Source organism: Aplidium turbinatum, chromosome 1 (assembly GCF_918807975.1).
Source record: "Aplidium turbinatum chromosome 1, kaAplTurb1.1, whole genome shotgun sequence".
In the NCBI taxonomy this organism is placed as follows: Eukaryota; Metazoa; Chordata; class Ascidiacea; order Aplousobranchia; family Polyclinidae; genus Aplidium; species Aplidium turbinatum.
This window is the reverse complement of record NC_137472.1, coordinates 19,959,998-20,104,176: the sequence shown is the minus strand read 5'-3', so window position 1 is coordinate 20,104,176 and position 144,179 is coordinate 19,959,998. Positions and strand designations below refer to the sequence as shown.

The following is a 144,179-nucleotide window of genomic DNA, read 5'->3' as shown; positions in this document are numbered from 1 at the left end:
AATGGCTTTACAAAGTGGTGTTTCAAAGATAAAATACTTCGCAAAAGAAATTTAGATCATTTAAACGGACTTAAAGAATGCCGAAAGCGAAAAACAGCCTGCGTTGCTCTTGCCCGCAAAACAGCAGCTGATCACATGGCTTTCTCTGGAACGTGAATTACTACTGAGATGTGCACGCTCACAGTCACACACTGCTTATCTTCCGCGCGTGAGGAGCAACGTCAACGTCCAAACGCGTGGTAGGGATAAAGCAAATGCGAGGTTGAATGTTTATTCTCATTTCACGAGTTATCCATACGTCTGTTAAATTTTTTGTGACTTCAAACATAAAATCGATTTTAGCAAACTTTATCGAGTGGAAACTACGACACAACGAACAATTACGTGAATACAGCAGAAAAAATGCGTTTTTGAAAAGTGTCATCCACGTGTCAGGCGTGTTTTCCTTCAATAAGCATTGTATTGATGTACATATTGTGAAAATATATACATCCCAAACACTCATCAATACACACTCCTGCACTACAAAAAGAAAAGGTGTTTAATGGTCTTGATCGCAGATATTGCTGCACTATCGACGTTTCTTACCGCTATTATCACCTAGCCAACCTCACATCATTGTTCAATGCGGCCGCTAAGGTTTGACATCAACTTCAACGATCATGGAATGTTACGTAATAAGAACGATTATATCCTACACGCAAAAATTAAAAAAACTGATCTCTTAAAACAGCTCTTTGTGCTGTTTTGTCTCGTGAGCTTTGCATATTGCTCAAGAAGTGCATAAAGTTTAGAACTGACAAGAAATTTGAAAATTACGTTTGAATCACTACAAATAAACGTATTCAAAACTTTTACTTCGGCCGACGCCATTTCACACTCCGTAATCTACGTCTCCGCAATAATTTTGCCGCAGCAAAAATGCGTTCATTTTGAAAACTGCTGAGCTGGAGACAACAGCTTGTCCCGTGTATAAGTTGAACCTGTCATTTTGAGGTGGAAATAACTTGCGAACATCTCGAGTATATACAGTATTGATAAAAGACTATAAAGACTTTTGATAAAAAACAGAAAGAGAAAACACTTCGCCGTTGTTAACGCTTTGAAGATAAGTAATTAGCGAAACGAGTTTAATAAAACTGATACCGGGTTTCCAACTTTCCACTCTGCTTGAGATCATGATTTTTTGCGTTTTATTTCGATAACTTCACAGTCTTGATCCTTGTTACTCACTCGCACGAAAAGGAAATTAATCCCAACTGTTTCAATTATGAGCTAACAATATCAAAATTTTTCGACTAGGCGTACTGCAAGCGTAAAACTGATTGTTTCAAGCAGCGGTTCTAATAAATTCGGTTTGCGACCTAGGTGTCAATATAAACAAGACACTAAGCTTAATCAAAGACAATTTTAATTGAGTAAAATAGCGTTATGGTTATGACGTCATCACCTTTCTCGCCCCCCAAGGTTTTTTGAAAAGTCGGCGCCTATGCTGAAGATGGTACCATTGTTAATGATAGGGTCTGACGTCCTGCCCTAAGCACTTCATCCAAAAGACGTTACGCTCTGGTGACGCGTAGTTTAGCAGAAGATCCCCATGGCACGTATAAAGACGGTTGAAGCGCAATCACGTCTGTCTCGGTGGGAACAAGTTGATGGGTGGGGGATGAAAGAACAGTACCTGCTACCAGTAGCGTAGCCAGGAATTTTGAAAGGGGGGGGGGGGGGTTTGACGACCCAGCGGCGGGGGTCTGGGGGGCCTCCCCAGAAAATTTTGAAAAATTACTTTGAATTTGGTACATTCTGAGAGCAGTTTCAACAAAAATGTGGTTACGAATATTCCTGTAAAATGGTGGTGTCTGGTGGCATAGCAAGAGAATAAGATCATGTTTTCTTCGGCATTTTTCGGAAATAAAGCTAAGTCTCTGTGTTATCTTGTTGCTAATTTCTGGCTGAGATGTTTGGCATTGGCAAAACTTGCTCTTTTAATGCAATTTTGTTTAAAATTAGGCAATTTTTTTTAGACTGAAAGCATCATTCTCAATATCGTGACGTCACACGCGTGCCAAAGGGGGGGTTGTAACCCCCAAACCCCCCCCCCTTGGCTACGCCACTGCCTGCTACGAATTAGACATAATAACACCCAGTGGATAAACGTGGAGCCGTTTCATAACGTACAGAGAACGTACATGCTCTTAATAATAATTTACTTCACACCAGTTGGGTGCAAAATATTTCTTACATTCCCTTAGTAATAGTCTAGTTTTAATCCGAAGGTGGCCGGATTCACCTCCAAGTGCCGCAATCGCTTTCACACCCTGCCTCCATATCGATCTGTCTACTCTAATGCGTCCTCTCTTATCAAGCCCACCTTGCTGCTTTCCTCTTCAACTTGCCTTTTCCACGTTTTCTTGGGTCTTCCTTGTTTTCTACGACCCTCCACTTACAACTCCAGCGCTCTTCTCAAAACATCATCTTCATCACTTCTCAAAACATGCCCATAGCCTACCACCTTACTCCATTCGCTTTATGCAGATGCACTGGAAAAAAGTTTTCTGAAAAACTAACCTTGTGATCTAATTACAATAGACTTAAATTCAGCGAATATGCTAACTCATTAACATTCACGCAGCGATCAGGTTAGGAACCTAGCCTGTAGTTTAATCAGTTTCAGTTTATTTTTTGTTTTGTTGGCGAAAAAGAAAGAAAAAATATACAATAAACACAAATAATTCGCACAACAAGGATGGCAGCGAAAGACCAGAAGGTCACAGTCAGTTATTGGTTAGGCTATTTGTCTGCGGTGCAAGTGACTTGTGTTTTACCTTTAATCGGAGATTTCAATGTAGGCCCATCTTAAATAGCCTGCAAGGCCATTGTAAGACTCGGTGGTTCTAAAACTTTTATCTATGATGGGCCACTAACTTATAAACAATCACGGCGCCCTAGTCAAGCCTAAACTAGCAGGTATTTCAAATGAACATGAAATCGGATTAAATTATATTTACTGCACAAATCTTAAAAGTACCTCAAATTTAAAAATTTCGAACAATGCTAACTCATCAAAAACGAAACATTTTCAAGTTGAAATGGTATTGATTCTGTGAAAGTTGGTTCGAAATGAAGTGTATCAACAAACTGCAACTGTTCTAATATTCCCTCTAGTTTGAAATAACACTGGACTAGTTCTATGGGAAAACTGCCGAACTTGCAACTCAAGAAAGTATTTTGTGACAATATAAGCATCTGTAGGTTAAGCGCTTGATTTTCTGCATGAAGAAATCTGAAGATGCAAGCGGTGCTGGTTCTTATCTCGGGGTCTGCTCTTGAGCAACGCATTTTCAAGGAATGCATCTCCATTTAGTCTTCATCAGCGGTATCTAGTAGATGGAATAATTCACAAAGAATAGCTTCTTTCGACAAGCAGAAACTTTTCTCTGCCAATCGCGATAACTGGCGTTGGTGGTTCAAGCCTCTACACTACAGGCTACACTCTACAAGTATTCGAAGCTGCCAGAAATAACTTATCTGAGGCCTTTTCAGTCCGAGCATAGCCTAAAGATTCAAAATCAACCAACCAACATCTGGGAGATAAATGTGGAGCCTTTTTATACTTAAAAGAGAACGTTCATTCTTTTGCAAAAATAGCCTATCTACTAATCTATGCACGATGCAAACTCGGTGGTAGGCAATTGTGTCTTTTTAAATTAAAGTGCCTCTGACAGGTAAATAAATTCGCTAAATTTACCTAAGATACCAAAAAGATGACACTAACAAGCTTCCCTGACCAGCAAATCGTAAAAAATATCAACACGCTACTAAGTTACACGCTTGCAAACTTTGGTTGACATCGGCGAATCTGGCAATCATTCAATTGCGAAAATAAAAACGACAACAACGCTGTGACGTCACAGTAAGCGGGAAGGATACATTCTTTCTCTGTGATGACTTGGTAAAGTATGGTACGGCTACTGCAAAACGTGAATGTGTGGGGCTCTGTTGGTCTAAAGCATGTGCAAATTAAGAATTACTGAAATGAAAAAGTGAACTTATTATTACTATCAGGTTTCGATCAAATAGGTTGAGTTTACGTTTATCAAACAGCATCTCAATTCAATTGAAATTGCGGTTTCATAGGGCTACAATTTTCATACTTTTTTATTTGTCCTCATCTGGCTATAGCCATTTGCAGTGTAACAACATTATCTCACAAACAGTACCTTTAATTTATGGTTGAGGCAATGCCTACAAATTGCTGTTCATGTGACATTGTCAGTGACAAAGACCGTGTGCTTTCTTTTCCCACTTTCCCACAAAACAAGGTAGGCTACTGAGAAGAAAATGATCAAAGTTTTCTTCAAGTGTTCGAAAGTGGGATGGGCCATACAAAACTAGTCTATATGTTCACTTCACTGAAGATAATTTTGTTAATACCACTAAAGTAAAAATGCCTACAGGCATGTGTTGGAGTGTATACTACAAGGTGATGCTCTCGGAAGCAACAATCGGATTGTGATGCCGTCATGCATTGTTTGACGAATCCGAAACAATTTTCCTGATCCATATGGCCGTTACACAGGATTTCAATGGCCAACTGAAGGCACATTATGAGAGAGAGAGAACTTTTATTTATTTTTGAATAGTGATGATGAATTAAATATGAATGATGATTCGTATGATTTCTTCATTTTTCACTTAAAGTGCTTTTTAGGTTTTGTAGGAACGTATCCAGTACAGTTTTATTAAACTGCAAAAAACAATAAATCATCGAAAAAAGCAACCGCTTGTACCAACTTCGACCAAACTGTGATCCACCAATTACATCTAGGAAGCGTTTGTTTCATCCGTTGCAAACGACGTCCACTTAGGATGACGTAATACCACCAAAGTCATCCCAGAGCAGTGAAATATGGAGTTTCGCCTGTGGTGGCGCTGCGGAGCAGTCGTTTGATTAAATTACGCCCTAACCAGCCGAGCTACGAGGTTAAGATTAAAAAGTTCGCTAAGTGTAATTCTGCGCTAGGAAATGCTTTAAAAAGTTACTATACTTGGATCCAACCTGTCAGGGGCACTTTAACCTTGTGACTAAATTACAGTACGCTCACATTCACGTTCTTGTGTGCGTAAATAAAAGATAAACGTAACAGTTTTCGCACATTGACTTGGCGCCCTTGGTGCGCTGCGGGGCCCAGTTTGAGGACCACTAATTAGCAGCAACGTTCTCAGTGTGTCAGGTAGTTTTGAAACTATGAAGTATCGGTACTTCAAAGTTTGTCACGTATTTAATTTTCAAGTTCAATAAAGAAAATAGCAGAAGCGTTTCTAATGTTGAGTGCCATTGCGAAACTTTTTCCTGTCAACAAATGTTGTCCCTTTTCGTTAGCTTTTTAGTGCAATAGTGGCGTTCTGAAGTAGGCTACTTACCAGCTTTGAACTACAAAAATTGTAAAAACTTTTTGTTTTAAACAATTCTGAAACTCAAGTTGATGATCTTGGAGCATAAAAGTAAAACGCAAAATTCGTGTTGTTATCCACAAAACGTCAAAACTCATAGCCATGCTACGCTTCCAGCAGGAGATTGAGGTCGTTTTTATACAAATAGACTGCTCAAAGTTCGATAAACTAAACTCCACGTGTTGTCATAGTTTCCGAAAAAAGTTAAATGTTACGTTGATTCAACATAGAAATGAGTCAAATCGTGATTATAGAACCCAGATGTAAAATCAGTCCTATTTTAGATTGATTAGATGAAAGGAAAAGAACTGATTTGCTAGCTGGGAAAATACTGTAGCCTACGACTGAAAGAACTTTTGTTTGCTCCTTTATCTGCGCTTTATACATTGAGTCAACCTCTGCAGACGTCAAGTCAATGTTAACTAGACTGAGTCTGCTTATCCACAATGGATTCCGTGTCCGCTTCAAACCAATAGAATGCTTGATTTAGCTTGCGGTTTTCGATGTCGTTTACTTTTGCCGTTCTGTTCGAAGGTAGGCGTTTTTATTTACAGCTCTATTGACATAGACAAAGCCATTGAAAAAGTTTTCGCAGAGTCAACAAGTTGCTGATTAGAGTTTTAAGTTAACAGAATAAGCACGCACAAGGTAGGAGTGTGGAAATAAAAGTGCTACTGCAGCTTGCAAGATTTCGTGTGTTCACGTCTGGATAGGAAAAGTTTTTTTTAATAAGCACAAGAACATCCTAATCAAGGTAGGCTACTGTTTCATTAAATTACGTACCAATAAGTCTTTAACAAAGACGTAACCAGACATAGATTTTTAAAGGGGAAAATATTTTTCGTACCCAAAAAAATAGGCTATCAAAAAGGTTGTACAATATTAGAGTCAAAAACATTATTATTTTTGGAAAGAAAACAACATTTTTGGGAAGCAGTTGCCTTCCTATGCCTCCCTGTACGGAGGTCCCTGTGTACGTCGGAAACGACAAGTTTGAGGTTGAGTACGGCTAGCGTCGTTCCACAGCTCATCACTCGGTTATGCAGCCGACACATGAAAAATGAAGTGCAATCATGGCCTTGGTGCTATGTAGCGATAAGTATTTGCATTACTGTAATTGGAGGGAGGGGGGTGATTGTTTTTTTTTGCAACTTGGGCTCTTCTCACTGTAACCTTTACAGAAAGCAGCAGCTGAAGTTTCTGTTTTTGTGCCAGCAGGAAGCATCATGAACACAGCCAACGAATCTGTTCAACGGACAATTGTGGGAAAATCGAATGCTACGAAAGTGACCCGAACATTTGCAAAAGGTAAAGCAACAAGCAAATCACTCTCATATATTATACTTTCCTATGTTGTTATACGGGGTACACCGCAAGGTCACTTAAAACTCACATTACCTGTTTCAATGTCTGCAAAGTAAAGGTTAGACTTGTCAATAATGTGTATAGAAAAAAAACTGTAACTCAGACAAAATAAACACGGTAGCCAGACATTCAACGCAACAGTAACGATTTGTGACAGCGGAAAACTGCCGATCATCATCCATTTGCAGCTTGCTGCAAGTTTTTATTACGTTTGCCTTCAGCCCAATACTGAAAGCCCCTTTCTGGTTAAATGTTGAGTGTCTACTCTATAGTATGCTATTGCTACTTATGGGGCAAAGTTTACAGTACCGTACATTCGTACAACATTGGTTACTTTACTGTAGGGGAAGATGAGGTAAGTTGTGCCAGTGGGTAAGTTGAGCCACCCCCTGTAACTCGAAAAATAAAAATCGCATCAACTTTCTACTGCCATCTACCTGACCGTTTATCTTATATGGAGCTGTTCTGTAAATATTATAGGCCTTTGTCTTGTAGAAAGACAGAAAAACTGTTTTTAGTGATTTTGGGAAGTTTTTTGAACTTTTTGAAAAAAAAGATTTTTTGAGTTGTACAAAATGTCTGTGGCATTCACCTGTATTGATATGTCTAACAGTAATCACTAATGTTAGCTTATTCAGAAACTAATAAAGTGAGGTTGCTAGCTCATATATGACTGGAGAAATTCCTGTTTAACTTTTAATGGCGGCCTTGAGGTAAGTTGAGCCAGTGATGTACAGGTAAGTTGAGCCGGTGGCTCAACTTACCTCACTTCAGCTGCCAGTGTTAAGTGATGATATATGTAGTCATTAAATAGATAACAGAGTGTATTTTACTTTTTAATAGTCTAAATCTCTGGAAAAATAATTTGTCCATTAGTCTATTGAAGTTTGAACTTATTTGTAACCTGAAGCCTACTAGCAACATGCAAAGGAAAACCCGACCTGTGCATTTACATTGGTAAAATCGAATGCTTTAATGAAGATGGAGAAATTGAGGCCAACTTTTTAAGAAAAGTGCCTGGAGAGTCCGAGGAAAAGTTGTCCTTTGTCTTTAAAGCAGACGATGAGTGTGCTTTTCTTAAAGAGGATGTTGTTAAAGCTTCCTCACACGACCACTTGGAGAAACTTTCTGCCGTCAGCAGAAATTCCGGTTACCATGCTCTCTTGATCAGTGGCATATGGAATAAGTTTAGATCTGACAGACAACGGAAATTGATTTAGAAAATTCACATTTGGAGGTTTATTTAATCAGGATTGTGTATTAATTCATCGTTTTATTTTCTGTTCTGCAGCTCAGTTAACACGATCTGCTAGTACTACATTGATTCAAAGTCTGTTGACGTTTAATCAACGAAAGTGGCCGATTTATTGGCTGGGAAGTGCGCAATTTCCAGTCGAACTGTCACAACAAAATAAATTTATCCTTTCACATGTTGTTCTTTCTTCCTGGTAGCAGCTATGTGAACTGCTACCCAACCTGTCTTCTTTCTTACTTTCGACTCAAGTTCGACATGTGTTGAGTGAAGATTACATATTGTCAACAAGAGACTGGATCAATTGTGAAGTGGAATAGTCACTGCACACTCTAATACGTCCGTCTGATAGATTTATCACATCGTACTTACGAGCGCAGAAGAACTTGGTTTCAGTGCGGCACACTGGACGAACCACATGTGGAACACGGAGTGGCAAAATCACACCTCCACGCTCCGTGACTTCATACCCGACGCTGATCCCCGTCCACCAGGGATGTCCCTCGCAAGGCTTGCGTGGGTCAGGCTTAACCTTCTGCGAACTGGCGTCGGCCGCTTTTATTCAGACATGCACAAGTGGGGCCTGGCTCCTTCATCAGAATGCGAGTGTGGTGCAACGGAACAGACCGCAGACCATGTCATCCACCACTGCCTAACCCACCGGCCTCCACACGGTGCGCATGGTCTGAGGGTCCTGGACAACGAGACTGCTGAGTGGCTGAAGATTTCCTGCCCTCCAATCTAGCCTGGAAAGATCGCTCATACGCCATCATCATCATCACATCGTAAAAGGCCGAACCACGTTTCGCCAGGCAGCGAAAGCACGAGTTAGTGAATAGAGAAAAAATAATGAGAGGTTGTCGCTTAAGCATGACAGTGCATCGCAATGATGACGTCACCATTGCGTCACAGTCCATGTTACAATTCGGGACAAATAGCTGGGCAATAATTTCGAGAACATATGAATTGCATAGCATTTTATATGTAGGCTACCATCGCTACAGCTTTTGTTATTGAACTTAAATGAGTGGCTCAACTTTCCTCACACCCCGGCTCAACTTACCACGTGGGGTAGGTAAGTTGAGCCAAAATGACATAATATTTAAAACATGTCTTTTTTCAATATTCTTACGAGTTATGAAAAAAAATGTTTTGTTAAATTAAAGCCAAAGCATCAACCATTATGCTGCCACTTTCACTTTTTATTGTAAACCAAGCGGTTTTCTTAGTAGAAGCGTTTAGGTAAAAAGTGGCTCAACTTACCTCATCCTCCCCTACCAAATAACCCAACAAACCAGATGAACTACACATTACACAATCGTCTAATTTCTTTTCGAAATGACAACAAAACTTCCACAAAAATGTTGTACATTAATATCAGATTAAAGACGTCTCGTGGAATCAACACGGAGGCTATGATAGCCTATTCATAATGTCTAAACTTGGACCAACCATTTTATAGATATTGTTAGCAGGTTTTTAATGAAATTAAAAAATACCTGGTAGAAATTTTAACAAATTATAACCTACCGATTGAGGGGTTGAGTTTGCTAATCTTTGACATTCGTCTTATCCTTGCAGTAGCTACAGGGTGGGTCCAGCTAGTAGCCTTATGGGGCGATTTCAACAAAACACAATGATGTGTAAGTCTACATAAACTTTATCCCTCAAATACACAATGAATAAAGTTACTTTACTGAGTTTTAGGGGGGAGGGTTGTCCGCATCGCCCCCTTTTCTGAATATGTCATTAAGTAGGTATCGTTTTCCAGAATTTTAAGTTATTGCCCCACCCAGTTATATTTCTTATAACTTAGCAGAAGTGAGGTTATACTCTTATCTTCTCAATCAGGGGTTTTCATTACTCTCGAGCTAATCAACAATCAGCCGGAACACTCAGTATGCTGACACCAAATAAAGTGGTAACATATTGACTCGATGAAAATGATATTGCAAAGGATATTAACATACGATTTAAAAGTTCAATGACTTTGCATAGCAGGATCAGGAATAGCTTATGATCTGTGCCTGTTTGTTGCAAATAATTTTCTCAATTCTCGGAGTGGCATGAGACAAAAACACGTGTAAACCATGCTCAACATCAAGTAGCCTACCTCCTGGAAACCTTCCCGAGAACATCTGGGGGAGGGGGTGCAAACCCCAGATAAAGAATCTAAGGCTTTTAGACAATGAGGATTAATTAAAAATTAGTCTGAAATATTAAGAAACTAAACCAGCCTTTCTTAAACTGGGGTAAATTTACCCCTAGGGGTAAATTTCCTCGTTTTGGGCAGTAAATGAGCTATCAACCAAAATATCCACATCCGTTGACGGGACAGAAAAATTGTGCCAGCTGTAGATATTGGTATTGTAGATATTATTTCACCGCTTGACGGAGATAACTGGAGATGATCTCAAAACTTGAAGGATGACATCATCAGTTATCTTCAAAACTTGCAGGAGGAGTGTGAACGATATTTTCCCGAGATAAATAATGGCAGCATTTTGATGAAAGTAGCGAGAAATCCTTTTGTATGTAAAGTAAAAGATGTTCCTGAAGCAATCCAAGAAGAATGTATAAAATTAACAAACGATTCTTTTGCAAAAGATTAGTTTCACTCTTGCAACCTAGAAAGGTTTTGGGTTAAAATATAACATTGCTATTCAAGGATAGGTATTCAAGCTCTGAATGTTCTGGTCACGTTTTCTTTAACTTACCTATGCCAATGCGGCTTCTCTGCATTGCTTACTATCAGACATTGAACAACTCGTTTCCAAAAAGCAAGGGCAGCCGTCGCATTGAATAGGCTATAGGCTAACTGATGGAATTTGTTACTTTCGTTTTTAATAAATGAGTATCATTTTATCTATTGGGGGTAAATCTGATATTTATCTTTGTTAAAAGGGTAAAACATACAAAAAAGATTAAGAACCACTGAACCAAACGTTTGTTATCACTCTGTGATTTGATAAATATTTTTTGTTACAGAATCTAAGGTTTTACCTTCAAGTTATCAGCTTCGATTTGGCCAACAGCAAAGAACAAAGTACTCTGCAGCTCCTAGCTTTGGGTAACACAACACTGTAGCCTAATGGCTAAATATCACTGAAAGCTGTCTTTTGAATCACTACGTTGTAAAAAAAAAATATAATAATCAAAACCAGAGATAACAATTACAAAGAAACATCGCATGCAAGCACGAAAAGTAAACTGACATGGTATTATGACGCTTACGGACAATAAAACTTTTGTACAATTGTGATGAATAAAGTACTCAAATTGAAAAGTTGTCAAATAAGCACTAACGAAGATATCTGAAGTGTTAGTTCATAAGACGTGTCTCAATATCCCAATCCTTATCTCTGTAGCGTGTTGCAGTTCTGTAATTAAAATTAAAATGTTATAAATGTTATAGTTTCTTTTTTGTATCTTGGAATTACAATGAAAATGGTGGCTGGACCCTTTATCGCTTGTGTTATCGTGGTGACTTATATTTTGTCAAAGTTTAGAACTTTTCATTCAAAGATGCCACTGTTCAGATTTGAATAAGACGGACAAAAAGACAAAATCATAATTTCTGCATTTAAAATGTACTATAACTCTTTTTAGGCATTCTGGCAGAGTGGAGTTCAGCAAAACCAGAGTAACAAGCGTTGACGGGGTTGGTACCCCCCATCTTGTGACAACCCGGGCTGATGAAAAGGCCGCTCTAGGCTGCCTCAATAACCGGTTTGTGACGTACATTGACAAGGTTCGAGGCCTCGTAACCAGGAACAAGTTGCTGGAACTTAAAGTTGAACAGGTCAGTTGGTAGCATAGTCTTCACTGGTTAAAGACCAAGCTGTATTACTACTTTTGCTTTCATATTATATTATATTACATTTTGTGTTAACTTTTTCAAGTTTAATGATAGAGAAGGGAAATGTGCATCAAAAAAGATAATCTCGGTAATGCCACAATTATGAATATGAATACACCTATTACTTGTCAATGTCAAAAGACTTTAAAATCTATCACCTCTCAGTACAATCTATTTTCAATCGATAAGTTTTGTATGGATCTGAATGGCTTTGAACGGCATAGGTTATCACCAATCATTGAACAGTAGTTATGTTTTAACATTAGGTTTACCAACGAGAGAATTGATGGATACTGATTTGTGTGCATCAGTAGGGTGTGTCATACTTTTGCAAAAATTTATTTTTTATCGGCTATGCTAAAAAAGGTGATATTTTAATGACAATAGCAAGTCCTGATAATTTGAAAGAATTTGAAGAAGGTCTACCTACATCGATTTTCACTTGAAAATCTTCATTTTTGGCCAAAATTTGCATTTTTTTAAAATTTTCTTGATTTTATAATTTGATACCCAACAATTTTTTTCAGCTTTTTTGACTCCAGTATGGCTCAAAATAGTTACACTCTCCCTCCTAAATGTGGTTAAATGGCTCTACCCTCCAAAAACATTCTTGTAAATAATGTCAAAAACCAGTGAATTTTGAAAAAAAAAGCCAAGAATAGTCTCCATTATTGACTTTCTGATTTGAGGGCAATGAGGATCCTGACATGCTTGTGTTTTGCAGAATATCAAAGGATATGATTACATTCTAAAACAACATTAACAATAAAGTGATAAACAAAAGTGTACAAGATAAATATGTGATAAAGTGATTAAAACACCTTCTCCAAGTGTATCAAATCATTTGTGATGCAATAATGAACTCTGGTTGCTTGATAATGGTAGCTTGAAGGTTGCTGGTTTTCCAGTTTGTTTGGGAATGAAAAACCAAGGAAATAGTAGGCTTTCAAAGATAATTTAGCAATATCCAACACCAATGTATAGAATCAATGTGAAGATTGCTGATTTAACAAAAGCCAGCTTTAGTTCAGATTGGTTTAACCTGTTCAGTGTTCACTGGGTTCAGTGGTCAGTTAGTAGCCTAAGATTGTTAAATTTTGCAGTAGCCTATGTCTGCAATGTCATTCAAAGCTTATCCAGATCGCTTTTTGATTAGATTCATCAGGCATTGTTTTAACCAGATATCCAGTGCTCGTACAATATAAGTTATAACTTAAGCTAAGCATTCAGCTAAGATTTACCATGCAAAGTAACATACTAAGCACAAGCTATTACAGGTAGGCTACTGCAAAAAGTTTAGTTATTGTTTTGTTTTTGTTGTTTCCAGATCATTTTTACTGTTAGTAAAATTTGACTGCAGTTTTAATGAAATAGTCATTATGGCTACTAACACAAGAAGTGCTTCCAGCTGTCATTTAAGTAATATGATAGGATGTGGCAGCAAGATGCTGCCATCAGAACTTCCAACTGTCAGAGATGTGCTGAAGCTGGGTCTCTTTTTGCGAGAAACAAGTGAGACTAATCGCAGAAATTATACACAGAATGAGCTCATTACAGATATCTACAACCAGGTGTATGCTCAGTGGCAAAAAGCTAATGCCCTATTCAAATTCCCTGTCATTATTGCAGAAAAAAGTATTATGAACCGGTTAAAAAAACTGTGGAAAAGAGCAAATGAGATTGGAAGTGGTAAGGGAAAAACCGAAGCACGCCAAAAGTTTCTAGGAAGCATAGACTCATTGTTTGACATCCTTCATTGCAACTGTGTTATAAAACAATGTGATGAATGCCAATGTGGTTCGGGTTGTGAAAAAGTGGTTCATATTTTCTGTACCTGCACCCGTGAACACAAGATTCCAGTTATGGATTTAGAGTACATCAAGGGACAAAGGGAAAAAAATAGCAGCAAGGGGCCCCATCAAATGTCTCATAAGGATGTTCCTGAAACAAGAAAACAAATTGCAAGTGCTTTAAATCAAAAAAGAAAGATGGAAGCCAGCGAGAAAAGAAAATTTAGACTAGAAGAGAAGGATGAAATGTTCGAACCTCAAGAAGAAGAACAAGATGACTATCAAGCAAACGAAAGTCCACAAGATAATGAATTTGTTACAGAAGCTTCTGCTTGGCCTTCTACTATAAAGCGACGTAAGCGTAACACAGAAAAAATACCAAACATTGCATTAGCTAGTTTACGACACAACACAGGCTTACGAGAGGCAGCTGAAATAGCCAGTGCAGCTTGGATGGATGCTGGGATTATATCAAAGGATGACCTATCTAAGGTGATTGACCATAACAAGCTCAGAAGAGCACAAACAGAAGTGATGAAAAGCATCGAATCCAAGCTTGAAGAGCAGATCAAAACGGAAGGAATTTCCTGTGTGTTTTTTGATGGAAGGATAGACAATACTAATTCTTATTTCTATGTTGAAGGATCTAGCCAAAAGTACCCAGGAATGGTAAAGGAGGAACATTACTCGGTGTGTAGTGAGCCAGGAGGAAAATTTTTATTTCATTTCACACCAGATACTGCAACTAAAGAAAAGAAACATGCTGAAATCATTGCTGAGAAGATATTCGAGTGGTTGGTCGAAAGAGGATTGGACAAAACTATCCTGGCGGTCGGCGGTGACTCAACTAACGTAAACACAGGTTGGAAAGGAGGAGTAATGCACTGTTTGGAAACTAAATTGAACAGAAAACTGGTTTGGATAGTTTGCGACTTGCACACTGGAGAGCTGCCTTTGAGGCATCTTATAATTGCTCTTGATGGAAAGACCGTATCTGATAGTAAGTGGTCTGGACCCCTAGGCAAGATGTTAGACGATGCGACGGAGATGGAGATAAATCCAAGTTTTCCCACGATTAGTGGTGGTCCAGCACTTCTTAATCTTCAACCAGAAATTATAAAAGATCTGTCTACAGATCAGTGCTATGCATACAAAATCCATGAAGCTATAAAAACTGGTAACCTCTCACCATCTCTCGCTCGCATGGAAATTGGCCCTGTAAATCATGCTCGCTGGCTCACTACCGCTCTTCGATTCTGCCGAATTTGGATTTCCAAGCATAATTTAAAGGGAAAAAAGCTACAAAATCTTCAAAGCATTGTTCAATTTATCATGGGGGTCTATCTTCCTAACTGGTTTAATATTAAAGTGAAACATAAATGGACAGAAGGTCCCGCCAATTTGTTGTTCATGCTAGAACAGATAAGAAAGCAAAAGACCGAAGTGCAGCAGCTGGTCATTCCTGCAGTGCAAAGATCAGCTTGGAACGCCTTCAGCGAGACAATTTTGCAGGCAATGCTTTGTTCCCAGGATGAAAGTGAAAGGGTTTGGGCTGTTAACAAGATCATTGAACTGAGAGGAGAAGGAGAAAGCAAAGTCGGAAATGAAGCAGTGCGAGTGAGACGGGTGGAAGAGATTAATATCGATGCAACTAAGATTTCAGACATGATAAAGTGGGAAGCATCGGCTTATGAGCCACCTCTTACATGTTCTCTTACAAGCAGTGAACTGAGAAAGTTTTATGCTATTCCTATGGACGTGCCCATGTGGTCTAGCCACACACAAAGTGTTGAGAGGTGTGTAAAGATGGTGTCTGAAGCAGCAGCAACTGTTTTTACACAAGAACGAAGAGAATGGTACATCAAATCCCAGCAGGTTAGCCGTATGCTGATGTCCAGAAATCATTCCAAACAAGACATAGCAAAGTTGATCCAGTTTGGCAGTTTCGGAACAATTTAAATATCCATTTTGCCAACTCTTGTTGTGTTTCTGTAGTTGTGCAACAATTATCTACGTGTTTTACGATGTGTTGCTGTGTTTTAAATGTTTTTTCAATTTTTTTTAATTTTTAAAAAAATTGAAAAAACTTCAAATTTTCTCGAAATTTCAGATGCAAAATGATGTAGGTAAACAAACTTCAATATTGCTAAAACTTTTTTCCCCAGTACTAGGCATATATTTGCACCATTTGTTGGGGTAGCCGAGAGAATATTTATACAGATTCTAAAAATCAAAAAATATGACACACCCTAGTGCATCAGTCTATGATAAAAGCAGCCTTATCAACACGTTTAATATTTTATACATTCCACGCATCACACAGACACCGACATTATCGCAAAGCTATAGTCCAGTTATTCTGATGTGATTGTTGAAGCCCACTTTATAAATGTATGCACTGTCAACACGTGTCAGCTATGATTTCCCATCGATTGTATAATAACGAACAACCGCAAAGCAATTGGGTAATGTAAACGCTTGAGTGAACATGACATGAACCAGTGTGAAGGTAGGTCCTTGATAATCTGGCATCTATTGCTTTAACCACTTCACAACGTGTGAAGACGGTGAAACTACGTTACATGCTCAACGATGTTGCCTTACCCGGCTACGAATCATCTTTTCAATGTGCGCCATTGTTTGGAGTGGGTGATGCCGATGCTTGTGCTATTCTATAAGGATAAAGCAAACAAAGATGAATAGACTGCGTTCATATTAACAATATGATGGCTGCGTTCATATTAACAATAACTCCGTACATTGTGAACGGATTAAGCAACCAATGACGTTTCCACATGTGACACTTATCAAGTGCGGCAGCGAGGTTGTAGCCTACTATTCGTACTGTTTTAAAGTTTTACTCAAACCTCACACAATTTGTTTCGCAGAACCTCAGACAAGGTGGCTTGTTGTTGACAATTTTAAATTGTGTATGTAGTTTCTATTTATTTGACTTACACGATTGGTTGTTTATTCATTGCACAAGCGAGCATATAAGTAGGCTACAAGTATTTGCACATTATTAGTTTTCAGGCAGTAGGCTAACAACCTTCTGCTACTGTTTTTGCGATGACTTGTTTGGGTTGGAATGCGTATTTTCTTATCAACATTAATTTTTTGTACCTTCCGAATCCGAGTTTTTATAGGTTGTTATATTTTTAAAATCTAAAGAATCTTTTTGCTGTCATTCTTTTCAGCGGCGTTTTTAGGTGAGATTCCAGTTATTAAAACTTCCTGTGTTGCTTACAACTTAGTGTGACTGCTTTTAGTGTGCTACCGTTAGAGGACCTAAATTCAAAATATTCATTTTAATTGATCCATTTTTGATTAATTATTTGGGAATTCACAGAAACTATTGACAAAAACATTAGAGCTAACATCAGCGCTCGTTTTATTAAAAGCGCACACAAAGACAAACAAAGCTTAAAAACTTAAAACATGTATTATTATAGCTTTGGGAGATAGATAATTCTGAAATGCCATAGACAGATGCTTAATAACAACTTGATAGGATTGAATTGCATAATTCAAAAACAATAAACAACACATTAAATACAAACGTTTTTGGCAGGACTTTCTGCCCTCATCAGGAAATAACTTAAGTCATAAACAACAACAAAAAAATTACGAATTTGTTTTGTTTAGATGTATTGTACAGTATTATTATGGAATAACAATACTGCAAACAGACTGTTTGTTGTTTAGTTTAAAAAACTGCAGTAGGCCCACTGCGGATTTTCTTTTCACTTTTTCTAAAGGGTTGTCTACAAACAAGTTGTTGATCACCTACTTAACCGCCAATTGTTTAACTAGTGACAAAACTATAAGATTATACATTAGCTTAAAATGTCCCAACATAGGCTACATCAAAAAGGCAAAACTGCAGTCGCCGCTTAGGATACACGGACGTTGAATCCAGTAGCTTATTGGAAACAAATCTAGTGAAACGAAATTTTGTATACACCAACGTAGTGCAAAATACTTCTCTCAATGAATCCACAATTTCGGTTACTAGATCCACTGCACGTCGTAAAAAAATCTGGTAAAATGCTTCCTCCGGATGTTGCAACGAAGATGAGAAAAATGTTAAAAACATCAGAGCCTGTCTGAGTACTCCAAGCACCTGCAAAAGACTTTCCTTTCGCGCTAAGCAACTTTACAGTAGATAGATTTTTTAAACTGTTTTTTTGTATTTTTTTTAGTTTTTTATAAGTTCATGTGCATTGCATGATTAAGAACCATACACACTAAACGTGTTTGTCATCCAGAGGCATAACGTGCAGTGGATTTGCGATTTATTTGATCCGCCACTTTTCAGATCCATTTATCCTAGAACGGAAGTGGATCTCATAAGCGGCAACTACCGTGACAATTAATCACACATTGAACTGAAATATCTCTAACCTTTTAACTTAACATTAAACTTCCAACCGTTGTTAGCCCTTCTGCTTTTGGTACATCAGAAATAAAGCATTTGTCCAAGTTTGCTAGATTTTCTTTGGTTTATCTTTTACAAAACAAAGTAGGCATGCAAAAGTTGAAAATAGAATATCATATCACATAAAAAGAGTACAAACTGAATTTCAGAATAATTCTGAAACGAATCAGTTTAATTTAGGTTTGTGTTAAAAAATAACAAAAATCAGCTCAAAATTGTCTTTTACGGTACTTTTGTTTTAATCACAGCTGGAAAGTAGTCAAGCAATCCCGAGCCGAGCTGGAGACAAGTACGATGATCGATTACACGGGCTTCAACAAGAACTAGAAGAAGCTCTTATAGAAAAGACGCAAGCAGAACTCGAACTTGAAAACTGCTATCGAGATATTAGAGATATAATGAAACAGTAAGTGCACTATTGTATAAGAAGTCGATTTTGTGATCATTCTTTGATGAGTAATTGCTAGTCTATGTATTGTCGGCTAATAACAAAAAATTGCAGTATTGTGATGTTGCCTTTCCATGTTACTCTAAAGCGTTAGTAAGTATGTTTTTAAAAAAAAGCATTTCATTTTATGTATTCGTATACATTCTACCTTCACTAACAAAAATCTTGCTGACACCGTTGTGTGTGTAGTGTGTACGTTTTATCGATACAAGCATGTCGATTAGTGTTGTCTTTATGTACGTAAATAAGTATAGACAATGCTAGTCTTTGTAAAAACAAAGTTTGCTTTAAAGTTTTTATGGTTCACAAAACAGCAAAAACATTTCATTTTTTTGATTTTACGATTGATAAATTTTCTAAAATTACTAAACTAGAATAAAAAGAGAAGAAGAAGACCGGCAAGATGCTGAAAATGAAGTGAAGCTTTTATGTAAAGATGTAGACCAGGCAACCCTGGAGAAAGTAGAATTAGAAGGAAAAGTTGAGTCTTTGAAAGAAGAGCTGGATTTGGTTCGAAGGGTCAACGAAGAGGTATAATGAAAATAAATATGACCAATCAAAATGAGAGTTTTCATGTCTTTTGTACACAATGCTTGGCTGTGTTTGACGAGCTTCAATGAAGATTTGATGCAAATAAACGTTTTCACTAACATTACGGACTTGCTGGTCTGTACCTCTATTGTTAAGTTTTTGATATCCCTGGACATAAGTTCAAACTCTTTTTCTTAATCCTCACTCTATCATGTGGACTCAGGGTTTGAAATCCTCCAATATGTCACTTTGAAAAACAATTTCTGATCCAATACAAACATATGTACATTTTTGTACTTACAATAATACTAAACGTTACTTGGCAATATTGGACAAATAAAATTGATTAGAAATAATAATATTTGTGGTCAGTTTAGTTTAGTGATTAGTGATCACAGGTAACATTACATTCATTACGGTTTGCATCTATCATCAGAACAGAACATGTTCATTTGTGATTGAGTAGAACTACATCTTTAGCATGCACCAAATGAAACCGTGGCTCATTCACAACGTTATGTCGACATTTCGTAAGCTATCCAGCTACATCGATAATAACTAATTCATGTAAATCAAAAGTTAAGGTCGCTCCTACACTTTACCAACAATTTTGGTTTGCTTTGCAGGACTTACGGATGCTCACTGAGCAACTGATGGCAATGCGAAGTAGTGAAGTGGTTGTAGATGGACAACAACAAATTGATCTATCAGAATCACTTCGAGATATCAGAGCAGCTTATGACCAACTAACTCATGATAAAAAGTTCAAAATTGAGGATTATTATAAGACAAAGGTGATTAAAGTAAAATAGCACTTAGGATAAAAATTTGAAAATATTAAGCAACACTCTTGTTTAATATAGTTTCGGGAGAGAGTTTGCAATACAACGGATTGTTGTGTCTTGCCTGTCTTTGGTACAACATTTGTTTAATGTACATTACCCTCGATTGTGAGTTTGGTTTTTCTGTGTCTGGAAATCTAAGAATACGGCTAAGATTAAACCTAAAGGAATGATGTAGTAACAGATAGCATATATGGTTTTGCTCAGATGTGTTAATTGTGTCTAAAAGCATTACAGACGATGTTCTTATTTCGGTCTGGCTGACACTGGCCTGACAAACTGTGAATGATTTGTGGTGAAATATAGGTTAATTGTTCAGTAAGTCATTGCATCACCAACAGCGTATAGCCTAACTGCTGTAATCCACATAGTTTTTCATCGCTTGATTTTCAATCAAATTAATGACGTCATGTTTGACGTTTCAGATTTCTGACCTCACCAAACAATGCCAAGAAGAAAGTAAGTCCAAGAAAGGCAACAAAGGAGAACTTGTTGAGGCAAAACGCCAAGTGAATTCTCTTACTCTTGAGATTGAAGGTCTACGCTCTGCAGTGAGTTATCGCATTCCGCTGGTCAATAATACGTTCTGTTTTTGTGGTCAGCTTCAACTAACTTTTGAAAGACGGCAAAAATTTTATTTTTTCACACATCAAATTTTCGAGATGCTTGAATGGTAATGTTGCTAACATCTTGCAAATATTAGACCTACGCAAAAATCAAGTATTACTAAACTTTTTACGTATTATGCATTTTAGGTGCAAAAGCGTTAAATTTACAGTTTCTACCATAAACGTGATATGTGTGTTAAGGACAAGCTTCGATTTTTTCTCAATAATTTCTACATTTTATCATCAAGGATGTTTGAAAGATATTTTTGTAACGATAATATTAGGCAGTAGGCTATCTCATCGACCTCTGCTATCTTTAGAGCATCGGACTGAACGATCAACTAGAAGATGCTGAAACTCGTCTTCAAACGGAAAGTTTGCATTACCAAAATATCATCTCGGTAAACATATTTTTAACTAGTGCGTTATGAAATAGCAACTCATTGTAATATAGTCTTGAATTAGTTTTAAAGCTGGTTTAGAGCTCGTATAAACAACAGGAATTGGTTTGGGTTGCGAAGTAGTATTTGTTTAAATGCGATTTAACGATATGAAAATACAACTCTACAAGAAAGTAATTTAACTATATTTCTCATATCGTCAATACGTCTGTATTGCATTTCTTGTCATGAGCAACCGCTGCATTATGCTTTCCTGATCATTTTCATATCTAGGAAGCTATATGCGATATATTGTGTGTCATCAATTTAGTGTCGTTCTTCCCAGCTGTCGACACAAAGCTGAATGCTCACCCTACCACTGAGAATTACGATTTATGTTGAGTACATGTTGATTTATGCCAAAACTTAAAGACCCTGAAATGCATTTTTTTTACAGGAAATGGAAAAAGATTTGAACGTTGCAAAAGATAAAATGCAGCGCCAGTTATTAGAGTACAATGAACTTCTGAACGTTAAGTCGTCGCTTGATTTGGAAATCAAAACGTATCAGCAACTTTTGGAAACTGAAGAAAATAGGTAAAATCTTGTTTGACAAAAAAAAAATCATTTTTAGTTATACACCAATCTAAGCTGCTCGGCTGCGCCTCTATAAGGCAGTGTTGAACATTGTCTACGACTCTGTATAGTAGCCCTACAGAGCTGAAAAGCATGCACGTCTGCATATCATATAAAACGCTTTGTTAGTGTTATTATACCTACTATGAAACGTTTTTTCATGGAGTCATTTTTTGTTTTCATAATTTGCCATACAGTACTTTTGGTACTTAAATAGTCTATAATTATTTATTGTTAATTGCTATCGCAAACAATATTTAAAAGATCCTAGGTAATCTTCGTTCAATGGGTAAAAAACTCAATATGAAAACTAATGTTGCAAAAATTAAAAAAATTTGGAAAGGAGAGTTTTAACTACTGCAATCTGTAACTCAAAGTTTAAACTACCCCTCTATGCAAGGTCACGTTAACCGCCCTCCGTGCCCCCACCCGGGAGGCTCACAGCTGTTTAGAGGCCCACTCATTTTAGTTGGTTGGGGAGGGGGCAAGATGTTGCTCACACGGCCCTGCCTCTATGTCTTCTTTGTTAAAAGGCAAAACCAGCATGGTTGCCTCAAAGCAGCATGAAAATGTAGAGTTATTATTCCATTTTTACTGTCGGGCGTGAAAATAACTCTGAACATAAGCAGAAAGCAAAATCGAGTGTTTAATGACGATGCAGTAGACTACATACGCCATGGCGAGATAAGTGAAGTAAACTAATCACGGACAAGAAGCACCTGGCCACCGCCATCTTTGCGATAGGCAAGAAGTGGTAGACTATCTTCTGTTCACATAACATTGATCATATAATAGATGCATTGATTAGGGAAAATAGGCGCATCACTATTTATGAGATAGTTGAATCATTAGGAGTATAAGTGCAGGAAGCGATAACTTCTTTTCATGGAAACAAAAGGTCACAAACGATGAAGTATTATCCTAATTCAACTCAAGCAAAATTCTGTTACAAATTGTCAAAAGAAGACAATTGAAATATTTCAGATACACAAAAAGCTAAATTTATTGCAAAGATCATAGAATTCCGAAAGTCCTATACAAAGAGCTCATGAACGTGAACAATGGCGCATTGCCTACAATCCTCAACACGAGATAGGAATATGATGATGATTTTACTGTATTTTAATAACTATTAGGCTACTATTCTTGTTAATTGTTAATTAGTTATCATATTTATTACTTCATCATAATAATCGTTAAATGACAGCTTTGCTTCGATCAATTAACAAACGTAAATTCCTTTGGTTGGGAAACATAATGCAAAATCCGATAAACTAGTTTATAGCGAATTGTTCGGTAAACTGTTTAATGATTAACCAAATTAAGGACAACGTGCTCGAACATTCATGCCAGGAGTTTAGAATTGTATTATGCCAGGGGTATTCAAAGCCCAGCCCGCGATGCGTTTTTGTTTGGCCCTTACCTGTTGCACAATGTATTATCTTTGGACAGACAGAAATAATACAAATTACATTTTGAAAAAAATTAATGAAAACATTATTTTCTCACAAAGTCAGGCGATAAAAGTTAGAAACATTGTTGCGTCATAATTGCAAAATCAACAATTATTGTTACAGTCAAGCAAGCATTCATTCATTTTCTTCCTAGTAAGTTCAACGACCGGTGTCGAGATTTTGCCATAAATGTAATGGACTTATTGCTATTCACTTCTTTGTGCTTGAACCCTGATGGGACTCCAGTTCATCTGCAACTAATCGAGCATTAGGGTGGGTCGATTTTCACACAAAATAGTCGGATTGTCGCATAAATCGGTCTTTAGGTGAGGCTTGCCATACTAAATAAAGTGTTAAAATTTCAATGTGATGGTGTGCTCCTAACCACTTACCCCAGGTGGTATGGAAAAATACAATTTTCTACTTCACGGTAAATTATATTCAATAGGTAGGCTACAGTGAAAACGAGACACAATTGAAATTTAATGAGTTAAAACCACACCTGGATGTTAAACTAAACAACACAGTCTTTTTTTGTTTCAATATAGGCCGCTGATTCCTTTGCATCCAAAGTACAATGAATCATAGAGTTCCTTTTCTCCTTTCCGACAGTTTTGAGGCTGACCTCAGCGACTACACGAATCATTCTTTCAAAAGCTTGAGTCTGTGGTGTGTATGACGATTTTACTGGGACTGACTTTATTGCATCCCAAAGTTCATCCTCACTCTTAGATGCTAATAATGGTGGTTCAGTAACGTCAATCTGTGTCCAATCGATCATATCAATATAATTCGTTGCATTAAGATTAAGTTGATCAGCAGGTCGGTGGAATCTTCGTATTATTGTAAGTTAGATGAAAGCTTTCGTGCTTTCAGAATTCGCCTAACAGCTATCTCACGAACGGCAGGTCCATTGTCATTAAACATGGCATATAGCAAGTTTTCGGGGTGAGCTGCATAACAATTTTGCTTGATCGATTTGTCGATGACAGACTGCACTTCTACTGGCTCAAGTCCACTACTGAGTTGTATCATAAGGAAAAGTACTTATGGAGCATCGCTGATATCTGTGGCCATCTTAGTGGCAAACCATGCAACCCCATACACAGTTGCAATGAATCGTGTCAATGTCTTATTACAGGATTACAGCTTTTGATGGATGGGTTTGACTAACATAATAGCGGCACATTCGATTTGCTCCTGTGAATGATTATATTTCCCAGGATCTCTGTGTAAGAGTGTTTCAGAGCATTCCCCAGAACGGATTGCATAGCAGATTTCTAAAAGGTACATCTGGTCAGTGCTTAGATTCTTTGAATTGTCCGATTTTGGCATATGGGGAGTTTCAGTTTTATCAAACAATGCGATCTCCAAGGCTATAAGGTTTGACCACAGAATATCGCCAATTTCACCAATGAATGTTTCTGGACCAGATGCCTTTCCAAATAATCGAAATAGATGCCGCAATGGTAACTCATTCATGGGCAGCATAGGCCAACATATATTCCACTGAACTTTATACTGGATAAAGGATATGATCTTCTATTCTAGCAGTTACTCCATTACGATTCCCAATGTTCACCAGCTGTCCCGTCACAACCTGTTCTTCGAATTCCATCCATGTTCGTATTCTCGTCGATCATACATTTTAAAATGTCAACTGTACGACCACTTGGTGTTGTGACATGAGAGATGTAGATGTCACCAGGTTGTGTCAGTAAAACGTAATGGTATTCTTTTATTTTTCTCCTGGGGTGGTAGTCATCAAAGACATACGATTCATCCTTTCTCCCATCGACATAGAGCTATATCAAATTATTGACGACATGTTGGGTTGGTTTCAATTCAGTACGCCTCTTAACTCGGCTATGTCTCACTTTCCGTGGGTCAATAATGATGCCTGTGTAGAAGTCTTCTAGCACATCCTGCAAAGTAACAGTGGTAATAGCAGCAACTGTTTTGTCAGAAACCATCTTTCGATTGGCTTCCCTTGCAACACAAGGGATTGGGATAATATTGTAGGCACTACTTGTTGAGACACTCTCCATGAAACTCGGATCATTAAAGGATGAATAAGATAATGAGTCAGTTTCACAAAGCTTTTTGTGGTGTGTTAAACCGCACAACTATTAAAAGTTCGCCCACTGCGTAAGATTGCAGATTGGGCGAAAGGATGAGGTAAATAACAACATTTTTCGCAACTTTTCGCCCAATCTGGCAACCCTGTTATAGAAACAGAGGGTCATTGGGGTAATGGGCTGCTGTGCACAAAACGATTTAAACTTTGAGGAAATGTTTAGAAGGTAAAGTCGCACCTACATTTAAAATTATATGATAAATGAAGAAATCGACCCACCCTATTGAGCATATCTGCGAAACCGACAATAACAACTTTCTCTCGTGCCTTTTTACCAGCGGCTGGATAAAAATAAATTTCCAGAAATGCGAAAGTTTGCAAAGAAAATGTTGAGCTTGTGCGGTTCAACATATTTGTGCGAGCAGACGGTCTCGATTATGAACTTGAACAAGAACCGCTCGAAATTAAAGCTGAGCGACTTCCACCTTCGTGATATTTTACGATTGTTTATCACTAACCTCGGAACCAGACTTCAAATGGGTACAGAAATGAAGACGTCACTTTCATTCTTCACATTAATTCAGCTGTGTTTTGCAAAGTTTCTGGATGTGTTAATTGCTGACGGAAAAGCAGATGACTTATATACTATACAGCCTAACTAATCGTATCCCTTAATGTGTAGGCTATACAACAAAATAGGTAAACCTGCATATTGCTGGTTATAAGTTATGAAAATGACGTTAAATAATGCAATATTGCTATATATGCATCTTCATTTACGTTAAACAAGATTTTCAGAGGCTGTTGGCCAACGGGCACTTCCGCATTATCAAATCTGGCCCGCCTGGGAAAAAGTTTGGACACCCCCGTATTATGCTGACGAGCTGAGAGAATTGGTTTAAAACTGCCAATTGTGCAGACTTTAGTTGCGCTGCGTTACGAAGTTGTAAAATAAATTACCATGTAAATTACCTTTAAGATCGTTTCAAAATATTTTTAATACAATAATCTTGTCCACTACAGAATCAGCATCCAAAATAATGATGTTTCTGGCGACTCTTCGAAAGTAAATGCAGAAGACCAAGACGCAACAGGTTCGTCAAGTTTGCTATTGGATAATTTAGCGATGCACTGACTTTGTGCCCTTAAATGTATGTAGCTTAATACGAGGAAAATCACAGCTCGTATTTAAATAGTACATAGGGGTATGTCTGTCAAAGCACATGTACTCACTGCCGTAAGGATAGTATGCTTGTCTTGATACACCTAACCAAGGTAGCTCCTTTCTTTAATTGTAATTTTACTCTTGTAAAATCTTGTCCAGCATTGTAAGCAGAACAACTGAACTCATTAAGAACGACATTCTGTTTTGTTTGTATTGTATTTGTAGCTGCTCAATTCATTAATATTCTAATATGAACTGTAGGCGTACTTGCAAATGACAATGACGCGATAATACATTTTGTAACAAAAACAACTTTAAAAAAACACACCAGTCAGTGTGAATCGATGGGCGGTTTTTAGGTGTTTGTAGTCTCAATGACTAACGCCAATAGTTTTTCGCCAAGTGATCCAATAATTCGTGCGGAAACTTTAGATGAAGAAAGAAAAACTTACAATTACGACATGAAAAAGCACTACTACACATTTTATCCCACTGAAGTTTCTTCTCCAACGGACAAAACCAACCAGGGCGGACAGTTTCCTAACAGCGGACGATTACTTTCTGATGACATTAGCAGTTCCGATTCCTCTTCTGCTCAAATAGACGATGAAGTGGTTTATATGTTAAGTGATGTTGTCCAAGACATACAAACATCCAAGGTATCTGACAGTTGGAGTTTACACGAAGAAGACTTAACTCCACCAGATGACGCTGCAGAACTTTTAAGTATGAAGGAAAATCTTATACAGCAAGAATATCAATAAGATTGTTCCAGGTCCCATTGTCGAATGAAGCAAGACAACTCTGCTGTTTTCTCTAAGTTACATCTAAAATTGTAACTTGCCATATCTGGATGAACATAGTGTTTCAGATTTCATCTGGTTATGGACTACGACACAATAGACCCAATACGAATTTGTAAGAATTGCAAAAAGATTATCTCTTAAATTGGAGAATGATTTTGCTGTTGTTATTTGTACGTTTGATGCTGTCATTTCAATAGAAGCTTAGCTACATCTACCAGCCGGTATATGTTTTTTAGTTTGTATATGTAGAAAGTTGAGTAGCCATGCGTCGACGCATGTTCAGTCGATAAAATTACGTTGTGAGTACGTTATTTATCATTTTTGTTAATTGTAATGTCTGTTTCCTACTGGACGTATATATGTTTCATTTACCGCTTTACGCTGCAGAAATTTTTAAGTTTAAATTTCAGTCCTGCAAAGGTGACATTACTCAAAATGCTTCACACAATTCTGAATGATAAAGTGCATCATCATCATTATGTTCCTTCCTCGTATTGAGGGTTGGATACAATGCGCCATTGTCCTCGACCATGAGCTGTTCGTACTGCATTTTCATAACTTAATTTTGTCCATTTAGTGATGTTTGATGTCCAGATCATTCTTGGTCTGCCTTTGTTTCTTTTACCATTTATTTTCCCTTCTATTAATGATCTTTGTAACGAGTTTTGCCTTATTGTGCGTCCAAAATACTTCTATTTTCTTCTTTTGACTATTTGTAAGAGAATCTTGCTTGAATTGAATTTTCAAAGTGCAAAGTGATAAAGTGCAAACATCTTTTAATGCTTTTTAGTAAGGCTATGGTCCTACGGGTTATATCCAACCCAGGTTTACCGACTTGCAGTGGATGCAACGTATTAGTGATAATATTTAAATATGCAATATCTTTCTGTAGTTTGCAATATGTAACTACCGTAATAAGTATCTGTATACCGTCAAGTGCTCATCCTAGTGCTGATAGCCAAGAACTTCTTTCTACAACTGGTCGATGTCATTGAATCGCTCATACAAGAATGCAATTGACTGCTATTACTGGTAGTCAAAAGCTTTGTAACAGAATCAATACAGTACTGATGAGGTCACCATAAGTTCAATACATGATGGTGTTTCTCGCTGTTCTTGTGACACTAGAAGTCTATACTTATCTGCCGAATATACTTTCCCGGCGATGTCCCGTATGTCCCTGGTTTCAGTATGTCCCTACGCCAAAATGTATTTGTTACTGTTTATGGCGCAAGTTACTGTTTATGGCGCAATTACACTTTGAATCTGTTGTTTAGCTTCAAAACTTGATTTTACACAAAATGATTGAATGACAGATGCGATTCAAAATATCTTCTTCAGTTGTGTCAATGGTTAGCATGACTACATGGAAATAAGTTAATATGTATCAGTTGATTATATCAAATTTGTTTGGTAAAAGTTAAAATTTTCAGAGACAGAAAAGTGTTTAAATCTAATTGGTAACATGAGATGTCGATAAGTTACCATTGTTAGGCACCTCAATCTTTGTGAACTGTTCAAAATAATCGTTTTATTTTTGTTGCTGTAACGTTTCAATCATTGTTCATGAATTATGCAACTGGGTAGACTAAACGCTCAAACCTTTTGCCATGAAAGTTTTCATTTAATCAACGTTAATCGTAAAATGTAATTACTAGCCCACCTGTGTAGAAAGTTACCATCTGTTTTACTACGTAAATGTCTTATTGACCAGCTTTAGTTGCATTAGCCCAATGATTGCTGCTAGCCTCCTGTCTAATGTATACGTGGTTGAATAACATCACATTAAAACAATATTTAATGTCTTTTCTTAGCGCATTAGTGTCTTCACTTCCAATTTTTGTCTTTGTTTTATTGCGCTGCGTTATTCTGCATAAACAAAACTTACCTTGTGGTGGCAAGGCTAAAAGCGGTCTATATTCGTTCGCGTAATGAGAAGTTGATTGGCAAGGGTGCGCGTTATCACGGACACCTCAAACAGCCAGTTTTGGTCACTCCAATCTACAGTATTTTTTTTGATGCACCCATGCAAAATACGATACACTCCGATCAATCGTTGCCTATAGTGTCGTTACTCTAATCAGGTGTAAGTGGAAACTACTGTTGATCATTTATCCCTTGAAAATTTTCTGTTGATAAGTTTAAATGCAGCATTCACTATTTTTCGTTTTCAACCTTGTAGCAGTAGATCAAGATTTATTCGTTGAGTGCATTAGAGGTTGTTCGAAAATTTACTTCCACACAGTTGGCTACAAAACAGAAAAACAAAGAAATGAATTCATTACAATATTTGTCGTTTTTATTAATTTGATTTTAGACTAATCCATTAGTAATCATAATTTAACTGTCTTCTATTAATTTATACTTGTTTATTATATCGCTGTTGTTAGTGCTTATTAAAAAGCCAAATATGCTGATTTTAATAAAATGCATTTTAATTCTTTCACATTTTTTCCTTTCATTGTAACCAGAAGCAAACCGTCTCGGCTTAAGCAAAGCATTATAGCTAATGCACTTTCAATTTAAAAACTCATAAATCACCGCACGCTGTTCGATTTTCTAATAATAAAAAGGTTGACAAGGAATTAGTATTGGTTTGCTAGTACCAGCACCATAGTATTCATTTCGTGTTGTAGGCCTATAGTAACAACTAAAATAGGGTCTAAATCTATTAAGTGTTGATAGACTTTAGTCTTATAAGCACAAAACTTTTATTTTGGGTTGCTTTACGGAAGGTAAAACTGTCCTTGTATTTCGTACAGTTGACAAGAAGCAAAGCATGCAAAGGAAGTGAAATATCGAGAGTGGGTTCCACATCCTCGCCTTCTACCAGTTCTGAAAGCAATGGCTATTCTCCATCTATTAGGCTACTTAAAATTGAAACCTTTTGCTGTTTTTGTTCGTTTCCATATGTTAATTGATTTTCCATCAAATTGAATTATAAAAATGTCTTGTATAAAATTTTCTTTTATCAAGCAGAGTTAAGGATATTTGCTTGTAGGTAGAGTAGGCTTGCTGTGTCTGAGAATGCATTTGTTAATTTTAATGAATTTAATTAGGGTGTAAAGACATAGTGGGATGTGGTACATATAGCAAAAAGTTTCGTCTATTGAAACTATCGTTTGCGTATCATTATATTGCAAAATACTAGCGCAATGCAAGCCTAGTTAAAGCCATACATTTGCGCTTTTATTGTCGCAAATAAAACTATCTGACAAAACAAGTGTTTTATTTTAAAGAGCAATAATGTGATAAAATAAAATCTGCAAAATCAGCTCTTTTAATAAATGTCGGATTTCAAATCAATTTCACGTGAATTGAATCTCCTGACTTTTTAATAGTCTAGAGAAGGATGATTTGCAAACTACCTCATTTAGATTTTCTGGAACGCGCTATTCTTCGAAGAAGTTCAAATCATTAAATGACAAGTTAACTTAAGGATCATTAAAGACAAACCCTGCTATACTCCTACTTTACTTTGTCTTTAGTTTCTGTTATTCAAAAGCGTTGCAATTGAAAGTTTTCGTGCTGCACTTGTTATTGGTATCTGGCCAAAATTCTTCTCCGAAAACTATCGCATAACATCAGCACCTCATCTGGATCTTGTCAGCAATGTCAACATAAAGAGCCTCGCTGCTGTTGTCCCAATTGTAAGTCCCCCTGCACTAAAAGCTTTGTCTTGCGCACTTGATATTTGGTAGGAGAAATTCCCTTAGCTGTGTGAGATCTTTGAGAACAAGTTGGAATTATCAGCGTAATACAAAAAATCTAAACCATGAAATATTGTGAGGTGAAAATTTATAGATAAACTATGACTTCATATTCGTAATCAGTATAAAAAAACTTGTCTTAACAAATAACAAACATCATTTCACCTACGAAAAAAACTATCTCGACTAGTAGGCCTAGGCTACCTATAAATTGCACCTACCGCCTTTTTTTCAGAGGATGAATGTTTAAATTTTACACTAATTGTAAACCAAGACAAAGAGTGAGGCTAAAAGAGACTAAACGGTTTAGAAAATTAGTATAGGCCTAATATAAAAACAATGTCAAAAATGACTATTTAGCCTATACCCTAAAAGTCGTAGACTACAGGAGTGAAACCATTGAACGTATACTTTGAAATCCTTACAGAAACAAATCGTGAATCTCGTACAAAAGTTTCAAGTTTGCTATGACACAATTTACGCACAAAGTCTAAATTAAACAAAGAATAAAAGGTTATCTGCATATAACGTTTCTGGTTAGACTTAAATGGGACAATACGTCTATATTCGTCTAAGATGTGATCAGTTAAAAATACAAGCGCAGTGGGTAAATGAAATCATGAGAATTTTTTTTATTGGAGCTAGAATCAAAGTTTACACAAATTAAAGGATAAAGACTTTGATGTCATAAAGAAAGTTATATTTAACTCAGCAAATAGCTCCCTACACAGGCAACTAAACTTTATTCTACTATGACTTTTTTATTTTTATTTCAAATATAGCCTGTGCAATTGATAAAAGATTCGTTAAGAATATCATGTCTCTTGAGATATGCTATCTTTTCTGTACTTTATCATTAAACAACGAATTTGTGTTTCCTAATATATATCAGAAAAAATAATGGTTTTTGTATGAGTCAACGTTATATCATGATGAGATTGTAAATTGACACTCGATATATTTAAAAATTGTGAAAAAACTAAGCTGTGTGACCTTCATTTCAAAAATTTTCACTTTTTTTAATTTCAAAAGCCAAACAATGTTAAAATGTGTTTCACAATAGCCTATTTGGCTCAGTTTAAGAAGAATAACGCATGTCATTTTTGCAGATAAAAAAAGTTAGCCTATACAAAAATAATTTAACCTATATAAAAATCATTAGCTAATCAATTTTTTAGTTAGAAAACGCAATTTTTGTGCGACGCACCAGGGCGTCGCGACGCATAATTTGAGAACCACTGCAGCAACCTGAGCCAATGGGCAAGCTCTCAATAAATCTCAATAACATTTTAGCGCTGTATTAACGCAGTGGAAAGTTTGTTCGTTCATCGAAACGAATTCTGTGAGATATATAAACTTGAGAAAGCGTTTCTACTTCATTATACAGCACTAACATATTTAGCTTTTTAATTATCAGCTATTTACATAAAGTTGTGTAAACTTTTTTTACAAAGCATTTCCCACTCAAAAGTGTGCTTTTGTTAGCTTCTTTTTTTCAACTGCAATAGAGTATTAGGCGTATTGTTTTCAACGCAGGGGCTATTTTTGCTACGCAAGTATCAATTATCTGTTCAGCAATCGCATTCTTTAGAAAAATCAAAAGTTGTATCGAGTTTTGTAGTAAGCTGTGATTGTCATCGATCTAATTGATTTCACAGAAACAGCACAAGATAAAGCGAAAAACATCCTTTCAACCAACGACCTTGCATTTCTCACAGCCAATTTGAAGAAGACTTTCTAACAGTCTTTCTTCTAACTTTCACATAGGCCTAGTAGCCTACAGCTCCGACGAATAGCCATAACTTATTACAATTGATAAATATAAAAACAACTAGACTTTAAATAGAGTAAAAAAATTTCCTTTTGACCTGCAGCAACAACAGTGCTTCCAAGTGCTTTTTGCAATTTTTTTGCTCTTTTTTTAATCTGAGACACAGAACCACCCGTATGCCGTTGTCATGAAGATGCTTTCTTGCACTACACCATTATAACGGTCATGCAGACAGGAAGAAACAACTACAGTATGATGTCTACCACAGCAACACTTTATGTTCAGAATGTTTCCATTCCGATTAACTGTTTCTGACTTTTAAAGGCGACAGCTGATAGAAAATAGAGATGTCATGAAATAATTTGAGGTTGTCACATCAGTAGCCTACATAGCCTAAAATAATTTACTTATTTTGAAGAGTAGGCCAAGAAAGCGCAATGTCTTCAGAATTTAAGTCATTCAAAAATAAGTTTCTGGAAATAACATTTCTACACTGTAGCCATCAAACTATAGCCTATTTAAAGCAATTAGTCAACTGGATAGCAAAATTTCTACACAAATAACACAGAAACTATAACCTATGGTATTTCACTTTCTCTATAAAGATGATTGAGAATTGAGATTCAAAATAGACTTGCTGTCCATTCAAGATAATATAATTATTCAACGCCACTTCAAAAGTAAAATTCATTTCGTTTTCATTTTTTCAGTAAACATTAGGCTACCTTATCGCTATTTTAAATGATGCCAGGATTTTACAAGTTGTAATAAGATAAGAGTCATCTCTCCAGCCAACTTTTACACAGTGTTTATTGATCAGTTATCCATCCTCAAGCACGTGTGCAAACTTAAAAACGCAGTAAACTGTTATAGTTTCATCACAAACTTCCGATGCTAAACCGTCTGCATTTCGAAACAATAAGTGCATTATAGTGGTGCAAGCAACACAGTTATGCATCAATGTTTATAGATTGCGGTTTCGTTTCGTCAAATCGTTCATACCGATTTTATCAGCGGAAACTCATCGGATTAAAATCATATTATGACTGCAGGTATTTGTAGACATTCTTCTCTTATGAACCAGCTAAACTGTTTCCTCAAGTTCAAACATGTTTCTTTTTTCTGGCGATTTTTTAAGTGCATTTTAGTTGAGTTCATAAAGCTTTTTTCTAAAAAGAGTAAGTTCTTGTTTCGGTTTTGTGAACTTGGAGTTTATTTTATATAATTAGAAGCTGCAAACAAGACTCATCAGAACTACGTTATTTCAAAGCATGCAAGCATTGCAACATAGGCTACAATAGATTTTGTTTGTTTGTTTTATCTTTATCCTGCATTGCGGGAAAGCGGACTTGAGCGCTATGCATCGGTGTACGCCTTCCGACGTACATCTGACCCACACTGCAGCCGACGGCAATGTCTGTTTCCGGTTGTCTACTCTACTTATGACTTAAATTTGGTACTATCCATTACTCGAAATCGATCACTGGGTAGAGGCAATTATCGTAAAGTTTCTTGCCCAGAGAAACAACAGCAAGTGCGGGTGGCTGGAGTCGAACATACAGGCTCTCGACTGCGAGCCCAACTCGCTAACCACTCGGCCACTGCTGATACCATAACACAGATTGCAACAAGTTTTGTAGAAGTGTTCTGCCATTCTTCGACTATACAACACTTACGCTCTGTTGCTCTATAATGTGAGTGTTTATTGTACTGTATGTATCCTTTTAGTAAAGCAAAAGAAACCGGGATTGTTTATTGAACAACAACATTTTCTGTTACCTTAAACATTTTTCAATTAACTTCTTTTATTTCTATGCTTTTGATAATAATCAATATTTTTCGTATTGGAAAGCTCCCACTTGAACTGCCATACATATTTCTCTTTCAGTTTACCTTCTTACTTCAAACTGTTGGAACTTTGGATCGGAAAAGCAAAGACAAAAATCTTTCAGTAAAAACAACAGAGTTTCAGTGATTGTCAAAATTGTCAATTTGTCTAGAGTCCGTGGCCTTGTAGTTTCGCAAAATTATATATGCTTTGAACTACTGACCCAGGATCGTCACCGAGAAAGGTGTGAAGATCCCTCTAAAAACTTTCTTGATGCCGCTGCATGGATCTTTATTCTCATAGTGCCTTGCTCAAAAGCCCATTCTAAAATTTGAACCGTCGTTTCTAAGTCTTGGTTCTTCTTTCGAAGAATCTGATATTAGTCCGGTCTGGTTTCGGTAAAATTTAAAACCTGAGAAAAGAGCGCTACAAAATGTATCAAACTTTCTGTAAATTTTCGTATTTTATAAATAGGTTTACAATCAAGTTTTTCTTGCTTGGGGAGGAAGACAAGCACCTTCACGTGGTCCCCCCCGTCAGTAACATACAAAATTATACAAAATACGTATGCGAAACGAAGCTTGTCAAACAAGAGCTAATGAGACTGTTCAGCGCAGGGTGGGTAGGAAAATGCCCTTTTCAGGGCACGGCAGTGCTCGCACTGTCGAAAAGTACCGACGACCCACCGTACTGCAGCTGAACACCGAGGGCATCACGGCCAGCAAGCTCAACATCATCGAGCACCTGGCCACCAAGCATCAAGCCCTCATCATCCTCCTCCAGGAGACTCACTGTACATCACGACACCTGGAGTCACTGCGCAAAAAACTATCTGCGCGCGTTGCACTTTTGAGGCGGCTGGCGGGTTCCGGTTGGGGAGCTGATGCGAAAACCCTTCGCACAGCTACCTTGGCCCTTGTCCATTCTACCGCTGAGTACTGCGCACCAGTGTGGTGCCGCAGCTTTCACACCCGCCATATTGACACCGCCATCAATGACGCACTACGCACTGTGACTGGATGCCTGCGTCCCACTCCAACGGACTGCCTTCCCATCCTTGCAGGCATCCAACCTGCTGAGCTTCGCCGTAAAGGAGCCATGATTTCCCTTGCTCGTCGCGCACTGGACCCCGACCACCTCCTCCACAGTACATTCCAGCGCCTACCTGGAGGACAGCAGCGACTGAAATCAAGACGCCCATTTGTGCCCGCCGCACGACAGCTTCTGAACAACGTTGAAGATCTTGGAATAAGTGCGGCACACTGGACGAACTACACATGGAACATGGAGTGGCAAAACAACACCTCCCGACTCCGTGATTTCCTACCCGACGTCGATCCCCACCCTCCGGGAATGTCCCTCGCAAGACTTGCGTGGGTCCGGCTTAACCGCCTACGAACCGGCGTCGGTCGCTTTCGTTCAGACATGTGCAAATGGGGCCTGGCTCCCTCACCGGGATGCGAGTGTGGCGCCACAGACCAGACAGTAGATCATGTCGTCCATGACTGCCCAATCCATCAACCACCACATGGAGCGCCTGGACTGAAGGCCCTGGATGACGAGACTGTCGAGTGGCTGATGACATCATGCCCAAACATATAGTCCAGAAGAACAGCTCATACGACGAAGAAGAATCAAGTTCATAGCCACGGTCAACTACCCCAACTATGCTGTCACGGATGAGATAATTATAAACAAAATTAATAATCCTGTTACTGGCATCCTGCTTGTAGCCTACAATCTAAGCTAAATCTTTATCTGCATTTAATGGATTTAATCTGATGTCGCTTATAATTGCGAAAATTCTAATAACAAACTTTGCAGACATCACCGAACAAGATAAGTGACGAACTACTTATATTGGATCGTAGAAACAGTGGCATGTTACTAAGATAAACACAAAAGGTTCAGACCTCTTGTAAAGTAATGTAGATAATATTTTTCTTGCTTGTTTTCAAAACGTTTCAATATATTTTTTTTCTTACGCTTTGTTAGTTATGTTTAAATCCAGCAGACTTTAATCTTTAGTATGTTGTCGATAACGTAAATGCTGCTACATTATTTAATTTTGTTGTGTCCATTTGTCTTCACAGTGTACTTTTAAAATAACTTGGAGTTGTAGTGGTGTTGTGTAGAATAAACTACCCGCTCATATCAGGGCCTTCCGGCAGAATTAAATAAGTAACCGAATAACACACTCGCACAACACTGAAGAGCAACGCAGAACAACGCAATTTAAATGTCAAGAAACCTACAGAGATATTTATGGAGATGTAAGAGAAACACAAACATCGGTCGTTATTTGTGATTGAAGTTGTACAGCATGAATATAAACTGTTTTTAAGCAACATTTTAATATGAAGTTGGTCACAAACTTTGGTCATGCGCTGATTCAAGCCTTTGCTCATGTCTAAGCGCAAAGATTCATCAAAACATCATCTTCATGTCTACGTATGGTCTATCTTTGGAAGAAACACTACTCATCTAATCATACTACTCATCTACCCGTTTGTTACGAATCAAAACACATATCAACGTAATACATGATTATTTTGTTTTTTAAATTTCTTGAATTTTCTAAATTATCCAAGAAAGCTATTTTATTGAAAAACATAAAATTCTAAACTAAGCCACTTTGATGTTTTCAGGTGTAAAATCATACCAACCCATTAGGCTATTTAGCAATAGACAAAAGGCAACGCTTTTGGATAAATCATTCTCAATGAATGTTTCTTGGAGATGAAAAAACAGAAATTGTTGTTGTGAATTAGTGGAAAAAAAGCTGTGTTTGCGATAAGAAATACTTGTACATCTTCAAGAAGTTATGTAGGCTATTTCATCACATCAACTTACACCAGCACTTGAACTGTAGACTTTCAGGTGCGATCAGTTTGATGAAAACCTACGTGGCTTAACTGCTTCCAGGCCCTGAACGAATCTATATAAACAGAGCAAAAATACTGCAGTCCTAATCCCCACTCTGTAATTTCTTGTATCTCTGGTTCCAACTTGGAAAGCAAGAATATCTGAGCTTTTAATCAATTTGAGTTTTTTAATTTAGCCTACTTTTGAGCAAGCCAAAAATATTATTTATTCTGAAAAGCAGTTGGTAACACTGTTATCAAACGCACCCTACTTTGAGAGGTAGCCACTTTAACAAGTCGAAATTCTGCCACTGCGAATGACTACAATGCAACCGCAAACCAATCAGAACATGTTATAAGAGGCTACCGTCCAATTGTGACCCTTCTAGCACTCATCCAGAGAGTTAATGCTTGTTTTGAACTTTATTTGGTAATTACAGAAGAAAAAGAACAATAGCAGTGGTGGGAATCGAACCCGCGTCAATGAAAGAACTACTTTCTAGCCCTAAGCCAACCAGCTGTCAAAAGTTCCCTCACTTAATTTGCTTTCTATCATCTTCTTTTCGCCATTTTTTACGTCACTTAAACTGTAGCTTATGATTGGTTGGCGGTTTCAATCTGGTCATTTTTAGTGGCAGAATTTCGACTTGTTAAAGTGGATACCACTTTGAGAAGGTAGCTTCGCACCCGGTAGGGTACTTCCGGAAATCCCTGGGTTTCAAGGCAGAAAGCAATCATCATGCGAAGTGGAAGCGTTGATATTACGACTTTTGTCAGGTGAGGTCAGTTGGTTGCACCACAAGCAGCGTAATCCGTCTTCTACATTCATTTCAATTGAGTCGTTTTAAGGAGAGTTTAAGATTAATTATTTGCGCATGTAATTATTACAAGGAACCTAGTTTATAATTTTTGTTACTTAAAGCAAAAAAAGTGTATTAACTGATCCATTTTTTAAACGCACACAGAAAGTCCAGAATTCCATATATATGGCAAAAACATAACAATTATACTCATTGCAAATTCCGTTACTTCATTATAGAAATAAATTACGTAACTTTTTCGATAACATCTCATACACAAGGTTTCTACCGTTGATAAACTTACCCCTCGAGATAATTGATAAGCATGTTATTTTACAAAAATAGCTGATTTATGGGTAAACATGTGTGGTGCATAGACTACTAAGAAAGTTCTTTTCAACCATTTATTATCAAAATGTTTGGAAAAAAAGAAGTCAAAGTATATATCAGGCATGATAAAGCACGTTATATTAAATTCAATATGGATCTGAAGAAGTTTGTATGACCACAACTCACTAAAAGAGCTATTGAAAAGAAGAGTTTTAAGCTTGTGATTGTATGGTAAGATGATGAAGAAATAAAAAGCTTTGATAAAAATTAAGTTTTTGCGGTGTTTTTGTATGTTGTAAAAAATCAGTTGCAGTTTGATTTGCATCAAAAACCATTTGCTTACAACAATACTGAAACGGAAATCCACCATTGCGTATAATATCTTTTAAAAACAGAAATGTTATTAGATTATTTAGGCTATAGGCCACCCAAAATTCCCTTGCTTTGTTCCGTGTTTGAAATTATAAGCAATTTTGCATCATGAATAATGATGGTTTTAAATAACCACAAACTAATTACAAGGAAATTATAAAAAAGCGCCATACAAATTATGTAACCTACCTGCTTGGTCTTGCGATATGTTCTCAAAAAAGAACAACTTTAGGCAGTAGCGATGCCAGAAAAAAAACTGAGGAGCACCAAAGTTTCAACGAAATAAAATTTGCAAGACAAATGGACAGTGTAAAAGTTACGGTCCGAAAGACAAAACACTGTGGGGAGGTCTGTGGAGACTTGGTCCCAAACATTTTGGCAAATTAACTTGTTTTGGTGACTCTTTGAAGTCTATATCTTTGAAGTCTATTCTTTATATCTATTCTTTATATCTATATTCTTTATATCTACTGAAGTCTATCTTTGAAGTCTATAATTTTTTATCAAGACTTACACTTTATATTCGACCAAATTTATCAAAACTGAACTTGAAATTGGAGTTACAAGTTTGGATTTAAAGTTGAAATTAATTTTCAAATAATTTTCTTTTACAACCACAGAAGGGTTTCTATAATTTATTTGTTAAAGGATTTGCATAGTGTTGTGTAAATTTTAAGTAAACTTTCGAAAATTCGTCGAGATATCTCAACCCTTCGTATAGGTTAAGGCCAATGTATGAGGCACATTTTACCTCATAACTCATATACTGAAATATGTCCTTTTAAATGTTTACCTCGTTGAGTAAATAATGTATTTATTTTGGAGTTTTGAATTATTCTTTAGTTTTTGAGAAAAATGTAAATAATTTTTACTCTTTAAATTCACTACTAAAACCTTGCGTGCCTAATGCGACAGACCTGACTAATATTTTTTTGCAAAATGGATAAAAAATTACATGTTTTTTCCAAGTTTAGGCGGAGTACGTGACCAAGTGTCCTCCCTTGATCCGATCCGCTACAGACTTCAGGTTTTCTGCATAAGATTAGTGTTGAAAACGTTTTTCCACGTAAAATTGCTTTCTCTTGACTTTGTTTTCTTTCGTCTTGAATTAAGTTTTTAATTCACGATTTCTTCCATTTTCATCAATAAATATTCGTTTTTAAGATGTTCAACTTTTTCCAATCAGTCGTGGTGAAGTATTGGCACAAACATTTTAAGATGTTTAACTTTTTCCGGACAGTCTTGGTGAAGTATTGGCACAAACATTTTAAGATGTTCAACTTTTTCCGGACAGACTTGGTGAAGTATTGGCACAAACATTGTGAGAGAGTTGTCAGGGTTCGTCTGACAACCGTAGGTGAAATCACTTTGTACATTTTGATCATAAACATGAAAACAGTAATTAAGTTTTTGCTCGACCACCATGTAGTTGGCTGACAGAGTGTTACAGACCTTTTATTCTACTATATCTAGACCTTGTTATCTTGACTTGATGCAATAATTATCGAAATGTTGTTGTGTCTGTCTGCTGCGCAAGTGTCTCGTACAATCGTGAATATCTCTGAACGAATACTGTTAATCATTTGTATACGACTGAATATAATTAAAAAGCAGTAGGAATTACAAAGTGTGGAAAACACGACGGCAACCTTGATGCTTCTGAGTCAAAGCGGTTTGCTTTGATAAGATCTGTTTGACTTGGTAAAAAGCTAATAATAAATAAACAGGTACAAATATAAGCATCAGAAGGATTGGTGAAGTTATTGATTTGTCAAGGCTGGGAAGCAAGAAAGCTGATAATTTTAATTTTCGTTCTTAGACCGAGCTCTTGGTATATGTAGTCAACAACTTTGTAAACGACTTGTTTTACCAACATCTGTAAAAAAACCAGGCAACTAATGACAAGACAATGTTTCGAGTTTTCACCATAAAAGTTTTGCTCAATTGCATATATCGCAAAAAACATTTCATTTTTAAATTATTTTAAATTAGACATTTTACGATGCGGCAAAACATGTTCAAATCAATAAATGCGTATTTTTTTTATTACTATAAGCCTACCAGGCACCAATAGAATAATGCAAAAACGTAAGTAACCTACAGAATGATAACAATTCCATGTTCTGTAGTAGGTATTAATGAGAAATAGTTTAAGATCACATGAAAACTGGCTGATGTGTACAACACGTTGTGACAACAGCAAGACAAGAATTTCGTAGAGCAGGCAAATATTTCGTCAGCAGAGGTGAAAGTTGTGGGTGTGTTTAGGGTAGAACAGAGAGGTATCATATAAACTCGATCGCTTTTTAAAAGTGATGCCATTTGCTGATGGAACCTCAATAGAAGAAGCTCAAAAATTCGTTATTTTTTCTAAAAACTGTGTTTAGGTAATTTCAGATGTGATATTTGTTATGAAGTTATGGCCAGAAAGGTTCACAAAAATATTATTTGAAAGAAAGAAAAACTTAATACCAGTTTGATTTGGGACTAAAGCTAATTTAAAAACCGCTTTCCAGTGATAATTTATAGAACGAAAATACCGATAAAAGTTAAACCTTGCAGACCCAAGGTAGTATCATTTATTTATACACAATATTTTTCAACATGTTTAGTTTCACTTAACTAGGAAAATATTTTTTCAGATCGTAGTAAAACTGTATTGTGATTTTGTCATTTCTATAATATTTTGTAACCTATGTACTTCCGCTCATTTGTAGTAATTAAACGTTATTGAGAAACTTTTGTAAATCGTTGAAGAAGCAAAGATACTCACTGCGAATAAAAGCTGAACATCAACGTAGAATCAACAAAGTTCAAATACGGATACAGAAGATTCCACAGATAATGAATAGCTTTGTTTGGCTGGTTGTTTTAGCCGCGATTTTGAGCTCATTTCCGAGAAACTCGTTTGGATCTGTATTAAGGTGAAAAACGCTACTACATATTATTATAATCGTTAGCTTGCCTTGCAGTTTTTTGAAGAAATTATATTTTATCCCAATACCAATAATTTATTGTAGAGAAAAATTCAATCATGTTGCTTAATTCTTATTGAAAATGTTTTGTGAATGCTTAAAATTAAGTCCTTGAAAGAAAAAACAATCAAATTTTCAGACAAATGATTTGTACGAATACTTAACCAAATTTAAATTTTTTTACAAAGGTTTCTGCTACTCAGGGGCAACATAAATTACTCTTTTTGTAAGTAGGCTGAACATTTGTATTTTTTACTTTGAATCCCCATCCACTCTGTTATTGGATTCGTGTAAATGCTGTAAACGTTACTATCAATACATAAACATAAAACCAGCAACCCGATTATATTTTAATTTTCTGCTTTAAGTACTGCAATCTTGGTTTTGTTTCGAAGACATTTGTATAACAGAAGTTATGTTTTAGGTTGAAGACGAAAGAGCTCATAGAAACTGGTGACGTCAGACAAGCTACCGACCGGTTAGTTTAAAATTGTTTTGACGACGTTTGATTTGCCATGGACTTTTTTTCATTTCCTATGAAAAATTCTTAAATATAGTAATCACATAAATACAGTAAATCCAATTTTAGGTGATAAAACAAAATATTTTGAATGTTTGAATATTTTATCTCTTTCAATGTTACCATTGAATTATAAAATTTTGTAAATCTGCAATTTTCTTCACCAAACAATCAAAAGCAACATGACAATTTTTTTTGCCTATTACTATACAATAACAGCTAGCTCAGTTATAGTCAACAAATTAAAATTTGCAATTTTTACAGAGAGGCCTCTCCTTTGCACCACCGCCACCATCACCATAGCAACAACAGACGCACTAAAATGCCAGAAGATCTGGAAGAAAGCTTGTCACAAAATCTTGGTCACATGGCTCGAGGTCCACGTGGAAGAAGACAGTCAGATTTTCACATGCTCAGGCGACAAACTCGACACCGCAAGCGCTTCTTGAGGATACTTGCTATCATCCAGACATATGGGTAAGCACTGCGAGATGTAGTTCGAGATATTTAACTTAAATCATAGAATTAGAAAGATTGTAAAGAAATCTTGGTTGGCGATAGTGCCACATGGTTTCGTTTTCGTGCCAGCCGCTGAACTTCTGATCAACGAAGCTGATGAACAAAACATATTTGCGGCTACTTGGGCGGACCATAAATGGAATTCTGAATGGAAGTCAAGTACCACCAGACTTCATTCATTTATCTCCGACGCCGACACACGCCCCATCGGCCTGACACTACAAAGACTGGCATGGGTGCGCCTCAACCGTCTTCGTACGGCATCGGGCTTTTCCGCTCAATCATGCACTAATGGGGAATGGCCTCTTCCTCCTGTAATCGTGGTACCAAGGAACAGACCACAGACTACATCATCAATGACTGTACCATCTTCAAGCCACGTAACGGAGTGGAAGGTCTGCACGTCATGGATGAAGAAACCAAACACTGGTTGCTCTCTAGTAGCCTTCGAGTGTAGTCCGGAAACATCGTGAATATGAGGTGGTAAAAAGAATAGACCCTCGGCCCCAGAGGCTCACTCGACAACGACGACGATTTCGTGTTAGATATTAATGCTTGTTAAAAAGAAAGATTACATCCAGAAATGAAACATGGTCAGTGATTATATTCTGCTACTGTAGAAGAAACTACATCGTTTTGACCTCAGGCCTCGTCAGTGCAGGGTATAGTTTGAACAATCGACAATACTTTAGATGTCAATTAAATTCTGGTGCTTCCGGCAACCACAATGGTGACATTAAATTGTAATAGACAAAACCATTGAAATAGTTCTCTTAAAGTCTAAACAAGAACTGCTTGAACTGAAAAACACCATAAAAAAATATACAAAAGCTAAACAAAAATATTACTTTACACGTGAACGTAGATTACACAATTTGATAAAGTTTAGGCTGCTATTTTGGCACCTATTAAATGGTTTAATAAATTGATGTTCATATTCAATCACTTATAAAAGGTAGTTGTGCAACACTACAAACAAAATGGCGTATAAGAAGGTAAAGTTACGGGCATCAGAAACATGGCCATTGTAACATATCCATATAACGTAGGCTTATAGTAAAATTTCGATTTCAATTTTTTCTTGTAGAAAAATGCAATATCGGCTCGCCAAGAAGATAAATTAAATTTTTGGAAAAAAAAATAGTTGCTTTGTGTCGTAGGTTTTATCCAACTCATGAATGGCTGTAGGAACCAATCCTTACTTGGAGGTTAAAACGACAAAGTAGGATTGACATCAACACTACAACATTTTATGCCTTTTCAAAAAGGGCAAAGTCCAATGTTTATCAGCATAAAAAATAGTATTGGTATCTTTTTCAGCATTTTGAAGCTTGTTTTCAATGTTTTGTTTAGGTTGGGGTTTGTTTTGAATGTTGTTTTTCAATGATGCTTAGTAGCGTTGCAGCTGCAAGTTACATTTCAAACCAAAGTTTCACTACATACTACTGACATTTGAGACGTTTTGACGTAAGGCAAGAAGAAATTTAATCTCTTTCAGTGATATTGTTTTCACACGTGCGTTGGCTACAACTTACTGTTATCTTAGGCCCACGCGTGGTATCAACATAATCGATGCTATCAAACCACCTTTTAAGGAGGTTTATGGGGCGTATGATTGCAAGAACTTTTATTGGCCTACAAATGATATGAATTAGGGTGTTTCAAAGGAGGTTCTTGACGCTGAAAATGATTGTTTCTGGTGTCATCGCTTTGCAACAGTCATATGCTTCATAATTAAAACATTTTCTGTGAAACTGAAAGACTTCAACGTTTTACTGAAAGCCATGTTTTGGTTTGCTTCTTTTTCCAGCTAAAAGCAAAAAATATAACTTTTTATGCTCACATCATTTGAAAATACTGCTGGGGTATTTGCAGCAGGTATTAGTTCAAAGTGAATTGATGTGCCTGATAAAGATTATAACCATTGAAAAAAGCACTTACCAACATTTTATTTTCCATGATACACTCATGACTGGGGCACTTAAATCAATGTTCGGAAAAAAATAGTGTAGGCTACCAGATAAAGGAGTTGACATGATAGATCTTTTTTCCAATGGTGTTATACTGTACTTGTTATATCTGTTTCATCTTTGTCAAAGTTTTCAATGTTTCAATATTTTTGTTGCAGTGTAAATATACGAGTTATAAGCAGGTGGGTCTTTACATTTTGTCTCACAGTGATTCTATCTTTTGCAGTATGCCATCAACTGACAGAAACGTAAAATACAATCAATGTGTACTTGATGGAATTGTCGCCTATGGAAAACCAAACAAAATATTTCTTGATTTGTGTGCAAAAATTCGACGTGGGAAAAAGTAAGAAAAATAACTGTCCCAAACGTAGTGGTAAAACCACGAAGGCAAGTGACAGTGTACAGAACAGTTAAAATACGAAATGTGTTTGGTGCAACACCTCCAACAAATGCCATTGGCAAATCAGTGTATTTTTTGTTTTACTATTTACACCTTTGTTGCGTTATGAACGTATTTGCATTTTTTTATTTAGTATTGTTTATTTTTCCCTTATATCAAAGTGGTGTAGTTATGTAATAATATCAAAACCAATGCTGAGTACAGTACGTGAAGCAACTTGTAAATTAATTGTACTCCAAATTCAAGTTTTGAACCGTTTGTGCAAATATACAACATGGGATACCCTTTCAATACGGACTGTACCAACTTATCAAATAAGCTTAGCTGTACAATAATGTGATCTTGTGTTGGTGTTGTAGATCTAGATTAATGATTCAGAGGCTCAGAATATGCTGTTGCTTAAACTGTTAGAACACAAAAACAAATACGATTATTATAATGCTTTAATTAAAAGGTTTTACCTCATTTCATACGATGTTTACGTGGCTTTGTAAGTTTGGTTGTTCTATTTATTTAAAATGTTCAATCATATTGTAGTCTACGCAACTTCGCATATGTAGCCTTGTAGCCTACGTGCATTTTGAACGGCCAATGCTTGTCCCTGCTATGAGAAGTTTTTAATTTTCTTGGTTTTCTTGTGATTGTGTATGCGTGCTTAGTGATACTTGCTCAATTAGTCATTTGTTCGTTTTTCAAACTTAGAATAAGCCGAGTGCTTTACAATGCATACGATATACTGGAAAATTAATGAAATAATACTTCATCAAAAATTATTAGGCTACAATCATTTGCGGAAGTAGATTTTTGTTAAAATTTTTACTTTATTAATTTTATTTAAAAACTTTAAGTGGAGTTAAAATAAAGTTGAATCGTTAAGTATATTTTTCAGTTTTAGTTTTGATTAAATTAATTCAACGTTAAATCATTTAAAAAGTATTTATCTTAACACTGTACCACAGCCATGTCATAAATTGTCCACATAAAATATTTTTAGTGAAAACAAATCCGGACCAAATTTTTGCTTGTAAGAAAATGTTCTTCATCGATTAATGTTACGACATTTTTTTAATCAATTATCACGTTTTTGATAAAGCAACTCTTTGTTTCTTTAAATAAAGAGCTTGTCCTGCCAATTGTTGCCAAACAATGCATGTTGTTGTAGTTGTTGTATTTATTGTTTTTTTCTTTTTAATCTTATGTGATATTTGCAAGTGCCTATCGTTTTGTTATTAAACGCAATTAATTTGTTTATGTTTGAGTTATTTGAACAGCTTAGTGTGACAGGTTCATTAAGAAGTCCTCTGATCTGTGAATAAGGATCAGGCATTCAGGCAAGGTTGAGCAGAGGCAGCAATAGTTCAATAATTATTATTAAAAATCCGGTGTCCAAGGTATGCGGCAAAATCAAAGGATAATGTACTGTCACCAGCAACTATTGCTACCTTCTATCGTAACTGTCATAAAAACTTCAAACTGTAAACACCAGTAACCTTCAGATCTACGTCAGTGGCTGAAAGTATCCATCAGTAAGTGAAACAAATGGCGAAACTGTAAATAAAATTTGGGGTAGGGCACTTTAGTTCCAATAAACCTAAATTAAAAAAGGAAATACATAATGTCAAGGTTGAGATCTAAAAAAGATTAAAAAAAAATACTTGCATGGTGTCTGGGCGCTTGCACCCCAAGCAATGTTAACAATTTTAACTTGCTTTTGCTCCTTTTTGTACATTTTGTAAACCAGTAGGCATACTGCTTGTTTTGTTTAGGACTTCAAATTTAAATTTAACTGTAGTTATCACATCCGAGCTAGATTTCTAAATAATTTGGAGTTAAAGTTTTGGTCAAAAATTGAAGGTATGCTGAATACCATTCGTTTATAACAGCAAAACAATTTCTATAATTTATTTTGACCGAAGTCCTTGACTAGTGGTTGTGTGCAGGGCCCGATTAACCATGAGGCACACGAGGCACAGGCTTTACGCCCCCTGGCTTTGGGGCCCCCAATTTTTTTTTACATTACAAGTTACTTTCAAGTGTTGTGTAGTTATTTTTTTCAATTTAGTTAATGCGTGTATTGTATTACTGTATTGCGTTATTTTTTTGTTATGTTGTATATATTATTTTTTTTGTGAATTCTACTGTAACCTTGTATATATTGTAGCAAATTAATTGTATAGTTACCTAATTTCTTCCATAATGGTGTTTTGTACGCAATATTCCTGTTATTTCACTTTTAACGTAGAATTTCATGCTAGCATACACCGAGATGCCCACCGAGGCATAATATTATATGATTATTAATGCTTGGCATTGCTTGCATGGTCTTGGGCACATTTGCTACTTGGAAAGTTACTTGCTATGCTAGGTTTCAGTTTAGCTGGTGCTCTTAGTGATTTGGTGCTCTGCATCGAAAGCGATTGCCAATAGGGGCCCCTAAACTTAGCTGTGCCTCGGGCCCTCATGAACCTTAATCAGGCCCTGGTTGTGTGAATTAAGGAATGATAGCCATAGTTAAAATACGTCTGAGATAGGCCACAGCTATGGCATACCTGTCTATTTTTGTAAGTGAAGTTTGTTAGAAAAGCTACAATTATCTCTGCTTGCTTTATTTTTCTATTTATTCAGTTTTCGAGACCCACATTATCAAATTTTAGAACTGGTAAGGTAGTTAGTATAAGTAATTAAATGAACCAAGAAATGTTGCTAAAAAGCTAGTAAATTTCATGGTTTTGTCATTGTTGAAGGGAGTGTGACCATAGTTTTTCCACTAGATCCACTTCTGTATAACGCCAATGTTAAGCTTCAAAACTAAGTTTTTCTGCAGGAGGACAATTGGTTTGCAATACTTTGTCATCTCAAGTTAGAAGTTTCCATAAGCTTTGACTTATGATTTTTTGAGACATCAGCATTAACTCTACTGAGATGATCATGACTTGCGAAGTTTTTGATGAGAAATACTTGAAACCAATATTGGTAATTTTAACTGAGACATTGACTCTTTGGCCTCTTTACGATATTATTTTCTCATTGATGAGCTTTTCTTAATATAAACGAACACACCTATCTTTGAAAGAAATTAGCTCTCCTGCAAAGAAGGGTGGGTTATTGCTTGGGTACAGTTTCACCTCCTATATGTGTTTTAAGGTCAGTTATAAAAGGAAAGTAGAAAGATTTTAACAATATGATTATTGTGAAACAACAGAGTGTGGAATTTCTGAACACATGACCACAAAAATATATTTTAAGAACATTTTTTAATAAAGGGGAGTACTATTGACCTGTGTCGTGTATGGTTGCCTCATAGAATTATTCAAAACTTTTCCGAACTTAAGAACCGTTAAAAGAAGAGTACAAGTTTTACACAAAATGGATTCATATTGCAACATTTAAATTCAAAATTATGAAACACTTTTTGATGACAATTACAGCATAATTTAGCAATGAACAAATTTATGAGACAACAGACAGGTTTTTGTAATTAGTTTATTCGTTTTTGCACTGTTTATATATTTTTTTATTTTTTATACAGTATATTAGATAATTTTTATTCATTTTTAATTTTCTGTGATGTGCGCATATTCAAAAAATTTATAACTAAATTGTGGAAATACAACAGTATTAGCACACAAGACAAAGTAAAATGCAGCTTATTTGCCTTTTATGTAAACATGAACAGAAATTTATCTGTTCAAAATTTTGATGAAATTCTAGAGCCACTACCCTCCACTACGCGGTATACTATTTCTTTAATGAAGCACGGTTATCAACGCAGATATGTCGGCTTTATATAATTGTGTTCAATGCCCATTGTATTCTCATAAGTAACTTCAGTTTCAAACATCCTTCTCTGATTGCATCACTTACCTTCTTTTTGGCCTTCCTCTACTTCTGCTAAATGATAAATTAATCTGCAATGACTACTTTCTTATGTAGTTTTCACACTTACTATTTACATGTCCTTACCATTTCAAGTTACACTTTCTTGGTTTTCCTTAAATGTTCTTGTTCTCAGCATTTATTGTTGTCTTTAATCTTTCTTTTGGTAGGTCTTGTTGCCCCATTGATAGTTAACGTGTTTGTTTATCATTTTTGCGTCTGGTTTTAATGATTTTGTCATTGGCATAGATTCGTCCCCATGCAATACAGCCTAAAAAAAGCTCTTTCAAACTGTTTGCTTGAAAAACTTTATTTTTACTTTACAAGCACATTCCGCTTGATGGCGCACTAGATTAAATATTGCCAATAATTGTTTGAAAAGATATTATTTCTAAAATATTAACATCGCTTAATTTTTTTAATATTTTCTAGAGCCTATAGCCCATCAGTCAAGTTTTTTTTTAATGTACATCTGCTGGTGTAAAAAGAAGATATTGAACGCCGTATACGCCCTTTCTGACGAAGGGCTTTCTTATTTTAAACAAAACTAGCCTACATTGGATAGATAGACTACATCCAGTGGCGATTGCAAGTAGGGTGACCATTGGGCCATGGCTTTGCCTTTTACACTTTTTTAGACGATTAAACGTTTTTAGATTAAGGGTGAATCCAGCAAGTAGCTTTAAGAGGTTAGGCGATTTTAACAAAACACAATTGTATGTACGTCTACTTTAACCCTGTTACAAATCAACCGTACATCATATTCTATTTGAATAAAGTCCTTCTGATGGTCCCCCTTTAAGGGTAAAACAGACTGCAAAAGTTTTATAAAGTAATAACTAAACATGATATAAAGTTACTTTTATGTGTTTTAGGGGGAGGGGGGGAATCGCTCCAACCGTCTCCCTTAAATCCGTCACTAGTTCAAACTATTGTTTTGGCTGGTTTTTCGATGGTCACTTAACTTTGTGACTAAGTGACTGACTTTGGAAAAGTCTCTAAAATATCAGCAAAACAAAAACAGAAAGTAAAATCATAGCCCAAGACTCAACTCGTCCATGCAAAGCTTGAGGGAGTTACTTGATTTATACCAAGGCGGCCATATGTATTACAGTATTGAGCTGTTGGCCATAAAATGGATTTTGATTTTTCAAACTTAGCTCGCTTTGGCCATTTTTCAAAATGTGTCATGAACATGACTAGCCTACTTCAATTTTTCCATTTGAAAGAAATATTGAAATATATTTTGTTTTGTTTCTGATAATGTTATGAATCTCACCACATTTATTTTTATTTCTGAACAGTTTATTGCTGCTTTTACTTGAGAACGTTGTCCAACAAAATAGGCCTACGACAAAAGATTTTTCGACCAGAAGACTCCATAATTTCTAAATTAACCAAAATCTATTCATAACTTTTATGCAAGGAACATCGTGCTCATCAACGTTATCTAAATGGACTTGAAACAAATTTTCTTCACTAAAACAAACTTTATCTTCATCATGATCCCAGCTCTGATCATGATCCCGGCAGTAATGTGAGAAGTAATAAAATGTTTAATGTTGTTCACTTTATAGTTAAACTATTTTTGCGCCAGATCTTTCAAAAATCACTGTTCGTATTATTACAAATCTATAGACTTCTTATCTTCAATTCCTGGAAAAACGTTTTTGTGGCTTTGTGATGCCAGTTTTAAGCCTACAAAAAATTCAAAAATTGAAATTAACTTGAAAGAAAAGTACTTCAGAAACTTTTAAATACCAAATTTTAGAGCTAAATAAGTAAACAGTCTTGTTATCCAAATGAAATCAAGCAGCAATAATGGCAAAATGATGTCTTGCAAAGCTATTTATAGCTCTATCCTATTAACAGAAACAACTTTACCAATTTGAATCCTTGGGTTGGTGCTCAAATTCATTTTACATCTGAGTTTCTTGAGGTGAAAGAAACATAATTTATGAGAAAATATTATTAAAACGCGTGTTTTAGTTGGCAATTGTTGCAGTTTTGGGTTAGATGTTTGTGAATGCTGAAGCAATATTTAAACAGATAAAGCTCGTGGGTTAGTTAACAACAATACACGATGAGCAGCTCCGTTTTTCTGGTCAGGAAGACAAAAGAAAATATAGAATAGGCAAGGTAAGAAAGAAAGCAGCAAGGATGACTTGACAAGAGAGGACGCTTTGGACAGGTGGATGTGGAGACAGGTTGTGAAAGTAATTGAGGTGGATCTGGCCACCCTCGGTAACAGTGACATCAAAGGGTCAATTGAAAATTTAACATATTTTTTTTTTCACCTTGCTATAAACTTGCTATCAACAGAAAACCTAATATTACTTAAAAAACAAGTTCACTGCTCTTGTATAATGCATTAAAAGTATATTTTGTGTATCAGAAAAACATAACTTTTCTAATATGGTGGATGAGCCAAGGGCGGATGCAGATTCACATCCCCATGATCTAAACTCCCAAGGATCAGTGCTCCCGAAGTTGAACCCGCAGAAAATTTTGAAGGAATACAGAAATGAAGAAATTTTAAGAGAATGAACTAAAATGCAACACTAAGTTTTAAATTTTGATAATTAATCTGGATAACTTTCCCTCTAATTATCGACTAGCTATTTACGAATCTGAGGGCTTCGGAATTCTTTGAAAAGGTTCCGTGATCATGAAAGCGTTTGGAATCACATTCATAGACTAATATGCTCAATTTTTATTTCACGAATTCCTTGGCGATTCATTCCACGGTTTTTGGCAATTTATGAATACCTTGATTTCAGTTATTTTTTTTACTTATTAGGTTAAATTTCATTCAATTTTATTTAAAAAACTTATCAACTTCATTTCATTGAAACTTTCTCAGTTGTCACCACCGCATTGAGTGGTAACATTAGACAGGATCATGTGTCTAGTAAGTTAGCAAAGAGATTATCAAACCAAAAACTTTTAAAATTAGCTCAATTTCTTAAAGAAAAATAAAACTGTTTTTGACAACTTCTACAGTAGACTATCAAATTGCGTACATGCCTTGCACGCAAGTAGTGATTGTTTTCCGAAAAATCAGTCAAGCAATGAACTTATTTAAAACTATTGCTGATTGACACATTTTTAAACGTTGACTTTTAAATAGACGACAGATTGATAAAAACAGTGGCAGGATGGCACTCCAAATATGTGTGAGTAACCTGGCGAGAGTTTGAAATCTGAGCTCAGGTAGCCTTCTTAGACACACCTTGCGCCATTAAATCTTGTTTTACATACGGTAAAAAAAGGCAAAAAATCTTTCAACGACACAAAAAGTTTTAGATTCAATTTCAATTCAATTCATTTCCATTTATTTTTCTTTGTCAGAATGCAAAAGAAATGATATTGTGAAAAAGAAATACAATAACAAAACCAACAAACGGAAAATATGGCAAACCATAATGGTTTAAGACGTGCATGAAAAGATCTAATATTGCGGTATGGGTATATGCATCGATAAATATAAATATTTAACTAAAACGTGTTGTTTTTATATGTGATGGTAACTGCATATAATGGCGACCAACACACAGGTTTCGCCAACCTACGAACCTGTAACAATTACTAGAGTCTGATATAATATTGATTTTACTCATTAAAGCTAAAGGTAGCCTACTTTATATGTCCAAAAAGATAGTTCTGAAACTTCAAATTGCTAAAGTTTGATCATTGAATCTCAAATCTCTGCAAAGCTTCTAATTTCACTTACACAAAAGACAAATCCTTCCTTGTTGCCAGTATTTTCAAAAGCTCTTCGAATTTCCAACACAAGAGCCAAAATTTTAGTCGAATATTTGTATGTCAAAAATAGCTCAAAAGTAAACCAAAAAAATAACTAAAATCACACAAAGTATGCACAAAGACTACGTTTATCAACTAATATCAATCACTACAACTACTCCAACTATCAGTTTGTACTAGCCATTTCGATTTTGTTTCTGTAGAAACTTTTCATTCCTCCCTTATTACTCTGATAAAGTTGCTTTTTCGAACGTCTGAGTTCGCAGCGATCTGTATTGAACTCTACAATCATAAACAATTTGTTGCATCTTTGGATCAGCCACTATAGTTATAACATAAACTGTTACAAAGATTGTAACAACACGTTTGTTTTAAATACAAACAACTTCGTACATGAAACTTTGTGCTTTCTCTGTTGAACATAAAATCTTCCATTTTTATGAAGAAGATGTTTCAGCAAAGTAACCCGCTATGTCTCCCCCACCCATCAAAAAAGCAGACCTAAAATCTATGAAAGGAGCAGCGAACAATTACGTTGAACGGACAGCTGGAAACGTTGAGATTTAATTAGATTGATAAAACTAATGTCAACCCAAAATCAAAAGCGCTTGTCTTGAATAACTTAAGTTATAATTTCTCGCACAAAATCATGAAATTTCTCCCAGGGTGAAGAATCTCCCCTCGGATTGGTAACCACAGGTATAACTTAGCTCAGACTTGTTTACAATAAACGTCAGGTAAACTGTTTGAGGTAGCGGACTTTCACAACCTGACTCAAAATGTTACAAGTGTCACCAGATGTTTATCTCAGGTGTACGAACAAACACGGAATTAATTAAAACTCACCACCACCCGCCGAAAAAGTGATAAGAAGTTTATTATTGTTACTGGTGATTTCAAACCCAACCTTAAAATTCCTAGAAGTTATATACTGTAGTGCAACTAAGAAGTTATAATGGTATCACTTTGATAAAACCAGTCTGCGAAAGGAAGGCGTTTAATGGAATAATCGTAATCACTGAATTTAGCGATTTGGATTACACCGCAGTACATTGTTTAGAAACAATTAAAACTGCTACACAATAATTCTGTTTATAGCTATTGTGTTTTTCACTTGATATAGGTTACAACTCTTAAAATTGCTGGCATCTGCATAGGAAAGTTAAACAATAATCAATACATCATACGAGTTAACCTGTACCAGCAACAATCTAATAGTGATGCTGCTCATTTGTCATTTTCTACTTATTGAAAAGGCTGACCATTTGTTTACAACTGTTTTATGCGTTTGTCGCAGAGAATATTATAATGGCAAGGTTGTGTTTATTAACAACAGTTGTTGCTATTTTGTCAATTATTTCCATTGCGAAACCAACACATTCTTCAGCTATTTTAAGGTATGTAAACGCAAATTAGATTTGTTGAAAAAGTACTGCCATTTTTTTAAACTTAACTCTTTCAAAAAATTTGTTAATCCAAAGTTTTGTGATAATAGATTAGAATTTTTGTCTAAGGTTAACTATTGTACAACTTGCTTTTTAGATTTCCATGTTTAAATTATTTTATTTTATATGACAGTAAAATGATGTATATATGGAGCTATTGTAGCCTACTATAGTGAAATGGAAATTTTCTTCTTGGAAACAATTTTGAATTATCTAAACTCTAAAGCAGTGGTTCCCAACCTGGGGGTCGCGACCCCCAAGGGGGTCGCAGAGCATTTTATAGGGGGTCGTGAAGCTATTGCTCATGCAACAACAAAAGTGAATGTAAGTAGGACGAGGTACCGGTCCGCTTGTAGTATGTGCCAGGCTACGTTTACATGACGTGTCATTGCGCTCAAAATGGAAATTTTCCGTTTCGATTAGTCTGCCAGACTCGTAGTCTGTTTACATGCGATGACCGAAATGAGACTCGTGGCGGTCTGGATTTGTCGGTAATTCAACAGAAATGAACCCGAAATGAAGCGGTTGCGGGTGATGTAGGCTAAACACACCGCAATGAGATCCTAGCAACGAGATTAGCCCTAGTGCTAGTAGTTTGTGGTCTGTTTAAGTATTTATCTGTAGTGTAGGAGGAAGAGAGAAATTGAACATTACATCAGTGCAATAGCTTTGTGTTTTTGAAATCATAATGATAGACATTTTCAACTGGAATGGAATGCTGGTTGTTTAATTTAAGTGAGCAATTAGCAATTACGAACCAGCAATAGAAAGTCACTCTCTCAATTTTGGTGTGAAATGTAGGCTATGATTCATACCCACAGATTTCTAAGCTGGCTTTTCAAGTAATAGGCCTACAGCCCTTCGCTGTGACGTATCTAAGTGAGAGTGGTTTTTCAGCTCTTCTGCATATGAAAACGAAGGAAAGAAATAGAATGGATGTGGAAGACGACATGAGACTGGCTCTGTCTAGCACGCAACCTCGACTTTCACGGTTAGCTGCAGACCTACAAAGTCAACCATCGCATTGCTTTGTCAATAAATGCAAGAAAAACATTTTTAGTGCTGCCTTTTGTTGTATTATTTGTTAACAGTATACTTCCATTTAGGAAAGAATATAAGTGGGGGTCGCGGTATCTACGAATTTTTTAAAAAGGGGTCACCAAGACCAAAAGGTTGGGAACCACTGCTCTAAAGTAATAACAAAAGTGTTAATGAAAACTATTTGTCTTCTAAAAATGTATTTTATTGAATTCTTAAACTATTCAACTGTTGCTAATTCTTACAGAAAGTCAAGTTCTCTTCAAGAAGATTTAAGTTTTAATTTTGACGTGGTTGCCACAAATGGTCTCCTCCGAAGAATCCGCCGTCATGGAGCTGAGACAATCATCTCAAGATGGACCAGAAGAATGTTTTATCATTTTGCTTACAAAAGGTTTAGGTGAGGAATTTCGGATTGAAAGAATGATTTTCTCTGGCGTTTAAAACATGAGCAAAACTCGGCTTACCTTCGTGAACTTATGCACAGACACTGTGACATAGATTCATAAATTCTTTGCATTATAGGCTATGTCGCTGCATGCGGAAGTGTTTTATAATGCAACTTTTAATTAAGTTCTTTAATATAGAAATTGACAACTTCATAACATCCACTGTGTGGTTATGAAAATAAATGTTTATTGGAGATATTTTTAAAACCAATTTTCAATAAATATGCGAATGCACACAAGATATATATCTCGGTCAAGGTACAAAATGGTTACCTTATGTGTTTACCAGAACTAGCATAACTTTCCGAGGGGAATTTCTCATGCAATTAGTTTTAATTTCTTTATCTATTTGCGTTTTATTCTTGTAGCCCAAAGCCAAGCAGAAGATCAAGAATCAGTCCTCTTAGCCGTTGCATAAACAACCAGCTGTCAAGATTCCGACACCGCAACCACTTGCGCGCATTCCGGCGGTGCAAACGAAAGTTATACGGGATCTAAGTCAATGAAATGCAATGACATCATGCGAACCAACTTTTATGGGTGACGTCACTGATCTTTTCACCATGGACATTGGAAATATTGCACTCAATATAAAGATATATAAAAATAAAATGACCAGTAGCTGGTAATAAAAGTGTATATTGTTTAGTTTGTTTTGTTTTAGAAAACTTATTTATACCTTCTCATATATTTGTTTTTATTTTTATTCTTAACGACTTAAGCTGTAAATTTCTATTAATCAAAGTTCCGAGTCACATACTTTTGTAACCATTTTTTCATAAATTGTCCATGACCTTCTGACCTTCATTTTCTACCATATTGTGGCTACGCTGATTTCAAATGAGGGTTTTTGTAAACAGCGACAATGACGTTTGATTATTGACATTTAAAACTTGATAGATCACGATCTTTCAAGAGATTTTGTTTCAAATTGTCTTACATCATTCTACAAAGTGAATACTCAAATCGTGAGCAATTGTAAGGGTGAGGGTACAAGTTTATGATGCTGTACTGTAGTTTGCATGCACGCTAGTCGCTAGAGAATAAAATCTCTGAAACAAAAAGAACAGACACAAATAAATGTTTTTCATTCGTTCATCGACTTTTATCGATTAAATTCCAGAGATGGATGGATACGCCCATTTAATATTTATTACTTGTCAAATGCATGTTGTTAATATTGTAATTGTAATCGAGATAGTATGTACGCTTTAGAATAAAGTTACACATTTATTTTCTTTCTAACTGTTTTTTGTAAATTTACTCATTAACCTTTTACGTTTCTTGCAGTTTCCCTAACGGACTCGATATGGTTGTGTTTTAAAATAAAAGTTGTATGCATGGTTACCAAAGAGTATTTCAAATCACGCAATAAAGAAACCTCCCAATAAATTATCAAATACCAAAGAAAAACATTTGTAGATAACTTGTTTTATCAACAGTTCGGGTATAAAAAGAGAAGTTTAGAAAGAACAAAAGCAAAGCTTGAAGTGACTTTTCAGGAAATAAGGTAGGAAACGATGCAATATGATCAATGATCCTGCATAGATCACCCATAGGTAGCTTTACAAGTGACAGCGCATGTGAAATTATATCGCACTTTCATTTAACAAGACACTTAGTAGCGTATTTAAGCGGGTCTAGATTCTAGATTCTTGCATTTATATTCTCTTACCTCAGCCCTAAAGGAAACGGTAAATAAGAGTGATAAAAGTAATAAAAAGAAGCAGAAACTTGTTCTCAGTACTTGGTATAATGTTTTCTGAAAGGATTATTGAATGGGTTCCACCATAACATATTTTGTTCTTGAATTGATGGGAGATTTCTAACAATACGGAAAATGAAATTACCTGTTGAAACTAAGGTGCTTTGAAAAAGTGTTACCCAATTTTCATTTATTTTATTCAGTATAGACAAATACTTTCCCTCCAGTACTAATTTGTGGGCAATGAGCATAGGAAAAGTTTTGAGTTATATCGATTGTACAGAAGGCTATATTTCTATTTTTATTACTTGTTGCAATTTATTTTAAAAATCCTGTTAAAAAACTTGTCATTCCACAATGTTCTCAAATCCACCTAAAGCAGCACTCCCCATATGATAACTCTATGGCCAATTTTAATCCATCCAGTGTGATATCAGCTTAATTATTTGCCAGAACTGCACTTGGGAAAGTGAAAAATATTTTATGCAATCAATATTTCCATTGACCATTTTGTCAAAGGATATTGAAATGCCATATTTGGTCAATTCTTTTATATAATTCTGAAACTTGACCGTGTCACTAAAAATGGAGAAACGGATCGATGCATTCGAGTTCTGGACATTCAGGCAAAAGTTAAAGGTTTATGAAAACAGAAGGTCACTAATGCACAATACGGCAAAACTTCTTACAATGAATTGTCAAAAAAACAAAGATAGACCAAGAATTTGTTTGGACATCAAACATCTCTGAATGGGGAAATTGAATTATGAAAGTGCGGCAACAAGCTCATGATTTGTAAACAATGGCGAATTGCCTCCGATCCTCAATAGGAGGAAAGAACGTGATGATGAGGATTGTTTTATTAAAACAGTTATTTGTTAAAATCCTTTAAACAAAAATGAAAATAATCGATGACATCTGTTAAATGCATCCAAAAGTTGATTTAAGTCTAGTAGATTGTTCATGCAATGGATTATTCACTGTTCATCTTCATCAGTACATGAAAAAATGAAGAGAAATTTTTCTAAATCTATACTGCATATGGTCATGGTGAAAGCCGTCACAAAGCATAAAAACAAACACGCAGTTTCAAATGACGTAGAAATCATAAGAAATGTATGTTTCTTTCTTTGGCAATAAACTACGTCAGTAAATATTGACTGACATACAAAAGTTAAAAATAAATTGACTTCTACGTTTAATATAAGTTAATTATAAGACATCGCACGACACCATACTGATTACATATTGCCGACAATAGTCTACTTGTGTAGTTGTAGAACACATGGCATTTTCCGATATGTCTTGTGTAACTTAATAGTTGTAGATAACCTTCAAAATTTAAAAACTGTTTTTTAAAAAGCGATTCATGAAACAAACACTCTATATTGGGCCCCCACCTTGTTATTTTGGCCATTTAGAACAAAACGAATCTGCAGATGATGATGACAGCGGCGTTCCCCAAATTAGCGATGATAAAATTAATCAATGTCATCATTATCTTTGTGGACAAGGCTCGGTCAGTCGATGTTTTGCTTGTATACTTATACATCCTGAATTTTATTCATACCTGTCTGCAGAGATATGTCCCCAGACGTCCGAATTATCTGTGGTTTGCCCTGAGAAAGGCGCTGAAAGGTAATTCATGACATCAGTCACCATCCTCTGCTGACCAACAGGAGTAAGAGGATAGACTACATTTGGCATCTTGACGTTTTTTATGGTCATGAATGACGTTTCATTATGTTGAATAAGTAGTTTTTGTTGCAACGTTAAAGGTCACAAAAAACTGACCCTTTTTAAAAACGTGGCAGACAAAGATACAAAAACGGAAAATTGTGTCACACGTTTTTTTTTCTCCGAAAGTTATGTGTTTATATTACTCAAATCCGCGTCACATCTTGATAAAAACGAAGAAACAAGATGATGGCCTCACTGGATTTGTGTAGAAGGTCATTGGTCTGATTGAACCAGCGGCTCATTTGAATCTACAATAGAGGTGCCTAAAAGTTCAGCCCGTGGGAAACATACGACATGGAGAAATATTTTTTGCAGCCCTGTCTCGTTTACAACCTACTTGTTAGGCCTACATCACATGTCATAAAGAAAACTTAGCAGCTGTGCACAGATTTCCATTTTTTTAATTTTTGTAGTCCAACTAACCCAAATTACAGGCCGATATCAACCTTTTTTTTTAAGCCTGTACACTAAAACAAGCAAAACAAATGTGGCGACTTCATTTTTTCGCCAACATCAGAAAATGTAACTTATCGACTCTTTCAGGGCTTTTAGCCTTTGTTCGGCGGCATAGGTACACTTGCAACTTTTGCGATTTTAAATTGTGATAACTTTTTTACTAAAAGTGGTATTGACCTGAAATTTCCTGACATCTCCACTTGTTTTTAGTTGGATTGCGTATAGGCTAAATTTCAGAAATAAATCTCTACACCGATAGTGTTCAAATGGCGGATCTCGATCCGGTTCCGGATCTTTTTAACTTTTTGTGTGGATCTTCCAATGACAACGGAAAAGATGGGATACCAAGGGATGACAAGCGATTTTATGAAATTAGATCAGATATAGAGCTAATCTCTCATTCACTGTCTGCTGGTGTTGATGGCACTTGGAAAACCCAACTTTCTACTGAATATGCATTTTCTGATATATAAAATGCAGGTAGAACTGTGCAATTTTAAAGGAGATGAGATTTGTATCGTAGATCCAAATGTGTTTTGGTTATCACTTGCAACCTTGGAAAGGTATTTTGTGAGTCGTTGTTTTCATCAATGAATTTTGTGAAAAACAAGAATAGAACGAGACTCACAAATGCTCTTCATGAGCTTTTGAGGATATCTGTAAGCTAAGTGACAGAAAGCCCCGATTCGATGCCATTGTGAGATCTAAACCAACTCATCTTTTTTCTCACTGAAACAATCTTGCAGCTGTAGCACACTTCACTTATAACTTTTACAAAGTTATTAATATGTTGTAGGGTACATTTACATAAATAAAGCACCATAAAAATTAAAGCATGTTCAATATGTTTACTGTTCGTAGTTAGTGGATCGTCATGTTGTCAGGTTCGGCTGTGGTGAATCATGGCAGAAACATTTGAACACCCCTGCTCTACACGTTCCAGAGATAGGGGGACAAGTTGTTTTTACACCCTAGGTACGATTGTACCTTTGCATATTTTGTATGGAATTAATCAAGAAAAAAATACATAACTTTTATTTTTGAAGAAACTATTTTTTGTTATAAAAAACGAATACAAAACACCTTATTTACAGTTTCAACGATAATTTAGGAAGATTTTTAATTCATTTTCACAATAACAAACGTTGTCTTTGTATGTGAATGTTTGTCTCAAACAAGTTTGACGCAAACCACACAGCTTTTCTTAGTTTTACGTTGTTTCCGCTTGTGGTTTGGGCAGACATAGCAACTGCCAACAATCATAATAGGATATGTCTGAGCAGTGTATTGAAATGTTTGGACCAATAAAAACCATACAGAAAGTATAGGCTACTTACGCTGATTTTCAGGCAACATATATGAAGGTACAATTGTATCTACGACTGTATGCCGCTCGTTAGCGCTTTAAATCTATGCCGCCAGACAAAGGTTAAAAAACACATGGCGAATCGTGCAAACAAGTCGCCAACGTGTTAAAATATCAGATAATGCAAACGTATGAACATATTTCTTCCATACTTCAAACTTTCATTCACTATACAGCAAAACAACTACCAGTTACAATCAGCGATGCTCCAGCTTCCCCAAGAAAGGATAAAAGAGGAAAAACGTTAAAGGGTTTAACACCGGTGTAAGTAGTTGATGGGGTGACAAGGTACTAGTAGGCCTAGCTATTATAGCCGCCAAGAAACAAGCAAACAATAAAACCAAAAATAAAAGTTATACAAACAGAAGATGTCAAACGAGACATCACAGCTGCAAGATTCACATATAGCAAAATGATGCCAGAGTTTCTGAAAAGTTTTGAACACCCCTGCTCTACTACCAAAGCAACAAGATAAAACAAGGTTTCAGGTGAAAAAGTTTTAGTTTGAAAACACAAACATTTCAAGCGTAAGCATTAAATTAATTGACCGACATCCTACAGTATTTGTGGTTTTGTTTCAAGAAGTTGTTTCGTCACTCTTGATGAATTCAAAGTTTCGAAACAGTCTATAAAACAAAAAATTCCATTGAAGTAGGACTCGTGCTATATATAGTAACCAACACCCAGTGAACAGTGAACACCCAAGAAATGCTGAGAATGTTAATACTTTTTTGAAGCACACTTTTGCTTCTTTCTTTGTTTCTTTTATCTTTATCCTGCATTGCGGGAAAGCGGGCTTGAGCGCTATGCATCGGTGTACGCCTTCCGACGTACACCTGACCCACGCTGAGTACACCTGACCCACGCAGAGAAACAACAGCAAGTGCGTGTGGCTGGAGTCGAACATGCAGGCTCTCGACTGCGAGCCCACCGCGCTAACCACTCGCCCACTGCTGCGCTTGCTGCATTGTTGAGTTTGGTGTTATTAGTTTCACTTAGAAAAAGTTTCGTTGAGGATTGACTGCCATTAGATTGCTTCTAAAGTGTGAAGAAACCATATTGTTCATTTAGTTGGGAAACAAAATTCTTGAAGAAGTCTTTCTTTTCCTTTCGAAAAATTTTTAGCCCATGTTTGCTTAGACTTTGATCTATTTTAGTTTTATACCAACGTCCTGTATAGTTAACAAGCAAAGTTTGTTTTATATCAAACTGATAAGAATTGAAATTGTGAAATCAGCTCCTCATTAACCTACCAGCCCTGTCAAAAATATTTCGAAACTCAATCGCTTCTTGAACCTAACGCAATGGAACATGTCCGGACTGGGACTCCTGCCTTTGAGAGTAAACATTTAACTACTGCAACTCTAGAATGTCAATATTTGATAGACTTATGTCCATTTCTGCAGCGGTAGCCTACTATAATCTTTTTTTTGAATCAATTTCAATTTTATCAATCTTGCCTTATTGTGTTTGCTGAGAGGTTGAAGTAGTAAATATGTAAGGTGCGCGGTGGATGCATCTTGTTAAATAACAAAAACATTCATGTTCTGTAGAAGTTGGCTGAATATTTGCGTAGTTTGCTTAACCTTTCACTACTGGCATCAATTTGTGGCAAAATATTGACTTTTAACTGTCAAGAAAATGTCATCAGTTTTGCTTACTTAGACATTTCACTTTGCTTTGCAATCGTGAACATTTCCGAATGATAATAATTCTTCCCAAAAATTAAACATTCTTTCATTGGATTCCATGCAAATGTTGTAGGTAGCTCACTGTGAAAAACTTTAACTGCGTTGAAAGATGAGTAAATGCAAATATTGTTTGACAAATCATAATATTTCCGAATCAAAGAAAGTTTAAGAGGAAACGGGATTTTTATGTTACAAAGATAACCGTACAATCAAAAAATACCAAATTTGCAAATGAGACAAATGATCGTTTCATGTGGCTGATTTTTAAAAGAAAAAACACAAAAGCAATTGCAATTCTCCACACAGTTGACTCAATTGATAAATTTCAATTCCAACATACGTTAATTGTGCTGCAATGATTTATCTTGACATTCACACAAGAACGTCAATTGCCCAAGGTAGGCTACCGGTAGTGATTTGGTTGCCAGGAGGTTTTGAAAGTACAATAATATAATTTTTATTATCGATGGGTGTAAAAAATATTTTCATTTTCACATTACCCTTTGAAAGTGAACCCCTTCTTTTGCGGCTATGTTGCCGATTTGTCTTAGGCTACGGTAAACTACTATTTGACATTAAATGCTCAAGATTTCAAGTTTCATGTGTTTAATCTTTGCTCCTCACGCATTTCCATAAATCACCATGTCAGATTGGAATTTCTAGATGAAATTCAATCAGTTATTACGTTAAATTTTATGCCATAAAATTCGTTATCTTTAGATTGATGTTTTTTGTTTTTAGTATTCTAAAATCGAAATTTGTTTTATTTCAAAGTATTGCTTCAGCTCTAACTCGGAAAGCAAGTTTTGCGCAACCCAAGCAATGGAAAAGTAAGCATGCGTCTCTTTTTCTTACTACTTTTGCTGCAAGGACAGACGGTGATTTTATAAATGAATTCATTTTTACGTATTGCAAGATGGTGGCCAGAAAGAGTAAAAATTGATCAAAGTATCGAATTTGTGCACAACTTGTGAATCCAAACTTTTAGTAGGCCTAGTTTGAAGTTCGCATCAGATTTGCTCCACGGCTATGGAAGAAGTCAACAAAAGCAAAAGATGTATGTGCCGATGTGCCAAGAAGCAAATACAGGGATATGTGCCTCCATTGTAGCCTACATTTGTACATGCTGCAGAAATATGCAGAAAATCTTTGCTTTAGATAACATTTTACAAAGTTATATTTAACATCCTATCAAACAATTAATATTTTACCCCGTTACTTGTTCATTTATTTATCTGAGAATTCATATTAGAAAGCGACCATTTTCTTAAACTTTAGAGGAAAAACAAATCGCATAGTTTGTTTAAATTTTAAAAACCAGAATGTCTTGTTGAAAACTTATTTTCTCTCCTGTAGAATAACTTTAACCTTTACTTTACCAACAGCGTTAAAAATTTGTTCTTGTGTTCGAAAGCAAAAATACTATACTGTGGGCTATATGTGATCTAACAAAAATAATTATATTGCTTGTTTAGGCTATATATTTTTGAATAATTTTCCCTGAAACAAAGCAATCTCTGGAACCAAAAAGAGTAAGTAAAGACTTGCCACTCCTGAATAAAGTACTTCTGAATAAAATCCTGAATAAAATGCTTCTTGAAGTTCACCACTCATCAAAGTTAATTTTTTGAAGGTTCATTGACAGATTGAAAGTTAAGGGGTATGACTATAGCTAAAAAGTGTTGATTGATTATTATTGCAAAATTTAGTAGAGTCAGTTTCAACTACTGCGACAAATGTAATGTTAAGATGCAAAGTTTTTAAAAACCATGTTATTTAATTTACAAACATTTTAGATCATTTCAGTCAGTAAAAGGCAGGCACGAGCGTTGACACCGCAATGTAATGTCATGTTTAGAAGTTCGAGAATAAAAAAGATGATTCCAAAGATGAAGTTTTATGTGATTAATAATGAATTTCATCGTCTCCAGGGAAACTACAGTACAATGATACATAGATTTGTGCCATCAATTATAAATAATAGATAAGATTCTTCCTAATTGAAAATTCGAACATATCACCAATTTTTTTGAATTCAGCCTGATGTTAAGACAGTGCGTTTCATCTAACGGAATGTTAGCAATCGTAACATAAAAATGATTTCACTGATTCGCACAAAAAGTACAAGCTAAAACACTTGGATTAAAAAAAAATTCATAAGACTACTGTCTAACGATCAATGTCGTTTATCGTTAATGATTGTCGTTTATGCTGTGTATAAAATCCCGAGACATATTTCTAGCCAGATCAAAAAATCAGTATTTAATTACAATTATTAAAATTCTAGAAAATGGTAAAGATAACAATTAAAGAAACAATAATAATAAAGTGTATTTTTATATAGCGCTGTATGCATAGCGAATAATACTGAGTTGTTTTTAACCGCTTTACAAAGCCGGTATAGTATCAGCGCATGTTGGCCCAAGAACATTATCACCCTGAAAGCGATCTCTGTACTGGCTACTGAGCAAGCATAAAATTTAGCACCGCTTTAGAAAAATGTTTGGTATGACCCAACAAAGTATCAAACCCATGTTTACCGATTCAAAGGCAGACACTTCAACCAAGGAGTATTTTCTTACACGTTTTAAATTCAAAAAAGTTTGCAAAACTGATCGACTTTCATAAACAAAATTAAAACTGCTTGCAGTGTATTTAACAAGTCTTCCTCGACTGAGAATACATGTGATGCTTTGATGTGGCTAACACACAAAACAGTTAGTTATTGTCTGTTTTTGATTAAAACTTTTTGAATCAGTGACGTAAGTAACGTGATACGTAAACGACGCAAATGACGCAAAACGTCTCGATACAAATTTCACCTTGTGAGCAAAGATTGAAAACAAAATATTTTTCGATAATGCCATATAAGGTTCTTGTAACCTGGGAATTGACCATATGACATAATTTTTAAAAGCTGCGTAGCATGTTTCAACATGAAAAGAACCTAAAGTCTGAACAAGGCCGAAATTTGGTGTCATTGTTTTGTCTCAGAGGGCTTGGTAATTGCGGTTCCCATTAATATTGAATGATATTCTTCATCACCTATCGCATTTTAGTTCTTTCAGTCACAAATTTTTTCTCAGTCTTACCCTCTCCATATTCCGAGTCCTTTTACTTGTTTGTTTCATGGATTGTTTATCCCAACGGTGTCCAACCAGGGTGCGCCTGGGATGCCGCGGCACCCTGGGATGCCATTTAGCCTACAATACTCTGGGTTGCCTCGAACTATTTCTCACATTCGTTTTTATCTGTCTTCAAATGGTTAGCTAGGATCTTTGTAGCTGATAAAAATTTTCATGCACGATTGTTTTTGTTACATCATTAAGAACAATTTTGTCATACCTGATGCTTCGTGGTCAAAATTTCTTAGTGTGGCATCCTTATATTGTAGTGGCTAGCAGTGGCGTAGCCAAGGGGGGGTTTTGGGGGTTACAACCCCCCCCCCCTTGACACGCGTGTTACGTCACGATATTGAGAATGATGCTTTCAGTTTAAAAAAAAATTAGTGCGAGTTTTGCCAATACCAGACATTCAAACATCTCAGCCAGGAATTAGCAGCAAGAAAACATAGGGACTTAGCTTTATTTCCGAAAAATACCGAAGAAAACATGATCTTATCCTTTTGCTATGCCACCGGACAGCTCCATTTTAAAGGAATATTCATACCCACATTTTTGTTGAAAATGCTCTTAGAATGCACCAAATTCAAAGTAATTTTTCAAAATTGTCTGGGGGAGGCCCCCCAGACCCCCCACCGCTGAGTCGTCAAAACCCCTCCCTTTCAAAATTCCTGGCTACGCTATTGGTGGCTAGTAATATCAATGTCTGTAGCCTACAAGTTGTGCTAATTGATTGTCGATTGTAGTTTGGTGGGTGAATGCTCTGCATAGAAAGTTTTTTCCCATTTTGTCTGCTAAGAGAAGAACAACATATGAAGTTTCACGCTGACGTGGAACAGAATAAGCTACTTTATTTCATTTTTTTTAATAAAATGTCGTTTCAAAGTGGCATTTGATTTCCAAGTAAAATTGAAGTGTTACCATCGTTACGGTGATGGTGTGGTTAGATGTGACAAGCGATGTAAAAAAAATCATATTTTATGTTTTTAGAAATCATAGCAAAGCATTAGCTTTGCAACGCTATGATACTTCATAAGTGGGTCTTCATTTGGCCTAAGCATAACCCGATATTCAACGCCGTCTATTGGTTATCTGTTCTTGGTGTCCATCTGTACATTTCATTAGTAATGTTAGTTTGAAAATTTTCCATAATATTTTGTGAAGCTGATAAATAATTGTAAGTTACTAACAGTAGTACTAGCCTTCTTTTTGTTTTTCTTTCTTGGTTTTTGTTGTACCCAATTTGGTTAAATTGTTGAATAGTTATTTTTTCCAGGGTGGCAACTGACTGGTAGACCGTGTGGTTGTTTCGTTGTCTCTCCCTATCCAAAAAAATAAAAATAAACATTGTGTGTATTTTTGTTTGGTTTCACTTGTATATTTTGTTTCTTGATAAGTAAACAATTGATTGATTGAATTCTGAAGGTGTTATTTCAATTGCCTTTCCCAAGAACACAACAAGCGAACTTGCCCACTCTTCCCCACACTGCAATAGAACTGAAAGTTAAGCAGCAAAGCTATGAATACCATTTATTAAAGTGTTTAATAAGAAATGGTGAAGGAAGATTTATTCTAACAACCTGCTGCATTCGAGGTGTAAGGTCATTGGATTGCCACGGGGAGCCACAAAATATGTTTATCGTCTGAAGGGTGACGTAAGCCTAAAAAGATTGGGAACCACTGGTTTAGCCTTTGTACTTGGGCACTGGCCGGATTTGCAAGCGATCATCAACTGTTTGCTGTTATGCAACCTTTATGCAAACAACACTAATCCACGGGCGCTTTCCGGCATAAATCAGTATCACATCTTAACTCTTTCGTTCACATTTTTTTCTTCATTTTAATATTTTATTTTTTATTTACAAGACTTCAACGGCTAAATACTTAATGAGAACAGCAACTGAAGCAGCTGGTTTTACTGAAGAATTCTCTAGATTTCATACATAGATCATATTACCAATGCAGAAGTTTTAACCCTTTGCTTTTCAACCTTTTTTCGCAAGTTAACTGCTCAAAGGGGGGCCGTTTTTGGACCAAATTCAACCAGCTGTTACGTGTGATCTACTGGTTCTTTTTAAACATAATTTTTACTAATGTGTAGAAAAATCACTTGTATATAAGTTTGAAATATTAATATTCTGACATTTTGTATGCTTAACTTGATATTTTATTTTTTGCAAAAATACCCAAAAACGATTATTTTACTTTATCTTGCCGCGTTTTAATTACCATGCTAATCCGATTTTACGCAAAGCGATGCAAAACAATGAACCGCTCCAACGCAATGCGGAGTGTGTGTGCCAGCGTATTATATTAGATGCTTTGCGTAAGAATCTTACATCGTGCTTTACTTCTGAAATCGTCGATGCAAGAAACCATAGATATTTTAGTAGTTGGAAAACCTGGCATTATTTACATTGTTACAATGTAAACGCTAAAATGACTAATTATATCTGCCTGATATCAATGCTTTGTATTGTTTTCAATATCAAATTGAAACAAAAATTGCATTTGTTTTTCGAAAGGCAATGCTTTCCGAAAGTCATAATTTCTATATATTATGGAACCAAGCATCCCGTAGCAATAGTACCTAAATTATTGGCTTTTTTGTTTGAGTGGTTTTGGCTTACAATCATGGAAAATTGATAGACAACAAAGTAGCCTAATTGGGTTGGAAAACACTAATCAATCGCTATTAGCCTACTTTGTTGTCTATCCCTTGTCTATGACATTAGCTATGTGGAAAACGAAACTTGTATAGTAGCCTACGTCACGTTATAATTTGAAACCTTTTTTTCAACGCGATTTAGCAAAGATCGCGATATTATGAAAACGAAAAGAGCGAGTATTCCATTATTCAAACATATCCTGCACACATAAAACGTAGTTGAATCTTTATGGCAATACTGGCAATCTGACATGTGGAGTAAAGAAGCTATCACATTGTGTTTACATCATTTACGTAATGTGTATTTTTTAATAAATTGTAGGAATTGTGTGGGAAAGCCAATATCATGAAATCATAAAAATACATAAAATAAAGGTTGATAAAAAATAGCCTGTATACTGTAATTTCATATCAAAAGCCATTCATAGCTATATGAATGGCTTTTGATATGTGGCGAATATGAATAGTTTTGTGTTGATATGTGATACAGTGGTGAAAATGTGATGAACAAAACAATGACAAAAAGTAAATGATCATCGAGTTTGGTATCTGCCCACCACCTAAAAAACACAGTGCAAAGTATCAACCTTGAATTTCTGAAAACCCATAGCCTACTATATATCGCTAATTAGGCTACACTAATTGCAGTTTCATGATAGATTTTTTCATGTTCTAAATGTTTTTTTTTACGCAAGCATGAACACCTGAAAGTTGGTCTACACCCATTTCTTTTTTCGAAAGAAGACTACATTTTATGTTTTGCAAACACTGCTGGTATGAGAATGTAATTTCGAATAAAATGATATGATACAAGGCTCTCTGCAACGACAGCACAAAAAAACTCTATCAAAAACAACAATTTGAGTAATAGATCTACTAAAATACATGAATAAAGAACACGTTTGTGGAAGTTTTTATAGCTACATAAAGCCTTCAAATCTAATCAGACACATTTACAGCAATTTTTGCTCATTTCATAGAATTTTGATTTATAGCCTATTGGTTTTATATGTCTTTCGTACAGTAACGTAGTATACAGCAATGGATATTTGTTGGATCAAACTTCTACTGCTTTCAATAATTTATATGTGATCATTTGGTAGTGGATAACTATTTCTCGAGTCGCTAAAAATAAAAGATAGAACGTATTTTTTTTGATGAGCAACTGCGTGCTCACTGGCTGGTATATTATAGCACAAGAAATGTTTGGGCATTGTGCGATTTTTCGATGCAATGCTGTGGAAAAGGAGTAAAATGGTCTATTGTCCACCCAATAAGAAAATCGTTTCTGTTTTATAATGGTTTCACGTCTTGAGACGTTGAATCAATATAAGAAAGAAGTGATTTTCTGACTGGACTGCTCTAGCCATCAGCTCGGGACAAATTTAGGTCAAACAAAACAATAATGGAAAACTCCGCGATTTGGTCGTGGATTACTATATCTCGAGTGGCTAAAAATAAAAGATAAAATGTATTCTTTTTTATAAACAACTGCGTGCTCACTGGCTGGTATGTCATAGCACAAGAAATGCTTGGCATTGTGCTGTTTTTCAATGCAATATGCCGTGAAAAAAGAGTAAAATGATCTATTGTCCACCCAATAAGAAAATTATTTCTGTTTATATTGGTTTCACGTCTTGAGACGTTGAATCAATATAAAAAGGAAGTGATTTTCTGACTGGACTGCTCTAGCCATCAGCTCGGGACAAATTTAGGTCAAACAAAACAATAATGGAAAACTCCGCGATTTGGTGGTGGATTACTATTTCTTGAGTGGCTAGAAAGAAAAGATAGAATATATTCTTTTTATAAACAACTGCGTGCTCACTGGCTGGTATATTATAGCACAAGAAATGTTTGGGCATTGTGCGATTTTTTTCAATGCAATGCTGTGAAAAAGGAGTAAAATGATCTATTGTCCAGTGTCCACCCAATAAGAAAATCGTTTCTGTTTTGTATTGGTTTCACGTCTTGAGACGCTGAATCAACATAAAAAGAAGTGATTTTCTTGCTGGACTGCTCTCGCCATCAGCTCGGGACAAATTTAGGTCAAACAAAACAATGCATAACTCCGCGATAGTCTCTCTCCTTGCGCATGTTGATTCACGGAGCAATTATGAGCTTATCGTTTGTAAGCAAAAAGAAATCGATTTCATGCTTTGTCAAACGTCTGCCAAAAGCAGCAAAAATTCACCAAAATCTTGAATTTACAAACAAACTACACAACTTTTGCTATCAAACTTTATATCATCAGATCCGCCATGCAATTTTAGGAAAAGTCAAGAAAAACCAAGTGCATGGCATTACTGTGCTTCAAGTAATTAAAGGAAATGTGAGGGGGGGGGCCAGATCTGGCCTCCCTTTGAGGATCAAAGTGTTAATGTACATCAAGACTAGGAACTATTGAACAGCATAACACAATGACAACTCAAAATTTTCTGACTTATTATCAGGAAAGAAAAATGCGAAAACTTCTGCCTAATCGGTCGCCTAGGTAGACGTGGTTGCGGCAGGCAACAAGCAACATTTTTATCTGCGTATTTTTCAACAAATTAAGTTAATTAACAAACCAAGAACACTTTGGGACACTGCACGACATGAGAAGGTTGGCAAAATTGACAGGCTCAGCAGTCACTTTATCAAAAGCCACATCGGCTATGATACATACGACAACGACGACATTATGCAGTAAAATGAATGCGTAGAAACTGTTTTTTTTTTAACAAAATTGAGTTCATTGAAGTGGATAGTATTTGCTCGGTCATAAGATCTACGTTCTTCCTTTAGTTTTAGCACTAAAAAAGACTACTGAAATGACAAAAACTGCGTTTATTAAAAAAATAAGCCTACAGTACAGATGAAGTTGATTCAAATTAAGTTTATAATCCCGGGTTGTGAAAATATGGTCGAAATTTTGTGGACTCGTATGTTGTTCAGTGGTTATTTCTTAAGAGGAACACAATTGCAAAAGCGAGTTATTCAGAAGTGAGCATTGATCTTTAAAGCTCAAATCAACTCGAAACTGAAGCAAAAACACCATTACTGTACCTTCCCGCCTTATGATTTTCTAGAAAAAAATTAAAATCTGTTTCATACAAACGGCGACAACAATCTTGGGGGTTTAACGTTCGATTTTGGAAAAAATTTTTTACAGATTTTACAAAATTTTAAGAAAATATTTTTTACACTTACATTAAAAATAATTAGCAAAAGTCTCCTCTGTCGAAAAGTACCAACGACCCATCGTCCTGCAGCTGAACACCGAGGGCATTACGGGCATTTCAGCATCATCGAGTACCTGGCCACAAAACATCAGGCCCTCGTCATTCTCCTCCAGGAGACCCACTGTGCATCTGTGGATAAGTTGGTAATAACCAACTTCACACTCGCAGGCGCAACCATCAGCAGGAAACACGGCCTCGCCACGTTTGTCAAAGATTTCCTCATACGCCGATGGGCAACAGTCTGTTCCTAACAGTATTAATTAAAAATAAACACAATCATAAAAAAAATATATCAAGCGGGTAGAAAATAATAGCATACTGTGAATATTTGTGTAAGGTTGCTGCTGTAAGTTCTAAAACATAAAAACATGACCATATGGCCCAATGTAAGTTATGCATGATAGCTTCCTCAAGTTAAGAGCTCTTGGCTTCTGCTTTGAAGCATAAAATTGTTATCGTGCATTGCAGATACGACCTGTTGATAACTTAAGCTTAAGTGATCTACTAGGGCGTAATGTGTCAATAATCATATTCTTTGTTTTGTTCGAATTGAAGAAAAAAATTGAAAGCATTTGATAAAAGTTTCGCTATCAAGCACATACAGTAGAACAGTGAATAGGCTTACTTCTGCTATATATACCAAAAAGTTTGTCAATGCAAAATTTAAATAAAAAATGTTATGATATTCTATCAAATTAAATTCTTATCATAAGGCCTTGCATGGTAGGGATTAATGCACTACATACTGCTATAGCACAATTAAGTATCATACTGGCGTTAACGTTGAGAAATAAGCATGAAATCACGAGAAAACAATTAGGTGTACATTAAAATAAAGCATACATTATGATGATTATCAAATGTGACAAAGGGTTTATTTTCTAATAAAAAATACTACTGTTGTTGACTTGCTGTATACATTTTTTTTTTCTGAGCAAAGAAGCTTGTATGATGTATAGGGCCGCAAAAGTCAATAAAGCCAATTCTTTTTAAGGACCTTGTCCTCGTTTACCGTATCCACGAATCAAAGAATAAAGTTGTTTTCAGCACCTAAGGGACTGTTTCTAAGAAGTTTATAGGTCAAAATAAAGTCAAAATTGACAATAAAGTCAAAATAAAGTCAAAATTTGTCAAATTATGGCTTTTGACAAATTTTTTGTGTTTCTTGAGAGAAATTTTTGTCAAAATCCACGTAGAAGCATTGTAAATCAGGAACTGCGAAACAATTAAACCATATTAACCCATAACAGATCAGCAGTAACTTTTTTTTATCGCAAATTGAACCTTGTTTATTCATTGTTACGCAGTTAAATGATTTTTATAAAATACTCCCTCTTTACAAACGTGGTCTTTTCGAAGATCAGCAGTTTGGATTTTAGGAAGAGCCTACTGACATTCTGTAATACAAAAATGCCTAAGCAAGCTAAATTATCTTCAGCAAAAGTTAGACAGATTTTTCGAGATTTTTCTATCGCCAAAAAACACGACGCACTTTTATAATCCATAAAACACCTTGACTTTTTGACAAAATATTACGTTTGGGTCTGAAATCGACAAAATATTATGTTTGGATAACTGGTATCAATTCAAGGAAAAACTGTGGCCTCTACAAATAGCCTAAGCAATTTAGTTAGGTCAAAATAAAGTAAAATTTGATAAAAATAAAGTCAAAAAAAATTTTTTTAGGTCAAAATAAAAATAACCCTAAATTGATGTATAATATCAAATTAAGAAGAATGTCAGTGTCTTTGTAATTCAATTTCATAAACTTTATGTTTATATGACATCGCAAAGTTGACAAAGTTTACTGCTACAAAAATAGAAACACAACGTTTACGATTTTTTTTGTGGATCTCTGGCGTTCTTCATACAATCGTGTATCTACCCAGCAAACTGGTAGTTATTGGCTACCTCGAGTAGGTGGGGCGTCGCAACGTATATTGATATAAAGATAAACAGGTGACCTTAATCATTACAAACAACAGGATATAAGAAAAAAGAAAGAGTATCGTTGAATGGAAGACAAGCCATCTGGCATTGTACGTTGGGTTTTAGCGGAAGCGGTTATTATGGAACAGCTTTCACCCTTTTATTAATCCAAATACAGCACACATTTCTGGGTGGTTAAGGATAGCGATAACAGGTTTAAATATATCATCAATTGTCACGAATTATTTGATGACTCTGTCATACTCTCACAATATCCCGATTCCATTTACTTGTTTGTTTTATGGATTGTTTAGCCTTTTACGCACTTGAGTATAATCTTCATTGTTTGTACTCGCGGGCACTGACCGGATTTGCGCGCGCCTATCAACTGTCTTCTGTTGCGCAATCTTTATGCGAACTTTAAACAGTAGCCTATGGACACGTGCCGGTATAAATATTTCTAATTGTTGCGTAATAAAATCCCAAACCATATATTGCGTTCAATCGAATAGACAGACGACCGTTATTGTAACCAGAACTTGAAAGTATAAAACATAAAACAACACCAACCCTTCTATAGCGGTTTTTCAAAATATTCTGTGTAGAAAAATTATGTAGGCCAACTTTGAACATCAAACAACGTCAGTACAGCTGTAGAGAAACTAACAAACAGCCTTAAAATATATAAGGTACGGGGTAGGAGATTAGCGTAGGGGTGGGAGACGGTTATTGTTGACACGGTTGAATTCCTCCATTGATCATGTCAAACAACGCTAAATGTTTAACATGTCATAAAAATAGGCTAGTGGGCGGTTTTAGTAACTTTTTTCCCGATGTCATGGCATCCCATTTTCTGTTGGGATTAAGTTTTGTGGTCCGTCATTATGCTTCTGTTTATCACGTGAATATAATGTGTAGGTTGCTGTGGCATTTTTGCAAAAACAAGTTTGACATTATATTTTGCATCATTCCCATTGTCCGTCCTGAAACTTGAACCTTTGAATTCTCCTTTCATTCGATGGTCAGTTTTTAGGTGGCTACCACATCGTAATGATGTTGCTTGCTGTAATATTATTGAAAAATTACCATCATATTGTGCTGTGTGATTCAAACCGTTTTTAAACCGTTTGAGCGAACGCTGCTTGTAAGTGCAGCACATTGGTCTTTACTTTGCTGACTAAACTATTTCGGTGTTCGGAATTTAGTTTGAAAGCTTTATTTGACGTTGTGTCAATTGAGCTAATGATAAAGCTGGTATCATTATTTTTTTGTTGATTGAAAATTTTAAAAACCGGTTCTGTGGAATATCGAACTTCTTATAAAACAAGAACTGCTACAAAAACAAGAATAAATCGATTTGGAAAAATAGTAAGCTTCCTCTCAGCTTTGTTGTGTTGCGCAATTTTCACCACAAGATTCTGTTGCTGGAGAGTATAGGCTAAAGCTCGAATTTCTATTGATTTTTTTTCAAGATGTCAAAAAGTGTGACAATTACATTTTGACAAAAACCAGCAATGTTGTGTTAGAATCATTTTAGTGCATTCTCGCGCATATGGCGATCACGTGCCAATGTTAATATTTTATGACACAATAGATTATCATGTTTAACCTAAATTTGCGCCCTCAGTATTAAGTAACTAAAAAAAGGTGAATATGCTTATGAATTTTGCAACGTCATTGTTTTTGCGTCATGAATGATGGTTCCAGATTTTTTTATGACGTAAGAACGTTTTTAAATAAAAACATAAAGAAAATTAAATAAATAAAATGCTTCCGGCCCGATTAAGGAAAAATGGCTTGATCAAGATTCCAGGTTATAGCCTAATCCTAAACCTCATTCAGATGAATTGCTTTCAAAATGTTACATCCTACAATATTTTAGGCTTAATTCAAATTAAATTCATTTCTTACAACATGCTGTTTTTATTTTCACGATGAAATACTGTACAACAAAATTGTCAGAATTTATGATGAAATTTCATCTCATGAATTTCTAAACAATGGCATACAATAATTGTAACATTAAAGTAACAGCGATTTTTTTTAGCACAAGACAATCCAATTATGATTTGAGGCAAAGAATTCAAAGTTGTTCTCATATCTAAAAAGTAATTCAAAAAGTTGTTACGAGTAGAGCGTAATGTTTTTCAATTGTGGAAAATATTTTTCTTTTTTGTACGTAAGAGTTGGTTAGTCCAGTCGGTAATATAAACAGACTACAATTTCAGATAGGTTAGCTATTGCAAATTAGATTTGTTTCAAAGTAGCTCATACCTCTGTTCATGCCTCATGCCTTATCGTAGCAAGAACTCGGCTTTGTATGACAACACAGTCCAGTTCAACATCTTTTCTGCGCATGCGTTAACTTTATCTTCGAATACCACAAAAAAACCACTGATTTTAATTTCTACTTGGCCTAAAACTGCTTCCGAAAGACTCAACACTTTTAGCCTACAATGAGCTTGCAAATCTAACTTGATGACGTGCAATAAACATGACGATTTTGACCAATCGTCATGCTTTCCTTGCTCCAATTTTTCCCAAAAAATTCAATGAATATTTTTAAATTTACGCCACAAATGTCGTATTATATTTATTTATCCACCACCAACCCAAAGTGCAAATTTAACTTCCCAAGGTCAAGAATCACAATAGAAACGAACATCGGATCATAGAAAGGGGAATTTGGAATCGATGAATTCACCTCATGCACGTGCAGGCTATGTTTACTTTGTGCAAGAAACATTTCAGCATAACAGTTCTAGCAAATGGGAACGATTTTTTAAAATATATTTTCTGCGTCAAAATATATCAATAAAAAAATATCGTTTTGTGCTTTATCGTAAATGAGGTTGGCTAGTATTTATGAGGTTTTGTAAGGTTAGTTTGTCAAAATCGAGAGTCTGATAGAACCCGCTTAATCAAAATACATAGGCTACTAGTGTACGAAAAGTCAAATTTTTAAAAGTTAGGCCTATTACATTTCAAAAAACGCATTGCAAAAAGATGAAAAGTAAGAAAAAAGTAAGTATAAAGCTTTAATTTTTGAAAAAAAGTACGTTGTGGTAGAGACTTCCATCTTGAATCATCTTTTCTTCATTCACTTTTTCGAGACTGAAAACAAATAAGTGACGTAAAGCCAGTGTGAAAGGAGGTCTTTCAATTCACACTTGTCTCTTAATAAAACATTTAAGTGATTATTACAGCTACTCATAAATGAAAAATTGAGTCACACTTTCCCTGATGAGATATGAACTTGAAAATAGTTTAAAAGTTTCCTTCTTGGCGATACAGCTAAACTACTGTCGAAAATGCTGGTTGATCTGTTTGTAAGCATACTTATCCATACATCGAAAGTGCTTGTCGAGTGCCAGAAGTTCTATAAAAAGAACAGAAAAACATAAATTAGTATCAATATTGTCAAATCTGCAGCATTTTTCGCTTTTGGTCGTCGTTGCCGGTATTCTTCGCAGCCTGGGGCGTGGAAAATGATTTGCTTTTAAATTGTATAAATCCATTATTTTCAGGCTGAAATAGTTTTTGAATAATTTGCTAAGTTACTCAGTTTAACCACAGACGTGCCGCATATAATTTTTCTTGGAATAGTTGACTCACCATGTGAGTGGCTCCTCACCCTTGATACTTACTGTAAGGATGTAGTCATCTTTTATTAATAAAAAGCTACGAGAGGTCTGAATAGGCAAACAGATGTGGAAAGTTGACGAAAAAATGTTAAGCCTTCTTACACACTTTTTAGAACAATGTTCAAAACCAATTCAAAGTCTTAATTAGTCATAAGCAAAATAATAAAAATGTCTGTTGGACAAAAATGTCTGTAAGCAAAGTAATAAAAATGTCTGTACCTTTGGAAGTTGTTTCCGAGTTAGAGCAACCGGACAAAGAGATAGAAATAAGACAAACAATGAATTCCTTTCGGAATAGTATCAATCGTAATTTAAATAATGATAATAATCAATTAGCTTCCATTTTGATTGTAGAAAATCATTAACGTTGTAAATCTGTTGTTTTAGGAAAGATTGTTCTCCAGAGGAAGAATTGTGTTTTGCCAATTTTCAGTCAGAATAAACCAGCAATTTCCCCATGTTTGCCTTCATTGCACTACGCTAGTTTTTCAAAATTAATAATGCGTTGAAAAAACACCAAACTATTTCCAAGTTTACATCATTGTGACAAAAAGTTTTCAGTCTGTCAGCAAAACAATTCAACCAAATACGGACTCTCTTGGGTGTCACAAAACATTACAAAGATTTATTTAGATCTTTTTTTTGGAGTCAATTTACAGTAGAAAAACTCTATTGCTAGATTTGACCACACTTATTACGCATTAAGTACTTTTATCGATGTTTTAAAATATAAAATGTGTCTTTAATGGAGTGTCAGTGATTACAGTAGGCTATATAAAATATTTTTACAATTTTTATTATTCAAGTAAGTTCAAAAATGTTACAATTTATAGAATTGTTTTAAAAAAATCTTCAAAAGTTTTATCAAGTGATAATTTAAAACAATGCGAAAGTATTTACAGACCAACGTTGTTGACGAACTGAAGGTTCTTAAAATTTTAAACAATTCTCGCTATCGGAATAAATGCAAATCAATTTTCCTACATTCATTTCATCGTATCCTATCTAATCTAAAACTTTGACTATGTATGAATCAGCAATAAAAACCTGCAGCTAGATTTTTCTGTATTTCAAATTTCGGAACAACATTGTAGCCTGCTGTACACGGGGTATTGTGGAACGAGGTACCGTGACGGTAGTGATTATTATTTATACAACGTTTTTTGAACTGTATTTTTTTAATTTCACAGTTTCCGATTCTTGACTTCCATTGAAAATATTTGTTTTCGAGACTGGGTATTTGCCACATATAACACAAAACGTCAGCATAGCCTACTATCGCTTGATGAAATGTTTTTTCAAGTTTTGCGAGTCAACAAACTAAGATTTTGTTTTTCACCTCTTCAGCGGAATTCTGTTTTGAATTTTGTAACTTTCATTTGTCTTCTATAGGCAACGTCTTTCTGTTTTCTCGTTTGTTTGCTAAATAATCGCCAGTACCAGGTTTAGTTCCTTGAAAAGTCAAATGTAATTAAAAGGCCACATTGGAATACACGGATGCCACAATTGGTAATGCTTTATTAAAGTTTAGAGAATCTCTCCCTCTCAGCAGAAGGATTTAATTCATGAGCTACATCTCTCGAAAAATTTTCACATCCATTAAAGAATATTTGCTCAAACCTGTAACCAAACAAATCATTTACTAAACCTCTGTAAAGAAACCTTGAAAGTTTTTGTTTCCTTGGAAGAGAATCTGCATTATCAGTGACCCTGAGCTTTGTTGGCATTGATATCGTTTCGTCACGGTTTTTCCTCAAATTGGGAGAAAATAACATCAAAATGTCAACAGCAAAATACTTCAGCAAAATACTTCTATAAAACACATGAACTTTGCTGAAACATCCAGCATGAAAATGGTAAAGCGTCACCTTGATGACTAATCATTTATACTCTTGAAAGTGATCAAAACGAAACAAAAGACAAATAATAAAGTATTTGACGACTTGAAGTCAAGCTGATAGGCTAATGCTGCTTCAATCGTACCCTGCACGATGTTACTTCCATAGGCCTCATACACCAGGCCTATCTTAAACAGTCTGAAAAGTGATCTCTGCATGCATGTGTTGACTCGAATTTTGGAAATTGGCAATACTTCCTCAACATCATTTTGGAATCAAAGTCTACTGATTTGAACTCCTACTAACTCGATGAAGCATCGGCATCAAAATGGATGTTAGGTACTTAGATAGTAAGCACGGAAGATTTGCTCTCAGTACAAGAACCTATAGGAATGAAAAAGTGATTGCACAAGTTAATTGGTTCAAAGTTATACAACATTGTGGTTGTAACTTTACGAAAAGACTTACTTCTTGATATGTATTGGTTATTCAAAGATAATTTCATTTCAAGATCATGTACTTATCTTTTGGGCTCCTGCAAAATTTAGCTCGTAGTTTACAAACAGTTCTTCAGAATATAATACATTAAAATAAAACAACCTAAAAAAAATTAAAAATGGTCAAGTCAGAGATACAAAAGTCAAAGGTGTCTTTCCATGTTTGCGTGTTAGCTTGACAAATTAGTAAATGTCCTTGCTCAGACCGCTTATGCATATATAGTAGCCTATAAACAATAAAATTGGATTGATAGAGTCACCAAATCGCGACATTCCTGATCATCAGCAACTCTGGTTTCTTGAAAGTAAACGTTTAAAAAGTCTACGATTAAAATGGCGTAATCTCATTCTGCAATAATAATACAGTAATAATAAATCTGTATTGTGACGTTAGAGACGACGCCACAGCCATACTTCTGTCCATGATCACGAAATCGATCGATAATGAACAGTTTTGTAATTCATCATTGTTTGCTCACTCCAACGGATAAATTGTAGAAACGATTAAAGTTGTTCATATAAAATGATAAAAAACGACGCAGGCAGAAGATCAATTGTCCAGTCGTTTTATCCAATGATGGGTTGTCAAATATTAACATGTGATTACTGGAAATCAAGAGTGGAAGGCTGTTTGATTTTGTCGGCATTGCAAAAAGAGACGCAATCTGTCTGAAATGTTCTAAGCTATAAGATCAACGAATATTCAATTCGGTCAGGGTTTTAGAAGTCCTTTAGAACAGTTTAACGTTGCTTCAACTTACAATTTACGCTTTAGGATCACACAAATAAGTAAGCCTGCAGTAATAATAAAAATACCTTTCCTCGTCCCGTGAAAGAATGGATGTTCGAGCTGAGAAAAAGGTGCGACATATCCTCAGTAATGAGAAAGTTCCCCTTCTTGGCCTATATAAAGCGGTGACAGCTTCTTCAGTGGCATAGTTAACTCAGCGACTTACACGAAGACAAGCCGAGGTCCAAACCTCTGTAACAGCGAAAATCAAAGTTTGCTTCAAGTTTTCAAAAGAAACCTTAAAATTGTAAAGATGAATTTCAGCTTCGCCTTCTCCTGCATTTTCTTTATTGTTATTCTATCGATCGCTAGCTTCAACCCTGCAGAAGCCCGGAGTTTGCCAAGGTTGGTATTAAAAATCTACATATTTTTAAAACTAAAAATGTTGAACTATTATATGAAATATTTTTTTAATGGTGTATTGAATCTGTTTTCGATACCATTTTTTGTTATCTTAACTACAATGGCATTGATAACCAAAAACACAATTTTGAAATACCATGTGCGTTGAATTTAGAATTATAGCTTTAAACTTTACCCTTACCTTTTATCTATTAATATCTATATGAAACGTAATGATTAAATTATTAATGATAATAAAATGATTATTATCACATGTTGCAGTTTAAGAAAATTGGAACACGGATTAGAAAAAGAACTTCGCACGTTCAACATCGCGCGGGCTTCAAAGATAATAACTCGTTTATCAAGAAACGCTCCCGAGTTCTATTCAACGGATCGCTCAGGCAGAATCGGGGACAAAAAACAACTTTTGAGAATTTTAGCAACTCTCATAACTCAGTAAGTTATTTATTTTATTGGTTACTTAGTATTCTTTGTTTCGGTTATCGAAGAATCGTTACATGTGTGGATTTTTACTATCAAACGGTTGCTTAGTATTTTTTTCGAAGTTTTGTTTTTTTATCTTTTATTTAAGAAATCATTTGGAGCGATTCTTTCCTTTCTTGCAATTCATAAGGAATAAACAAAAAAGTTATAAGCTTAAACAAATCAATGCGTTAGGCCTATCCATAAACAAACCATATTTTTTAATTATACCAAAAGAAATTTTCAAAACACTTTTATATTTTATCTTATTGTATATTTCAGGTCAAAACCAAAAGTTCCAAGTAACTTTCCCACTAAATGCATTATACCCTTCCTGATCCAAAACCCAAACAAAACTATGAATCACGCAAAGAAACACTGCAACTACAGTGATTGATCCCAAAGTTGCCGAGGTCAAATGAATATCATGAGGCATTGTTAAATTTTTCCTAAATTTTTTAATTATTATTATTGTCCTTCAAATGACCTTTTCAATGAAATGGCCGCTACTTGCATCGCATTTGCAATATTGCATTGAAAACCTATTTATTATTTATTTTACACTGCTGTTAGATACTTATTGCTGTTACCTCATTGTACAGTAATGCAATCTGTGAAAAACTCGTCTTTTCTATATCGGGTAGGGTGATCTTTGCACAACATCTTTTTGTTTGGGGTAGGAGTAAGCAAAACTTCTGAATTTGCATGGACTTGTACTGCGACATCCAATTACATCGTCTTATTGAGATAAATGACCGTTAAAGTAATACATTTGTAAAGTATTGAACAACCAATTTCTGAAAAAAGCAACTTAAAAAGAAATAACATGTCAAAAAATAATTTGAGAAAAACAAAAGTTTTTCAATTTAATAAAATGCGCTTTGGTTCAGTAATGCACGCCTGACCATTTTGATTGTGTTTGCCTTTCTAGTTGCGCTCGTGCTTTTGTCCTTTACTGTGTTGATTGTATTCGTTGTATGTAGTCTATGTCTTGCTTGTGTCAAGAAATGCCACTTTTATTGCAAAATAAAATTTGTCCTTCAAAAGGAACCTGTGTTCAATATCTTCAAAAAATGTTTTTTAAGCTCGACTCCTATAACATCATTTTTTTTCACCGCACAAAATAACAATGTTTTTGCGTTTTTTATCCAGTTCCACAAACAGCTGTAGATTTTCATAATCCTTTGTAATTGATGGGGTCGCTTTTTCGATGTTCCCCGGTGTAACGCCAACGGAAATAAAATTATTATGATCTATACATGTAGCATTAATATTCGGCGTGTAGTTTTAATACCATGCTGGTTCAGCCTTGTGCTGATAGCCGGAAAGAACGCTCCTTTCTTCCTGGTATACTGATTGACTGACTTCGTACAATACAAAAACAGAAACATGCAGCAGATGTTTCAATACACACACAAAAAAAAAATTAAACAGTTTAATTGCCAAAGAATGACTGCGGGATTTTGCATGTTCAATGATGGTTTCAGAAGCCTATAGCCTACTGGCTTTCCTGAAGCAAAACATAACACATGAGATAATTCGAAATGTAACCTTATTAGAAACTACTGAAAAGACGACAGATGATGAAAACAGTGTGAAGGCTCATTGTAGCTTAATCTTAAATAATAATGTACTTTTGAAAGCAAACTGTTTTTTGCATTATAAAATATTTGCTAAAATAAATCGATTACCTTGTAGCTATCTGTTTTCTTGGACAAGATAACAATGTTATGCCGCATACAGTATTTGTCAGTAAAATAACCTACTTTTTTTTGTTTCACATCAAACATTTTTTGAAAAATCAAATCGATATTCTGCAGGTAACTGTGATCTAGCACTCATAAAAAATATTAAGCTATGTCTAAATGGATGTGCGTGTTACACATCAAAATATGAAAACACAGTTTGTTTAACACAAAATAGTTCAAACTTAGACATAGTATCTAATGAATGAATTTGCTTCAAATTTCTTGAAAGCTGCAAGAAGACCTATACTTCATGAAGATAAAATAGTGTTGCTAATAGTTTTGATTTAAGTTGTTAAAAGTTTTTCCACTGAACTGAACGGAGAAAGTATGTTAAAAAAGCCTTTGTTTACAGTTAAAGAAATCTTTGATATCTTCTACTCAAAGTTATAGTTCCTACTGCGGTCAATATAACTTTGTTATTTGCGATGATTCTGCATTATTAGAAGCAATATATTTGTTTTATCTATAAAGACTGGTTTTTATGTTGAAAAGACAAGGCAAACTTCTGATGTGTATCACCTTTACAAGCTAAAAATTTATCAAATAAATTCCTGGGCAATATTGATTGGCCAGATGAGCTTAAATTCATCAAGTGCTTGCTGAATTTGCTAAAACGTATTTTCGACAGGTAGTTCATTTAACCAGTAACACTGCTACAAGTTTTGGCAATTGTTTTATCAAAATAATCGACATATGAAAATATCAAAATAAGTTTACACTGAAGAAAATTAAAAACTTAACAATGAATTGAGAAATGTAGGTTACTACAACTAAGTTATAAAATCCACTATGACGAAAAGAGAATAACGATTTTATTTATTAAAAGAGTTTCAGTTATTTTGGAGTCTTTGTTGAATAAGAGACACAAGTTAAATTTTTGTTAACTTATGTTTGATGGTATTTCTGACCATGAAATGCAATAAGCACTGGATCAGTCCATGTTTTTTTTTTGTTTTTTTTTATTCTTGGCCGGATAACACTAAAGTAGCTTGCTATAGGCTGCATGTGTCTGCACGAAATGCAATTGGATTGTTTATGCACTGACAGTTTTTGGTTTCGCTTGGACCATCAGAACTATAGGCTACCAACATTGTGATATGTAAACATATAAAAAGCCTACACAAAGATTTTCATTGTCTGGGAATGAACCCATTGAGCATGAATAGCCTAACAGCAGCTTGTCAAAAAAACTGTGTGTGCTTCAAGAAGAAAGGTTTAGTCGAGGTTTCAAAACACACAAGTCTAACATTTTTTCATCTTTTTATTTCTTTTTATCATCATATTATTTTTTATCAATAAGTAGGTCTAATGACCAGGACTGTGGAGTCGGGCAAAAAATGTAAAAATTCGACTCCTCAGTTTATAACTGGCCGACACCAAGTCCGAGTCCGGCTTCAGTGTTGCCAAGTTATTTTTTCAATTTTGTCCTTTTTACTTTACTTTTTAAATTAAATTTCACTTTAAAGTGAATACCTGAAAATCAGAAGGGCCCAAGTCCACATTTTTGGCAAAATGAGTTATACCCACCATCGTAATACTAACGCCTAGCGCTACCTTATGAGCAAATGAAAGATCCAAATCCACGCTTTGAAACGTGTTATCGAAGGCAAATAAATTTGTATGATTAACAGAATGGCCCAAGTCCAGGACTTCGGCCATTCTTTCATAATAAATTTTTTTATATCTTACATTCTTAGGCCATATACATTCTTATTCTTAAGCCATTCTTTCATAAATTGACGTTTCAAAGAATATGATGGGACTCGTTCGAAATAAATTTCGGATCCTTAAGTCTAACGCTCTTCATACCTTATAGAAGCTAGTCAGTGCTATACTAGCCAAGTACTGATTAAGGCTGCGAAGAAGCAAGATATTATCAAACTGAAAAAATACTTGCACCAAGAAACAAGAGACATGATTGACCAACTCGATACAACGGAAGATGCATTCTTTGATGCACAAAACTCAGACTATGAAAACTAAAGAGTTACTTTTTACACAAACTGCTTTTATCTTACGCAATGAACTGAAAAACTGCTTTTACTGTACATAACAAAAGTCTCAGATTTCTTTCATGACGAATGTATTTTGTTATGACAATGGGGCAAGGTCAGTGGCGTACCTAGCGAGAGCGCCTCCCCTCCTCCCCCTGCATGGCTTTTGTCACTGCATCTTCAGCTAAGAAACGCTCCGTTTTTTGTCCCAAAAAAGTTGTTTTTCAAAACAAAAAAGGTCTTCAACCACGAGAGGGCCCTTAAACGTGGGGCTCTTTAGGTGTGGGCCCCTCTGCGACTGCAGGTATTGCGGGGGGGTTCCTACGCCAGTGGGCAAGGTGCTATCTATCAATATATCCAAGCAAAGCGCAGTGCATTACAAATTTTTGAGGTCCTGAATATAAGAAGGGTCCAAATCCAGTGAGTTTGACGATCCGCTCCGCATAAACTATAACGCACAGCAACACACAATACAGCTTTTTTGTTGTCTATTCCCATGAGTAACTACCCACATTAACCAGGCTTTGATATCTTTAACAAAAAAAAAATTGTGAAGTTTTTTTGACTTTCTCGAAATAGTATCACTTGGACTTGGGCCCTTCTGATTTTCAGGTATTCAATTGTAATTATAATTGAAACGGCAACTTTCATAAAAACTGATAAGAACAAACGCTTTTATTTTGTGGTGAAGTTTTAGAGCGCAATACAGAGAACAGGAAACAATACTTTTTAAACAAAAACTGCAAACAAAATTTTGATTGTTTATCGTTTTGAATTAAGCCGGAGTAGGAGTTGGCTTTTTTTAACGACTCCGGACACTCCTAAATCCTCCCGACTTCGACTCCACATTCACAGCTCTGCTTATAATGATAATAATAAGATCATATTTCAGATCGTGTCTGCAATAAAACTACAGACAGAATATACGATGTTATGAATGCATTTTTCCAAGACCAAATTTAAAAAATATTTTGTAGAAGAATTTTTATTCAACCCAACTGATTTGTTTTTGAGCAAAATGACACGTAATTGAGCCGTGAAGTACAAGGGGTAATTCATTGGCATAACACGTCCAAAGGTGTGGTCAACAATCTTGTTTCGAAAATACTGTAGTGGCGGTGGTAAATATTATTGCATGCCACGTCAATGCCTGACATATTTGTCATAGAATATAATCCATGCATACATTTGTAGCTTGGTGTCTTTATGAAAGTATCGGTTAAAAATACTCGGAAAGCTTCTGATTTTATCATTAACATTTTCTTTCAGTCTTAATTTTCATGCTGATAAGAAATTGTTTACTGGAAATATTTTCACAGATTTGGTTGGATAAAAGTCAAATCATGGAAACAAATATTTTCTTGTTACCGGAGTTATTTTCAAAGTTGTCTATTCACGTCAAGAGAAGGTAGTGCCGCTAGTAAAATAAACTAGAAAAAAAATTACTACACAACCTATAGCGAAACAAAAAGACAAAGACAAATAAAAAAGTAGCTTACTAATTAGCCTACTATAACATTTTGTTGAATTTTTGAAAAAAAAACAATTTCGTAAAAATAAAAAACGACTAAAGGAATAAAAGATTGTAGCCTAATTGATATAAGACCTTGCAATGGTTTGGAGAACCCGGTGGCCGAACCTTGTTCTGTATACATATTCATATGGTCTTCTTACATTCTGACTTGTTCATATTGAAATGGTATGTTGGTGTAAACTTTGTAAAGGTACTTGGTTAAAAAAGAGCTTTGGTAGAAAGTTTGTCTTGTTGAACATTAGGCATTAAAGCCAAGTAACTCAGATTTAAATAATTAATGCTTGTTTTTATATAGCGTTGTATCCATCGCAGAACGCGTTGCTCCTCAGCGCTTTACAAAGCAGACAGTGTCAGTGCAGCCGTATAAAGGCGCAACCGAGTATATTATTACCCGGATCCATTCCATTGCGCAGTGCCAAGCAGGAATTAGATTCAGTACCATTTTTAATTTTTATTTACCATTTTGGCAAAGCAAACTGGCAATGTCTTTGGGTATCTATTTTAACATTTATTTTTAATGCACAGCAATGCTATAGAGCGCAATTTTTTCTGAGCCAGTTGCTGGATTAAATGTTGGTTACGTTGCAATACAAAATAGGGCTGCCAATCTTGTTTAGTGGCCCATAACTCTTCTAAATTACAATTCTATAGTTTTTTCACTAAGACATCGTCAGTTACTTTCGGGATTTCATTTTGATGGGTCTGTGGCCTCGGCCCCATCATCTACATTTTAATTCAGATCTTATCTAAATTATCAAAACTTTTTCATATTTTCTAATTAGCAGCCATTAATATTACTATTATTATATATCACCGTTTGGCTTGTGCAAACCTTTTAGCCTCTATGTTTACCTCAAGAATGCAAGAAACATTTCCGACAATTATCTCACATCTCATTTCATTTTTGTGTTTATTTTCAATTCCTCTCCAGTCACACTGTTCTGCAGCGTCTTTCTGCAGAATCTTTCTGGACACAGAAATAACTTGCAAGTGAGATCACTGATGTCTCGTTGCATATGTACATCCTCCGTACTGATTGACAACTTTGATTAAATTTTCAAATACTTGAGGTTAGTTTCAATGGAGAAATGCAAGTAAACAACAAAGCTTAAAAAACACTGACAAAATTAAGGCTGATGTTACCTTGATGTGTTTTTGCAAATATTTTTTCTGCAAGTGAAAACTGAAAGAAGATTATGTCTTTGCTGATCAGCAGAGTTTGTTGCAGGTCAAAGTAACACGTTCAAAATATTCTTATTAATAGATTCTGGTGACGTGCAGTGAGACTTGTGATTGATTATGAATTCTTTCATTTTAATTTACTTTACAAACACATTCTTCTGTTGATTATGCAAAGCAAAATTTGTGGAATGCTTAAAAGACAACACAAAATAAAAATTATTTGAAAATAGAAATTTTGTTTGTATTTGTTTTGACTTAAAAATAACAGTGTTAATTTCGTTTTGTATTGCTGTGCAAGGAAAACAATTTCGTTTCGTGGAAAACTCAAAACAAAAACGAAACTCTCATTAAACATTCTGGTCAACTAGCCTAACCTGGCTTATGAAGTACCAGAACAAAGCTATTTCGAAACAGCCTACTGGTAAGAACGTCTGCGCGACGTTCGAAAGGACGTGGGTTCGACACCGCTCCAGAGCACGCAGCTGTGTCTCGACAAAGACACTTAATGACAAGCCAAAACAAGAGGAGCAGATGACTCGAAGACTATATATATCACTTTGCTGCTTCCTGTTGTCTGTTGTGTCGCAGTGTACTGTATGTTATCGCAATGGGCGCAAATACTGTAAAAGCAAGATTATGACGTAGGTGTACAGACAAATTTAGAAGGGCAAACACAACTTGTGGAAGAAAAATTATTTGAGTTAGAAATGTGTTTAAACAAGTTATACAGTTAAAACACACTATGTAGTATACGCAATACGCATCAACGCGTTTTTTTTTTCAGAAAGAATACAGTGAAAATGGTTCAAGAAAGGATAAGGTCTGAGTGGATCTGCCTAGATTTGAAAACATTTCTTTGAGCAGAATCAAAGACATATGTCAAAGGAAGACTATTGCCTGCTTACGTTGCAGCAAACACCAGACTTGGCGCTTTTACGCATGCACGACGCACGTAGCCAACTGCACAAATCGAGATAACAATTTTATTATGTTTTCGGCAAATCCTAATTAGTCCAGCAAAACTGTTTGTGGCTTTCTTGCAGCATATTGGCGCGTTTTAGTAAAGTAGCTAATAATACTGCATTTAACAGTTAAATGCAAAATACACGACGTAAATACAATTTGAGTATTTTTTTAAAAAATTTCCGGAAATTATTTTCAGACGAAAATGGATTGGATGCACTCGAGGTGTGCGCTCAAGCTAGGGATTGTAGATCAGAGGGATGCGAAACTTCATCCGCTTTTGGCTTATCCGCAACACTAGAAGGGTTACGTTTTTTTCTAATTTACAAAATATTTTACATTTTATGGGTTATATAAGAAGAGTTAAGTTGGTTTTAAAGTAATTTAAGGTTTTTAGTTGAAAGCAAGTCTGCAGTAAAGCGTAAAAAAAATGTCAAATTGGCAATTGACCCTTCTAATGTTGAAGGAACAACGGAGTTGCGCGTCCCGTAATGTACCGTCCCTAGCTCAAGCAACGCATTTCAAGGACAGCTCTGCATTTAGCAACACCTAGTGGATAGAATAATTCACAGACAAAAGGAGAAACTTCACTCTGCCAATCTCGGTTACCAGGCCTGCTCAGTAGTTCAAATCCTCTACGAGAAACTGCCAAGATTTCAATGTTCCAATGAGGCTGTTTTAGTTTGATATTAAAAATTCCTACAACTCATCAAACTAGAAACAGAAATGATTAGAAACCCTTTTATTGTGAATATGCAATCTCTACCAGATGGCATTCAAGAAGAATTCCTAAACTTGGTGAATATACGTGTTGCAACAGATCCATTTGGAACGTCCTCTGACTAAGGTTTGACCGGAGATGAGTGTGAAATGTCTTGTTGTACTGAACTCTTAGTAAAGTAGCAAGTGAGCTATTTAAGCTACTAACTGTGCAAGCATAAATTTTTAATGCTTTTAAACATGTCTTTTGGTAGCCAAATTAATCCTACATTTCGCAACTGGAGTTGCCGTGCGTATTTAATTTGGCAATTCCCAGTCTTTTTTGTCGCATTGTAGTATTTGCTTCATTTTAGCTTTTTGTCTGTTTCGGATAAGTCAGTAGCCTATTGGACTATAGCAGTGTTTCCCAAACTTTTTTTTAATTGCGCCCTCCTGGACAACGAACAAAGTATCAAACGCCCCTTTCGACAAAAAAAGTAAAACCAAAGTTATTTTCCATTCATCACAACTTAAAGTCCAACTCTATTGAGACTGATGAGGTTGGTGCAATGCCATCAGCCTCTTGATATCGAGTTTCAGTTTGAATAGGAACAATCTTAAGTCTCCCCGTTTAACTATGTCAAGACGGTTTCTTTTGTTATCCAGAAGCGTTGTCACGGCACTGAAAGCACGCTCCACTAAGTATGAGCTGGGAAAGGCAATGATGAAAACTTTGACCCGATTCTACACGTGAGGGTATTTCTCTTTGATTTGGTTCTGTAGCCAGAACGATTGATACGAGATATTGAACTTCGGTTTGAGTGCAAAATCGCTTTGCAATGTTATCAATTCCTCCTCAAGAATTCCATGTTCGGAAATATCACAGAATGGGTCGATTATTCAGTCATGGATTACTAACTGGAATAGCCTACATCCTGGAATCGAACTCCCATGCCTTTGTGTACTGCTTGAAGATGATTGCTGTACGTCTCTACATCAACATCAGATAGGCCTATGCCTTTGTCAATGGTATCAAGTTGATACCGTACAAGCTTGAAAATTGGAAAAATTCTCGTCTAGCTAAATTTTGCTGATAGGTTTACAACACGAGATTTCGTTACCCTGAAGGCAGGGGCGGCGCCAGCCAAAAATGAGTGGGGTGGACAAAAATATTTTGAGGTAATATGAACAAAAGAATAGAATGGGGCCAAACGCTCCCATACATTTCCTCTGCGGTCCATAGAATTGCCAACTACGATCTTTATGTTAGCAAGCTTGTCGTTATTTTATGTCATGGAGCTGCTGCAATGATAGGCGGCCTCATAAAAACTTATTGGGTGGCCCCTTAAACAAAATTTTAAAAAACCTGGCTATTACCGGTACCTAATAATACCCATTGCCATAGGTTAAGAACAGAGACGTAGCCTACGTATACGCCGCAAGTATGCGGCGTAGACTTTTTGTTTACGCTAACGCTTGCGGCCACATTTTTTTGGATAGTTTGCGCTTGAGGCTACGCCGTAAAGTTTTCGCGGTTTTTTAGCGCATAGCGTCAACGCATAGGCTACTTTTTAATGTCTTTTTTTCGCTACAACACGCCAATACCTTCCAGCGCTGCAGTTGAAATAACGTTTTCAATGGGCAAAGACATATTGGAACCAAAACACAGCAAAATGTCTGATGAACACTTTCAGATGCTTGTGTTTCTTCGTGGAAATTCAACATAAAACTTGTTTGTTTCGAGTGGTTTATACCGTGTGAATGTTTGACACCTAGCAAACAAAATGAGTTTACGCTAATGTATGCGCTGACGCCGCCAACTTTTTTTACAAGTTACGTTGACGCATACGGCGCATGGTTTTTCAAACGTTTGCGTTAACGCTGACGGCGTCAATATTTTTTGTATGCGCGTACATTACTGGTTAAGAATCACTGCACTAAAGTTTTATTTTGCGCTTGCAGGTCAGTTGAAAAGCTTTCACCATTATTGAGGACCAGTGTTGTCGGCAATGTCTCGCTTACTGCTGATCTGCACCAGATGTTCAAGTCTTTGTAATGATGGCAGGTCGCAGATAATAGTTTATTGTCTTATTTTGCTGTGGATACGTTCACAAGATGCCACAGTCATGGGCAAAGTAGCAACAGTAGCAATAATTTGAAACAAATCGCTGTACAAATGATTTAAGATCGTTTTTTCCACACAATTTCAAAAGTGAAGGCAGACACAACCACACGGTCCACTTTGGTGCTTTTCAATTTCTAGTTTCCACTTGTGACAATTAGCTGACCCCAAAAAAGAAGATCCTATTGCTGTCCAACCTGATTTTCATGGAAATTATAGAATTCGACTAAATATTCAACTTTAGGCAAATTTGATGGAGACATGTGCGTGTAATAAAATGCAGCTGCATTTGACATTAATTCACATGTTTGATCCGAGTAGCCTAACGCTTTTTAAGTTCATTCAGCATTCTGTCAAAGGATAAAAAAAAATCTCGTCTTAACTATTCTGTAATGGATTCAGATTCACTCCACGGAAGACTGTTGCAACCTATCAATAATATCTGACCACCTCGGAAATGGCTTGGTGGGTAGCGGCATCGCTTAGCCGGCGTAGTGGTTTCACTGGTAATTTGATTTCTATCCGCAAACAGCGATGTGTTGAAAACCAATTTGGTAAAATCTTCCTCTGAACGCAGTGAGTCAAATGCTCTTGTCAAGTCGTTGATAGCAGCAACCCCAGTGGTGAGATCCATTTCTTCACTTTTTAAATAATCTGAAGCCTTTTTACTTAACGAAAAGCATTTATGAAGAATTAGACTAGCAGTAACAAATTCAGTTTGCTTGATGCGGAACAAACATCCAGTAGATAGGCTACACCATTATCTTCGTTTGACATTTGTTGGAACATTGACAGCAGTGCTGGATATTAGGGTGTACCATTTTTCAAAAAGTTTTTAGAAATTAGTGCGGCTATGTATCACGGGTTTCCACTTTTGTTAAAAAGTATTTTGGTGGAGTTTCAGAATTTTCCCGCCAAAACTGTGGTTCTGCCGCCATTTTGAAAAAATGGCGGCCGGATGAGATATCATGAAGATCTACAGCCTTAAACTGGCGCAATGTGATCATGTAATATGTCGATTACAGGGTTTTTGGGGTCAAAGAACACGAATCTGAAATCAAAAACGCTCTACGAGAACAATTTTGCAAAGTGAAGTTTTACCCCTTGAAATTAATGGTGAAATTTTACAGACATGGACACAACCTGATCAAGAATACCTCACGCCAGAATGAATAATCCTGAACTATTGTCAAACTTTTGAAATGACAACACGATTCATTTACAAACAATTTGAGTTAATCACTCTCAGACATGATCCATCCCTGTTTCTTCTGCATGCTATTCCTTTATTATCATCAACACAATACCAGAGTTAAGCAAACACCCAATTCACTAAATTCTTGACGAATTTCTTTGACAATTGAGTTTGGCTAACGTAGCATTTTGTAATCTGAAAACTGTTCTCTGTGCCTTTGCACAACAAGCAAGAGTGCTTGCCGGTGGCTCTCGTCCGAACACCTGTCAATAGAATCAGTGAATAGCTTAATCCCGCGTTCCGCAATATCGTTGACCACCCTTACGTTCAAAGTGAATTTGTTTAGTTTCTGACGTTCTGATGAAACATATCCTCTCATTTTCAGAATCTTATCGTCTCAGTGAAATATTTCCAAATCAGGGGCCTGGAACTCATCTCTGATATTTTGGGAGTGAGAGGACCTAGTCTTATTAGCCAGTATGAGCTATTGTGGCTGAGATATTAATATCACACTTGTATGCCGGACGCTCGAGCCACAGCAGCCACGAACATTGTTCTTTGCCGATAGCTCAATCCAAGTCGATCAGATGTTAAAGCTGTAGGCAACATAATATTCATTTTCTTTCTCTTCCTTTCAAGAGTTTTCCAGTTGTCGCTTTATATTTCTTCATCTGTAGCCTACTCCAACTTCACTGTTTTAAGGTCAGCAACATCCTCTTTCTATTTCCTTTCACCAGCTGCACGTGTAGTTTTTCTCTAGCTAAGTCCCATCTCTTCTGCAGAGCATCTGTGCACAATGCGCAACCTAATTGATCTCGCTGGAGCTGATTTTTCAGATGTTCCAGATCTGTCTCCCAGTCAATGATACCAGAATGCATGAGAATTGACTGCGAGGTAGTCTTAGATATATTCAGAGCATCCTTGAGCTTTTCTTCTATATCACGCTAACGTTTTTTAAATAAATCACTTTTATTCCTCTCACGCCTAGAATCAAGTTCTAGTTGATAACAAGTTTCATACAAACTCCTCAGATGCCGGTCTATATCCGCATTTTAACAATAACCTTACACAATTCCTTCTCTGTTCCAGATTGTTTCTCGTTCTTCTTACTAAATACCAAACCCACGCCAAAATGATGTTTCCATACCTGGCGAATTTCCTCCCTTGCTATCACGATGGATTGGTTGATCGTTCTGTGACTTTCGTCTCTGAGGAACAACAGCCTAGCTAGAACGTCAGAGCTTTTAGGAAGCTCAGAAACACCTAGTCTGTGCTAGTGGTCCCAATGAGGAAGTACTTTCTTTTTAGTGTTTGTGCCAATGACGGGTATGCTTCACCGGCCGTCTCATTCAGTGGCATAACTGATCTGAATCTTGTAACTTGGGTAGGATCACTAGCTACTCTTCGAGTCACTGTAGCTAATGAAGATCTTCGTCGTGTAGAATTAAGGCATTTACCCAGTTGGGACAGTTTACTTCTGTTTTTCGAACCTTTTGGTTAAGGTTAAAATGACAATAAGATGCTCTTTTCATGTAAATCTGCAGTCCAAAACAGTGTGGTCACATCAACATGTCAAAATTCACTTTGCAAAATTGTTGACGTAGAGCGTTTTTGACTTCAGATTCGTGTTCTGTGACCCCAAAAACCCTGTAATCGACATATTACATGATCACATTGCGCCAGTTTAAGGCTGTAGATCTTCATGATATCTCATCCGGCCGCCATTTTTTCAAAATGGCGGCAGAACCACAGTTTTGGCGGGAAAATTCTGAAACTCCACCAAAATACTTTTTAACAAAAGTGGAAACCCGTGATACATAGCCGCACTAATTTCTAAAAACTTTTTGAAAAATGGTACACCCTACTGGATATAGGCTACATTAATAACCAGTGGCGGCTCGTTAAAGGGAGCTGTGGAGCTGCAGCTCCCTCTGCGATCTGGCATCCAAATAGAACTTGTTGAAACTACCGTTGCAAAAATTTTCCTCGACGTCCTTGATCGCGATGATTCTAAAAAAATGTATTGCTGCAACTTACCTTCGCTGTTTTTGCATGTTCACTCTTAACATTTTTTTTTTAAATTTGAATGGAAACTCTGTGGAGCTGAGCAACCAGGTAGCTCCACGAAGGGTGTTCTTTCTATTATGACGATTTGGGGAAAACCCCATTGACGTAACCGCAAGCACAGGCTAAAGCGAAGATTCTTGATCGCCTCTGGGAGCTGTGCTCCCAACGGTTTGACTGTGTTCCAATGTTGCTCAGATAAGCACATACACTGGTGGTTTTCTTAGACAGCTTACCGGTCATTGGCCATAGACTATGAAACGCAGAAAAGTTTTATTATTTGACATAACTTAGCCTGTAAATAGCTGTTCATTGGCTAGATTTGTCTTATAACATTATATACTCAGGATTTTGTTCTATCAGTCTACAGTGAGTAATTTTTAGCATACATGGCTGCAAGAGCAGTAGGCAGGTAGGGCACTTAAGACTAACCTGTGAGATATTGAACCAGTCTCTAGAGTATTATAGCCTGAGTATGGATATATTATTCTACTGAATTGTTAATTATGTACTGTAGACAGATAGAATAAGTACCTGTACTGGCAACCCATTTTGTAACTAAGCTGCTAAATTGGCTACACTGCCTGACTATCTTTTATTTTACCTACACATAGCTTATGTAAGATTATTGTTTTTAAATTGTGCTATCATCATTATACTGAATTTTAAAGCTTTTTTAATCTGGTCATGGACAACTCTGTTCAATATTTGCAAAGTATAACTTTCAATAGGTTATCATTACAAGAAAAGATCAATATTAAACTTGAAGGTAGGCCAACACCTCCCCTTGAAATTTCACAAAGAGCACCATCCAGCAGTAGTAGAAGTTATACCCGGCATTTTAATCAAAATTTATACAAAACTAACTTGTGGCTATGTGGCTGCAGTTCAAAAAATGCATTATTTTGCTTTCCATGCTTGCTGTTTGGTGGTGATACATCATGGACAAAGTCTGGAATTAAAGATTTAAATCATATCAATCGAAACATAACAAGACATGATAAATCACAACTTCATTTGAACAACATGGTAAATTTATCTCTTTTAGGTACAGCTAATATTGCTTCCCAACTTGATTCTGGATACAGGTTATCAATTGCTCGCCACAATGAGAAAGTAAAAGAAAATCGGCAAATTCTATCAAAAATTATCAACTGTATCAAATTGTGTGGGAAATTTGAGTTGCCACTCAGAGGTCATGATGAAACTGCGGATTCAAGAAACCCTGGTGTATTTAAAGGTTTGATTGATTTTGCATGTGAACTTGATTCAAGTTTAAATGCACATATTAGCTCTAGCTCTGTATTCAAAGGAACGTCAAAGATGATTCAGAATGAGCTATTAGAGTCAATCATGGAAGTATGCAAAACAATCATTAGAGATCAAATTAATAAGACAGATTTTTTAGCTGTTATGTGTGATGAAACCACAGACATTTATGACAAAACACAAATGGTGATTGTTTTCAGATATGTTTGTAAAGGCAAGGTGGTTGAAAGATTTTGGGGATTCTTTAATCCACCAAACTTAACAGCAGAAGCTTTATCGTCAGTTTTGTTGCAAGAATTAGAACTTTTGACAAGAAATTACCCGCGAAAGCTAGTTGCACAAACTTATGATGGTGCAGCTGCCATGAGCGGACCCAGAAGTGGTGTTCAAGTAAGAGTTAAAGCAGTTCATCCCAATGCTCATTTCCTGCATTGCTATGCTCACCAGTTGAATTTAGTTCTACAAAAATCTTGTTCACAGTGTAGAAATACTAGAATATTTTTTAACAACTTGTCAGGAATTCCATCATTTTTTTCCAATTCTCCTCAGCGAATGTCTGCACTAGAAGAAGTTGCACATCGTCGAATTCCTTGTTCTCCATCTACTAGGTGGAACTTTAAAAGCAGAACAGTGCAAACTGTATTCGACCTTAAAGATTCCCTTATTGAATGCTGCAGTAAATTGGAGGAATCTAGATCAGAAACTACAGGTAATGCTGCCAGTGGAATAAAGCGAATGCTAAATGATTCTAATTTCTTGTTTTGGTTAGAATTTTTTTACAGAGTAATGCCACATGTAGATATTTTGTATTCGCATCTCCAATCATCTACAACGGATGCAATTAGAATCAGTTCTTACTTATCTAACTTCTCTGCTGCTATTCAAAATATCCGTAATAGTCTGGATGAAACATCAGCACCGGATGAAAGAGTTAAGAGAACATCATACCACAGCAGGGCACATGAAGCAAAAGAGGTTTGTGACACAATAATTGTTCAATGCAGAGAAAGGTATAAATTCACTGGTCATCTGGAAGCATGCAAGTTGCTGAACTTTTCAAATGTTGAATCTTATCTTCTGCAGTTTCCCAATGAAATATTAAAAAGATGTGTTGAGGCATATCCCATGCTTGCTGAACAAAAGCTGAAAGGAGAACTTTCTTTGTTGTACTCAAGGGAAGATATTTTCATGGGTAAAAATTTGTCAAATTTATTGGGATCATTATCATCAGATGAACTTATGTTAGAAATATTTCTAGAATTGGTGAAATTGTTAAAAATTGTTATTACTACACCAATGACAACTGCAGAGCCAGAACGCTGTTTTTCCACCCTTAAGCGAATCAAAACATTTTTACGTAGTACAATGACCACTGACAGATTATCAGCTTTAGCAATGATTTCCATTGGCAAGGACTTGATTTCAGAAACAGAAAATTTCAATGATCTTGTGATTGACTGCTTTGCTTCATCTAAAAACCGACGAATGGATTTAGTTTTTAAATAAATTGTTTGTTTGTACTAATCGATAAACTCCTAACCCTAGCCATATTCGATGAAAAGAAGAAGTTGCTTGCAAAGTGATAGCTACACTAAGGTTTAGGTTTTTTTTTCTTAGGTTTCTAAGCACCTTTTCATTATGTTCAGAGCCATTCTTAAGCTAATTTTTAATTGCTACACACCACTCATCCTTAGAACGCTGTGATATTACTTCTATGAGAGTTCTCATGCTTGCTGTATTAACTGTTTTTATTGCTCTGAAATCGCTTCATTTGCATGATGACTACATATGAGTGTTGCAACGATCAATGCATTCCAGTTGAGGTTAGTTGCAATTTTTAAAGTTTTGTATCATCAAATACACAATTTTTAGTGAATGCTATATATCATAGTTTTATGCTGGAAGTTTCATTTGGACTTTTACGGGCAAAATTTATTTGATATCAATCAATCTGCTTGTCGTCCAACATCACTCCACAGAAACAGCTTTACTAAGAATCCATAATGATAGTGTTACTGTACTTGACTGTAGCCTAATCATAGCGTTGTTCTACTTTCTCTTGATCTTTCAGCTGCTTTTGATAGGCTACCTTTGATCACAAAATTCTTCTAAATCGTCTCAAATCATATTTTGGTATTACAGGAATGGCACTTGACTGATTCTCTCCTTGACGGAACTCAGTCTTAGCAATTGAAAACTCAATGTCTTCTGCAACATTCCTTTCTTTTGGAGTTGCTCAGGGTTCTGTTCTCGGCCTGTCTTGTTTTGCCTCTACAACGACATGGGCTTTCATACCACTCATATGCTGATGATATACAATTGTATTTGCATGTTACTGATGAAGATTTATTGTGTTGTATTAAATCAAAATTCCAAAAATATGTTGTTGATATTTCAAATTGGGTGTACTATAATATGTTAAAACTGAATCGAAAAATGTGAGTTTATTGCATTTTCTCCAAAACGGTGTATTTCAAAGTTTAATGACATGACCCTTACCCTGAGTACGGTACGGTATTATTAATCTTTCTTCTTCTAACTCAATTAAATTGCTTGGTGTAACATTAAATCAACATTTGTGTTTGGAAAACTTTGTCAGTGACACTTAAATCTTGCTTTTTTCATCTTAGAAATATTGTTTTCATCAGCCAGTTTATAAATGTTGATTGTTGATGCTTGTAAAACTTTAACTCATGCACTTGTAACATCCAGGCTTGATTATTCAAATTCATTGTTAAATAACATTGTGCTATTTTGCGTCCTCAAAGAGTTTAGAATGCTGCCACTCTACTAATTACTTTAAGCGTCAACATGAGCATATTACTCCTATACTAAAATCCCTTGATTGGTTTCCAGTATTGTATGGTATTCGCTTCAAATGTCTATAAATTTATAAAGTTTTCCATGGCTTTGCGCAGAGCTATCTGGACACTTAGCTTGTTCGTTGCAAACCTGCCAGAACTTTGCGTTCTCAACATCAATTGGTCTTGTGCAACCCTTCATGTAAGACACAATATGGAAATCGCACATTCCCAGTTGTTGCTGCTATTTGCTGGGATTGTTTGCCTATTTATATATGTAAAAGAAGCTGAAAATTTAAATGAATTCAAAACTCGCTTGAGAACGTTCTATTTCACTGAACATTATGACTGAAAATACCGTATTATTTATCACCATTGTCATGCAAAGTACCCAGGAGCATAGTTTGCACTGTGGATGTGGCGCAATATAAATGTTATGCGTGAAAATTATTTGGACTTAGCCCTCCTAACAAAATGGTTCACGGCACCGGACCGACTGTAGACGTCATCGCCTAAATGTGTAAGTAAGCACACCTCTACATGTGTTATGCGGTTTGTTATCTGTCTGAGTTAGCTGTGTGTGTCATTGCGATGTTGTTCGCTCAATTTTGTTGCTGCAATGCGTTCGCTGTATTCAATGCATTCATTGTATGCTGCAATCGCCTTCCTTCGTACGTCAAAAGGGTTGTATCAAAAAACACGGTCAAACGTTAATATTCAAAGCAAAACTTACGAGAACTACAGTATATTATCTGAACCTGGTCTCTTCATTCATTTCAATATTACTGTTTGATTACATCTTCCAAACTATTATAGTCTATCTTCCTAACTATATTACCCCAATAAACAAAGAAAAATTGTTTATTTTAAATATTATGTGATGTAGTCCTGGTCCTTGGGTACTTACTATAAACTGCAACCGGCAGAAGGAATTTCACTATGAGGCAGAATGGTGTTACCTCTTATTTGTCGTTACTCCTTGGGGCAAGATATAGTAACCTACCAGATAGTATCCCTGGCTGAAGTTACAGCTTCTTAGCTGTGTACATGTTTTGTAAAGGCCTTTGTTTCATTTCAGGTGCATTAACCATGCATTTTATTTCGCTGCAGCAATACACACTTCCTATGCGTGTTTTAACGATTGGCTGCTGTTTCTAGTGCTATTTTTATGTGTTTACACTTTGTCTTGCTTGTATGCGCTGGAAGAAATTGAATAAACCTCCGTCATAACACCCAGCACCCCATAACACCATGGAGTTTTTTAAAAAAACAGTAGGACTCCACCTGTATTTGAGACTTCTCGTTATATAAAATCTACTTGTACCTGAATTATGAAAATTTATGTCTGTGACAACTCTTTGTATAAGGTAATCAATACATTAATTTCGATTATTTTCATTGCAATTTTTGCTGGAAATACGCTCAGAACGCACCAAATTCAATGTAATTTTTCAAAAATTTCTGGGGGAGGCCCCCCAGACCCCCCGCCGGAGCGTTCGCCTTCGGCGAACTTTGCAGAGGGGAGGTCACTTGCAGCACCCTCACCTCTAGAGGCCACGAGCCGCCACTGTTAATAACAACATCCAGATCATCTGAACGTGCAGACCAATGAGACCATCTAGTAGCCTATCAGATAACGAGTGCAATGCAATTTTTCCAGACGTGATTCCATCCTTTTTAAAATGCTCTTTATACAAAAAAATGTATCTTGGGAAAACAGTCCATAAAGTTGTAGATGTTACCAATTGTTTTGACTGTCGCTACGTTTTCAACACTGTGCCCAAGCGCAAGATTTAGTCGGTGTGCAAAACAATGAAAAATATGCCGACGGTTTGGCACCCGCTGCAATTAGGTGTTGCTGTGCACTTTCATCCTTGCCTGACATGTTGGTGGCCCCATCAAAACCTTTGCCTATTAGGTCTTACAAAGCTTGTGTCTCAGCTGTGATAAAAGCCATCACCTCAAAATGGTAAAATTAGACTACAATCAACCAATACAATAGAGCGATAACCATGAAGATTCTTTATTTCTTCGTATGTCAATGCTGCAACAGTAATTCATAAGTAAGAAGTTGAAATTAATTTATGACGCAGTCACTAGGCCCCCCTAACCCTCTGCATACACCCCCCAAGTTTTCTCATCGGATCTCGACGAATTACAAAATTGACCATAAATAGAAGTGGGGTGGACATGTCCACCCCAGTCCCCCCCGTGGCGCCGCTACTGCCTGAAGGGATAATTTCAATTCATTAAATTTGGAAAATATGTCTGACAAGTTGGCGATATCATTTCTCACAACCAGGACGTCATTCGCAAGGCCAGGGTCACAACTCTGTAGAAATTCCACGACAATTTCAAACAGCGAATAAAATCGTGCAAGGCAATTTCTCTTGGAAAGCCATCGTACTTCGGTGTGGAGTAGTAAGCGCTCAAAAGCTTCATCATTCTCATTGCACAATCGTTTGAATAAGCGTGTATTCAGAGTGTGCGCTTTAATTTTATTCACTGCTTTGATGACAGACTTCAAAGATAGATTAAGACGAACGCTAAATCAAAATACTCTCGGATAGTAAGATCGGATTTGCGTAATCGCAGTGCTTCAAATTGTCATGCGTTACGTTACGACCTCAACTAACTTGTGAGGCACTGCGAAGCGACGTTGCCAACATAATTGCCACAATATCTGCCACAGAGCTCTTATAGCCACCGTCTTTTGTATTATTTTGAAGAGAAACATGGCAAAAAAATGCTTTGCAATCCTCTTCTTGTAACTGCCCCGATTTACTATCAGCGCCCCCCAATCGCCCACTTTTTAGCCAGCGCCCCCTTCATGGTCGCAAAAGCCCTCAGGGGGGCGCTGGCGCCCACTTTGGGAACCACTGGACTATAGTTTTCTGATGTAATTGCTTTGTTACTGCATTATTTTCATCAGACTGCATTTGTCATTGAAAACAATGCTCCTCGGTTTCTTTACGCGCTACAATGGCGCCGTCCAGACAAAGACGAGAGGCTGCAGTACCAAACTGACAAGAGGCTGCTGCTCAAGTTTTGTCGCGTTGTGCGCAATGAGAGCGACTGGCCAATTTTTTTTTTTTATATATATATATATTTTTTTTATGGAACGCTTCACGATTTTGCGTGTCATCCTTGCGCAGGGGCCATGCTAATCTTCTCTATATTGTTTCAATTTTAGTATATATATATTTTTTTTTTCTTTTTTTAAGCCTACAACACCTTCAATTTTAGTACTTATGTACTAATCGATTTTATGACTATGTAGCACCGTCTAGCGTACATATTGTTTGATGTAATCCTTTCTTGAACATAAATGTGCGCACTGCGCAAGTCTTATTGACTGTGGTAAGTCGAGACGTGATTGAGCTTCTATGACACTAATATTCCATCAAGTAATTTGAACAGTTCAAAATTTATTTCCATATTTTAGTAATCTATTATTTGAAACTTATTGATCCAGCTCTATTAAAAATTTTTATATCAATTGGACACGTGAAGCAAACGTCCGTGAAGCTACCTGTTGACGAAGATCAACCCATCAGTGCGGCTACCTGGGTGGACCACCAATAAAGCTCAGAGTAGAAAGACTCCTGAAGACTCCAAAGTTTTATCTCCGACACTGGCTCCACTCAACCGAAATGCGTTTGCCAAGGAAGGCCTGGGTGCAACTCAACTGCATACGCACTGGCGTCAAACTATTCCGCTCCAACATGCACAAATGGGGGATGGCTCCATCCGCGATCTATAGGTGTGGCAAGAAAGAACAAACCGTAGACCACGTCATTTGCAACTGCCCCATCTACCATGTGCCAAATGGTGTGTGTGGTCTGAGTGAACTGGATGACGAATCAATTCAGTGGCTGCTCGATAACTGCCCAAACATCTAGACCGAGTTGCCGCCACTGCTCAAGAGTGGTAAAAGGCAGAGCCCCTCGATCCTTGGAGTGGCGAAGAAGGTTCCTATGAAGAAGAACTTCTAGTGCTGGGAACGATAGGCTATTAATACTGTATACTCAAAGGGACAAATTTGTGGAGCTCGTATGCCAAGAGCCGCGAACACCAAGACAGCTGAAGTGCTAGGGTCCAGAACCGTCCTGTTCATAGCTTGTCACACCAGTGTCGGAGCTAGATAAGAGCATTGTTTGTAGTGTTTTGTTTTTTCTTCTTCACAGGAAGGGCCAAGGGGGCAGGTGGTGAGGATTGGACCTCAGGCAGTTGGTACATCTAGTCATAGGGAAAAGTGATTTCTACAAAACACAGTGATGTGTAGGTTTACATTAATCCGACCTTGCAAATACAACGAAAACAATGTTACTTTGCTGTGTTTTAGGGGGGGAGAGGACAATCGCTCCCTCATGGATCCGCCACTGGGTGAACTTTATCGTCTGATTGTCTAAGTCACGATCACACATTGAGTCGGGAGTCATTCTCCATTAAAAGAGGTAACTTTTATTTCTCTCGACTCCGCAGGGTTGACAAGCTTTGTACAGTAGGCTACGAAAGCGCATTGTGATAATAATTGTTATCTCTATCGCTAAGAATCATAATTAACTGATTCTAACAACATCATCATCATAATTCTTTTTTGTCCCCACTAAATCGGGTGGCCGATTCTTTTTAACTTTTTTAACCTAATTCGATTCTAACACTGCTGTTGAAATTATTTCTAACCATGCGTCGTACAATATCTGAATAATTCTATTTCGGTCAAAACTGTTCAACATGATTTGAGTCACGCTGGTCGTTATCATGCAAGGTATGACCAGGAAACCTACTAACTTTCTTGGAGTTCCATCTGTAGCATTCAACAACAACACACAAATATGATGCAACAATGGTTTGATGCAACAGGTTGTTAAAAATAATGACGGAAATCACATTTGCAACGTATACTTGACGTAAAAATGGAAACAACATTGCTCAAGCAAACCAATATGAAAAAAAACTTAAAACATCTCACGAATGAATCATGCACGCCACAGATGGGAGTGAATAACAACACTTGAAGGAACCCAACACATTCAACTTGTTTGCGTTCCACTAAAACCAATGGTGAAAGTTTGTGGTTAAATTAACAAAATTCCACAATCTAAGCGGCGACACTGACTGACCATATATGGCAATACATCTTTTCTAGCTAACAACTCCTGTAGATAGTGATCACCAACAACGAAATACAAATTTACCAAAACAAATCGATTGATCTTATTTTCACCACTTGATGTGCACTCTACAGTAACTTGGGCATCAGAGAGATATTTCCTGCTTTCTTGATGGCTGTTGCTTATAGAATTATAAAAGAAGAGCTGCAAATCAACTCGCCTCAAAAGATTTCAAGACTATGCAGAAATAAAAAAGTTTAACCTTACAATTTGTTGCAGTTGAACCTGGCAGCCATGTTTGATTTGTTGCAAGCCAGAAAATGAGAATGTTCAGAAATTAGTTGGTTGGTTGATTAGCACAGCAGTCATGGAAACAACGCTTTTCTTTCCGTACGTCCAACTCACACAGTTTGTGATACACACAGGGTTTTTTTTCTTTCAGAAACATCAATAATAATTTTTCTTGGATCAAATTAAACAGTCATTGTAAGGATCGAAAACGCGCCAATTATTACGCAAGTGTCATTAAAAAAAAGATCATCAAAAGCTATTTATATTTCATTCACTCGGTAATACGAAAGTAAAGGAAAACATGGCATCCCCCTGAACGCTGACCATTACAAACAAGTGATCATTCACAAAAAGCCAACACCTTCACATCACTCAAAAACATGATATTACAACATTTGCCTGAAATGATGCTTGGTTTTCAGTTGTTGTTGCAAACAATTCCACACCAAGGGATTCATTTACTTGACAAGCTGACTGAAAGTTAGCGACTGCGGGTAGCATCACCCTCAAATGTCAAACGTGAGTTGAGTTAAATGCTTTGAGAAACCAAACGAAACTTGGAAGTAAAAGTCACACGATTACGGAAAAACAAAACTACTACGGTCAGACAATTGGTAAACAAAAAGAGGCGGTACACAATACGCAAGTAATACTTTGGAAAACTGATAAGCCGTCAATCTGAAAAAAGCGATTTCTACACCAAAAATGAATATCTGTGAGTGCCTTCTCTTGTTAACGAAACCATGGCAAAAGCCATCTCGGCCACAGCAGACTTCCAAAAATTGCTCTGACTGTTAAGGTGTAGCCACGAATGGTACAGTATGGCACTTTTATGTTGATTAGGAATCATAAACGCAGCGATGCAAAGAAATTTATTCTCACACGAGTCAGTTCAATCATATATAGCTAAATATCGATTTCGATCAGCAAAAAGCTAGATCATCTTCAGTTAAGCTTATTCAAATAGAATCAACGGGAATACAACGCATTGGTATTAACATAGAAATGTGTCGCAATTCAAAAGGTGTCAGATGTAACAGTCCCTGAGGTTGGTACATGATCTCCAATGCAACAAAATTAAGTTTCTGAAAAATAATATGATTACACTAAAATACTGATAAAAATCACCGACACGGCTACCACGATAGTACAAACTGAAAATCATAACTGTCTTGAAAATGAATAGTCTGTTTTTAGAATGGCCACGCTAGTACCAGCGCAGGCAAGGTAGAAAGTAGTTTACATTGTGCTAAACCATGGCTACCTAGAGATATGGCTTGATTTGTCACATTCTGTAAACATTTTCGGGTTTTGCCAAATTTTGGTAACTGCCTGAATAAAATCTTCTAAAAATAATGTTTTAAGTCTGTTTACTGTCTTTTCTAGATGACAAATTGGGTATAAACATCACCACGCTTGAATAAAAACAATTTCATTCAGAAAATTTCAGTCAGACTGTCAGCTGCTCGCTAACTGATTAAACATTTTGCTTCCTCAATAGTAGACCAGTTTTAATCCGGTGATGTTTCCGTTAAGGGGGGCCAGACGAAGGGGGGGGGGCAGATTCACCTCCAAGTACCACAATCGCCTTCACACTCTGCCTCTGTCCAACGCGTCCTCTCTTGTCAAGCCCACCTTGCTGCTTTCCTCCTCAACTCGCCTTTTAGGGCAACAAAAAGCTTTTACATCATAACGAGTCAGAAAAATTGAAAAAAAAATCTTAAAAAACAGCTGTCAGACAGTAAAAGTAGGGGCAATAAAAATCTGCAAAATGTGACAAATCAGGCCGCAACTTCAGGTGGCCATGGCTATACTAAATAAAATAACGGAAATCTAATGATAATTCAATGGTGTCATTAACTTAAAACGGCAAAAGTAAATATCTCATGCTGGTCTTGAAAGACGACACTAATATTGGACAAACCATTCAAATAATCATACTACTCAGTATGGACTTTCGTTGAAAGCAACATGTCGAATTGAAGCACTTGTTAGCTCTCAACACCAAATACAACACGCTGAAAAATGAACTTCAAAAATAAAACAAAATAACAATAAAATACAAGATCGAAAACAAACTTCCCATAAAAAGAACACAGCATCACTGCGAGAGAGTGAGTGGTTCATTCTATTCTATTGCAACCCCAACTTGCATGCCACTGAACGACACTTCGGATAAACACCAAATCATACAGATTCACATCTTTCATTGGGTAATGATATGTCTCCTCTGCTGTCGCAAGGCAAAAATACATTTGCTGGTGCAGATTACTTTCTGAACCATCGGTTAAGCAGCAGTAGCAGGAAGCGAGAGGCAAAACATGCAAATACAACGTTTCAAAACAATAAATCAACATAAAGTTTTCATGTAACAAAAATGTTAGCACCGAGAAAACTGGCACATTCCCAACTAGTGTCCATTGTTGTGGGATAAAAGTAAGGAATCTTTAAGACGCATTTTCATGTGTTAAAATTCTAATTCGTTACATGGATAATTGGATATGGCGTGTGTGAAGAAATGACACAATAAAAATTTCTGATTATTCTCTCTGACAATTAATTAATCATTAGTTTTGGAAACTTCTAATCAACAGTTTCAGTTGCCTAGTTGAGAAAAACCACTGGAAAGATTCAAGACATTTTTACTTGACATAATCACTTGCTGGATGCAATGAGACTTTGAAGTACACAGTCACCCATAGAAGGATGAGCTGAAGCCACATCAAGGTCTTCACCACACAAATATTGGTTTGTGGACATCATGAAGATCATGTTCATGCTTTGATGCCTTCCTCTTCTTGGAGTTTGAGGATGGACTTTTTCACTCTGAGAGCAGTGAGGCGAGCGCTCCCGTTCTCATACCAGCATCCTTGCATCAGCTTCCACATCCCGTTCATGCTCTGCAACATCAACTGGTTAAAGGAGCTACCAGGCTAGGATACCTTACAGTTGTGACGCAACATCGCTTGGAATGACGGATTGCAATCCACATTATGACCATGAGGTGATAATGAGTAAATTCCATCAGAGTATTAACTTTCAAACAGGTCGGCACCTCTGTCACGTAAACAAACTGAAAGTTGTATGTCGATAACTACGAATTGACACCATCGTGGGAGCACTCGTGAGTTGCATACTCACATTAACAGGCCAACTTTCACACGACGATAACTTCGAAATTATAAACTCACTTCATATTTGAGCCACTTTTCTTCCATCAAGGGTCGACGTTTGTCATCACAAACCACAATTTTCATTTCTTCAACTGAGGGATCATCAGGAACGCAATCATAGTAAGGAAGCCGATACTCCAAGTCTTGGCCTGTTGATAGATTAACTTGTCAGTGGTCACTACAAAAGGCAGAGACTTTGAGCAGCTGACGCAGACCCGACCAACAACGTACGAATTCTCAGTCAACCACTACTGCACTTGCAATTTATCCTACCTACTGAATGGGGGTCTGCCTGTGAAATGCACTGTTCATACACTCAGGTCGAGACTAGAACCATCCATGGATGATGAATATGATGGAGTCAACTAATAACATAAACCATACAAAATGTATGGAATACAACGTCGATCCTACATTAAAACAAGGTTGTACTTACCACCGACATTACAACGGCGAGCAATCTCCCAGTAGACGAGGCCGAGGGAGTAGATGTCAGCTCTTTTAAACGAATCAAAATGGAGGATGTTGAGGGAATCGTCCAGGACTTCGGGAGCCATGTATCTGTTGGAAGTTGAAGATGAACATTGTTACGAGCAACCCACCAAGCCTCAGACCAGTTGACTCCGTTAAATCTCCGGCTAGTAAACTTTCTTGTTTAGTTTTAACTTCACCAGACGCAGTTCATTCCAGTACGCCATAGCCCTCAGGAGGACCATAGGCATTTCTCTCTAGACCAGCATAGCCAGCATACTGTTCATAACCATGAGAAATCAAGGGTTAGAAAGAGACGCCACTCCGCAATCGACGGCATGCCTTTAACTCTCTTGCCAAAGACATACCACAAGCTGCGGTGTCAAACCGGCTCCTTTACGAACCATGGCTCTCACCACTCGGCTACGCAGCCGACACCAGACGCAGAAACAATATAACAAGGGATTAGTTGGTGGATGGGTCTTGCAAAATCAACGATATAATCAACTGGCGGAATTTATAACTTCCATTCGGTGGATGGAGCCCGGTGTAATCCTATTCGAGAATTTCATATTCGAGATCGAGAATGTGCTTGAAGGACGTTAATTAACGGTGTGTTTTTAAGATTTATTATATATATAGTAACTAAACATCACAAATTGAAGTTCAAGTTAGTACGTATTGTAAATGTTGAGTGACGTAAAAATATACAGCTTAGCCTTAGATGGTCCAGGACGCAACTTTCCAAAAGGTGCCATTAAAAAATCCCCTTTGAACTTTGTTTGGTAATTACAGAAGAAAAAAGAGCAATAACAGTGGTGGAAATCAGACCCACGTCAATGAAATGACTACCATCGTCCTAACCCTCTGTGCCAAGTCAGCAGATGCGAATCGATGACTTAATTTAACTAGGATTTACGTTTTCCTTTGTTGCTCAAAGGGGATTTTTAATGGTACCTTTTGAAAAGTTGCCCCCGGACTAGAGCAAACGACCAATGTTGAATACTCTGAAAATATATTAGTTTTAGGTTGAAAAAAAAAAACTAAATTCAACACAGTTTTTGAGAATCAAACGCTGCACTTTGACAGCAAACAGTGAAATTTCCGATCGCAAACATTCCCAAATATGGAATGACAAGTCTTTCAAAATGAATCAAAACTAACATAAACTCTATGTAAACTCAACGTTCGTCAACGTGAAAAAGTCGACTTTGTGAGAAACATGTTGCTAAAAGTTACAAGAAAGTGCGAACAAACATTTCAAGTGTCCGATACACGACGAATCAAGCAAATACTTTCTTGAAAGCAGCAAATTTTTTCCTGATATTTTCACAACAAAAAGAGGTTGACACGTAATTGAGAGAAAATTTTAATCTTGCATGATCACTACACAAATATCAAGATTAACCTATATACTTCAGAACTCACAGCATTGTAATCTGCAGGAGGTGACTTATTGTCGCAACGCAACCAATTAGTTGATTACACAGCACAACAACAAAAAGTCGACTGTGAGAATTAGACTTATGGCATGCGCACCACTACCATTATAACACGAAATGTTTTTATGTTTGACCACTTTTAGCAGCTTAGACCTATTTTACAAAGGTCCAAAACAAAACAATACTCAAATTTGTCAAATAAAATTGTACAAACTGTGCTTTTTACATGCACAAAGCCACCAAAAGTTTAAAGCAGTGCAGATGATGTCATATCCGCTTGACGTACCAAAACATCAAATCGCTGCTGGCATTACAACCATCATGCACTCTAGGCACATGACAACCTAGCCAGCAAATCCATTTTCTCAAGAAATCAAAATTTTTAAGACTTATATATTTGATGACTGAGAGATTTTTCCGCTGGAGTTCTTTAGCGAGAGCTTAAATCTTTTCCCACATCGCAGTAAGCGTTACTGATCGTTATTTTACACAGGCTGAAGGTCTACAAATATTTTATCAATGTAGAAAAGAAAGAGATCTTGCCAACTGAAGCGCTTGCAAAAGTAACTGCTGGATATGCGCAATCAAACTCAGTGAAGACATTTTGAGTGGCTTTCTGCGGAGTTTTTTTCATGAACTGTCTAAAGTTATTTTGAATCAAAGTCACAAAAAATAAAAGTCCAGCTGTGTGCACCCTAATTCAAACACAGTTGGAGTTTGCAGCCCAAAACGATCCTTCCAGTTCCAGACACCATAACGTGGCGCATGGCACAGTTTCTTTTTATAAAGCGTCAACAGTCATTGTATGTGCCAACGTCGAGATAGTCTGGCCCACATTGAGCGCGAGAAGAAGTGACAGAAGGAAACATGAAACGCTTAAAATTGAGTAGAAAAGTACAAGTTTGTTGCCAGCACGGTTACAAAACCACTTGAGCATAAGTCATATAAGTTAATATTAATAGACAGATGCTGTAGTGCAACTTAATAACCGACACACAAAGTTAGGCCTTCGACACACTGTCAGCATCTTTCGGACGTCACAAACAATACTGATGGTACAGGCTAATATCATTCCAATAGCTAGGTGCTGGCCCATTTGCTATCTTCTAGTTTGCTTATCTCATTTTAAAAACAATTCAAACTCAGGTTTAAATAAACTAAAATTTAACTAAATTTTAACTATACATAACAAAAAAGTACGGGCAAAAGGAAAAGAAATAAAAAGACTAACCGTTTAGTGCCAACTCTGTTGTTGAGCGGAATGTCGATTGTGTCAGTCGTCGAATCGTGACGCACGGCGAGTCCCAGGTCGGCGATGGCACACTCGCCATTCTTCTTCACAAGAATATTCTTCGACTTCAAGTCCCGATGAGCTATTGGAGGTTTACCTGGTGGACAACATGGCTACCGGTCAATTACAGAGGATAGGTTGAGCAGACGTTATTTCATCAAGCTGGCGAAAAAGTGTACTGAAATTAAACACGCAGCATTTTTACCAAAAATTCGCTGTCAAGTGTGTGCTGGAATGTGACGCAATGAGCTTTGTCTACCAGGTAAAAGTTGCCTTTTTGCACGGATTTGAAAACTATTGCTGGTTGGATAGTAGCACGATTTTTCAACCAAGATCAATACGGTTTATAAAATACACAGTACACACAGACATAAGCCAACAAATAAAAACTAACATCACGAGGTTTACATTGTGTCTTTTTTAAATCACAGGCATGGCAACCTTTATACTTTCCGCGAAACTTGCAACATAAATCAGAGGATAACAACAGAAAGTTCGTTTTGTTTCACAATTGAAAAATATTTATAGTCATTTTTGTTGTATATCTGAATCAGTTTGATGTTTGATGTCAAACCAAACTTCTCGAAAATGTGAAGGTTGGCAACCTGTAGTAATACAAGCTTTCATAAAACGCTGCATGACAGTGTGGCGAGGCATACACGACATGTTGAGGTTTGAACTAATCGCTTAGCAACATGGTTCGGAGGCGCACACATGATATGGTGATGCTATTAACTAACCCTTCTTGCTTGATATGTCATAAATCTTTGCATATTTACAATCCTGTCCTTGTCTACGTCTGATGCTGTTCGCAATATTCAACGCACTGTGATATCACAAAAGTTTCCCTTCAAAACTTTCCGTTAGCTAGAGACCACCAGTGAATTGGTCTTTTGCATTAATTCAATGTCTGAAAGGCTGATTCACTGGGTGGGTGTGTCAACTGGCAACGTCACCAAACGTTGAAACGATGTCAAATAACAAAAAAAATATTGAACTGGCGGTCAGGTTTGAAAAAAATGGCAGATATCAAAATGCAATCTTTGAATTAAAACAAAAAGCGGCACTCGCATGAAATGAGACAAATATATATATCAAGAACAATGTCTTGGCTTCACATGCTAGCAGAAGTCACACTATAGAGATAAGTTCAATGTATGAAATAACACGATTGCTGAAACTAAACAAATCGAAACGAAGAAATAGTCAATTTCTAAAAAATATCATAAAATTATTTGTAGGCAAAAGCACAAGTTGCAAAGGTATGGGTTTTCTCAACACAGCAGAGTGGGCAGATCGATGGCCAAGGCATGTTATGGAATTAAACCAATCATCCATACATATTACATATCCCTGCTTGCCCTTTTAATCCTGTCTTCATGTGCCAGTGTTATGAAAAAGCATAAGACAGCTTTTGATACTTAGAACTAGAAGTAAAAATAAAATGTTCTGTGCTATGCTATGTGTCTTCCAAGCAAACATCTTCACCTCTCTAAATAGTTACCAAGCGCAATCAAGGCACAGAATTTCGTATCAAAACGAAATAGAATATTTTAGTATAGAACACTGGCAAGCCTGAGCAAAAGTACTGTAGCACAACTTTGACGCGTTTTTATTTTCGTATGTAGGCCACGACGAAACAAAAGAACAAATCCATGTTTATTGTCCACGTCACCAGATTCCGATATACAAAAATACTTGGATCAACGTCATTAGTTGTCACTTTAATGTCAAAAAAAAGCCTTTAAGTTAAGTCGCATACATTTTGTTTCTAAAACTCAGTTCTTGAACTGGCGAAATTTGCTTACAACAAAAACTTAATTGACGCCAACTGTTCAATAAAAACCGATTCGTAGAACTGCAATATGTTTCCCAAATAACGGCTATCCACGCGCATATGATGAACGCCTTTGTAGTCTATATGGGCGAGCGCACAACTTAATTACATTGAAAGATCAATTTTCACTCCACTTCCTCAACTAATCATGTCGTACAGTGCGTCACCACTGCACTTGCAGTAGTTTCAAGTTTCGTTGAACTTTGAAGCTCAAAAGCAATTGAAGTGATTGGAAACCTGTCAACTTCATGCATTTCCAAACGGGCTTGACCAAAACTATTTAGTGGTGTGGTGAAAAAATATTTCACAATATTTCAACATCAATTAATTAGCTGTGTCAGATTAAATTGAATAACGTGAAAATAAATTTACTTGTACTACTAAACAAAACAGTTGTTTTTAATGGTCCACCAAACATGGCCGTCCTTAGGCAACCCCCAAATCACAATTTTGTCCAAGAAGCGTCATACTCAACTCATAGGAAAACAGAGAAAATTTTGACGGAAAACATCATGTCACGAACGTAATTAGCTGGAACGCGAGTCACGTTTGTGGATCATTTCCCGGATCTTCGATTAATAACAAGGAAATGGAAAACGTTTGCAACATAAGAAAATTTTAATTCAGATTCTTTTTTTTTAGAACCATCGAACAGATACCACATTAATGTTTCAGAAGACACCAAAAGCAACGTTTCACCACATCCAACATATCCTGGCAAATTAAAAAAAGAAAAATCGATTTTATGTCCACGACCTTTTTTGAATTATTGCACACACTGTGAATGATCAAAACTTATCTGTGTATAAATACACTTCGGTTAATTAAGATGAATGTAATCAATACAACGAGTAATTAATTAAACTAGTTTCTAGGAAAATTCGAAAGGAATATGTTAATCGATGCTTCTCTTCAGAAAGCTAAATTATCTTGCAGGTCAAAAAGAGATGAACAACAACATCGAATAAAGAACGTTTCTTTAAGTTCAATCAACTTTTGCAGGAAATAAATCAATGTGAAACGGATTGAATTTGTAAGCTGTGATAGAGCAATTAAAAACATATGTTAATAACGCCATTTACACTTTGTTTAAACGTCGTGGCCAGCGGATTTAGTTGATAAATTAACTGATTTTTCTTCCAAGGCGGGGTCTAGCCCATATGCTAATATCACTCATAATCTGAATAATTTCATTCATTATTCGACATTCACTACAAGCTTTGATCAGCAAGAAACGGCTTTGTAAAAGTACCGTCGTTTTTCTTTGATTAAACGTCTCCATACGTCAAAAAAAAAAACGTGGGAGAACCAATTTTGATCTTGCCAAGTAAAGACCAAATTACAGTCATGACAGTAGCAAATGCTGTCGCAAACTTCAGTCACGTCTTTTTTTGGAGAAACATCATACGTCACCACCTCGCACAAATGAATGGCACCGTATAAAAATAGCCAATGATGGTCACAAGTTGCAAGCGTATGGCATCTACCACCAACGGTCAACAACATCGTGCAAGCTCAATCTCAGTCAATAAACCAGTTCTTTGTGAAGAAAGGCGTTCTTCCCGGCTATCAGCACAAGGCTGATTACTCACTAGCACAGCGAGCAGCAGTTGCGCTTCGCTAACCAGACCAAGTGGCAAGAATACGGTGCGATACTGATGAGCCCAGCCTCATGGGCGAAACACGTGTCTATCGCTGTCTATTCGATGCTACAATCGACCGCCAAAAACTTAAACCAGTTCTTTTTTACGTTACTTCAAGTCGAAACAATGTATTCTACTCCTGTAGGAGTCGAAACAATGTAACATAGAATTGTTCGCTGAATGGAATAGTGGATAGTTGATTCCAAAAATCCAACGACCGCACATAGTAAAGATAGGTCAAACTAGAAATGAATAAACTAATACATTTAATATTTAATATAGTTTCAGGAGAGAGTTTGCTTTCTTGTACCAAAGACAGGCAAGACACAACAAGCTTGAGGTGTAACTTTTCATGTGATGTTGTTCCTCGTAGGATTAGGCTAAAAAACTGATCGGTTATCAAGCGCAATGAAACCCACTATACCTTACACCAAGACGCATTAACATTCTGGATTGATCTGGACAAAATAACGGAAATGATAAATTTGTCCCAATTAGACCAATCTACGGTAGAAATATTGAAGCCTGCATAAGTACCAGATCCAAGCACACTTGACAAAAACAATCGTATTACCAAGCCAGTACACAATTTATTCTTAAAAGAATAAATGCATGCACTCTGAAGTAATATGCTGTGTGAAGAGTTGAACCTCAGCTTGAAAATTTAAGATTTCCTGTTTGTCTGACACCGATTACGTTGCCAGCTAGGATCAGCGAAGAAAAATCGTCCAAACTGTTACATCCTATTCTTATTCACATAGTTTTAATCAGTTTCTTAGCGCGGCGTTGTAAAATTTAGTTGTTTCTTGCCAAACAAAACAGCTGAAAACAAAGTTGAAAAAGAAATTAACTTGCTGCGCGCATCAGGTCGGCATGAACAAACCTTGCGTTCCAACGATCTCCATGTGTAGGTGGGCCAACCCGTTCGCTATGGAAGCTGATAGTTTCAACATGGACGCAATATCAACTTTTGTTTCGCCAAGATAATCGAAGAGCGAGCCATTCTCGTGATATTCCGATATGAGCCACAGCTCTGTCCAGGTGCCGACGTCTGTGAATGAAACCTTCGTGTTCAATCACAAACGAACAATTGAAATTATAATAAATTAACATCGTGAAGGGAAGTTTGTTCAATCCATGCGTTGCTGCTGCAAGATAAACTGACAAGTATTTGCAATAATTTTCTTCGCAAGGGCTTGGTTTCCATATTTGAAAGGCAATTGGCAAAGTCTAGCATGTCTCACTCTTTTCCGTTGGCGCAGGTTGTTCTATTTTCGTTTTTGAGTTACTCCAACAAAAATTATGCAACTCTTGCACGATCAAAAACACAGAAACATGCGAAAATGCATAGCATTAGTAACTACAAAGCTGAATAAGTGAAGGAAAATTAGAAGGAAGCAAGCAGCATTCGAAAACCATCCCACCTTTATTATCAGCGGCTATGAAGCCGAGTATATTGTCATGTCGCAGCATCATGGTTTGATATATTTCTGCTTCTCTGAACCACGATTGTTCTTCTCTGGTGACAAACTTCTTCACAGCAACATCTTCTCCTCTCCACTTGCCTCTGTATACTTCGCCGTATCTGCGGTGTAAAGAGTTACATTTGAAGATTATTAGATAACAATGATAATAATAATTCATCTGCAAACGCACCACCACTTTTTTTTTAGAAACACTTCCTTTTAGAAAAAGACACCAAAACGATACACCTACATGAAAAGAATAAATGGTACTAAACACAATATCAAGGAAAGAGTTCATCACCTGTGTGAAGAAGAAAATGCGAAAGAAATTCACGCACAAAAACACACAAAACAATTTAAACTAACTTATAAACAAGTTCTGTAAATCTAAGTGGGTTTAATTTTTCATGTGACAGTCAAACCAATAACGTTATAGAATAAAGTCTGAACTCTAGTGATTTAAACTTGTGAAAAAAATCAAACACACATACAGAAACAGCAAATGCCATGCAGTGATTGAATGCTTTTTTACGAAAGGCGAGACGTTCTTACTGTCAATGTCATAGCAATACGCGTTTCGGGAATGAGTCACAAATTGCCCGTGCATTGTGAACGGATATGATTCTTGTTTACTTCATGGTGAAATATTTTTTGATTGGTAGATAAAAATATACATGTTGTCAAAATCAATACAATGCACAAAAAACGGCTGAAGAAAATAACTTTATTGATGAATTCTTGAACAAAAAGTTTCAGTCGGTTGGATGCACAAGGCTTGTCACTACAGTACTGTACTAGCTAACATGTGTCTACGTCATCTGATGAAATAAAAAATTTTTATTTCATACCTTCCTTTGCCAATCACATCTTGCAGTTGGATTTGCCTGGCAATAGTTCTGTGCACAAGCAGAGGCAACCCCGCACCAGAACCGCTGGTGGACCACTGGCCATTCTCTTCCAAGTCTATAATTTGAAACAGTTGAAAACATAAATTGCTCTGTATAATAGTAGATAAGTAAACTTAATGCGAAGTCAGTATGCTTTGGCAACTTAACGCATTCTAAGGCAAGAAGTTTTTTTGTTTTAAAGCCCACCATTGTGTTCAATGTTAACAAGCTAGACAAGCCAAGATGACCAAACACTAAGAAATTGTAAGTAATACTAAGCTAGACAACTTCCCATGGTGCCTGTCGTTGTGACAACGCAGGAATCGGGTCCCATACTTGAATCTAAGCATCGGGGGATGAGAAGATAAGGTTCTCATTGTACTAAGTCTTCCAGGGTTGAGAAAAACCCGGGTTTTTTTAAAAAAGCCCAACCCGCATGTTTTTTTTTTAAAACCCGTTTTTTTGGGGGGTTTTATTGGGTTTTTATTTAAAAAAGATGTAAAAAAGGTATATTCATGCTTAATGCTTATTTCACCTCAAATACTACTTTTACCAATGAAGCGTCTCTCACTCACAGTACATGCTGGCATAACTCAATAAAATAATGCACTAGGGCTGTTTAACTATGAGGCCTTCTTGCATAAATGAGTTTTAGTGTAGCACAAAGTGGCATTACTCAATTTTTGTGTGCAGAAATATCCACTGTGTTTTCGATTTATCCTTGGAAATTTCCTTCACAATCACATCCTTAAGTCCTTAAAATTGTCCTTAAATTTGAAGTTTGTTTTAAGTATCTTGTAGTACTTTGGTTCATTTTTTCAATTTTCGGATAAAAATTGGAAAAATATAATGCACTGGGTTTTTTACGTTTTTGAAAAAAAGTGGCCAGTTTTTGGGTTTTTTGAAAAAAAGTGGCCAGAAAAGTAAAGTAGTCCTGAAAAAAAAGTGAGTAGGGTGGCCAATTCCTTTCTCTCGGGGCCACCTTTCCTTCAGCAACTACGCCCACCCAATTTATTACACACTGGGTAGAGGTGAGCGGTGTTTGTCAACAACCAGCATAAGGCGGTAGTCGAACCAGGATTGCACAATTGGAACGCGAGCGCCTTACGCGCTGCACTATCTCACCGCCTATACATACCTGAAATAGGTATTGCTCCTGTGTTTGGTGTGGTGTCAGTGGCGGTGTGGAGTCCATCGAGGCGGCATTTCCGTATTCGTCTTTGTTTTAAAATAACAACTCCGATCGCAATGGATACCAGAAGCATCGCTGCTCCACCACCTTGTGAGGAAAGGGTGGTTTGAGTACAGCAGGAAAAATTTGCCATTGACAGATCGTTTTTAAGTCTGGCAACGACAAAGCGATGCAAAATGACAAATTTTTCTGGCTGGGTAGACTTAGCAAGACGGTAGCAAGAGTTGAGACTGAAATCTTCGCACCAATGCTTAAGCATTAAATTCATTATATCACGTTGCTGTAAATAACTCGTCGTCGGCTCCAACTCGTGTCCGAGCATTGGTTTCGTCTTCAAATCAAATAACTAAATTCAATTAAAGTCAAAATAATGTATTTAAGATTTCTAAACGCCCAAGCTTCCAAATCCAACACTGAGCTACCACACAACGATCAACTTTGTTAGATCCTTTCTTAACAAAACAAAAAAGAAGTATTTATAAACTTACATCCCAAAATAATAGCCAACTTATTGCTTGACACACGTTTGTCTTGGGTGCCAGACGCTGAAAAGTAAAACAAAATGATTTGACTTTGATCTGAAAGCTGTGATGACCAAGCAAGTCCGATGCTAGATGAAAATTTCATTTGCTGACTTGGGCAGTAGCTGAAATGTACTTGCGGGGTGGTCCGACCACCTGACAGTGCGTATTGTAGAAAAATACATGCGTTTGCATGTATTAGAATAGTTCTTGACATTTGGTCATCAACAGGTAATTTATGCATCAGTAATGGGGGTTTTTATTTGACTTTTGTTACAATCACGTACACAGTGACATTTTCAGTTCATGCATTATTATCGCGATGACATTACTGTTCAACAAAGATTGGGCAACGCAACCACAAACAGGAAAATGTGTAATTTCATCGGCCTTAGCTGGCCCTAGTTACAGTATTTATTGTATTTATTGTTAAATCTGGAAGCAGTCTTTTTCCTAAATCAAGGCATATCCAGCACATACAAATCAATTCAACTAAAATTGATTGCAACATTAGAAGTTTGTTGCGTACCGTAACTCAAACGTCAATCAACCGATGTTTAAGTTGAACACTCCAACAGTATGAACACCGATAAGGTACCTGGCACTGGATCAAGTGGATCATATATATAATAATAATGCGTGTTTTTATATAATGCTGTATCCATCGCAGAATTCGTTGCTTTACAAAGCAGTATTATGATAATAAAGTGTCAAAATACTAATCACATCATCTTTGGTTGAGCAATCTATGTTCTCGACTCCTAATAGAAAATAGCTTTCATCTATTGGGTAAATTGAAAACAAAATGGCTTCGAAACGTTTCATCTCTCTTTCTGAATTAACAAAATCATTTTGTGTCCAACAGAGCACGACGGAAATCATAAACTCGACTGAAGAGGCAAATTAGCCGCTAGCGAGGAAAATCTTCACACCTATAAATTAACAAATGGCCTACTGCTGCCGAGCTCAAAAATTGCCATGTAAAAATGCTCCATTGCAGAAAATTGAAACGTTAGGGCAGACAATCAGACATGTAAACGAAAGATGTCAGTAAAAAAAAAAAACGAAGTTAATCATGGTGGTGTAGCATGAAGAACAAGAAAAGAAAACTTTATTAAAGTAATTTATCATAAAATTCATCTGACCATACCTCCTTGAGGATAAATTAATCGAGGAGTCTTGATGGTTGGGGGATTTAAATCCAGGTTACAGTTGTCTTCGAAACAACACTTTATTGCATGCTTAGTTTGGTTGGTACGCTCACATATAAATGGTCGTCCTTCAGGAAATGCAAACTTTTCGGACAAGCACCCATAAGAAATTCGAGTCTGTAAACAAAAAAAATGCAAGTTTGACAGGTGCTGTTCACCGAGATGGTAGTCCATCTACGTAATTCTGAAAATGTCTTCATGCTGGATAGTGGATACGAACATTGAGGTGTGTGAAACTCACATAAATCCACATCGTTTCTGTTTTGCCAGATACATTGTAATGTACACTGTACAGAGTGTTTCAAAAAATTTGACATCATTATACACTTATACAGTCATGTAACTTTGCCAATTATCGTTAATAGGATCTCAAATTTTAACAGTATGTACAGAGACAACATAAAATTTCATCTTTTAATTTTCAGACGTTTTTCTTTTTAGATGTAGAAATGCCATACAATAGCGTAGTAAAAGCATTTTGTGTACTACAACACAGTCGAATAAGACTGTGCAGCGTGCATTTGCGCAACGATTGGCAAATATCATCAGACACCATACATGCCTCATGCAGTTAAGTGTACAACAGACTAAGGCGTTTAGTTAAGGCAAATGGAGGATATATTTAAAAATAAGAGTGCATTTTATTTATTTGTACTTTTCTTTGTGTTGTTTTTTTTTATATATGTGTATTGCGTAATTTTTTTCCTTTTTTTGAATGTACTGTTATTTCAATAAATATTTGTCTACACTTGATTTGATCACCCTGTATGATATATATATTATATACATATATATTACATATATAGTGGTCCCTGGCTCCGAGCTTATGAAGTCCAATTTGGCCAAGTCCGGAATTACTGAATGTATAGAAGTGGCAGGGAATCATCTGCTTAATAAGCCAAAAAATGTCTGGCCCCGATGTGGGCTTCATAAGCGGAGACTACTGTATACTGTAGCCTATATATATATATTTGTTTTTTTTGTGCAATTATGGGGCCAAAACAATCTCAAGTGTATCTGGTTGCAGTAAAATTTTCAATGCATGAGACATACAATGAGATTTTGGAGCTGTTACGTAAAAAAATTACTGATCAGCAGCATCTGTCATTTTGTAGAGGTTTTTACCTTTTACGGAAGTTTCAGCAGATATTGATTCTTGTTGCAATCATTCTGTTTTACTCCTGCAAACTGAGTCTAATTTACAAAGATTTTAACCATCAATCAATCTTATTTAGAGAGGTGAGTTTACTCAACAATTCTTCTTAGCTTCAAATGCAAGTTTTCAAACCAGTAGGCTAAGTTTTGTGCGTAACTCCCAGACAATATTCTCATGATAGGTCTGCTACTATTCGGTGAGTTCCTAACCTCTAACCCCTAAAACAGCAATGATAATTGGGCTACGGTACCCGATAATTTTAAAAAAAAATTTGAAAAAATCACCGAATAAGGATCAGACTCACAGAAACGGACTCACCGAAACGGACTCACCGAAACGGGCCATTCCGCTCATGATAGCCTTTAGCTTTGGTGAGCAAAGTTTGTGAATCAAATTGTTTCTATACATATATACACAGACAAAAATCCGTCATTTTCACATTGATTCAACGTCTGCAGACATGGAATTAATATAAAACTGACGAGTTTCGCTGTCAGGTTAGTTTGCGCCAGTTAAGATTTTGCATGACACTTTTTGATTATGCTTCTGACACTGCAACCGACACTGCTAAAGTATCACATTATAAAACTCTCCCAGTTAATTTGTACATGTAAAAACAAACCACACATATCTGTTTTGTTAAATTTTGTGACAAACACGTAAAAACAGAAACAGTCTAAACTAGGACTGCAAAGTGGAGTGATCTTTGAAACATGCTTTGTATTTCACATTTAAGCATTACAAAGTTAATCATTTGCTCAAAATAATATTGATATTTGCAAATTAGAATGTAAAAATTTTACCAGTTAAGGTAAAAAAATTGTTAAATTAAATCATTAAACTATATCAGTATCGGTACTTACAACTTCACCAATTATTTCTCTCATAACATAACAAAATCCTCCTTTTGTAGTGCACTTATATGAACCTCTGCAAAATGGACTGAGCTTTCCATTTTCACTACAATGACAGGTTATGCCTAAACAAAACACATCAAAGTACATAGGTTACATGTATAAAATAACATTGAAGTATTTTTAAAAACAATAAAAAAATTTACACAGCACACCATTTGTATTCACGGAGTTAACAAGCAAGCGTTAAGATGAACAACTTTAAAATACGAATAGTCGAAACCATTCTCAGAATGCTTTATAAGTTAAACTGTTATTCTCTTTAATGCTTCCTACACCAGAAGCTATCATCCTTAACATTTTAGATACATTTTGGACAAATTTGTGATATAATTAAAAGTGTTTTTAAATTTCAATTATTGGGCTTCAAAATGTCTTAAAATGAGTCATAATTGTAATGCTAGAATCAGACAAAAATGTGAATAGTTAAAGCCGCAAATGATCAAGGGCCGACTGCTCCACACTAGTATTGCTCAGGAGTCAAGATATGAATCATCCAATAATAAGGGTCTGCTATTATTCGGCGAGTCCGATTCGGTGAGTTTCTAACCTCTAACCCTAAAACGGCAACGATAATCAGGCTACGGTACCCGAGAATTTAAAAAAAAAAATTGAAAAAGTTACCGAATAGGGATCAGACTCACCGCAACGGGCTATTCCGCAATAATATGTGCCATATGTTAAAATTAAACTAAACCGTAAACGTTACATGGCTTTTTTTCGGTCATTTATCGGTCATTGACCAATTTTTTAGCAAAATGTCCAAAAAAATATGGTCAATTTGGTCAAAATGTCCGAAAAAATATATAGTCAATTCGGTCAAAATGTCTGAAAAAAACAACGTTTTTCAGCAAAACTTAATGTTGTAGCTAGTCAAGAAGTGCAAATTTTGGTTTGTATCAGCTACTTGAAAGGGAATATTTTCATTAGAAAAAATGACCGAATTTTTTAAGTCATTTCGGACAAATGACCGAAAAGTCTCAGCGAAAAAAAAAAAACCAGAACGTTACTACAGTTTTATCCATTAAAATATATTTAGAGCATTCCTCAAAAGAACAGCCTGGATAGAAATATTCCCTGGCAAGCAAACCCTGTCAGATATGAAACCATCCTGGCCAAGTGAACTAAGCCAGTGTTTCTAAACCCTCTTGGAAGTGTCTCAAAATTGCCTTAGCTTTTTCATTGCCGTAATGGCTTACATAGTCTTGTAAACTTGCGTTGCTTGGTTTCGCTGTAAGCAAAGGTTTCCAACCCAAATGAAACCCTTCATGGCCCATGTGTTGAAAACCACTACTCTAATCACATCAGAATAATAACACTTTTAAACATAACAAAATTATTTATGTCAACACCCATAAATGAAATCGAGATTGTTCTTTAATAGGAACCACAGAACTTCAAGATCACAAATAATCAGATAATAACGATACACCCATAGTTGTATCAGTGCATTGCATAGGCTCACTGCACTATTGTGGTTCTCTGATTGTTAAACATTTAACCTACAAAGCAAGAACATACGGTATTATTCACAAACGTTTTATCCAGCGGCGCAACTAGAAAAAATCAAAGGGGGTCGGCAACAAGAGAGAAAGCTAACAATTATTTGTAGAAGCGGATATATCACAGTTAAGTTGTTAGAATATTAGCCTAATGTAAATTGACAGCGCAATGATCCAATTCTGTGACGTGCGAAGCGACCTTTTTCGCTCTGTCTGCGCTTGCTACACTCACTCTCAAAAAAAGTTTCCCCGCGCTTTCGAAAGTAGGCAACAAATTGTTTGCTCTCCAGGCCCACATTTTAAAAAGTAGTCCACACAAGCTTAGGGCCTGGATACATGTCAAATTTGACAAGATTGTAAAGAAAATTTAATTGCCGTCTTTTTGATACCAAAATTATAAAATTGGTTTAAGAATGTGTGAAGTTAAGTAGAACCATAGGAAGATTACGAATTAGACTAGCCTAAAGCCAGCTGCAGTTTCGTTTTGTGGTTAATAAGGTTGCATCCTAAGTTAGCCAATTTACCAAATTTTAGAAACCAAATTCAAAGAAAAGAAATCCTTTTAGTTTCTCCACCCTCATTCTCGTAATCCCAATCAAGACAAAGGATTAGCTATTCTTCTAGCCTGGCCTTGATTGCCTTATCAGGCCTTAAAACTCGTGTTTTTTTTCCGGCAGCCATCGTGGCCTACCAATCTGGGTGGCGTCCTGCAATAGAATCATTGTACCACGCAACAACTGTTTTATCGGGATTGTCACATGCTATTGCCGGACCATCTAACGATAGTAAATTGTTGCAACTTCTCGCAGCTCAGTAGATTGTTTCAACTGCGTACCGCCTTTCATAAAACTTGACCATTTATTCCGTTATGATGCTGTTTTTTTCTTTCGCTGAGACTTTTCGGTCATTTGTCCGAAAATGACTTGAAAAAATTCGGTCACTTTTTATTTATTTCGGTCATTTTTTCTGATGAAAATATTTCCTTTCAAGTAGCTGATACAAACCAAAATTTGCACTTCCTGACTAGCTACAACATTAAGTTTTGCTGAAAAACGTTGTCGTGTTTTATCTGAGAAAAGTTAGAACAGACAAACGTTTCTTCAATGTTCATCAGCGAAACTCAACCTTGCAATACCCGGCCGCAGACATCTTTTATTGCACCGAATTGACTATATATTTTTTCGGACATTTTGACCGAATTGACTATATTTGTTTCCGACATTTTGCTAAAAAATCGATTAATGACCGAAAAAAAGTACCCAGTTATGATGTCACCATTGAGGGTGTGAAGTCACTAACCTACAGCTCGAACATTTCTCAACTGACAACATTGAATCGACATAAAACCGACAATATTGCCAGCCGATGTAAATTAGCACTTCGGATTAACACTTTGTTAAAATAAATGTCGGGAATTGCAAACAAGACTTACAGCGCTGCTGATCGCAACTGGAAATATTCCATTTATATACAATAGCAAATGTTTCCGCGCAATACAACAGTGATGATTATGACGCGCTGACCTAATTCTGCGTCACTCTTTGATACTACATATTTTCAACATTTAATCCATGATCATTCTAATGCGAAATTAAATAATTGGCTAGAAGAAACAGGCGGCCGAACTTGGCCGACTGAGGAGGTAGCACCGGCAGCAACTTTTGAAAAGGTACCATTATAAAATCCCCTTTCAACTTGGTTTGGTAATTACAGAAGAAAAAAAGAGCAACAGCTGTGGTGGGAATCAAACCCATGTCAATGTAATTACTACCACCGCCCTAACCCAATGCGCCAAGCCAGCCGATGGGGAACGAATGACCAAACTGAGCTAGAATATACGTTTTCCTTTGTTGCTCAGAGGGGATTTTTTTATGGTACCTTTTACAAAGTTGCGCACCGGCAGTCATTCATGCACTAGCCTACTTAGCGGCGATGGCCACCGGCTGCTTTAAAGCTTGCGTTATCTGTACCCTGAGGAAATCATTCATTTAAAGCGATCGATACAAATTAAAGAAGAAAATTCTATGACACAAGTTTGCGTGAATAAATGACGGTCTGTTAATATTTTATATTGCAGTTTATGCGACTTGAGCATGAAACAAGTTTGGTATGCATAGAACGTAGCTTGAACTGACACACGTTCAGTAGTACGTAAGTCTCAGTCTAGCTAGTCGTCCCTCTTCTTGAAGTTGCAAATCTTAAAGGGGGCTGTCATGCCGACTAAACAGCCCCCCTGGTTGCGCCCCTGGTTTTATCCAAGATACGTTTATAGCGTACTAAATTAATAAGTTATTTTTTACTTACCATTGGTTTCATAAGTCCACAGCAACAGTATGGAAACAATTAATAGCAGACCAGTCAAAGGTCTTGAAAGAGTCATTACAAGATACTTCACCACAAGTAGCCTGAATAGTCTATAAGTGGCAGCTTAAACTTATTATTACCTGACGATTTGTATAAAATACATTTAGTGATATTAAAATATGTGTAATATGTAGAGCTACTGTAGCAGACGTTAAATCGATGTACAAAGGAACTGATTTGCTGTATGAGTCATTGCTAAGATTTGTCCTTAATTTGAGTAAATCTATCTTAGAAAATATTACTGTCCTTATTTTTGACGAATGTAAAACGTATGCTGATGACATGTAGGGTGGAGTAAAAAAATTAAAAATCGCTAATTCAAAAAAAGATTAACTCAATCATTGCCTTTGGTTCCAAAATTAAGTTTAAAAATAGTTTTGGGAAGTTGCCTCGAATACTCAGGTGACAACTCTGACACAAAGGTCATGCAAATTGCAGGGGTCATTGCTTCACTACTTTGCCTATTTTTGTTTTATTGTTGGTGCCACCTCTAGTCTATATGTTTATGTTTTTTGTATTGCCTACGTGACTTTCTGTTTCACAAAAAGATCTGGAGCTGATGTATATACAACACGCCTAAATGCATATTGAGGTCAAACATCTTGCTTGAGGTTGAGTAAATAAACAGGGCAATATAGCTTCATTTCATATATAAATAAATAAAACAAAGTAACTTCAGCGGGTTTAACATGATGTATTACATACACAAATATGACATAATTAAAAATTATGTCTTATTTTATGTCTAAATTTTAATTATGTCATATTTGTGTAATGTGTATGTAATTCATCATGTTAAACCCGCTGAAGTTACTTTGTTTTATTTCTCTATGGTTCAACAAAGCAAACTCTCTACCAAAGCTTTATCATATATAAATATCGGAGCTGGTATACAAGTCCCGTCCCCTCCCCCCCCCCCCCCTGGTAACTCATGACAAAAACAGGACTCGACCAAACATATAATATAGGGTGAAACTACTTGGATGCAACCTAGTTCGTACCATGAACAGTTCAGACCGTCAGCTCGTACCTTGAAAAGATCGAGAAATTTTTTTTTAAAAGCCGAAGTTGCTGATTGCAGTTTCCGCAATCATTTTAAAATTTTTCCCCTGAAAAGATTGAGAGAAAAAATAGCTCAAAACCGAAGTCCGCTGATCGCAGTTTCTGCAAACATTTTTCCGCAGTTTCCGCTAACTCTAACCATAGAGTAATCTATTCTCTAACCCCAACTCTCGCTGCTCGCAGTTTCCGCAAAAATTTTTCCGCAGTTTTCGTTAACCCTTACCCTAATTCTAACCATAGAGTAATCCTTGCTCTAACCCTCGCTGATCGCAGTTTCCACAAACATTTTTTCGCAGTTTTCGCAGTTTCCTTTACCCTAACCATAGAGTAATCTATGCTCTAACCCTCGCTGATCGCAGTTTCCGCAAACCTTTTTCCGCAGTTTCCGCTAACCCTAACCCTCGAGTTTGTTTCAAATTGTTTTGGAAAACTCCGATCAGCAACTTTGGCTTTGTGCTAATAAACTTCGATCAGCGACTTCGGTTTTTTTTAATTTTTTTTTCTCGATCTTTTCAGGGTATGAACTGACTGTACGAATGGTTCAAGGTACGAACTAGGTTGCACTTAAACTACTTTACCTTTGCTTCACTGTTCACACACTTCAATCCACATGTTTTGGTCAATTCCCCTTTGTCATGAGTCACCAAGGGGGGGGACTTGTATACCAGCTCCTAACTACAGGGGCTCCGGACACTTCCTGAGAGTGGGGGAGTAATTTAAGCAGGAGCGGGAACAATGTTTTGACATAGACAGGGGCTTATTGGATTATCGCATCACATATACTTCTGGAAGGTCGCTCCCCACACCCCCATTCGCATTACTGAAAGCTTCAGTTTCTTATACAGCGTCTTAGGCTGCATGTTTCGTGCCAAAGGCGCAAAATTTTTGCTTTTCAGCACAATTTAAAATCGAAAAATTCTTTCAACGTATCTGAAATCACGAGCAAAAGCTTTTTAACACTTGCCACATTTTTTGAGGTTTTGAGACAATTTTGACTGGAAGAGGGGACGTACGCAAAATCCCTCTCTGTATTCTTCCTTGGCTCGTCCTTCAAATTTTGCACTTCAGACGCTAAAATGTTAGATTTAAAAGGCCAAAAGCGTTAAGGTCAAAGCTATAATAAAACTTAAATTACAATTACATGAATACAGCACGACAACCTGTGCCATAACATCCACAGTGAAATGAAACGTTTCAACATCTAGGGTTAGGCCTACATTCAACTCAGACAAAAAAAGAAGTTAAAATGCATTAACTTTTAAAGGAACTGAAAATAAGGAGACATCTTGATCGATACTACAGGAAGGCCTACCATCTGCGCCGTATAAGAAATAACACTAAACAAAAAATGCCATAACACCCAGGTAATACCTTGTGCCAAAATCTCACAAGAACTACAAAGAAATAACATTATAAACGAACACCTCAACCCAAGCAAAACACTGTGTGCACTCTGCTTCTATTCTAAGCAGAACAGTCAGAAGTCGCCAAAGACTTTAAATCTTTGTGTATTGTTGAAAAAAATTCTTTGCAGGTTTCATCTACACTTAGTTCATCCAAATACACTTGATGGGCATGGCACATGGCAATGAAATTGAGTCTTGAAGCAGTCATTGTGTTTCGAAGCCATGTTTTTAAGCGGCGTAGCGAGCTAAACGATCTTTCAGCTTCTGCAGAAGAAGGGCCATTGACCAATAGCAATTTTACAAGTTTTTTCACACTGGCATAAAACTCTTTGACAATAATAGGCCTAAGTCCCATTAACTTGTTTCGAACATCGCACACATACTTGATCGGCCCAAATTTCTGATGGAACTGGCTTAAATCTTGGCCCAAAATTTTCACGTCGAAGCCATGTCGTTCCAACGCTGTAACAGCACTGTCGTTGACTGTGCCAGATACTAAAACTTCAAGCATTTGGTGAGTTTTAATTTCTTCGCCATTGAAGCGGTTGGTGAGGCCTTGCACTAATGCACTATGCTGTCAATAGATGCATAGACCTGCCTTCTGTAATGAGAAGCGAGGTCATGGGAAGCACTTTGCTCACAGCGCTTTCTTGAAATTTGGACTTTAGCAAAGCCTAAGCTATCTACTTGCCGCTGAAATTCCTTGTATAACTGCATAAATTGTTCTTCATTTCTAAGACTCTGGTGATTAACTTGAGTTTTCAACCAGCTCCAACATGTCGCTGATGGTATAAGACTTGATCTGAAACAGGCCAGTTATCTTTTCAAGTACTCAAGTAGTTTGAATAAAACTTGGCAAAACTGCAATGCAAAGTAGGCTATGTGTTGCCTTGCAACAATTGGGAATAAAGGCCTAATGATTTCGCACCGTTGAAATTTTGAAGTGTGTTTAACAAGGCTTCGTAGTTTGACAACACAGCCGTGGCCGAGTGGTTAGCGCGTTGGGCTCGCAGTCGAGAGCCTGCATGTTCGACTCCAGCCACCCGAACTTGCTGTTGTTTCTCTGGGCAAGAAACTTTACGATATTTGCCTCTACCTAGTGATCGATTTCGAGTAATGGGTAGTACCAAATTTAAGTCATAAGTTAAGTAGACAACCGGAAACAGATATTGCTGTCGGCTGCAGCGTGGGTCAGATGTATGTCGGAAGGCGTACAGCCGTACACCGATGCATAGCGCTCAAGTCCGCTTTCCCGCAATGCAGGATAAAGATAAACAAACAAACAAATAGCCGGTACACGTGTCAGCCATCTTGTTTGGCACAAAGTGTGCACTGTGCAAGCCATGGTGGGATTCCTCCTGCAGGGTGATTTTGAACTTGCCAGACTGATTTTGTAAACTACTTAGCTCCTGAACAATTCCCATAGCATTATGCAGGTCTCTATTGCATATTTGCGATGTTTTGCGAGTCGGAGTGTGCAACAAAATAAAAAAATGAAAATAAAACTCAAAAGTAGAAAAAATATAAAAATTAAACTTTTATCTCTACATTAGTAGGGGGGTAATTTTGCATTAGTTACCCCCCCACTCCAATTGGTGGGGGGGTAATCACCCCCGCGGCCACCCCTCTAACGGAGCACATGCCTAACTATCTTCACAATAGGTGGCAAATATAGTCTCTACCTGAAATTTCATCACAATAAAGCTTCTCTTCATTTTTTACTCAGCAAAATGATCATATTTACACAAGCTACTATTTTCCCCATCATACAAACCACTCCGCACCTTTTTTGCTGCAGAATTGAACACCACACTTAACTAGTCTATTTGCTGCAACTAAACGTGTTAGAACCAGGTTTCCTACTTTTGGAAAAATGATACTGCTTTAACAGACGTGTGATTGTACAGAACACATTAGCTACATCAGTTCTATTTTACCCTTGGGCTAAATTTATTTTGGCAATGGCTATTTGACCGGCGCTGCTCTTTGAACCTGAAACACTTTTTGAACGGTCATGACGTCACTATACAGGCACTTTTTTCTTTTTCTCTTTCAAAGCAAAAGACGAGAAGCGCGTATATAAGTTCTAAATTCGACAATTTTATTCAACTTGATCCGTGACTCGTGCGATACTTCGCCAGCTTCTATTCTAGAGGGAATGAGTTTGATACTACCCGGAATCGTTCTTTTTTTTTTTGACTAAATTTTGGCCCAAAGTGCATTTTTGTAGTCAATTTTTAATTTGAGTTGCCTACAGCCCAATTTTTTATGTCTTTTCAAATGTGAGTAATAAAGTTAGAGTTTTTTTAATTTGCTGGAATTTGAGAATTTCTCTGGATAATTTTCCGTTTGTGGCCGTGCTAACTACCGTACTGATATATAGCCTACCCATGGCGATCTGTATACACAGGCCTTGACAACGTACGAACTGGAGGGCTGACTGAAGGCCGATGTATTTTCAATTTTGAAGTTTAAGATAAGTTCACTTTATATTCTTTTTCAATGATAATTTAAACAATTTAAATTGCCAAAGCGTTCACTGAATCCCAAATCACTGCAAAACTCCTAAAATTATGTTGAGAAAATGACAATATTTTCCGATATACTGGTGTTGCCAGATGCTTTTTGGATTTCCAGTACAAGTGCCAAAATCTATTCCGTTATTTGAATGGTAAAAACAGCACAAAAGTAACTCAAACTTTCACAAAATATAGACAAAGACTCTATTTATCAACTAATACTCAAACTATCAACTTATACTCGCGATTTTGACTACTAACAGATCGGCCTTCAGTCAAATTTTAAGCTGCACGTTGCCATGGCCTGTGTATAAAGGTCGCCATGAGCCTACCACATAAATTCTCATTCAGGCACGTTTTAAACCTTTCAAGGTTTTGCCACTTTTTCCCGTTCATTAACGTGCTGGTAGGTCTATATCGATTTTTGTAGTTAGTATCTTTTTTGTCCCGGACGCGTTGATGACGAAAAATAAAATGATTGATTGATCTTCTTCTCTCGTGTTGTCGCTATATGTCAGGGCATCCATTGGTTAGCCACTGCCCACATTGGAAAGTTTGGCCTGCGCGGGGGATAAATCCCCCGCGCACTTCAAATTCCAGCCGCGGTTTCAGCCGCGCAATTCACGAAAAATCACAAGCGCAGCCGTGCAATTCACTAAAAATCACAACCTCAGCCGCGCAAAATCGCTCCGGCCAGCCGCGAGACTGCAACTAAATAATGGCAACAATGGTGCTCCATTGCTCGTATAATTTGCTCGCTTCTTATGTCAATATGACGTCACAAAACGGACGCAACTATTATTAGGAGGGTGAAAAAAAGGAATGTTAAAAGCGGCGGAATGGAGGTGATAAGGCGGAATGAATACGGATTTTTTGACAATTTTACTATTTTTTCACAATAAAAACATTACACCAACGTCGAGTGACTATTTTTTTACAATTAAAACATTACACCAACGTCGAGTGTTCGATATAAGGCCCTAGGATAACTTAAAGCTTATCAACTTGCATCAACTCAACTAAAAATTTATCTAATTAAAGTTTAACATCAAAAATATGAAACCTTTGCCACAATGTGCTGTAGCTTTCTCATACTGCTCGGTTTTTAGCAATTTTGCCATTTTGCCAAGCACGATCGTAGGCCTACATCCAGGGCCTCCAAGAGCCCTGCCGGGCCCGGTGCAAATGTTGCTGCCGGGCGCGACATGTCGCGTGATATCTCACCAATCACAAGCAAAATTTGCGGTGCCCGTTCTTACAAAGGATAAATTAGGTTAAAGTATTAACACTTCATTATTTCACAAACAATGCACTATTGTAAATATAACTTTAAATTCACAGATACACACTAGTTATACAGAAAGATAAAATGCTGTAAATAGCTAAAACACTACATAGTGTGAATATAGCCTCAATAGCGTTGTCAGATATGGAATGCTGCCCTAATTTGAGGAAAAGTTTATAGCTGTTGAAAACAAAAACTTGTATTTTGGATATTTTTTTTAGTCCTGGGCAAAGATCAAAACGCTAACCTTTCCTAACTCTAACCCTTCCACTGTATCGCCCCTGTAGGCCTACGTTATGCAAAGCGTTACGTTAGCGTCACATCGGGGGGGAGGGGGTTCAAGCAAAACGTTACGTAACGCTTTCGAGTACGGAATGGTAGTTTTTTGTGCTGAATTCGTAGTGAAAAAGCGTTACATGGGGGAGGGGGGGATTGAAAAATGCGTTACGTTGGCGTTACATGGGGGAGGGGGGGGGTCAAAAATTCGGAAAAAAGCGTTACGTAATATTTGAACGTTCCCTTAGCCTAAATCGACAAAAATGCTTTTATTTCAATGCGAAGTGTTTGATTTTTTTAATTGAATTTAAATTTTGTTGCTTTATGTCAGTGGAAAAGTGACAAAAATTGTCATAAATTGTTATTTTGGGCTCAAACTTTGTAATGATACGTCGTCTGGATTTGATTTTTGTTAAATTTCGTCTGAAGAAAACATTATTGACCTATTGTCTTATTCGGTTACACTCAATTATTTCTCATTTACATTCTATTCAATTTGTTTGTCAAATTATATGGTCACATTGCGCTAGTTTCATGCAGCCTAACAGGTACCACTGAGAGTCACTCAGCCATTTCTTTTATGACAGAACAATAGGCCTAGGCTATACCTTTTTTTTAAATTGTGATTATTTTTGTATTGTAATATACTGTTACTGAAAATGTTTTTACTCGTAGCCTTGAACTATTTATTGGCTTGAACTTTTCTTGGTTGCACTGAAGTTTAAACGCCCTTGCTACAAGAGTTTATTGATTTCAAAAGTTTTTCCTATTTTTAATCACCCGGAATAAACTTTATATTTGAATAAAACCACAGGACTTCACTTAAGGATCGCAGCAGCACATGATTTTTTTTTCTTTCATTAATATTACTGAACATCAGCCTATCTTGTTTCAACGTAATTTGCCGATGCTTGACATTTGTCACATTAAGAACTGGGAAGCAGCTGACTCGATGACTGATATAGTCTTTCGCTGCTTCCTGTCTGTTGTGGTATTTAGATAGCTATGGTACTATTTTATTCGTATTGTTTATAATTGTACCGTACTATTGTCGCAACAGACGAAATAAAAGGTTTCCCTCTCTCTCTCTCTCTCTCTCTTCCTAACTCTGGCAACACCTGATTGTAACCATGGCAACAAGTGGGTAAAATCAGCCATTTCGAAGATAAAAATTGCAATACTATCCGACATGGCTGACATAGCATTGCATATGTGAGCTTACAGCTTTACATTAACATACAATACCATTTCTGACCTTGAAATCTACAGAGACTAGGGCAGCAAACTTAGGATGAATGCATTGCTATTGTTCATGACATTAAGAAATACCAACTTCAATATAAGAAATACCAACTTCATATAAGAAATAGCCTACCAACTTCAAAATATTAAAAAATTTTTATGCAAAATTGACCTTAACACGCAAATTTAAACATTTTATTGGCCCTCTGAACGCAAAAAAATGAAAATATTGTTCTAAAAAAAGGCACACCCATGAGGGGGCGCATTCAAAATACGAAACTAATATTCATATAAAAAACAAGATTTTATGCAAAATCGACCTGAGCAAGCAAATTTAAACATTTTGTCGGGCCTCCCTAAACTAAAAAAATTGAAAATTCTGTAATTTTAAAAAAGGGCATAGCCTAGGCTACCCATAAGGTGGCCCCATTCGACATACAGAAATAATATAAAAACAATATTTTATGCAAAATTGTTGAAATCAATCTTTTTATCGCGTGAATTTAGACATTTTGTCGGGCCCCCTTGAACTCACCGGGCCCCGGTGCAATGCACCGGTTGTCCCCCCCTCTTGTGGGCCCTGCCTACATCTACCAGAATCAATTGGCTACAAACCCAAAACAAGTAGGCTACTATCTTTATTTTGTGATAACTTAAACTTCACCAACTTGTACCAATTCTCAGCAATTTAATTTTTACAATAAAACTATTATTTCTTTCCAAGCTAAAACAATATGTCTTGCTTTATGCACCTGAAAAGTTTCAAGTTTATGTCTCATCTACAAAACGGGCAATCGTCGTTCAAACTTAATCGCCTGGAGAAGCTTTTTTACAATGCATTGTAAAGGCGAATCGATCATTCATCAGTAGCCTCTAAGCCACCCCTGTTTGATTCAGTAACAAGACTTTACATTGCCTGGTTTTGATCGGTGTTACGGCCAATCTCTGTACAAATCAAACGTCATATAAAACCGTTCAAGTCTACTGAATATTACGTCATGGAAATTCCTAAAGCATGTGCCAAAATTGCACCATCGTTCATAAGACCTGTTTGGGCCTGTTTAAACAGGAAATATTACATCAGCTTAAACACCTGTTGGAATGACTTCATAATTGTCTTTCATTATTGCGTCATAGTACTGCATACGTGAATTTGAGATATTGATATCTATTCTGGTCATTCGTAAAATGATTGTTTGAAAGTTGGCCGCACATTTAACTGTTGGCTTAGTGCTTGCTAGCTGGACAAAGGTTCCGTCTTTTATCCAAGTAATTTGTATTGTAGTGACAGTTTTTAGGTGTACGGCGTTGCACCAGTCATTTCGATAGCCTCGGGCTAATTTTACTGGAATACACTTTTGAATAGACGTTTCGAAAGTGTGTTTATTTTTGGGTCATTGCATGCAGACGAACGGATTTGGGAATCTTACGTTACAATTTTCCCACGAAGAGATTATGGTTTACCGCTGTGACCATAAAAAATAAAAGACGAGTTCTTGTTAGCTGGTAGGCCAAGAAGCACTAGAAGCATAAAAAAATAAAAGACGAGTTCTTGTTAGCTGGTAGGCCAAGAAGCACTAAAAGCATAAAAAAAAAAAGACGATTCTCTGTCTAGTGTTTGGCACAGAAGCACTTAGAAGCAAAAAAAATAAAAGACGAAGTTTGTAGTTGGTAGGCTAAGAAGCACTTAGAAGCAAAGAAATAATAAAAGAAGATCTTATTGGTTGGTAGTCTAAAGAAGCAAAGAAAATTAAAAACATTTCTTCTCGGTAGGCAACTGAAGAACTTTAAGCTAAAAAGTAAAGACATTTCTTCTCAGTTTGGTACAGAAGAAAAATAACTTTGACATTTATTGGCAAGAAAGAAGATTAAAGGCAATCCATCTGTGCTTGAAGATTCAAGTGGAAGAATCCAAGCAAGTTTTGTGGACGTTTGGACTTCACATACTCGTACAGCTACGGTATCGTGCATTTAAATTCTTTTTGTATTTTTACGGTCTTTGCAGTTAAGTTTTTTATAACTACTGTAGCCTAATAAATTTGTGTGTTTGTGTAACTTAATTTTTTTAATTGTTAAATTTAGCCCTAACATTTAATATGTCTACACTCGGTGGTGACAGGGACTCGACCGCCGTCGACTCGACTGAGTTTAAGCCTGATGATGTTCTTTGCGGTCGGGCAGGCCATTCTGGGGAGGGGCCCATTAACGATGAGGCTAAATCAGTTCGAGAAGCCCGGCATCTTAGACGGGATATTTTGACTCAAATTGGGAAACTTTCTGTAGCCCTAGGTTCTTTGAGTGATAAGCAGGAACTGTTAATTTTTAGATCTAAGTTATCTACTTTAGAAGAGGAATTACGGCATTTCCATGCTCTCTTGAGTAAAATTTTTAACTCTGCAATCTTAGCAGAACTTCATGATAGGGTAGATCCCGAATTTAACTCGTTAAAAAATAACTTCGAACAAAAAGAAAGTGAGTTCTCAGATAGGTTGGATGCTGACATACATCCTGAGGATAGCGCCTCAAATGTAAGCACTAGGATGTCTGAGAGCTCGTCACGGATAGTTGCACAAATTAACCTACAGCTAAGACGAGAGGAGCTCCAGATACAAGCCGAGGCCGAAGCAAGAGCTGCTGAGGCCGCCGTGAGAGCTGAGGCCGAAGCGAGAGCTGCTGAGGCCGAAGCGAGAGCTGCTGAGGCCGCCGCGAGAACTGAAGCCATACGAGTTGAGGCCGCCGCGAGAGCTGAGGCCGTACGAGCTGAGGCTGCCGCGAGAGCTCAGGCCAAAGCCAGAGCTGCTGAGTTCGCACTCAAAGACGCTCAGTTGAGGGCTGAACAACGTAAAGAGGTAGTTTTAGCTGAATATCGTTCTGAGTTGGGCTCCCGGCGTAGCTCTAGGAAGGGCTCTTCTAGGCATTCCAGAAGTGAACATCAATCGCAGTTTAATTTACCTAATCTTTTCCACACGCCTGTTCAATCTGTAAGTGGACCTGTACAATCCACATGTTTTCCAGCTGTTTCAGGAGGTCTCAGGGCCGCGGCTAAGGGTCTTCCGAAGTCTGTAGAGCCAAGGTCTGCAAACTACAACCGAACTCCTCCCCCAGAGCGTACAGGTCACGGGGCCGCCATTAGCAGTAATGCTTTGCCCCCTTCAAAGTTTTCTGCGCCGCTAGTTGCTGATCGCCCAGCTACACGTAATTTGGGTGGTTGTGAGAGGCGTATCGTGTCTCCTGATTTTAACGTGTTTGAGGATCGTGATCGGGCTGTGCATGTGACTGAGCCCACTCAGCCCCTTAAGGGATATAGCTTGTCTTCTCCCGCTAAATCGAGTTCTCAACAGCAGGATTGCTTTTTTGAATACCAAAATAGTAGGACGTTCGTCGATAAGGCGGCCTTGATTGGTTACGATGGTAATAATATGCCATTTGTCTTCTTTAAAAATCGTGTTATGGCCTTGATGGCAGCTTCGCCCTTTAAGGGAACTCGTTTGACTTTGTTGCAAGCAGCTTGTGTTAGAACAGCTGCACAAACGATTGCTAATTTGGTTTCCGACACTCCTGGCTTGTCAGAGGAAGACAGGATAGAAATGTCGTTAGCTCGCTTGTCCCAGCGTTTTGGGGTTCGTGGAGGTCTTTTTGCAGAACCGGAAATTAGAAAGTATCGCTATGGTAGCAAATTGACTTCTATCTCTTCCAGTGATTTGAAAGAGTTTAAAGATGAATTGTCGCAGTGTTTGCTTTACGCGAAAGCTTATGGTCAGCGTGATAAATTAGAAGGACGTTTTGTTTTGGATTTGGCTAAGCGACTCCCGTTTGACGCTAAGCAGCGTTATCTTGACTTTTTAGGTGATCAGTATGGTAGCACTGAGGAACCTACTTTTCAGAGTTTGTTTGAATTTGTAGTACGGGAGGAAACGCGCAAGTCGACTGATTTTAGCATTATGCTAATGGGCGATTCTGGTGAGTCGCAGCATTTTAAAAAGTTTGGCAAAGGAAAATTGCCTTCATGTCCGGTTAGGCAGACGTCTGTAAAACCCCATGATATTGTCATGTCAGGAAGTTCGCAGTACTCGACTGCTGTTGGCGCACCGCGCGGTGGTGAGGCTAGACGTAAAGACCTACCGGCATGTTTTTGTTGTTCGTCACGTGGTCAAGTTGAATATCATTTTTTGTCTAATTGTAAAGAATTTTTGCGCTTGACACCTAAAGATCGGAGAGATGTCATTGTGAAAGCTGGCAAATGCTTGAATTGTTTGCGCCAGCATATGGTTAGAGACTGTAATCATGCAAATAACTGTCGTAAGTGTGGACCTACCAACGATAGGAAACACTATTTTCTTCTGCATGATTTTTATGTGACGTCACGTGATTCTCTGGATTTGGTCGGTAAAGATGAGGCTGGTGCCAGAGTTCCTGTGCGTAATGTTAAGATTGGAAATGTTAAAGCAGCCTTTAACCGCGTTACTGCTGCTCGTGTTTTGAATCCAATGACTGGCAAATCGAAGTTGGTGTATTGTCAGCATGATCCTGGTTCGCAGTTGACCTTTGTTTCGAGTGACTTGGTGTGCGAACTTGGTCTTAAACCGTATGATAAAGCGTCGTTTAAAATGGATACTCTGGCTGGTCAGAAACCTACTTGTGCTGACCTTGTTAAACTCAACATCCAGTCGTTAGAGACTGATGAACTGTTTTGTGATATAACCTCGGTGGTTAACCCAGCTTGGGCTGACGATGTTAAAACTTTACCCCATAAACAAGATTTAAGTGGTTTCCGTCATTTTCATGACGTGAATATGTTTCATTTGAATGATTGTAGTACTGTAGATGTACTGATTGGCAACGACAACGCTTATTTGATGTGGGCAAAAGAAGAGCGTGTTGGTGACAATCGTAGTGAACCGCATGCTTTGCTCACTCCTCTCGGTTGGTTGGCTTGTGGTGGTAAGTCACCCTTAGTTGAAAGCGTTGCTAAAGTGTGCAGAGTGCAGACGTCTTCAGAGTCGGATGTCATCTCTGGCTTTCAGCGTAAAATTGAGTCTCGCGATATGGAAATAGCAGACCTGAATAAAATCATTCAGGATTTGACTTTGCAAAATGAAACCTGTGAATTGTCTCGCAATGATATTTTGGCTAGAGAACTTGTCGAACCGAATATTGAGTTGAAAGATGGTCGATTTGAGATACCTGTTCCGTTGAAGGAAGTTATTGATTTACCTAACAATTTTGTGTTGGCGTCAGATAGAGCTGCTGATTTAAAGAAGAAGGCTTTAAAACAATCTGAATTCCGAGGAACTTGTGTAAATGATGTAATGTCTTCTTGTCCTGAATTGTCTGACTTGTTAAACCCTCTGGCAGATGTCTTGGCTAGATTTCGGCTTGAAAGATTTGGTTTCATGGCTGATGTGACCAAATACTTTTTTCACATTTTGGACTCTTCAATTCGTAAGCCCAATTTTATTGAACTGCTTATGTACACCAGCAGTGCCGTTCGGATCGTGAACGAACGCCCTTTGGTTCCCTTGAGTGACGACCCTAGGGATTTTACTGTCATCACCCCTGCCTCACTTTTGACCCCATACTTAGACCCATACTGTGCTGTTGGGCAACCACATGATCGTGACCAATTAAGAAGGGATTATCGGTTCAATTTGTCACTTTCTCAGCAGTTTTGGAATAAATGGATCGATTTTTACTTGCCAGGTCTTCAGGGCCGGAAAAAATGGCTAAAAATGGCCGAGAATTTGGAGCCTGGTCAACTTGTAGTGGTAGGTTCTCTCCAAGACATTGGTAAACGTGGGAAGTATCAACTTGGGAGGGTGCATGAGGTAGTTCCACAAATTAGGAAAGGGAAGCCTGTGGTTCGTAGAGCCAAAGTTGCCGTCTGCAACTATGATGAGAGTACGGGGAAAGTGAAAGTAGACTACGTGTTGAGGGATATTTCGTGCCTCGCCCCCGTAAAGAACACCTAAGTGTTAGGGTTTGAGCCTGGTTTTGTCTGCGGTGGCCGACCCTTGTCTGAGCCCGGAACAGTCGGTTATTAGCGCAACCATTGTATATAGCGTCATTTAGCGTGTACCTATGGTACCAATTTCATGTATCGTCGTGTTTATTCTTATTGCTGTTCATTCTTTGCATGCCCTTTGTATTTGCGTATTAACTTAAACGTGAGTGATTCAAACAATTTGTGTATCGTGTGTTTTATTCATTGGCTCACGATTGTCCTTCAATTCTTTTTTAGTTATGCCATGTTAGACTGTCATAACTAGGGGCCGCTATGTTACGGCCAATCTCTGTACAAATCAAACGTCATATAAAACCGTTCAAGTCTACTGAATATTACGTCATGGAAATTCCTAAAGCATGTGCCAAAATTGCACCATCGTTCATAAGACCTGTTTGGGCCTGTTTAAACAGGAAATATTACATCAGCTTAAACACCTGTTGGAATGACTTCATAATTGTCTTTCATTATTGCGTCATAGTACTGCATACGTGAATTTGAGATATTGATATCTATTCTGGTCATTCGTAAAATGATTGTTTGAAAGTTGGCCGCACATTTAACTGTTGGCTTAGTGCTTGCTAGCTGGACAAAGGTTCCGTCTTTTATCCAAGTAATTTGTATTGTAGTGACAGTTTTTAGGTGTACGGCGTTGCACCAGTCATTTCGATAGCCTCGGGCTAATTTTACTGGAATACACTTTTGAATAGACGTTTCGAAAGTGTGTTTATTTTTGGGTCATTGCATGCAGACGAACGGATTTGGGAATCTTACGTTACAATTTTCCCACGAAGAGATTATGGTTTACCGCTGTGACCAATCGGAAAGAAGAGAAAGGTTACTCAGCCTGCTAAACTCTAAGTTATGACAACAGTTTTGGTCAAATTCTTTCAGGTAAAAATCCTCCTTGGTAATTGCTTAGCGGTTAAGTCCAGCGAACGCAGTTAGTAGCTATGACAATTGGTCAATATCTTGTTGTCCATATTAGGCTACTTGTTATTTGTAGACAATGGACTATGATATGTCAATAAACACCCTGTTTAAAAGGAGTTTTAATTCCAGTGTTTTGTTGTTTCATCACACTGGTGCCGCGCGGGACCGAGCTACTCTCGTGGCTGAAATTATACGCCACATTGCTCCCGGCACCGAAATCCATTCCGATGAATGGGGCGCATACTCGAATTTATCCAGTGAGTGTTTGTTTATCTTTCAGTTTTATCGCAAACATGCAATAAAGCAACGAATAAAGTCAGTAGGCTTGTGTTAGCCTACTGTCCCTGATAAATAGCCTAACAAGTGACTGCATTTAGTCATCTGATTGCAGCTCTCGACACGTAGGCTACCCACAACTTTGTTAGTGTACCGTGTCTGATGGAAAGTATCTGATTTTGAAGAAGATTTTATGACAGCAACCAACAACCAATCAGTAACCCAGCGATTGATACGGGTTTATGGGTATAAACGAATTATGCCAACACAATCATTTACTAGGCTATGCCAGTTTGCAGGTGAATGAAACGTTTTGTAGCCAACCTTTTAATTAAAAAAATTTCATACAGCACCTTATTTTGTATTTTTAGGTATTAGTTATCTGCACCAAACGGCAAATCACCGTTATCGGTGATTTGCACCAATTACATAAAAAACCTGTGGCTGAACAGCAAGAGGGAGCTAAAAAGAATGGGAGGTAGGCTACCAGCAGGGATATGATTCCTGGTTATTTGGACGAATTTATGTGGAGACACCAATTCGCACTGGAACAGTAGGATATTTTCCAGAAGTTATTCGAGCCATAGCGGAATCATACCCGCTGCTATAGTAGGCTATCCCAAGCGCTCATATATTCAAAACAGTCTACACAAGAGCTACACAAATAGTCGTTGTTGGGGCTACCGAAACAGTCCTTTTTAGGGCTGCTCAACAACAAAAAGAGTAGGCTAACTTACCGTAGTCCATGTTTTGTGATCACTTTAAAATTTAAAAACAATCAAGCTTCCAAATAGCCATAACAGACACATAGGCCTATGTTTCATTTTTTTGGGTAGGAAGGCTATGAGCTACCCTCCAAACAATTCCAATTCAAAGGGTTTAAATTGTGTTCCATGTTCTTTGAAATGGACGAGTAACGAAAACGGATAGCATCTTGCTCTTGTCCTAGATGTGAGATGTATCAGTGTTGTCCAAATACGAACGACGAATGCTCGCTTCACAGATAAGACATCAACATGAAATTTTGCAGGTGCATAAAGCAAGACATACTCTTTTAGTTTGCAACAAAATAATAATTTTATTGTAAAAATTAAATTACTGAAAATTGGTACAAGTTGGTGAAGTTTAAGTTATTACAAGACAAAGATAGTACTTGTTTTGGATTTGTAGCCAATTGATTCGTGTAGATGTATGATCGTGCTTTCCAACTATGGCAAAATTGATAAAATTCGAGAAGAAACGAGAAAACTGCAGCAAGTTTAGTGGAAGCACTATATTTACCGATCACAGCAAACAGAGGGTGGCTTATACTGAATATAATGATCGATTCGCCTTTACAATGCATTGGAAAAAAGTGTTGCCGAGCGGCAACGTTTGAACGACGATTGCCCGTTTTGTAGATACGTCAAGATTTCTTTCTATCTCTTACCAGAAAAGAGACTTGGAAAGGTTCAATGACGTAGTTTAATGGATTATAACCGAAAAGCAGTCAATTAAATTCACGGATAGTTCTACTAGTGAAATGATATATGAAAACGCTTGAAGGACTCCAACGAATGGTTCACCACTTCCAGCAATTAATCAAAGTAACAGTGAACAGCAATAGATTCCAACGCTTGCGACTATTGATCGAGTTTAACGTAATCCACTCACAGCTTCTCATACGATTCTAATTTCAATCAGAAATTATATTAGCATCAACTTTGCTTTACTCGTATTCAATACTTCAACTCTCGATCAACAATAATCTTTGCGTCTATTAACAACTGCTACTACTACAACAATGATCTCTCATAATCAACTAATCATAATAATTATTACGTAAATTACGGTACACCACTATTTATAGAAGGTTGTTGGTCTAGTAACGTCGAGAAGGTTACGTAATGTTACATCATAAGGACTCATTGTTCTGTCAAGTTGCATTAAACCGTAAACAGCAGAAGTTTCTAGATTGTCACGTAGGGTAAACGGTTCTAGAAAATACATTATCTAATAATGATTTTACAATCAGAGATTCATTGGTAAACATCCTTATGACGCCATGACATACGACATGTGGCAATTGTGGAAAACAACAGAATATTCGAGGTTCGCATCTTACAGAATGATCTAAAATTACGTTACATAACAAAGATTCGCAATCAAAGGTTTCATTGACCGATAATAACATACCGCTCAAGAATTCCATAATTAAAACAGCGCGTTCGGTCAAGATACAAAGCAACCCATCGCGAGGCATTGCACATTGATTGTGACATACGCCTCCCCTTAGAATATTGTTGCAAACAATATAACAACACAATCAATACAAAACACATTACAAAACAATTAATTACTCGATAAAACAATTTTCATAAGTTATCTTCAACGACTCATTAGTCCATCGTTGCATGAATTACCAAGGACGGCGTTTTTCAAAACAATAATTAGCCTACGTTTTCTGCGAAAGTTTCCAACCTCCTCAATGTCTTCAGTGCACCGGCGAGCGAGATAACCCATCTTCTTAACACTTCCTCTCTTCGAAACTTCGAAACATCTTCGAAACACTTCCTCTCCGGACAGTCCTTGGCGAGATGACCTTCTTTGTGACAATTGTAGCAAGCCTTTTCATCAAAAGGGCAGCTCCAAGCTATGTGTCCAATCTCCCCACATCGGTAGCAATGGTTGTCACGGCAACGTCTGTTTTCCGAATGTCCGCCGTCAGCAACGCATTCCCTGGCGAAGTGTCCGTGTCTACCGCATCTGTAGCAAACTCCAAATGGCCGTCGCCTGCCTCCTCTTTTAATTGAGTCTTTCATATTAACAAATTTCTTCAGTGTCAGGCAGTGGCGCCGGCAGGGGGCGGGGCAGCTGCCCCCCCAATGTTTTGGGCATCATCTTTCTAATTTTTTTTTTTTTAATACATATTAATATTATTTTTTTAATATTTGGAACCCAACCTCAAGTAAGTCAACTCAAGTTGCAAGGGGGGGTAAAAGCTCTCTCTTTAAAAAAAAGTATGGAAAACCTTGATGACTAAATTGTACAGTTACAGTAGATAAAAAGATTTTCTACAGAAGCAAAGATATAGACTTTTTAAAGTTTTAACTAACGTCACATATTGATGTAGAAAAATAACAACCTGTTAAATTTTTGATACCTCACACTCCCATGACTTCTTCCGCGCGCATTTTGGCATTGGTTGCTTCTTTCACTTAAACAAAACGTTTTGTTTCAGCAGTTTTGAGTTGTTCGATTCTTAAGTTGTAAAGGAGACTCAATTTCTCCAATATTTATCATTTATGTTTCTTCTTTAATCTCAGCAGAGTATAAAACTTGTAAAAGTTTTTCATCCATACGACGTCATGAATGAAATTACAAATTGGCGTAATGGCGTGACATCATCTAAACATTTTACAGAATAATAAATTAACAAATTCGATCGTCAAAAGTGGTTTGGTGGTGGTAAATATTACGTAATGAAAAAAATGTGATAAGGTTGGAAGACATTACGTCATGTATTTTCAATACAAATATGAAGTTTAAAATTTATTCTTTTGTTCATGGTCGTAATCCACCTTCAAAGCGGTACTACAAAGAACAATTTTCGATAAGGGGGGCATCAAGAATAAGTCGACATGACTTTTAACCCTTAGAAGGTTGGGCTCGTGGAGTCTTGTTCAGTTTGGGAGGGGGGGGCTGTCAATTCTTCTTATGCTTTAGGAGTGATATCTCTGTTATTTTGGCACGGTTTCAAAATTTGGGATTCACTTTGTAAAATTATTCACGCTGAGCATATCCGAAAATTAAAACTATGTGAATTTTAAAACTGGTCATAGGCCTATACGTTGAAATGTTGAGGTCACTTTATGAGTGTAATTTGTAGCGTGAGTTTACACATTATTTTTTG

At 36.7% G+C, this 144,179-nt stretch overlaps 5 protein-coding genes, 1 long non-coding RNA gene and 1 pseudogene across 6 annotated transcripts; 5 read left to right on the top strand and 2 right to left on the bottom strand.

Moving 5' to 3' along the window:
• The first annotated feature begins 5,984 nt into the window (after positions 1–5,984).
• On the top strand, positions 5,985–30,319 carry LOC145770613 (glial fibrillary acidic protein-like). Its single transcript, XM_082582307.1, has 12 exons — positions 5,985–6,208; positions 6,673–6,762; positions 11,060–11,141; positions 11,681–11,873; positions 18,407–18,564; positions 18,981–19,137; positions 19,764–19,931; positions 20,405–20,530; positions 20,908–20,988; positions 21,425–21,564; positions 26,158–26,228; positions 29,868–30,319. Exons 2-12 carry the CDS (start codon positions 6,681–6,683, stop codon positions 29,897–29,899), a joined length of 1,290 nt encoding a protein of 429 aa, XP_082438433.1. The 5' UTR covers positions 5,985–6,208; positions 6,673–6,680; the 3' UTR covers positions 29,900–30,319.
• Positions 30,320–41,570: 11,251 nt separating this feature from the next.
• On the top strand, positions 41,571–42,756 carry LOC145787810 (uncharacterized). Its single transcript, XM_082599672.1, has 3 exons — positions 41,571–41,704; positions 42,180–42,233; positions 42,540–42,756. Exons 1-3 carry the CDS (start codon positions 41,625–41,627, stop codon positions 42,754–42,756), a joined length of 351 nt encoding a protein of 116 aa, XP_082455798.1. The 5' UTR covers positions 41,571–41,624.
• A 37,821-nt stretch (positions 42,757–80,577) lies between these two features.
• Positions 80,578–82,282, top strand: LOC145779819 (uncharacterized). The gene is made up of 3 exons (XM_082591472.1): positions 80,578–80,755; positions 81,035–81,211; positions 81,521–82,282. Exons 1-3 carry the CDS (start codon positions 80,664–80,666, stop codon positions 81,633–81,635), a joined length of 384 nt encoding a protein of 127 aa, XP_082447598.1. The 5' UTR covers positions 80,578–80,663; the 3' UTR covers positions 81,636–82,282.
• A 13,483-nt stretch (positions 82,283–95,765) lies between these two features.
• On the top strand, positions 95,766–97,514 carry LOC145787721 (zinc finger MYM-type protein 1-like). The gene has a single exon (XM_082599563.1). It carries the CDS (start codon positions 95,766–95,768, stop codon positions 97,512–97,514), a length of 1,749 nt encoding a protein of 582 aa, XP_082455689.1.
• Positions 97,515–97,659: 145 nt separating this feature from the next.
• LOC145777614 (uncharacterized) lies at positions 97,660–100,202 on the top strand. Its single transcript, XR_014290334.1, has 2 exons — positions 97,660–97,831; positions 98,151–100,202. It is a non-coding gene; the product is annotated as an uncharacterized LOC145777614 (long non-coding RNA).
• Positions 100,203–101,919: 1,717 nt separating this feature from the next.
• On the bottom strand, positions 101,920–102,013 carry LOC145784801 (U6 spliceosomal RNA; annotated as a pseudogene).
• A 1,638-nt stretch (positions 102,014–103,651) lies between these two features.
• Positions 103,652–121,449, bottom strand: LOC145769233 (TGF-beta receptor type-1-like). The gene is made up of 11 exons (XM_082580817.1): positions 121,371–121,449; positions 119,291–119,468; positions 118,108–118,164; positions 117,566–117,706; positions 116,389–116,503; positions 115,499–115,659; positions 114,958–115,125; positions 110,535–110,691; positions 107,827–107,951; positions 107,409–107,539; positions 103,652–107,117 (listed from the first exon to the last, which is right to left on the bottom strand). The coding sequence occupies exons 1-11, from the start codon at positions 121,392–121,394 to the stop codon at positions 106,992–106,994; spliced, it is 1,383 nt and encodes a 460-aa protein (XP_082436943.1). The 5' UTR covers positions 121,395–121,449; the 3' UTR covers positions 103,652–106,991.
• Between the last annotated feature and the right edge of the window lie 22,730 nt (positions 121,450–144,179).

What these genes read in the sequence shown, in the direction of transcription:
- LOC145770613 (XM_082582307.1), top strand. Translation starts at nt 6,681, where the DNA reads ATGAACACAGCCAACGAATCTGTTCAACGGACAATTGTGGGAAAATCG. An exon ending in TTGGAAACTGAAGAAAATAG is followed by an intron (nt 21,565 to 26,157) that starts GTAAAATCTTGT and finishes TGTCCACTACAG; the next exon opens with AATCAGCATCCAAAATAATG. An exon ending in AGAAGACCAAGACGCAACAG is followed by an intron (nt 26,229 to 29,867) that starts GTTCGTCAAGTT and finishes TATTTCGTACAG; the next exon opens with TTGACAAGAAGCAAAGCATG.
- LOC145787810 (XM_082599672.1), top strand. Translation starts at nt 41,625, where the DNA reads ATGAATAGCTTTGTTTGGCTGGTTGTTTTAGCCGCGATTTTGAGCTCA. An exon ending in TCGTTTGGATCTGTATTAAG is followed by an intron (nt 41,705 to 42,179) that starts GTGAAAAACGCT and finishes GTTATGTTTTAG; the next exon opens with GTTGAAGACGAAAGAGCTCA. An exon ending in GTCAGACAAGCTACCGACCG is followed by an intron (nt 42,234 to 42,539) that starts GTTAGTTTAAAA and finishes CAATTTTTACAG; the next exon opens with AGAGGCCTCTCCTTTGCACC.
- LOC145779819 (XM_082591472.1), top strand. Translation starts at nt 80,664, where the DNA reads ATGAATTTCAGCTTCGCCTTCTCCTGCATTTTCTTTATTGTTATTCTA. An exon ending in GAAGCCCGGAGTTTGCCAAG is followed by an intron (nt 80,756 to 81,034) that starts GTTGGTATTAAA and finishes CACATGTTGCAG; the next exon opens with TTTAAGAAAATTGGAACACG. An exon ending in TTAGCAACTCTCATAACTCA is followed by an intron (nt 81,212 to 81,520) that starts GTAAGTTATTTA and finishes TGTATATTTCAG; the next exon opens with GTCAAAACCAAAAGTTCCAA.
- LOC145787721 (XM_082599563.1), top strand. Translation starts at nt 95,766, where the DNA reads ATGGTAAATTTATCTCTTTTAGGTACAGCTAATATTGCTTCCCAACTT.
- LOC145769233 (XM_082580817.1), bottom strand. Translation starts at nt 121,394, where the DNA reads ATGAGAGAAATAATTGGTGAAGTT. An exon ending in AACAGAGTTGGCACTAAACG is followed by an intron (nt 107,952 to 110,534) that starts GTTAGTCTTTTT and finishes AACTTCCAACAG; the next exon opens with ATACATGGCTCCCGAAGTCC. An exon ending in TCGCCGTTGTAATGTCGGTG is followed by an intron (nt 107,540 to 107,826) that starts GTAAGTACAACC and finishes ATCTATCAACAG; the next exon opens with GCCAAGACTTGGAGTATCGG.